We start from the raw sequence: 122,359 nt of genomic DNA, 5'->3' as shown, positions 1-122,359 counted from the left end.
CATGGGTTTTCTTTTCATCTTCTGTGAATAAGAAAACAATTAGAATAATGTAGCTCCCACTAGCTGACAAGAATGTAGGCATCCTGGGACATTGCAGTGAAGATTAAAGAAACTGTGTGTAGCTAGGTCTTTGCCCCTGCAAAATGGTGAGGGAGCAACTGCTGAAAAGAGCCAGGCAGATGCTCTCAGCTGAACAGATTTTCAGCAATGGTTTTCATCAGCTGACAGGAGCTCTGACTCCATGCTATGTGTTTGCTTATCCAGCTCCAGCTGCTGGATGCAGAATAGGCAACAAGAAATTTCAAGGTCCAAGTCAGCATCTGCAGCTGAAAACTGCACTTTAAGAGGGTTTTGGTAATACCTTTTGTATTTATTAGACATATTATCTTGGGCTTAGTGCCATGACTCATTGCCAACAACATAATGTTTCTCAAGTAAAACACACCTCAATACTTGGGATTGGTGGTCAAAAGCAAGAAAGGAGATGTGAGATGACACTGAAATATACCACAACATGCTAAAAGTCACTGAATTGTGTATAGATCCATTGACAGGAAGATCTTTCAGAAGTCATAGTGGAAATACAAGTCTTCTAGTAAACAAATCAGGGTGAATGTTCATATTGTCCCTTGAACACAGCATACAATATTAAACAGGGATATAAAACTAGATAGTCCTGTTTCTCCATGGGGCAGCTTTTATATGTTCTTAAATGTTAGGAGGATATGAATTAAAATAGTTGCTGTATTCAATAATTTTAATTCCTTTTAATAATCCATTTCACATGTGAATTGTTCAAGGAACCACCTGAGACATGGTCCTGTTGCCTCTGCCAATTGAAGTGATTAATGCTCTAGTGACACCAAAGAAATTTTGTCCATTTCCCTCAACAGAACATTTGACCTTAAAGCCACATTCAATATATTGTCATTAGTTGGCCGAAACTTATCCTTTGCAAATAATGATATTTAACTCCTCTCCTCTCCTCTCCTCTCCTCTCCTCTCCTCTCCTCTCCTCTCCTCTCCTCTCCTCTCCTCTCCTCTTTCTTCCTTTTTACTGTCTTCATTCTCATCTCTTTTGCATCTTTATTCTTCCTTCTTTTCTTTTCCAAGATACAAAGTTTTCTTCTTGGTGCAGATTTCATAGCAAACACCCATAAGAAATCTTTCAACAGTAGGAAACATTTGAGACAATACAGTGCTTTTAAAAAAAATCTTTTTAAAAGCTGCTCACATTATTATGGTATGTATTGTTGCTGGGGAAACAGTTGTTATAGATAATTTAAAGCTTTAATGACTGAAATATGCTACTTGCATAATATCTCTTTAAGAAATACTGTTCAAGACCTGTGTTTATTAGTAATTGGATCTGGTTACAGTTCACAAATCTCTGATATCAGACCTCAATTAAAATGCCATTTGTTTGCTGAAGTGTTGAAGTCCATGACTGAGTGAACAAGATGGTCCCAAGTTCACTTCCAGTCCAGCTGTGGTACATCAGTTGGTTGGCTCCATAAGGAACAATTTCCCATTGCATGGGTATCAACACCTCTAGGAGGTTTCACACAGATATATGTATGTAATGCTAAAAATAATCTTTAGCTATGGAGTTTCTTTTGAATTTCTCAGATTGGTAGGGTCTGCTAGCAGAGTAAAAGTTTTTCTGAACTAACAGAAAAATCTCTTGTGCTCTTGTGCACTTGACAAGTGATTTTTATATCCATTGTTACAGGAATGAAGCAAATATAACTTGTATTTCTTGAGCAGCACTGACAGAATATGTAATCTTCCCCAAATTTCATGTCATTTCTACACCACAGCTTGTATACATTTTTGCAGTAAAAAGGTTTGCTGTACGTGTAAGCTCCTCTGTCTGCCTTGTTAAAGGAAAAAGTCTTCTAATAAAAACACAAAGATCTGTATATTTAATATAGTAAACAGATGGTAGTCTCTGATGGCAAAGTATTTTTGTTCAGTAGTTTTCAAATATGACTTTTACAGAAAGTTCTTGTCTGCAAAGGTTTGTGTTTAGGGGGGTGCACTTTTGTAGATGAAATAGTTACCAAAAAAACTTTACAAGCCATTGGTTCCCATTAGAAACTTTCTGCTTACTCATTTTCATGGCTTGTTGCCACTTTAACATAACAATGGAATATGTGTTAACATCTTCCTTTATTTAAAATTCTTTTTTTTGATGCATTTTAAGATGTACTTTCAGATTCCTGAGCCGTGAAGTGTTTTTTTCCTACTTTCCAACATTATGTGTAAATGAGCATCTACTTCCTTCTTTTCCTTTACCCAGACTGAAAAACACTACTTACAATAATATGTGTCTGTTCAATGTACTTCATGAAACTGACAGCATGATTTCTCCACTCAGAAAAGAGAGGAATTATGTTCTACTCCTGCAGTTCAATTGCCATTCTATGTGTTTTGGGTTCTGTGTGTAATTCAGACGTAACAAAATCAAAGAATTAACAACAGTAATGAAGACCTCCTGCCTTTGGCTCAGTATGCTGTAATGCTCAGCAGGCTGCAATGTTTCCCCACTATTAGGTCTTTTCCGTGAAATATCTTAGGTAACAATTTTTGGGTTTCATGTATTAAATACATCTCTAGGCACACTCATTTCTTAATTCTAGCACTAAGAGAGCTACTCCAGGGATGTCTACACTTCAGGTCAACAGCCATGGAGCTCAGTTCTTCAGGGACCTGCCAGAACCTGCTCCTGCAAAATGAGCAATTCCTCTGGAAAAAGGAGGTTGGGAAATTTCACACATCATCTGAAATTAAAACCACGACTTATTCTTATGAGTAGCCCTCAAATTAGAATGTAGATTGCATAATTTCTGGATTGCAAGAGAAACTGCTGAGTTCTGCCATTAGGCTCATGTGGGAAAGGCTGCTCACACACTCCTTGATGAAAACAGATGGAAAGACTTGAAAAATGGATCAGCTTTTGTGAGGAACAGCTGTTGATTCCTCTGCTAACCTCTTGCCTCCATCTTCAAATGTGTTGTTGAAAACACCCTGAACCAAAGGCGAGACTAGTAGAGGGTCTTTGTGTGGGTAAATGAACAATAAATATCTGGAGGAAGCAAAAACCGTTAATTGAAACTTCTCTAGACCATTTTGCTAGCAGTTAACTGAGAATTCCTTCTTCAGTTTTGTTCTCTAGGACTGCAAGATACAGGCAATTATTAAAATTGTTTGACAAATAAAAAGTATGAAAAATAGGTTTGGAGGCATTTTTCAAAAGTGACAAGGTCAGCTGACCAACCAAGCCCAGTTTAAAAACCAATACAACCAAGAGAAAGTGTTTACTTTCTCTTTATTTTATTAAAGACAAAAAAAGAATTTTATAACTTACAGTGACCAGCTTCAGAACCATTACCACTGCAGTTCTAATTGGGTAACTTGGGAACATTCTATATTTTCATTCCTTTCCTTTTTGTTTAAATAATAATGCTGCTAGTCATGGTGCACAGTCACTGTTTTAATCAAGAACTGCGCATTTTAAATATTTGTGTTCATTGTAGCCAAGAAGTCTGCAGAGTCAGTGTTTTGACCAATTAAGCTTTAATCAGGACAGAATGTTTCAATGTTAAAATACACAAATTGCATCTGATCCACTGGCATATGGTACCTTTCTTGTTATAGCACTGCCCTTCTTCTTAATCTGAATGGCTCAGCTACAGGCTTCCATTTCTAAGTAATGACATGAGCCTCCCGTTGCCAACAGAGCTGTTACAAGAGCAGTGATTGCTGCCTATATAGCCCATCAGCTGTGTACTAGCACATCTAGCAGGCAGTAACATGCTGCTTTATTTATTTACTTGCCATCTCTCTTCTTTATTCTGTATTTGAAATTTTCTGTCACTTGTGTTCCGTAATGGAAGACACATGGGTATTGTTTTGGTACTCCAGGGAGAAGCTGGGTTGTCATAGCTCAAGCCACATTGAAAGGACACAGGAATTATTGGGTGTTCTGTTTTTCATGGGCTGAAAGGCATAATTCTTCAAAACCATCCACCCACTTCATCCCCAGACAGTTAAATTCACTCTACCTCTCCTGCCCCTTTGCTTATGAACAGGGTTTGCAGCAAAGGTCAGAGGTAACTGATTAAGGCCAGCATAGAGCCCCAATGAAGTGCAGTCACATCTGATGCCATTTGTTTCTCAAAACTTTGAATCCTTGCTGATCTCCCCACTTGTGCAAATTTCAAACCCTGTACCATAACCATAACCAGCCAGGAACTCCATGTTCACCTGGCTGGCTGCAGCAGTTGTAGAGGCACTGGTTCTCAGTTCTGTTTCTTGGCATTTCTGCTAACTAGCTTTCTGCTACTATGTATTTCAGTTTGCTTTCTCCTTTTTTTCATAACAGTCATATTCCCAAGTCAGATTCTATTATATCCTTTTAGATACTGTTGCTAACTTCTCTAGATTTAGAGGAATTCTGCTTATCTTGCTCATATTTGTAAGTATTCTAAGGTTGGTAGTGTCCTGAAATGTCCTTTAAAATGACCCTTCCATTTATTTCTTTGTCAATACAGTACTGTACTATATCTGATCCTCAGATCACCCTATTAGAGGATTTCCCCTTATTTGATGTTTTGCCATTTAGGGTGTTCCTAATATACAATGTAATATAAACAGTCTTCAGTCCACTTGACAGTTTTCCTTTTCAAGCTAATTTGGGGTAATTTTGAGTTATATTGGCCAGCAAAAAAAAATAGCAGAAAACAGCAGAATTCTTAACATGAGCAAGCACTTATCAGAGTGAGTAAAATTTCCACAGTCTATCCCTCAGAGGTGGGTTTTTTTGTTTGTTTGTTTTTTTGTTTGTTGGGAGGTTTTTTGCATTTCATTCATTGAATAAAATAATATATATTGTTACCAAAATCCTAACTAACCTACTTCTTTGATTTAAAAAAATTAAATTGAGGTTCTAATTTTTCCTACTACTTTTTCCTACCCTTCTGGCATCCATCCACAATTCCAAAGAAAGTGCCAAAATAGCACAGGGATGATTTATCTGACCCTTAAGTTTCAGAATTGTTTGAATAAGCTTTTTATGGGACACATCAATATTTTTCTGGGGATTCAATTTTGATTTCTCTGTAGGCAGGTAAGAAGTCTCTATTCTCCTGTATTACCCAGTTCTGAAGAGATAACACAGTCATGCATTGTTACTTTTAAGGAGAGAGAAAAATAATTTATTACTCTCCCTGAAAAGCTTAGACACATTTCATAAGACCCTAGCCTAGAAATGAAAGTATAGAACACCCTCCTATAAATCATATTTTCTGCATTTAAAGTTGTTGTGGTGAAATGGACCAGAGGGAAGCCCAGAACAAAGCTTTGATCACTTTGATCAAGCACAGACCACCTATCGGGCTCCTGGGTGCCACTGTGCATCATGCACATTTTCAAATTTTTTGTCATAATAGCTACCAGTCATTGTAGCTGAGCTAAAATAGTGGATGGTGATTAAACATGTGATTGAATCCAGACATTTTAATCATACCCCTTCTATCTATTTTTGCAAAGCAGGCTGCCTGCTTTCCCAGCAGTACTCATGAATAGCCCAGGGATGATAATTTGCATGCTAACTGAATTCGTGTACCACACTGATTGTATGGAACATCTGTTGTTGATTGTTTTGGTCCTCTGCTTTTCAAACTAATATATGAAAATGCAGAAGGTAAAAGGCAAATTATCATGCCAAGGGCAGAGAGCAATTTGTTCCTTCTCTTTTTGTTGGAACTCTATATTGTAGCTATTGATAAATATCGTTACACTCCTGCAGTCCCCCTGGACTTTCACTAAAATACAGTGCTTTAAGTTGCTGCAATTTTCCAGATGCTTTTTTTCTTTCTCAATCTAATTTTGGCATAGCTTTGGCATAACCACATTATATGTAGTTAGAGAAACCCCTTCCTCCATTGTCTTCCCCAGCTCACATACCCACCATTCTACATCTCAAACTGACATTTCTTCTCTAGGTAGATGAAAAAGAAGGCTCCCCAGAAGCTTCTCTTGTCCCTCAAGTCTTTTGGTCAAAAAGGAAACAATTAATCTTCTGAGGAATGAGATTTTCCATCTTCATGGCAGAAAATTGAGACACTTCCTAAAATTGTCTGAGGAAGCTGCTCCAGCATGGAGCAGGTTTCTGCCAGAAGAGTTCTAAAATAAAAGCAAGTCTCAATACAGGGAAATAAATCTGTACTTCTAGATCCATGATACATCAGGTTCAAAATAGTAAGCTGAATGGTATGTGAGTGAGAAAATTACTGAGAAGCTAACTCAGCTTCAATGGTAAATTTACTTTTACCCTGCATGCAGTCAAGCTACTGTTTGGAGGGAGGCTATCAAAATCACCAGCAAGGTTAGCTAGATTTTCCTACTGTTTTTGCCTAATATGTAAGATGTAGGGTGCTTTTTTCACCACAGGAAGAAGAGACACTATGTCTGTGAATGATGCAGTTTAGTATGTGAGCTATCTGAATGTTTAAGTTTTCAGTCTGCACAGAAAGAAGATAAATGGCTTGAAATAACCATTGAGAAAATATTCCATTAATCCATCAGCAGCTGTTGATTCACAGTGCAACTGGCCACAAAGATTAGTTGCATATTCAAGATTGCTATAGGAACAGCCATGGATTACATCACTCCAACTCTCTTAAAGTCTGGCTGCACTGGATCTCACCTTCTGTACTCTGTGTGTGTGAATATTGTATTTGCCTTTGCAAATTTCCAATATGCAGGTTTATCCTGAGAAATACATCTGTGTCTAATTCCCCTGGTGATTCATTCTCATGATTATTGTATGGCATCTTGGCTTTCATTTTTCTCTTTGTGCTCATTAGTCCTTCAGAAGGGTTTGTTGTGAAAGAGAAATTGTTATTGTAGCATGTATGAATGTGCGTGGTCTTTGTGGGAAAGCAGGGTCAGACGTCTGCAGGATCTTTCACGCTAAATCTCCAGGCATCAGCGCACACAAAGAAGAGAAAAAAACAAACAGGAAAAAGATCTGGTAAAAAAGTGCAGCTGGGCTGAAGGCAATTCAAGCAACAGTGACCTGCATGCACTACCTCGGTCATGCCTTCACTTGCCAAAATGAGTTGATAGGCATCTTAACACTAATGAGAAATTCGGACAAAAAACTCTACTGCTCCGGAGATTGTTATACTTGATATACTTCACTAACTTTGGCATGGACTGAAAATTAATTTTCCATGGACTTTAGTGTTAACTAGAATGGTTACAAGAGTGAATATGAAGACAGAGTAGAAAAAAAAAACATTTAAGCACTGTGAATCAAAATTCATTTCTAATTAACTGAAATTCTCTTATTGATATCCTGGCAATTCTTTTTAGTATTGAACTAAAGAAAAAATTATTTTTCTTAATTATTTTTTTTCTTTCAAGTATTTTTTTTCTCTGATCCAAATTATTAATTAAAAACACTGAGAGTTTCATTTGTGTCATCTTAAAAAATACCCTCTGATTTCAGTTGATTCCATTGTTCAGATCTGTTTAAAGATGTCAGAATGACATCCAGGTTTCTTGCAGATTTTCAGGAAAAATAGGACTGGGTCTAAATTACTCATGTGAAAAACACTGGAGGAAAAAATATTTCTGACAAAATCTTCAGGCCTCCTTTGCATATCACAGAGAAGGGAATCACATCAATCTCTGTCTAAACATCACAATCAGCTTTTATTCTAAAACTGATAAAACAAGTGCATATAAATGATAGGGAAATGAGGATGATAAAATTTATGCTCAGGAAGGAAAAATATATTCATTAAAATTCAAATAATAGATGCAGTCTCCTAGCACAGAACTCAATATAAAATTCAAAATATAACATGGCAGAAGCCAAGATAGAAATGCCAAGAAAACTGCTTCCTCATATTCTTTCTTTTCTTGGACTTTTTTCTTTTGATATATATGACAGAGAAGAACAGCCAGACTTATGGGTTGGCAAATGTTAATCTTCTCAGTTTTTCATTCTTCTCTTGAACTAACTCTAAAATAATATGCACAGTGGTAGATCCCACAATCTTCAGTTTTTGTTGGGATTGTCCCACAAATCAAGGCCTCTGCTTTCCAGACAGTACCACAAGATGTAGGATTTCTGCTGCTTAAATGTCTGCTCTCTATAATCAGAACTGACTAGTGGTTGTTTGCAATGGTTTGCACCAACTTGTTCATACTGTAGAGGCAGAGCCACAGCAAGAGCTGGAATCACTGTTAATTTTCCATGAAGTTAGTTTGACCAGTCAAATACATTATACTGTAAATATGCAAACAAAAGAACTTGATTCATGTGCTCCTTTGGTTGTTGGATAATTTAGTAAGGATAGCAAAAATAACTGCACTTCTACAGCCACAAACTGGGCCTGCACAGCCAAAACTTTTTTGCCTTCAGCCTGGATCAAAAGAAAGCCCCTCAGCAGCATCCCATCTTTTTATTTTGCTGCTGGTGTGGAATGTCAGTGGTGGAATGTCAGTGTCAGACTCTGATGATGGGTGTGTTTGTTAACCAGCAGTGCTTCAGAGCTCCAAGCTGGTTTTGTACCCAGAAAAGCAAACTTGACGTGACAGGTGAGCTGACAATACAAAGCTCAGAAACTCCCACTTTGACCCAGATATGTAAGATTCCCTTTTTCTTTAAATCAGCTCTGTTCCAGAATCACCACTGATGGTGCTCAAGATGAGTGGTTTCAGTGCTTGAGAAAAATATTTGCCCATATTTCTGCTCTGTCTATTCTTAAAATAAAAATAAAATAATAATAATAATAAATAAAAAATATAATTAATAAAACTCCCAGATATTACTGGGAGGTTTAAGATACCTATCATTCAGCATCTAAATGTAAGATTGGTTGCCCATAGAGTGAATGGAGAGGAGATACTGGAAACATTTCCCTAGTGCAAGAGTTAAGCAAACAGGATACTAATTTAGACTTATCAATTAAATTCTCCCATTTAGGCAAAGGTAAAATTATCCTGGACATAAATAAGGATTGCCATTCTGTCTACACAGGCTACTTGTAAGCTCCTTTTTCTTGAGATGTGTTTCCTACCAGTGTGGAAGCCTTTGGACAACCCAATCATCCCTGTAAAGGTTATGTGGTGAAAGATGCTGAGAAGGGACAATTTCTATTGGGAATCTAACATATCTAGAATGCTAAATTCTTGTGGAATTTTCTAGTCGTGCAGATGACAGCAGCTACAGAGTGTTAGTCACATCTGATCCTAAGCAAAGATGAGGTACAAAATTCAATGATAAATTTTTTCAGCTGTTTTGATCATTGATCAGGAAACTTCAAGAGGCAATATGCCTGAATTCACCAAACCAGTCTGATTTGTGTTTGATTATAATGTGCTGAAGCCCATGGGATTATGTGGGTTAACCCTGGAGTGCAGTTCAACCCCAGCTATCCCTCAGGTTGGGGGAGAGAATTGAAAGGATAAAAGTGCAAAAACTCGTGGGTTCAGATAAAGACAGTTAAATGGGCAAAGCAAAAGCTACATGCGCAAACAAAACAAACCAAGGAATTTGCTACTTTCCATCAGCAAACAGGCATTCAGTCATTTCTAAGAAAGCAGGGCCCCATCACATGTAATGCTTGCTTGGGAAGACCATAACCAAGTCCTCCCCTCTTCCTCATCTTTTCCCATGTTTTATTGCTGAGCACAACCTCTTATGGTGTGGGATATGCCTTTGGTCAGTGGGGTCAGCTGTCCCAGCTGTGTCCTCTCCTGACTTCTTGCCCACCCCCAGCATGCTCGCTGGCAGGGGTGTGTGAGGACCAGGAAAGGTTTTGAGTCTGTGTAAGATTTTCTCAGCAATAGCTAAAATATCTCTGCATAATCAACAGTGTTTCCAGCACACAATGTAACACCGTACAAACTACTATGAAAAAAATTATCTCTAGCCTAGCCAAGACCAGTACTGGTGTGATGATCAGCACAGCCTGGGGGCAGCATCTCTGGAGCCTCTCATAGCCACCTCACAAAATTTCTCTTTGAGATTTGCCCTTCTGGCAAGACAAGTTCCACTACAGACTCAGATGAATCCCTGCAGTTTGGTCCTGCAAACTTTGAGCTCTTATGTTAGATGTGAACCATTAGATATTATTAGCACTAAACTACCCTGTGGACATTCCTGCTGAAGATAAACATATCCCATCTTTTTATGTGGATAAAAAACTGCAGCTGATACAGAATACCTCCTGGGTACACTGAAGGTAGACATGGCCTAATGTTGATCTAAGTTACATGACTATTAGACTTTTCCAATATCTCTCACTTCTTCACAAAACTTTTTTAGATTGACTTGGCACTATGATAGCATGGCCCTGTGAGTTCTGTCATGTGCACAGGAAACTCATTTTCTCCCACTATACCCTGTTTTGTGGTTATTTGTTCCCACCTGGTCTCCTTGTGTAAGGGAGCATAGAATACCCTAAGACGAAACCCATTTCTCTGGAGACCACACAGAGTTTCCTGCACAGAAACAATTCCAGATCTCAATAAGAAGAAGTAATTAAAGTTTGGATGCTGGGGCAGCAGAACTGCTGATGTCAAATTTTTCAGATACCATCACTAGAGCTGAAAAGGGAAAAATCTAAGGAAACTATACGCTAGCTGATTATCTCAATGGATAGATACCCTCAGCCTTTCTCTCATGTGTATTGTCGATGAGTGATCGCCTCTGAGTTATGTGTTAACTACATTTTTAATCTATGTTTCCTTTTTAGCCATGATTCTTCCTATTTTTTATCTTGTTTGTGAGCAAGCAATGGACTAATCTTGTGATAATTAATGATTGAACCCTGTACTGAAATGTGCTGTGCTGTACCATGTGCTGTGCTGCGTCAGGACCCTATGAACATGTCAGTCTTCACTCTTCTCTCACTTCTTACATTGCAATAAACAATTGTATGCAAAATTAAAAAAAAAAAGAGAAAAATAGCAGAAGAAAACCATTACTTTGCCAGAGAAAATTATCCTTTTTGCCAAAAAGAGGGACTACCTTGCAATCTCCTACTCTGACACAGAGATTCTCCTTTTTTTCAAAAACAAGCAAAAAATATTAGTCAAAATTTCTTTCCATTTCAGTGATGTTGAGTAGCTAAAGTTCTGTCTGTTTTTCAAAATCCACACTGTGGGTAGAGACTCCTAATGAATAACAGAGACCAGATAACATTACTTAAAATATCCAAAATCTAGTGTTTTGCAAGGAAGAATACCGTTTTATACACACCAGTAAAACAGCCACTACTTAGAAATACAATAATATATTTTTGTCTAGGACTTGAGTTTTGGTGGAATGGTGCTGTGAGACTAAGCACAAAACAGCATGGCTTGTACAATAAGCAGAAGGAAGATACATTAATTACTGAACATTTTGTAAAAGGCATGCCTAAAAGTAGCTCCAGTGTAGCTCATCATCTGGTACCAAGGTTTAGAGTTCAGGACATCTGTGCTTTGCTTTCTCTTCTAAGTCCTTTTCCACAGAAGCAGCATTTAACCCTCCATGTGAACAAAGCAAAGTCAGCTGATTAACATCTGTTGGTTTGACTAAAGTCATACAGACCGCAAAATTTCAGGTTCCAGTAAGACAAGCTTTCTCTTGTAACAAAGCCAGGCATTGTATAACAAGCTGCCTTTGCTATACCTTCTCATATGATTTAGAATCATGTTTCACACCTGAAAAGGGGGACCCAGGCTGCCTGAACTGGTTGTGTAAATTCCCCTTTATGTTCAACCACTAAAAGATATTAGTAAGCATGCCAGCTACTGTCCTTACTACACAATACTGCAATAGAAGTTTTAGACTTCAGTTTATTTGGGCAAATGAGATTTAGGCAATGAGTACATTGGGATTACCTTGCTGGGATTATATGTGATATAATTGTGCTGGTAACTGCATCACAAATTACTGCAGTCAACTTAGAGCAAATTTTGTATCAAAGTAGGTATTAAAATGCAGATGTCAAAGAATGCAGGGGTATATTTACAGATATTCTCTCCACACGTCAAACAGATTCTCATGTCATCAGGGACAGGTCTAGAAATTTGAAGGAGCAAAATTATATTCTTGTCAGCAAGACTCTTGTCTATGGTAGATGCATTTTCTCTTGACACTTAACTACCAGTTAGGTTTAGTTTTGTCACTGGTTTTCTTGTACCACCACAGTACAGGTTTAGAACAAGGAGAACTTCAGACAAGGTCAAATGTTTTACCTGAGCAGCATAGGATGTCCAAATGCATGGCACGTGAGTGGAAGGACTACAACTTACTCCATGAACTATTTCTGTCACCAGAAGAAACTTTCTTCTGGAAGGATATTGGTAATCTGTGAGTAAAAAATTAGGTTGGCTGATGCATCTGCCTCAGAAGTCTTGTCACCATACCTTGTCTAGGTGTCTGCAGGATGCAGAGGGCAAAATAGGCTATACACAGTGCTATGTTAGCACAGTGCCATAATCAGCTGCATGTGGGACATTCTAGGACAGCAAAATACCCACATCAATTTTGAATCCACATTAGATCATGTCTGCCTTCAGTTCAGTGTAAGAACATATACTATATCAGTTCAGTGTACCAATACAGCCCCAGTGCTACAGCCACATTTCCAATATCTGCACGTACTCAGCCTCTGCTGTGCACTACATGACTATTAAAGCAAACAGCACCATCTTAACTCTAAAAGCTCTGGTGTTAGTCCGGGCTTTGGGATCAATTGGCCCATTAGAAACAGTCTCCTCTAGTTGCAATATAGAGAAGCAGGTATCACTGGTAACTAAGAATTTCAAGACCTACCATCTTCTACCCAAGTGACAAAGAAGCGTAAAGGCTGAAATGAATATGCTAAATCCCTGGCACAGCATCAGAGATTTTACTGGCCCTTCTCTTTGCATTAGAAGAAAAGCCAAGTCAAACACAGATATACTTTGCTGAGCAAAACACAGTGTCAGTGATGCAGACTGATTGACTGGTTTTTCAACTAAAAAAATATTTATAGGATAATTAATTTTTCTTCAAAACAGTGCAGGAGGGAACTGGGCTGACACCTGACCAATACGAGTGATAGGATGCCATTTCCATTGTGAAGATACAAAAGCATTTTAGCTGTGTCCCCTAACTGCTGAAAACAACCCTCTTATAGTTTGCTCCATGTAGCCTATGGCCAGGAGGACTCTGCAGGTAGGCATCACAGGCAAAATAAAAAACATGGTTCCAACTTAATTTTCTGATGCATCTTAAAGACACTTAAAGTCCTGTGCCTTTCCTTTAATAACTCTCAGGGTAGCTAAGGTGAAATTGTCACTGCAGTTCCATTTACTGAAGTCACTGGATGATGGTGGCAAGAAATAACATCTGCTGATAAATGTGTTTCTCCGATAACTTGAAATCTTTCAAAAAATCCACCACTCTCTGTGAAGCACATTATCATCACCAGGCTAATTATACTCAAAGCTGATATTCTAAAGGAGTTCAGGGATTTCCTTTTATATAAGAAAGTGAGATGATTAAATGCCCTTGCAGTGTCTATTTCTTTCAACAAGTAGATTTTTGCAGAACTGTTACAGTCTGAAATGTCCCAGATGGTGCTTTCCAGTTGCACTGGAGCATGTATTTTCTGGTAATTGCACAGCTTACCTAATTCCCTTGATCCTGAAGTCTATTCTCTTGTAACAAAGTTTTTTAAAGGGAAGCATCTGTTTTATGCAAAACCACACTTACCATTTGGAAGGGGTTGGGACGTGGAGTACATAAGAAGCATGATTTTGAAGACTTGGAATGACTGTAGGGACCCATCTGGAAATTATAAATAAAATGTAAAACTTGAAAAAATTGCAAGTAAATGGTAAAACTTCAAAAATTGTAAGTAAAAGGTAAGTCTGATAGACGCTGAAAACCAAGATTGGCCTAGGACATACAAAAATGATTTTTTAATCAGGCCTCTGTGTTCTGTGCCCTCTTGTCTCCTCCAAGTTACACATAACTGTCTACAAATCTTTGTTGCTTTTTATCTTTTTTTTATCACAATAAATTTCAATGTGCTATATCAATCTATTTAATACTTCACTAAGGATTCTGCCTAGTGCACCAATATGAACAATTACTGCATGTGTTTAAATGCCTAATCAGTTATGTGGAGTAAAAATAAGATTTAAAGATACATCTGTGATAGCACTATGTTGATAAAATAAATCACTAATACAGAGGCATTTTGTTCAGTACCTGAACACAAAAATCTTTAGAAAAGGGATCAAGTTAGGCCCTGTGAGTAAATCTAAAATACTTTTTTCCTAAAAAAGATTGGCAGAAACTACTGAGGATTATGCAGGGGAAAGAGTTTGCAATTCCCTGGGAATGGGGTGCAGCTCTGAGGATTTATCCTAAGAAATGAACTTCACAGATAACTTCATCAAACAAATTCCTTTCCAGTAAGAACAGCCTGGTGCATTGACAAAACCCTCAGTGAATCTTGATCTCTTTCAAGAGTGCATGGTAGTTTTTAAAGCTTTTAAAGCTCTGGGATTTTTTTGTACTAAAGGGTTTGGATTCGCTGTTGAGCATGATGGGACTGTGTGTGGGAGAGAAGGGATTTGTGCCAGAGACATGTAGACAGCAGGGTGAGTGTCAGCCAGATATGTCTGCAATGAACAGCTATTTCTGGCTGCTCAGGACAAGGACACCTGGACTTCTGCATGATAAAAAAAAGAAATTAATAAAGTTGAAGGGATGAAAACCCTATAAGAAATAGCAAACGACCTGATATATCCTATTTGTACTCTTCAGTGACTCATGAATAACACAAGATCACACTGGTAGCTGACATTAGAACAAGCTATAAGTTAATGGACTGACATTGCAATTTTTAGTTTTGAAAGAAAAATTAGTTGAGTGACAAGTAGCCACCACAACTTTTTGTCCATATATTTTATTACGTTCCTCTGAGTCAGGTACAGGGGCGGCATAAAGTCTTATTTGAAAATGTATATGCATTGTCTGGCAATAAATTATTCAATTAATACTTTGATGTAGCAAGTACTGGTGAGCATTTTCATTGTTAGTGAAATGACCAACGGAAAATGCAGCACCACTAAAGTAAAATGTCACATGCTTATCTTTATCTAGCTGATGCTCTAGTTTTGTTTTTTAATTAAAAAAAAGGAATCAAGCTAACTAAAATAAGAAATCAAAGCCTAGTTTTCCTGTAGCCACACAAATGCCATATTGTGCATTTCCTTTAGCAGAACCAAACTGGACAAGGCTGCTTTTGTCCATCCATCAAGATACTCTGTGACAACAGTCACGGAGATCAGTTTAAGAATAAGGTCACAGTTCTGTGTTTCTTTTGTGCCATTTACCCTGTGTTCTCCACCATCACAAATGAGGTATTAAGGAGTTACATGGTCTTCATCACATAACCCATAACTCAGAAAAGTTTCTCCCAAAACTGCCCTGAGGACTCCAAACCAAATGTCAGATCAAGGACACAACAAATACCTTCCTTCATCCTCAAAATTTCAGGTTCATTGTACAAGAAATCTATATGTATGAGCACAGAGAAACAGCAAGCCAGCACCATGCTGGAATTGTGTGATTTCTGCAATTCCTATCATCTCGCCTTATGGGCACTTTTGACCTGACATACTTTATGTGGCCTATGACCTGTCCACCTGCCTGGTAGCCCAGATCACAGTGTCACCATATCTACACATTTTCAGCATCTCCAGAAATTGTAAGTGGACATGTCAGTCCATGCCTCTGTAACTCCACAGAAATAAAGATGAGTCTGGCAACAACTGCTGGACTCTGTGAATGAGGCTGTTCATAGAGAATGATGTTCTCATGTCTTAAAAGAGTGCCAAAACCTGCAGCAACACTGGCAAGGTAACACCTTCAGCACTTAATTGATTGTTATATGGCTAAACAACAGTCCTAGCTTGTGGCTTTCACATGTGGGGGAAGATCAGGCTGCTTTCGCAGTACACAGACATGCATCCAAATTCCCTTAGCACCACTGAGGGAGGCCCTTCTTCTGATTTCATCTGTTTTTGAATACCTCAAGTGCAAAGACATTGTTCCTTGTGTAAACATCCATTAACTCTAATGCTTGCCTGGACCTGCCCCAGCTTCCTGAATCACCAGCTCAGAAAGCATGAAAAAGGAAAACATGACAAATGCCACTGCAAAGTGAACTGAGTCCATCTCCAAACCCGTGTAACACAGAAACAGAGGGGTCTCAAAATCTTGTCAAGCCTTTACTCTAAGGTAGGTTCAATTGTACATCTAGGCCATCCCCAGCAGGACTTTCATAGGTATAGGTAATCTTTTCCTATCTCCCTGATGAATCTTTAGTAGTTAAGATAACGTCGCCTGCAAGTTTTACTTTATAAAGCTCTTTTGCTGTTGTGATTTTGGACTAATTGATCTGCACTTTTTTTGAAAGGAGGAATGCCAATAGGGAAGTGTTGGTCCAAATAAAGCCTAATAAACATAAATAAAGCATTTTTTTCTTAATTCTAGCTACAATGTTTTTGACTAAAAATCAGAATCATGTTTCTCTTAGGGTATTATTTTTCATTTGTTTATTGCTATCTTTTTTTTTAACTTGTTTATTACTACTTCAACTAATTGTCTTGTACATTGAAAAAGTTTTTTTTTCCTTTTCTTTGAATTTTTCTCTAATGAATTTAATTAATGTAATTAATAGATTTCTGACTTCTCAACTTTTCAAAGATATTTTAAATGCTGATCCTTTCTTCTAGTCTATACGTAACCCTTTCACAGACTTTTGCTATTTGCATATTTTGTAAACATGTTCTCCAACCTCTAATCAGCCAAATCAATACTGAAAATGTTGAGTGATACTGGCTGAAGTTGTCCTTCCAGGATTCTACTTACATGAATAACAGAAAATCGGAAATAACTACTATTTGAGTGCAGGTTTTCAAGCAATTCTTCATCTACTGATCTTGACCTAACTCTGACCTAGGAAAGCCAAAATACTCTTTTCCCACTCTTTATGGATACGACACATGGAGCATACATTTAAAAAGAAACTTTCCTTGAGGCAAAATATGTCACTATTATTGTTTCCTGCTTATCCATCACACTACTTATTCAGAAAGTAAGAAAATTAGATTTGGAACTAACTTTGGCTCAAGATTCTTTTGGCAATCTGTTCTGACTGTTTCTCATCATATTATTACTTATTATATTTTTAATAATGTTTCTTACTCCTTTATTGCTTACAATTTTGTTTTGTGTAAGAGAGTGTTTCTGTATCTTCCTGGAGCCCCAAGGTTAAGCCTGACTGATTCATAATTCTTCAGAAAGTTACACATAAAGTGTCCATTTAGTCCAGTGGAATCTTTCTGCTGAACAGCACTGATAGGCACAAGCAGTGAAATTACTTCTGTGATTTATGTTATGTTAGTGAGTTATGGCAAAAGCAGTCCAATATATGATGGCAATCCATGCTGATGTTCAAACAGGTATACATTTCAGGACACAGAAGAAAATAGGGATTTCTACCCCAAGACTGATAACCTCTCTCATATCCAGAGTACTCCCTTCCATATTCTAGGTATAGCAGGTTTTCTGACACCCTTTAGCTGCAATTGGTAAACTTGCTCAGATATGCAAAATATCCTTTTACTTTCTCACCTGCAGTCATGCTTTTCACTTTGAAACGTCTGTTACAGTTGCACATGCACAGAGCTGTGGACAGCTTCTGCACTTCAGTCCCCAAGATCATACTTCTTAAGTGATTTATGCAAAGATCCTACAGACTGTGAGGGGAAACCTTACACACAAAACTAGCATCTGAAACTATAATCACGCATTCCAATATCCTAACATTCATCATCACTCATCCTCTTTGTCCCTCTGCTAGCCTTGAAGGAACTGTATGACTATCTAGCTTATGAGGAACCCCTAGGAAAAAAGAATCTTTCCAACTACGTATTCCTTTTTTTGTTTCATCTATCAAGGCAATCATTTTCAGAAAGGATTTTATGGCAGATCAGACAGCACAGTCCTGCTATGGATTCCTCATTCATGCCGGCACTGAACTGACCATCTTTATCACCAGAAAAGCTGTGTATATGCCAACATATCGTGAATTAAAGGAGGAATGAAGAAGCAGCTCAATGTCCAGGATACTTTAGGAAGAAGAAAAGCAGAAACATGAAGAAATGGTTGCATAAGAGTCCCAAGCTAATAAACCAAATGTAAGCAAGCAACTAGATTTTTTTTCAACCAGATATATAATAAATAAGGAAGTCTTTTTTCTTCAGTGAACTGCACATCTGCAGTTGAAATGGACTGCAGACTTGCCAATTGGACAAACTTTCTGCAGAAGTTATATGGAGAGGGTCAAGATCCTGATTCTTGGAATTTCCCCTGTGTGTGCAGTTTCTTCTATGGCAATTCATCTGAAATAAATAGGAGCTGCAGCAGAAGGTGTGAACATCACTTGTTCAGAAGCCATGTGTCATCTATGCTAAACCTTTGAGCTGACAAGAATCCTGAGAGGCAAGACAGAAACCAAAAATCATTAAAATCATTTCTAGAACCATGAGCTCATATTTACAACATTAGGAAAGGGTTTTTTTCTCTTTGAAAGCAGACTGAATTTCTTAATATAAAAAGATTCATTACTACCTAGACTGAGGTAATTGCTGAAGGGGACATAAGGATGCAACCAAGGGAAATCCCAAGGACCAGGGGCACACTGAAAAAGTAAGCAGTGTCAGTGAGAGAGGCTAGAAGGTTCTGAAAGGAAATGTGGTGCTAGACCAAACAGGGATCAGATGGGAACAGAAGACTTGGATCATAGCAAGGAAGGATGTGAAGAGAAGCAGCAGAACCTAAAGGCAAATTGATAGGTTATGGGACTTGTGTATCTCAGAGGCTCAGGGTGCAAAAGTGAAGTCTCCTATTGAATGGGAAGAGCACATTTTTATATATGCACCAAAGTCTGAATTTCTCAGACTCAGAAACACAAAATCAATATTAAGACCATATAGGAAATCTCAAAGTCAGAAAAAACATCTAAATGTTTTTAATGATTTTCATATTTTGGCTTGGAAATAACATCCTTGATTTTTTTTAACAATTGACATTAAAAACTATTGTGCTCTGTAAAACAGAAATAGCTAATGCTGTAAAGTGTTTTCAACAACCTGACTCAAGTAGAGGTCACGTTGATAATGTAAACTTTTAATCAGGAGATCAATCTGTAGGGATATGGGGAATTAACTATGTTTTTTGCTTGATTACTACATTCTGGCAAAGGCCCTTCAGTAGAAGGAATGTAAATGAACAGGACAAGTAGATTAATTACAATGTATGACTTCCAGACACATTATTATTTAATCTTTGCACTTTTCAGTTGGCTTTCATCATCAGTCAACAAAAAAAATTCTTCATCATCATCTGTTTGCTATTTACAAATCTAACTCAGTTATCATCTCAGACTCCAGAATTCCAGGTCTCCCTGTATTCCTTTCTCTTTTGCCAACAATTTTTATGGAACACAAGAAAAAACTAGAAAACCTTGGCTGGTGAATACAGTGAAAATATTATGAATAGCCACAATATTTTCTCTTTCTACACACAACTGAACATCCCACATTACACCTACTGAGACTTGCATGACAACATCATCAAGGATGATGTCTCCTCTTATGCTGAGTTTCAGCATATTATTCATTGCACTGATGGCTCCAGATTCCTTGTGTAAGAGAGACTTTTTTATCAATAGAAAAACTACTGAAGATGAGTTAGAAAAACATATTTTCGAATTTACTATTTACGATAACAAAAAAAAAAAAAGTGTTTGCGCCTGGAATGGATTTGCTGTCTTCCACTGGACAGAGACTGCAAAAGACATTTTGTTGTCCCAGACAGCACCAAAGAAGAGTAAGGCAGGCATCAGCTTTCCTTTTTCCTCTCTCCTTTTTATGGAATTCTTTAGAAATGTTACTTTGATGTCATTTCAGCACCTGTGATGAGACCATCTCTTCTGTAGAGAGTAGAAGTATGTAAAGCACAAGCAGGAACTGGAAGACAATGCACTTCCTCCAAATAGCTAAAATTCCTTGAAACAATGGAAGGTCAGGCCTCTTGATTTCCTTGTGTATCACATTCAAGCACTGAAGTTCATGAGTGTAGAACAAGGCAATGTAGATCTACACTGTTAATTTAGTCCCTAATCTAGTTGTTTGAATGTAGTCCATATGCTTTTATCCTGTGTTTTCTAATGAGCTTACCTTAATAGGAACAAAACATGTTGATTCTATACAGGAGATTTTTGCCTTTAATCATTGGAAGAAGTTATTACAGAGATCTGATACAGCATGGTGAATCTTGTTGCTGTCTTATGTGCAAATAAAAGTGTTCTCAAGCATACAATATTTTCTTCAGTGACTCCATATCATCTATTTTCCCTAAATTTTAATTACCTGTATAAAGCAGAAAATAGATAAATTCCCATTTATATTTTACAATGCAAATGCACATCATATCAAGAAAAATTACTTATTATTCACTGCATAAACTGAGAATGAATGGAAAGTAAACTAAAGTAATAACTTAATCATGTCAGCCTAACATGGTTCTTTTTTGTGAATGGGACAATGAAGAAAAAAGACTTCAATTTTACTTATACTTCTAGAGTCACTGAAAAACTTTCAGGAAATGCTTACTGCTTAAGTCCTACTGCTTTCATATTCAGCATCTCACAGGATATACTTAATATGTCGAAAAACTGGAGTCAAAATACTAAAAATGGAACTAATTAAGATGAAATTTTGTTCACTATAAAACACTTTGTTTTGAGAGATATAGAGAAAACCGTAAGAGAGGAAATTGTGGGGTTTTTTCCTTCTCAGTTCAACCACCTCTATACATGACTGAGTACCCCAGGGAGCATTTTTACCTCACCATATGCAGATTTCTGTGCATATTCTGCTAAAGTATCTGTTTCTATGAAGTGACTAGGAGAGGGTTTTTTCCTAAACTGTTCAGTCCTTCCATGTGTGGCTCTCAGCACATTCGCTCAGTTTGGAAATGAACTCTGCTATGAATAGCAAATTAATATTCTTTGTGCTTTTCTTACAGGCTGATCCTTGGGAGGAAAGAATGAGTAGAAATAGTGAGACACAAAAGTTCAACGAAACTGAAATAGCAAAGAAAAAAAAAAGCCTAATGGCTTTATCCAAGAGTAATGTAAAAAAAGGAGTGTAGAGAGTTTTGTGAGCTTGCTGTTGAAAAGTCTGTCAAGAGCAGATGAAGCTAAGTAGGTCAAGTACAGGTCAGAAACTGTTCAGCTTGCACTGCTTTTAAGTTTTATAGAAGGCAGCTCTCATTTGTCAGAAAGTCAATGGGACAAATATATCTTCTGTAAGTAGCTTAGGATCAGTCAGTCTTCTTTCAGTGTACAGATAGTCTCACAAACAAAAGCAAAGACAGAATTCTTTACTATTGTGAAAGAGGATGGTGTAAGTAAAACAGAGGTATGGAATGAAAATGTCTTGTTATATGATCTGGAAAACCAGTCATTTTTGTCTTGTACCTAATGCACCCATGCAATGAAAAGTTCCTGAGCTCGGTTAAAAACCTCAGGTGTGAGCAAGCCAATTTCTTTAAGTCACTTCGGCCAAAATACACAAGCAATGCCCCACTCTCCTCACTGGAACACAGTCTGTCTCACCTGTGAACCAGAGGAATTCCACTTTCTCTCAAAAGTCTTCTGTCTGAGCTTGTAGCCCAAGCTGGGGAAGTTAGCTAACACTTTGACATCAGTAAACCTTGAACTGAAGTCAAAAACTAGACTCAAAATCATTTTTGCATCTCACTCAATCCCTGTGAAAAAGCATTCCTGTAAATCTTTTGGAAGGAATCTTTCATATGAGAGTTGATGAAAAGCCAAAACCCAAAGGAAAAGTGTGAACAAAAATAATAGGATGCAAAACTTTAGACAAAATGGGTTTAGCCATTTTGTGTTAGCACCAGCATCATATACAACAAGCACCTTTTATGGATTCAGAGATTATGGGGGTTTTAACACCAATAGCATACACAGGCATAGGCTTAATTGCTATTCTAAAGCAACAGGCTTCTCTTGCACAGGCTCATGTAGATATAAATTGGGGCCCATGCAACTGATAATTAAGTGTCATTAGCAACTCTGGAGATAATGACTGCCCAGAAGCTTCCTGAGTCTGTGAATATGATGTCTGGAATTTGTGGAAGCTGTGAGCTGGGGGACTGTGATTGAAATCTTTCTCAACTCTCTCTGCAACATGTGCCTTGCACCTAAGTGATTTTAGACTTTTAGCATGATTCATGGGTACCATTGTCCTTTCTTCCTCCACAGGGTCTTCCTTCACCTTTTAATTTAGAATGTATGAAGAAGTGTGCACACGCTTTCATACAAGTCACAAGATATGCTCAGGTTCCCAGGGCCCTGTGTGGGGTGAGTTGCTTCACTTTCTACAGCATGCACGACAGAAACATCACCCAGAGAGGCACTGAGGAATATAGCAGTGTGATGTACAGAATGGAGATGATAAGGAACATTTTGTGAAGGAGAAGCCGTGTCATGCCAAAAAAGCTTGGCAAGTGTACTGGCTAGTGTGGCAATAGACAGGCAGCTGCAGGTCCACTGGAATCTGCAGAGTTACAACTGCATTGTTAATTTTAATGAGATTATTCTCAGAATGAGAGTTAAACTTGCAGAGATTTGGTGACCTTTACTGAGAGCACTGATTAAGTTAGTAGGTCTACAGCATGCCAACAAAGCTTAAGTATGGGTGCTGCACAGTCAGACATACTGACCTTAAGTCCTTTGAGTATTTACAGAGCACTTACTTTATAAACACAATGTTCTTACAGGCACTTGAGGCTGTGAAGTGTCAACAAATATTTATACTGCTGTGGAAAGAGGTTCTTCACACAAGTGTAAGGGGAAGCTTTGGAGGGCAAAGTAAATTAAAAACCAACTGTGTGTGTTGTGTTGCTTCTATGCTCTACACTCACTTTGCTTTGGCTCCAATCCAGACTGAAATCACAACACTCTCCACAAAGGTGGGAAAAAGCTGTCTATAGGACTTAGTCTTTTACTTCATGGACTAGAGCTGCATATAAAACAGGATTGGTTTTCCATTTTCTAATAGAAAACTGTTTTGCAAACAAAGTCAAATAAATAAACAACTCTGTTAGCAAACAGAGAAAAGAATTATGAAGAATGGCTCCTTGCCACCTGGGTGGAAATCCCATTAGCTGCAACAATTCACCGGATATGGTGAAAATGGCAATTTCACACGGTGCTTGTTATTGATCCATAATTGTCCACTGAAATACAAGACAAGGGAGGGTTGCACTTAATGTGCAAAACAAAGAAAGGAAAGCATGATCCAAAAACGCTCAAACACTGAATTGCTCCACCTCCCAGGAAATTGGCTAAAACTAAAACAAATAAAACAAAACAATAAAGCAAACCAGCATCCTCAACTCAAGAAAATTAGAATCAATTTTTTTAAAAAAGTGGAGGCTGGTGTTTTCTGAAAACACTGTCATGGTGCTCTGTAGACTGGACAACATAGACACAACACACTGGCTGGACAGGCTCTCTGTTCTGCAATTTCCATGAGAGGGTGAACCATGACAATTCTTGTCGGGATCCTTTTGAGAGCTGCATCTTTCCCTGCAGTGCACAGCCCACTAAGACAAATAAACAACAGAAATATAATCCCCATGAGTCTCTGAGGCAACATAGGAAAATAAATAAGTCTTGTTTTTCAGAAATTTCATTTTTCAACCGAAAGAAACAAAAATTTCTGCAGAAAGGAGAGGCTTTTTAATGAAAAATCATATTTCATCCACAAGCTAACTTTTTGTCAATAGAATTAATATGAAAAATCTCTCTGGCTGATGAATTTCAGGCCCATTCTCTTAAGAGGCCAGCTCCAGTCATAGTATAAATCATCACAGTCCTATTGAGCTCATCACTGTGTTTACACCAACTCTGGCCTCACATTGATTATAACTGAAAAGAGACAAACATTAGCTTTAATTGTCTGTGATACAAGAGAGATCTCTACTGCTGAAGCACAGCTCTGTAGCAATATTCCATTTCATAGGACTTTAAAAAAAAAGAGTAAAAGGACAAAAATGCCATCTTAAGATGAGTATTTCCTAATTTTATCAACAAACTTCTGAAATCTCAAAGTGTTGCTTCTTCAGGTGCTTTCAAGGGAGGAGAAAAAGAAAGAGCAAATTAAAAGGAAATATTAAAACCACCTCAGAGAGTGCAGCCTGAGGCTGTAATCCTGCTTTCAAGAGGAGCCATTAAAAAGAAACCTCAGAAAAGCATTGAACTATCAGGTAAAAGAATATAAAAGTCATTCATGCTGTGTTTGATGTGGTGTCCTGACGTGGATCTTGGAATCAGTTTTATCAGCTGCAATGGAACTGAGATGAAGGAGATGATTCACACACCCTCCCCATCTCAGGCTGGAGACCATGAACACAGGGCAGCCCACAGTCAAAGGCTGATCAGCTATTGACAGGGGAGAAGCCTGGTTGAGAGCCTCTGGCTTGTGCACTCTTGTAGAGTGCCCATAAACATATGTATCTTTGGAAAACTATCATGTGTTTTCAACTTCCTGAAGAATTCTTGTAAAATATAACTGAACCACATTACCCTTTGTCCTGTGCTTTTATTCCACTAATGGACAAATTGGGAGGAGGCTGAGAACAAATGTGCTATTAATTACCCAGATGGCTTTTTAATAGAACCTTGGATGATTGCGCAGCCACTAAACATTGTCCAGAAATTTCTTAATAACGCTGGTGAGCGAAGCATTCTTTGGGAGAGAATAAAGATGCCATTGACTGGGAGGCTAAGTTATGTCAGGTTAGTTTAGGAGATAGCAGACAAAGGGTGTGTATTGTATGGGAGGAATGACAGGCTGTATCCTAGCTGTCCGGCTCCTCCAGCAATGACAGATTTTCTAATTCACTGCAGATTCTCATAAAAGTGGGTGGTCAGTTCTGGTGAACCAAACAGTGGACCTATTGATAGTGGGTGGGAGAGACGTAATTTTGAATTAACCTGGCTTGATTTAATACAGCAGAGAGTCTTAGTATCAGCATAAAATTAGGATTAATACATTAAATGTTAGGTCAGAATGTTAAGTCCCATTGTTGAAAGACCTACATGCAGTCAGCCAAGGCTCAATATGAGGATTTCAGTCAATCAGGGTTACAGGCTGGACTGCACCACACTTCCATGGCAGGACTGTGGCATGTAGAAATCAGAAACTGAAAACATTTTCCCGTTTCTCTGCAAAAAATAACTTTAAAAATTCACATTTTTAATGTATCTATGTCCATATATAACCTCCCCTTCACCTGACATCAAAATGGATAATAAAATAACAGGCTCAGGCTTGTCCCAGTATTCAGGGAATGATCTCATATAAAAAAAGAGCAGTTCATTGTGTTTGCTGTCCACTTCTGCCTTCACTTTCACAGAAGATTTTTGATACATCAAAAGCTGTATGGAAAATTATTCTGTCCAGTATCATTATAGTTCCACAGGCAATAGGATTTGAACTTGGGAGAAAGAGAACTGATCTGGCTTAGAGTTTTTCAGGCCAGAAATATATTAAAACAAACAAGCAGCCTAAACAAACAACACAAACAACAAAACCCCAACCTAATAGTTAGCTAAATTATGATAACTGCAGTGAGGAACATGTAGCATTAAACAAATCAGACCTGGTACTGGCAAAAAAAAAATACAACAAATGAATGATCTGCAATTGAGAATAAAACAGAAGCCAGTAAGATCATGTATAAGAAAAGAACTCTATAAAAACAGATAATCTGTGAGCATTTAGTCATGTTTGTTTCTTTGCTTCAAAACTTAGGATTAGTGGGAACTCCACCCATGGGTATTTTACAAAGACATGACAAGAAGTCAAAGAAATTTCTTTTAGCAGCACTCCCACTCTTTCAGACTAGCTGACAGTCCCTGAGCTCTCAGCACATTTCAGAGACCACCAAGGGAAGGTTAGAGACCAACAACTGCAAATCCAGAATGATGAAGTCAATCTACTGCTGCAAAAGGTTACATTCTCTGAGCTGATGAAGGTCCTGCAATCACTTTCCCACCTGAGAATTTGACAGCCTGGGTTGCCTCTGCCTTGACTGCACCATCCTCTGCTTACTCCTATTAATTTTGTAGTCTCCTGTGCTTATGTTTGTGGGCAATGATTGCATGATTTCATTCTAAGGAAAAAGATTCTTATTCACATTAATTTTATTGTGGGGAGCTGGCAGTGAAAAATCTTACTAATCCAGACAGAGACAAAAGCAGGGTTTTATAAGGCCATCTTATGTACAAATCATTAGTGGTTAAAATAATTGGCCTGTAACTAGGGTCAAAATTGTGGTTTAACTTTCACATATTTTACCCTTTATAAATGCTTTTCCCAGTGTTTTAATTTATTTTTCATTAAGCTTTTTTTTGCCTCATTTAGGTATGTCACTTTCAGCACCATACAATTAACCCAGTTCTTAGGCAGGTTTAATAGTGTAAGTTAAGGTGTCACTTGTAAAAATAGATTTATGGTTTTTTTCCCTCCCTCCCTTCCTTCCTTCCTTCCTTCCTTCCTTCCTTCCTTCCTTCCTTCCTTCCTTCCTTCCTTCCTTCCTTCCTTCCTTCCTTCCTTCCTTCCTTCCTTCCTTCCTTCCTTCCTCCCTCCCTCCCTCCCTCCCTCCCTCCCTCCCTCCTTTTTTTCTTTTACAGGTCAGGAGAAAATCACCTAAATTTTGTGAACATAGCAGAAAAGCTATTATTTCTTCTGCATTTAGGAAGCTGATGTATCCCCATGTGCTTGCTGTATTTTCAAAAGTTTGTAACTTTCACTCTCAAATTTTAGCAGCAGTGCCACTGCAGGGCAACTGTCTGAAACAAACAAACAAACAAAAAAAAACACAAACAAACAAACAAACAAACAAACAAAAAAAAAAAAAAAAAAAAAAAAAACCACACTCATGGTAACTAAAAATAGTTTTATGACCAATGATCCTTTTTTCTCAAGAGTACATCAAGTGCAGGCTATGCTTTTACTTAAGGAACATTCACTGAATAAAAATATTTAATGCGCTTTTCTTTGTTATCCTTTTGCTCATCCTGGTTTGTTATGTTATTGCAAAAAATAGTGCAACACAGCTTTACTTTCCATTGAGCTACAGTCTTTTTGCTTCTGTTCCACTCCCCACAAAAACTGCTTTGATGTCAAAATACACTGTGCTGTCCTGGTCCAATATGAACTGCATTTTCCTATACATCAACAACGGGCTATATTACACCCATCTCTGGGCACAGAATGGCAATCTCTTCAAAGGAGACACTTCTTAGCACAGTTCAATGAAGAATCTCAGACTTAATGAAAATGGGTCTCTAAGGAATGTGCTTATGGAGGTTCCCAGGTGAGTTCTCAAAATCAGTATTTGGTTATCAGGAAAATGACTAAATTCAGCAATTTTACATAGATTAGACATCTAAGCTAAAATGACCATAATACTGAGGAACTGGACAGGGAAATCAGGTGCATCATGGCTAATTCCAGTAAATTCCCACATTTTTAGGCAAGCTGTAGGATCACCCTTTAACTTTTGGAAATAGATCCAATGTATTATAAGCTGACCCACCAGTGGGGATTTCATAGGAGTCTCTATAGTTCCAACAAAGCCCAATGCAAAGCTATGCCTGTCAAATGTTTTGCCTGACAGTCACAGAGGTGATCCCATGGACATCTGCACTGCCCTTCCCAACATGACTTGTCAAGGTCAGAACTGTGGTAAAGAGTCTCCACTTTGCTCGATTTTATAGGTTTAACTCTGATTCCCCACAATATTTTGCCATCAGTATTTCCATTTAATTCCAACATACCAGTGGGATAAATGGAGAACAATCAGTCCACACTGCAGTGTCAGTGCACTTAATAGAGAAACAGGAAGGTCTTTGGTTTCCAACCTCTCTAAAGACTGCAACAAACAGTCTATCAAATGGTGAATGTTTCCTTCAGTATTTAGAGCATTAGAGACTATTTAAGATTTAGGCGGTTTTACAGATTTTTACCTTAAGTGTCTTGGTGAGCCCAAAACAAACCTTATGAAAATTTCCTCCATGAGAAAAAAAAAAAAAAAATATATATATATATATATAGGAAAGAAAACAAGAATTGACAAGCATGAAATAGTTTCCAGACATATATGTATTGTTCAGTCCTTAGGTGTTAGCTTTAAGTACGACTACCTCTCAGAAAAGGTACTAGCACAGAAATGGCAACTTAAGTACAATGAAGCATCAAGGAAAATATCTGCAGAGTGGGAGTTTGTCTTGCAAAAACAACATTGTACAAAACAAAACATGATACATGGGGTCAAGACAGAAGTTGCCTTAGCTTTAAGTATCCTGGCAGTGTAAAAAGCTAAGCTTGCTGTCTGCCAAGAAATACCTGGCCAATACAGTTTAATATCCTTTCTTGTTTTCTTTTGGACATATTTTTGTAATTGCTTGTCCTCAGGTACAAAGATGCTTACAGGAAGTCATTAATCTTTCATGAGACTATTCTACCATTTCTTAATTCAGAACAATAAAAGCTTGGAAAGGCATGCATTCTCATGTCACTGTCTACTTCAAGGGAAAGGAAGTTTTAATGGAAGACAAATCTGATCAAATGATAACAAGAGATAATGAAATAACTGTGTTAAAAAGAATAGTGTAACAGAGCAAAAGAAAAAGCTCTTGAACTTCACTCTTTTTTTTTCTCTGGTACAAGACCAGATGGGCTTCACAAAATATTACAACTGAAAAAGATGTGATTAGCCCAGGATTTCTCATTCTCCTCTTCCTCATACCCTCTCCCCCATCTCATCTCAAACTCCCCCCAGCCCCCCCTTTCCTCTAGATACAGGAGATAAAAACACTTCTTTTCTATCTGAAGCAGGTGTGGTTGAGCCTGTAGAGAAGATGTCCAGCTGGAGGGACCCATCAGCCAGCTGCCCAGTGCAGGCTGCTTAGATAAATACCACCTGTTTCCAAAGAGCAGGGGGAGAAAGGGGAAGAAAAGCAAAACAAACCTAATGGTCACAGAGATGAAACCTGCTGGTCCTCTGGCTGGTTATTGTGTAGGTGCTTTTGTAGCTGGTTAGCTCCCAAAACTCAACATGGGGCTGACAGAAATGAGCATAGGCAGTGTGCTTAATTTGAGTCTGAACTATGATGAGATGGTTTCAGACAATCAAGGGAAATAATTTAACTGATGCTCATAACACACGTGCAGAATGACAAACACCATCCAGGAGAAACAGAAGAGGATGCACAAAATGCAGAGTTTCACAGGTGCTTTCTAAATCAAAATCATGTTGAAGGAAAACTTCGCTAATAATATTAATATCATGAGAGCACTGAGATTATTTATATTCCTCTTGTACTATAAACATAGATTCTGCTTCACTGTGCATCAGTAATAAAGTACAAAAAAAGTTGCCATCCCTAAAAATAACAGCCTGCTTTTCTAAATCAGTCTGTACAAAATGTGCTGTTCTTTTATTTAGAGCATCTTACAGATGCGGTGATCTCTTGAAGATTATTTGATCTGAAAGCAATTATTAAACAGTGATTACAACACATCTGTAGTGCTTATGGCCATATACGATTCATTTGACTAAGATAGACTGTTTCCTAGCACTGTGAGACATTTCTCTTTCTGCTCAAATAGCCCTGAGGCAAACAACTTTTTTTTTTTTTTTTTTTTAGCAGCAGTGAAGCCCTGTGAGTGTTCACAATCACTAGATTGTGCTCACAAAGCTAGTTTGAATAGGACTGGAGAGGAATAATTACCCTTTTGAAATGTCTTTGTCCCCTTTGTTACCAATATTGTAGATGAAATTAGCCCCAACTTAGGAGAGCAGCATGGTCCTGTGCTTAGCATTAACCTGAGCCTGCAAACGTGAACCCCTTCCACGCCTGCTGCTCTGCATGGCCTGCGTGACCTTCAGCAATTCATTTGCTCTTTTTCTGCCTCAGTTCCCCATGTATGAAACAGATATCCAGCTACAGCAAAGGGAACTCCATTCATATAGTCTGGATCTCATCTTAGAAAACTGACAGAAAATAAATGAGAATGAATACAAAGTTCCAAGGGTTTGAAGGTTCAAAAGGAAAGTATAGGTTTTGCAGGATCATGGTTTCAATTGCACTTCCTCAACTATTTGTAACACAGATATTTCATAGAAGTGATTGACTTTATATTTATATATTGTTTAGATAGTGAGCATATGTAAACAAAAGGTTTTGTGTGTAAAAACAGCTATGTATCTAGGGTGTAATTTATAAAGTAAATGTCTTTAAACTTTATTTAGTAAATTTTTCAACAGTAAATTTTTTGAAAATTTATCTTTTTACAGTCTTTCAAGTATTACCTTCTGTGGAGAGTTAAAACCCATCTCCAGCTTTGCCTGTGTATGATGCAAATGTTCTGCATCTGTGCAAGGTGCTTTTGGGCACACTCCTGGGGCATGTCACCTATAGCTTTCTGTGCTCAGTTGGCATCAGAAAGTCTGTGAATGAGAGGTGCCAGAGAAGAGTGAGCAGTTTTTATAAAGTTATGTCAGGCATCAAAAAAAACCTATTACAGCATTTCTAATGAGTGCCGTAATATTTGCGTAAAGAAGAGTGAGTAATAGAAGCAGAAATTAGTACTAAAGAGTCATTTTCACAGCAAAGAAGGTAACCAGGAAGGTTGCCAGGGCTCTGTTCAAAGACAGATGTCACTCAGTTTCACTCCTAGAGGAGGAGGCAAAGTCTGCTCACCATCATACAGTTGCATGAACAGTTTGCCCACATCTTTCCCCTTCTCAGACAGGATATTATAGAATGGAAAAAGATTCAGAGAAAAGCAACAAAGGTACTCAGAAGGAGAGGAGAGTGCAGACTGTGATCAAGGTCTGAAAAACAAAGAGTGGCATGACACAAAGGCAGACCAACTGCTCCTTGTCTCTTCCTAACCACAGTCTAAAAAGTATCAAATGAAATTAGTAGGTGGCAGGTTTAAAGCAAACAAAAGGTGTATAGTGTACACACATGAACAAACACATAAACTTTGGAAGTTCATCCTATCACATGTAGTGAAAGGAAAGAGTTTGCTTAGGATTTAAGTGAAGCTTTTGGACCCCAGAGTATCTTAAGCAAGTTTCACAAAATATTTGTAAAACTTTCTTAAATTATTATTTTAGCTTTAGATATTAGCTGCTCTGCTGAGCCATGCCAGTTTGCCTTTTCCTCTACCTCAAAAATTGAGTTATTGAGGAAAATCTTGATTCCGCTAATTATTGTTAATAATAACTATAATAATAGTAAACAACATGTAACTTCTGAATATAAAAGACCTGTAAATTCTTTCTGCATTGCAAATACCTTGACCTGCAAAACTGTCCAAGTCAACTTTTTTTAAAAATAGGTTATTCCCTTCATCTGTCACTGTATGAAAATGTTCTGTAGGACACATTTGTAAGGGACACTATTAATGTTTTCATTTTTCTGTGAGGAGAGTCATCCATTTCCAATTATTCATTGTCTGTGTGTCTATATATATACATGCAATAAAAATACTGCTTTTACTCTCCTAACTCCCTTTAAAGTCATTGACTTAACCACTGATTTTGACTGTATGAAAGCTAGTGACCGAGATTCTAATCTAATTCATAACATCCAAATAAATAATACACTTCCACTTGGATAGTACATTTCTTTTCTGTTTTACCTGTGTCATGGCATAAAGGGAATTCTTTATACACTAATAGTGGCTTCACCTTTCTGAATTGTAAAAAAAAAATATTTCCTAGAACTATGGCCCAATAGTCTGACGCCTTCTTGCATGTCACTTTATCTATGTAATCTGACCATGTACTTCAGTTAATGTCTGTCCCATTTCTGTGACCCACTTACTTTACTACTGTTTGTAAAATAATGACTTTAGGTAACAATCAGCAGCAGTTGCATATAAATGACTAAAAAAAAAAAAAAAAAAAAAAAAAAAAAGGAAGAAAAGAAAACCCCATAGACGTTTACTATTGGCTTATTTTTTTTCCTGAGGACCAAGGGCTAGATGTTGTGATACCATATATGCTGAAGGAATTTGTTTTGTATTTGAGAGATCTTTAAATTACATCCTTTGTATTGCCCTTTAAAATACAGGTTTTATTTTAATACACATAAAAATAGATCAAAAATGCACAAAAAAAAGTTATTTTATTTTATTAGAAAACATAGAACTGCAAAAGATCTACTATACTATACTGCTTTCTAATTACTGTTATTCTGATGGGGTTTGTTGTTTTCATTCACTTTTTCATGTGGCATCCTGGGTTCCTCTTAACCATGTGTGCCCAGAACAAAAAGCTCCAAACGCTGTACACTATTCACTTTCTTGACCATCTTCACTGTAGTCCAGTTGCTATCTGTCTTTCAGTCAACCCTGGGTCTGCCCAGTGTCTTATAGATTAAAGAGAAATAAAAACAATGGCAAAACAATGTGGGTTTTTTATTACTCTTGTTGTTGTTGTTTATTGTTGTTGTTTTAAGATTAATATTGATATAATCATTGTCTTAAGGTAAGCTGGTCTGTTATATTATTTTTACACATCCCAGAGAATCTTATAAAGTACTTGCTCACTCAGACACAGTAGCTGATTTCACAATGTGATATGTGCCAAGTTTTGCATTTGAAGTGTAAATATGACATCAGAATTAAACCTTTCCAGTTCAGAGACAGTTTATAACACAAGCAAAATGGATTGTGTTTGTTTGTTTTGTTTTGTTTGGTTTGGTTTGGTTGGGGTTTTTTTGTTGTTTTTTGTTTGTTTGTTTGTTTTGTTTTTTGGGGTTTTTTTTGTTGGTGGTTTTTTTTTTTTTTTTTTTTTTTTTTTTTTCCCTAAGGTACCACTCCCCAATACAAGAAAAGTATGAACTTCTTGGAGAAAGTCCAACGACAAAAGGCCCCAGAATGATGAAAGGGCTGGAACATCTCTCCTAGGAGAAAACAGAGAGCTGGGACTGTTCAGCCTGGAGAAGAGAGGCTCAAGGAATCTCATTGATATATATAAATACCTGCAAGAAGAGTGCAAAGAGGACTCTTTCCAGTCCAGTGGAGGCAATGGTCATGAACAAAACCATTCTGACTTTCAGAAAACACATTTTCAGAGTGAGGATGACCAAGCACTGGCACAGCTTGCCCAAGGAGGTTGTGGAGTCTCCAGCCTTAGAGATATTCCAAAGCCTTGTGGACACAGTGCTGGGGAACTGGCTCTAAGTGGTCCTGATTGAGCAGGGGATAGGACCAGGTGACCTCCAGAGGCCCCTTTCCACATCAGCCATTCTGTGAGTCTGTAAAAGCTGACAGAATTACAGACCTTTGCAAGGATTTTCACCAATTCTTCCCCTTTATATAGTAAATTAATAATTTTCCCCTTAATTTATAGGTGATCTATAACGATAAATTATCAATAAAACAGTGATCTATAATGATAAAATACCAGCCAGCTTGCAGCAAAGTTGGGAATAGCATCCATCTCCTCTGAGTCCAAGGACAGTGTCTTGTTCATCTGGTCAAACTGGTGTGAACACCAGCCAGAACAATTGGAGGATGGTGCTTGCCAACCATGCATACCTATAGCATGGATGATGAAAAAAGCCTCAGCCTAACAAGAGATGAAGCTCAGTCTAAGAAAAGCTGATCTCCTTTCAAAGAAGACATTGTGTTCCTTATGTGTTCAAAGGATGCCTGTGCTGATATTCATGCACTGTAAAGCCATAAGAGCACCAGTGAAAAATAGTTTGGTTTTCAGTTTAAGGTTCTGTCATTTAAATGTCCTATTCCTGTGGGATCTACCAAATTAAGACAAAACACCACAAAGTGAAGAAATGGAACAGAAATGTGTGTTAATCACAGTAAGCTAAATGCTAATAAATCAACACTTTAAATACCCTATGGTTGGAATTTTCCCCCATTTTTTCAGGTAAATCACTTTCTAAAATGAAGCAGTAGTTAATTACAAATATGTAGACGTCTGTGACAGGTAGCAACATCATGCAAGAGAAAAAATGTAAATTATTAGAAATTTCATTAAGTTATTTGCTTTGAAGCTTCTCAAGAAAATAATGTGACACTTATGATCCATCCATTGTGAAGTTCTTTCTGCTTGGTTTATTTTTCATTGTTGACATCATGCAAAAGCTGTGTTACTAACAGGCATGTCAGCCCCTACATTTGGTACATGACACACAGCTGAACGATTTATTCTGAATGTTCTTTGTAAATTTAGCCTGTTTTCATAGAAAAACATTTCTGAATTGACACTGGCTTTCTCTGAAGATATCTTTCTTGTTTCTGAACAGTTGCAACTATAATTGAGACCCCCAAACCCAGTTTCTCATTAGTCCCCTACCAGAACTTTTGGACAAATGAGCCATAATTCCTGACTGATAATTCTGCACTATAATCACTGAAAAAAAATCTGTGCATGCATCCAGCTGCCTGATCCTATCAGTTTGCTCTCATCTGATATGGAAATTGTGCCTATATTACAAGAGGGGGCAGACAGCAGCATACCCAGGCATACATGGTGCAATTTAAATTTCACTAGTTTGGGTAACCTGGAAGTCGAGTCCAAGAAAATTATGCTGCTCTGAGATTTATGGGCTCCCCTTAAGGATCTGAACTGCTGCATCTTTATTTTCTGTTGGTACTGGATTCGTTTGATCAATAGTCATTGACCAGAAAGTCCTCTGTGCTACATATCTGACCACAAAGTGTTCAGAGTTTCCTTACAAATATTATGGTAAGCAGAAGAGGTAACTCTAATTCATGGGAGGCCTAGTTCAGGCCTGTTTCTGGATTTAAGTGGTCAGGTCTGATTGTATGGTTTGCAGTCAGTACCTGATTTCTGCAGAGGAGAAGCAATAAGTTCTTGTTTAAGCCAATATGTCCTCTTTAAATCACCGTAGCAATTGAAGTCTTTCACCGGGGAGAAAACAGGCAACAAATTGTCCAATTCTTTTTCCTGGTCCTTATGGTAAAGTGAGTTGCCTGATCTTTAGCAGAGATGTTGCTGGAGTATATCACGGTGTGGAAAGGTGAAATGTGTCTAGCACAAGGCAGGGTAATCCATTCCAGACTCATGTGTAATGCAGGGGAAACAGGTGCAAACAATTGAGCTCGCTGTCAGTAAGCCACGGTGATCGCTTTTGATATCTTAATCGTTAGTTGATCCATGTGCAACGTTGGCAACATCACTGTCATAGCTGACTGCCTTCTGCACATCTGTAAACCTTTTCTGGGTGCTTCTTGATGTGTGTGTGAGTCCATGAAGTCCTGACATCATGAGAAACTAAATTGGGCATGATTGCTGTCATTTCCGTTTTCCTGCTGGAAAACCAGAGAGCTGACAAATGTCAATAACTGCTAATAGCTCACTACTGTTTGTCAGATGCCACACAGGACAGGTGTGAAGAGAAAGCAGTATGTTTCTCTGAGCACTACTGAGCAACCAAGTCATTTGTGAGACTGCTATCTAATTGCTTTTTCAGATAAAGAAGTTGCTGTTTCTTCGCTTCAGGACCCCCTGGTAAACATTCAGCATTAAACATGTTCCCACTCTATCTACTGACCTCCAGCAAAAGGTGCTGCAGACTTCCTTACAGGTAATAACAATAGTTTGAAAATAAATTTAGCCCATAGAATAGATTTAGGTGTAATGCAATCAGCCAACAAATTAACCACTTCCTCTCTGTTTTCCTGCAGAAAACATTAATGCAATTATATATACCTAATTTATGATCTTCCCACAAAACATGACACTGAAAATACTGACACAGGCTGCTCTGGTGGGTGCTCCTGTTTCTACCTCCATTGGGTTATGCTAGCTTGAGGACAGAAGGTTTTTACATAAGATCTGTGTATTCTCCCTATTTTAAACTTCAAATTAATTTTGAAACAATAAATGGGGTTTATATCTCTGCATGGGGGTTTTTAATCTCTTGTTTGTGTTCACATAAGGTTTTCATTTGAAAATTGTGTTGTCTCAGAAGGCTTGTTCATACAATATAAGCAATGCTGTATATGTTTCATTAATTTCATCAAGAACTGTTTTAGATCCCCATTTTACATTATGAGAGGGAATATTTTGCCTGCCGATGATGTACATTTCAGTTGCCATTGAGTCAATTAGTTCTTAAATGATTTTGAAGCATTTCTTGAGAATACCATTTCTGGTCTGACATGCAATCTTTTGTGACTGCAACATGTTTAGCCAACCTTCTCCTACCTTCACTGCATATTTCTTCTGACACACTTATTAACTCCCCCAAGAAGCCAGACTAAAGTTGAAGACTTGAAGCATTTTATTTTCCCTACTGTTTGATTGTATGTGACTCACTGATTTATCTTAGGTAGGTAATCCCAGACACCTGTCTTCTAAACAACATCGCAGTGAAGGCTTCCATGAATATCAGGTATTTTCATAAAATGTCTAGAGAGTTTCTGTATCCTGGACAACATAACAAAATTCTGGGGAATATGGTTGGTACATTATATCAGACTCAAAAACAAAAGAAAAAGATTCCTTCTCTATCTATTCAAAGAAGCAGTTGGGCAGATAAAATCTACAATGGTTTTCCTCTCAAAAGTAATTGGAAAATACAGAGAAAGTGCGCAGTCCAATTGTTAAAACTGGCAAAATCAAAAAAGGATTCATTTCACATTGCCAGGCCTTTGCTCATCTCAATACCCACTACATCCTCATTTCAAAGGTGTCACACAAGTTGCTTCTGTTTATTATTACCTAGGATATTGAATTTCAGTTGTTTCAAGACCAATGTACACTGATGATAAGGAACAGTTTTGCTTCACATAGGAACTAATAACAGAACAAACTTAATTCTGATAATGTTGAAGATGAGAAAGAGCCTGAGTGTGTTAGTGCCTCACCTTCTCTGTCCACAGAATACTATAGTGAAGCATGACAAAAATTCCTATGGCCCTACATAACCTATCTATTGCATTCTCCATACTGTTACATCTCTTTTGGGGAGGAGCAGCCAGACTTTATGGAAGCATATCCAACACAGTACTGGTGTTCTTATCATAGAGTTTGAAATCAGAGCTGAATATGACTATAAGCCATTATTTAGTCTGCCCTCTTTCTCTGGCTCTAAGGAGGACCATCTAAACAAGGCTTGAACCAGGTTTTCTAGATTGCCCTAAAACCTTCCCATAAGGAAGATGTTTCCTATTTCGTTTCCTGCTAGAGACTGATTAGAAAGATATTTACCTCATGACAGCACTTAGATTCAAATAGAGGGTTAATTATAGCCCCCCATTAGATATTTCTTCCCAACTTAAAAAACCAGATGAGATACCTTTGAATTTTAGAATTGATAAGCCTTAGAATTCTAGGTTGCAAGAGGTGGGTAATTAAATACCTTATATGTTATAAGACACTTATATTTATACATATGTATATGTAGACATAATATATATATTAATTTAATATATGTGTGTTTACAGCTATAATCAAATTAATTTATGTGTGATCAGTAGGATCCAACACCTTTCTGAAGTCACTCTCCCTGTAAGTACCTATAGTTATTGCTTCTATTTCCTCCATCTTACCTTAAATAGATAACTTATTAGGACTGAGGAGGTATGTAATGTTTATGATTGATAAGTGACTAGCTCCTTTCATATGCCAAAAACAAGCAAGTCATATCTCTGGGGTAAGGAATTAGAGCACCTTCTTTCATCCTGATTTCATTGTCAACCAAAGATGGGAATGTTACAGGAGAGCACAGCTGCACCCTCATTAATACCCACAATAATTCAACAATTATTTGTTGATAATCTCAATAATAAATTAAATTTTAATACTTTCCTTCAAAAATATGCTCTTCCATTTCTAGTTTTTTCCTACTTTCTATTCAGGAACTTTTCAGAGATCCTCTAACTTGACTAGGAATCTGCAAAGTGACCTCTATGGTCCCAGGAAGGTCACAGCTTACAGTTTGAATGAAAAGCATTAACACTGGTTTTGTTTGACAAGTTTTCAGAGGCAGAAAGCTCAACACACTCTCTCCTTTTGAAAGTTATATGTTTTTATGTACTGCTATTTTTTCCCACTGGAAAGATTTAACTCCTAGTGGTAACCCTTTGGAGCACCTGGCTCAGGAGAGTAAAAGAAAGGAAAGCTTGATTTATAGAGGATGCCAGTGATTTTCATCTTGCTGTGAAACTTGGCTCTGTCCATCTGATGCCTTTTAAAGCACAACCATGTGTGAAAAATAATGAATCTTTATAACTTCCTTTACCTTTTAAAACAAAAAGGTAATGTATTTCTTTCAAAACCCAATTGCTTTTCTTAGTCTTATATTTCCTTTCAAAATATATTGCTGTATACAGTATGGATCATTTAGGATGGATGTTGATACGTAATCCAGTAGTACATCCTTCATGGTTCTATAATATCATAATTAAATACTAAAGCATTAGAAAAACATAACTGGACAACATGATTGACCTTTGAAAGAAAAACCTTGTAAGACCAGAAAGAACTTAAGTAATTATATGAAAAATTATGACCATGTAGTCAAGCCCAGCTGTTGGCAGGGACATAATGCCACGTGTGTATTCCACCTATCCGGTCACATCCGTCCGAACTGTGCAGCAGTTTGCACCTAATCACATCTGCACTTTAGATTACCCCCAGTCCCCCAGCCTGTGTCTGCCAGTAGCCCACTGGCTCTCACCAGATTCAGGAGGAGCCCCAAGGCACCAGAGCTGAGGGAGCCCCAGCACAATATGGAATTTCTCCCTCTAGACATCTAGAAAATGGATATTAATGGGTTTCTCCCAAGCATGTGGCCAGGGAAGTGTTCCTGGAGCCTGTGCTCTCTGCCAGCTCAGGGCCTGCTGGGGCAGGGCAGGAGAGAATTTGCATTGCACAGACAGGCAGGTGTAAAGTTATGTTTGCTCATATTTTTGGGTGAAAATGTGGGGCAGAGCATATGAAGAGACTGCCAGCACAATGTATGTGACCATTAAGAGCCTGGTATAGTGGGAGCCAGCACAGGCTGCACTGCACTACTCGGCTGCTGTGGAGAGGCTGGGAGCATTGCAGGCTTTAGGATCCACAGTCAGATCTAGAAATCTGACAAATAAGTTTCTGGTTTGGCAGCCAGCTTTATCAGATAAACCAAATAATTCAAACTTACAGAGTAATGTTTTTTGGCACATTCAGCTATACGTACCAGTAATGAGACATGATGTCTATATTAGAAGTTGAGATGGAAAGATATAAATGATAGATCAGATGTCTTCAACATAGATTAAAATGCTTAGTCTTAAAAAGAGGCAATCAAGGCAGTAAAATGGCAATCTGCAAAATCTTGTGTGATATGAAGCTGAATGGAAAGCAAATGTTTGCTGTTACACACGATAACAAAAATTCTGTGGCATCAATTAAAAATATCTGGAACTATACTCAAAATTAATAAAAGTTTAGCCCTGTCCCCAGTAAATCTCTAGAACACAATGGATACAGAGAGGTTACGCGGGATTAAGCACTGACTGTACAACTCAGGGGAAAATGCTCCATTGAGGGCTATCAGAAAACCAGATAGTTTATCTAAGTGAGTAAGACCTTGAGCTCCAAACAGGCACTGAACTATCTATTTGCCCTATTTCCTTACATCTCTGTAGGCATCTGCCCTTTGATGCTACTGAAAACAGAATAGTGGACTAAATTAGCCTCTGATCTCCTTGATATTTATATATTGATACATATTCTTAATTGCACTGCAGGGAAAATGGGGGGAACTAAGCAGTTTAGCAGTTAGGTGGAATTTCCACCATTCTACAGTGATATCTGGCATGTACTCAAAACAATAAAAGATTTTCCAGCATAACCAAATGAGGAGAAACTAATTTCCAATTCTCTTTCAGTCAAATCCAATCCTTTGGCTAACTTCTTGATCACAGCCTCAGCATTTTGCCTATTTATATAAAGAACTTCCTCTCTACTTCGTCAGCTTGCTCAACCAGGATCACCACAACTATCCAAAAACTTCTGGTAGACAGAAAATGCCAAATAGTTCAAAATTAAGGAAGCTCCACCATTGAACCAATAGAAAGGGTACTCTTGAAATTTATCTGCAGGCCAGGTTACCACAGCCAGCTAGGCTTCTGCAAGCACATGAGGAACAAGAAATTATCCAAAACCTGCAAAAAGGTTGTCCTTGTCTGTTATAGCCAGACTAGCCTTTACATCTGTAACTCACATTGAGGAGACTCTGGAAAGAATTAATTGTTCTGGAAGAAGCTGGATAAATCATGTTTTAAATTATTTTTGTGGGAAGGGATCCCTTTAGTCTATTAACAAATGCCTTGCAAACTGACCCTGAATTCTATTTATGTATTAACTGAATAGTTTAATGCATTTCAGCTTTTTGTGAGTTGTTCCAAAACAGTCTGTCAATGGTTACATGAGTCATAGGTCGTTGTCTCTGAGAGCCGATTGGATGACTGTAGATTTTAATAAAAAGACAAACTATGAAAAATAGCACCCAGAGAATAAAGCACTTAAAAAGGTCTGTGCCAAAAGATTAATCAATTATGGTGAACTGCTTTAGTTTTGAGAGTTACAGCCTTTTATGCCATCTGAGTACTCAAAACACATGGATGACATGACCTGCAAATAACAGCTAACTGAATTCACCACTTCAGCTTGGACTGTTTCATACACTACAGACATCTATTTTATGTGATTTGGGTCAACACATAAAGCGTGTTTCTTACAAAACAAATTTTTCATTTGCTCTAAACTGTTAAAGGCAGACAGTAAATACATGGCCTCGACTGCATTTCCTTCCTTCTTGCTTCTCATTCAATGAGGAGCAGCTGCACAAGCAGACTAAGTTTAAGAAACACAGAAGTCCTGTTGCAGAACTGTACTCCTGCATCTGCTGCCATGCCTCAGATTTCCCTCTGACGAGCCCCAGAGGTACTCACACACCACACAACAGGTGACTCGGCTCAGGAATCTCCCTCCCAGGGCCTGCTTTATGAAATCAGTGCAAACCAAACTACTCCTTTTCATCCCAGCGGGGACAAAATAGCTCTTCAGGAGCCTCATCTCCTTTGCATTACCACATTGAGCTTGTTGCTGCCATACTTTCCACATCCTTGTCAGCTTTAGTTCTTCCTGTCCTTGATACAGGATACGGTTTTGCAATTTTAAAAGGGATGGTTCCTTGGAGCAGTTGTGATGTCAGCGCCGGCAGTGAATTCCCTAGCCTGTCTGCAAGCCCTGCCATGGGCTGCTCTCAGGACCACTGCCTCCCCAAACACACGCATTTGCCACAGTTTACCCCCAGGACTCTCATGAGCCATGTGCCCACCTTGGATGTTTGCACCCCATGGTATCCAAGCCATGCTTCCTGTCGGCCCCTTTGACCCTATTCCTTCAACATCCTACCTTTACTGCTTTCTGTCCTTGTGCTAGGCCTTTAGCTTGCAGGTCGTTGTTGTGAGCCTTTTCCTCTTGTACACAATGAGGACAGTTTTCCAACAGGTCTTTCTCACCCTGCAGAAGGCTGCAGTCACTCAATAGCTATTCAGGTTGACAACTGTAATGGGGACATGTATGTTACACATAGATATCTATCTAATGACCAAAGTCAGATGAGATGAAACCCCTCTGAGTCTCTAAACTCTGGAGTAAAACTGTGTTTCCTAAAGGCCGAAGCAAGCACAGAGGATATACAGCCTCAGGGTTTAGGGCTTTGTTCAGCATGACCAAAGAAATCCTTCATAAATCATTATCTTAAAAGCAGCAGTGATGGGTTTTAAATCCTCGTTCAAATGCTAAACATTCAGTTCCTTGGCTAAAATATTTGGTTCTTTGGCTTCTAAGCCATTAAAAAGCTTCTCTTTTAATGTTTCCTTCACAATTTTTGAGGACCTATAAATTTGTTGGGGTTCAGTTTAAATTTAAAGTAACTGGATTCTCATGAAACTCTCCCTGGGACTTTTAAGGAAAACACCAGTCTTGAGAAGCAGTTGCTCTGCCTTTCAGAGGCATTTAACTCTCACATAAATCATGGCATTTGAACTGATTCCTTGACTCACTTTTAGTGATTCCAGAACAAAAACCAGAAATGTAGTTGAAATTTAGGCCAAATCCACCACAGACTGAAGGAAATGGTTATGAGATCACTTGCACCACAGTGAGGATCCCTGGGGCAGGCGGTGGGAAGGATGCTTGTAAGTGCAGTTAGAAACCGCGTCAGTTATACTGACTGTCAAATTTATCACTTTATTTATAACCATACCTAGACTAAATAGACTTTTTGTCTTTTAAGTTGATTTTTACTACCTGTGTTTTCAGGAGTTGAATTTGAACAAAGGGAAAGAAAATCATCAGCACTTTCTGAAATAAGACTATTTTTGTAAGAAAGCACTGGTAAACAACCTCGTTGACTGTTCAGACCATTCATCTTGCACAAAATCGTAGAATCATAGAATCATTTGGGTTGGAAGGGACCTTAAAGATCACCTACTTCCAAACACCCTGCCATGGGCAATGACATCTTTCACTAGACCAGGCTGTCCTGAGTCCATACCGCCTGGCCTCGAAGGGATGTGGCATCAATAAATTCTCTGGGCAACTTGTTCCAGTGCCCCACCATCATCCCAGTAAAGAATTTTTTCCTAGTTTCCAATCTAAACCTACTCTCTTTTAGTCTGAATCCATTCCCCCTTGTCCTGTCAACTACGTGCTCTTGTAAAATGTCCCCCTCCATATTTTCTTGCAGGCTCCCTTCAGGTACTAGAAGACCACAGTTAGGTCACACCTAAGCTATCTTTTCCAGGCTGAAAAATTCAATTCTCTCAGCCTTTCCTCATGGGAGAGGTGATCCATCCCTGTAATAATTTTGGTGGCCTTCCTTTGGACTCCAACAGGTCAATGTCCTTTCCGTGCTGGGAACCCTAGAACAGAGCACTGCAAGATCCTGGGCTCTTGCCTGATTCTTGCCAGCTGTAGGTAAAACCCTGGAGACTAACCTCACTTTTGATGTGGAAAAGAAAACAAACACTGAGGAGGACTCTCCTCCAATCTCTTACCATTCCATTTCACACTGAAAGACTTCATTTTTTTTACATTATCTGGGATATGTGTGAGATAGATAATGTTGTGTGATTTTTTGTGTTCCTTGCTTTCACAATATTGAGTGAGTCTATGAAAAACTGCAGCAAAGCAATTTTAACTTTTAAAAGGCCTTGTATTTACATCCATTAAGTTGCCCAGTGTCTGAATGAAAGAGCAGACCACCTAGACCCTCAAGCAGTTGATACTTAATTAGACAGCAGTCATCCACATCCATTAGATCTGGGGACAATTTGGATCTCCATTTGCCCTGAAACCTTCTGATAGCTGCAAGAGCTGAAAGTAGGGGCTGACCTGACTTCCTGCTCTTCAGATCAAGAGATACCAACAGGCCAAAAAGACAAAATTTCAGAAAGAAATATTTTAAGGAATCTGTAGCTGCTCCTTGGAGCAGTTTGCCAGTAGTTTTGCATTGGCACAGAAAGATAAGGAAGCTACAGCTAACACCAGTGCAGATGCAGTGCTCGGGTGAGTAGGCAAAGTAGGCATGCCTAAAAATAATATCACAGGGAAGTTATATTACTCAGAGGATTCCTGGATCAAAACTATCACAGATCAGTGCTCCTTGGGATGGATGGGACACAGATCAAAAGAGCTGAGGGTTATGCTTACAGACACATTGGATAACCAGAATGGCTTTACAAGGACTTGTGATCACATCACTGTCTACTTCACCTTTGCTCTATATTTAAGTAGAAGAAACGTGTGGCTAAGTTTAGTGATCTTTGTAGGAATGCTTGGAAATTTCCACATGTTCTCCTAAAATCTATTTTCCTATTGTACCTTTGTACTCACTTTTATTTAGATTTTTGTTTTATTTTTTGAGTCAACAGATCATATCCCTGGAGGTAGACTGCACAATTGTGAAATCATAGAGACCAGAGAAACAATCCCATAAGTACTCTCCAGGGCATAACCAACATGGAAATGGAAAAAAATGTTCCCCAAGGATGGTGCCTCCCAAACAGTTATAATATTTAATGTTCTCTCGGTTTCTGTCTTGTACATAAACCATAAGACACATGGCCTCTTTGCATCATTATTTTGCAGCTGCTTTTATTGCTCCATCATTGACACTAGAACTTGAAAAGCAAGTTGGAAGTTGAAACATTCACAGTTGCTGGAAACATGATGGTTGACCTGCCTTTCTCAGGTTCATAATTTTTCTTTATTCTGTAACTGGTCTTCAACCTGTTCTAAATTGTAAAGTAAAAACTTCTCTGCCGTGATGCAGGGAAAGCAGCAACTTGAACAGTGCCAAGGAGTTGGGTAATCTTTTGTTTTCATAGCAATTTCACCTTTTTTGTAGTGTCGTCGAAACACAGGCATCAAAAAGGGGAGGGCTAAAAAGATGACTATACCTCACCTAGGTCTCTCCCTCCCCCTCAAGACATTCTATTTATTATAAGATTTTCCACATACATAACAGAAACCAGCAGAATGACTCTGTCGAGGCTTTTTGTCCAAAGCCTGTTGGGTGAACATGCAGGGAGTAGTGAGAAGGCTCAGGTGATGTAAGTCAAGTCAGGTCAAGTGAGCCATTAGAAATTAGTCTATAGGTAAGAAGAGTCTCTCCAGTCCCAAACACTGCTGAGACCTTGCTGGCCTTCTTCACTGCAGCATCTTTCTGCCATGCCTTGGGCTGGGGAGGGACATGAGGGCTGGTCAGTGCAGGGGGTGACAGCCATCTCAGCAGGAGGCACATTGTGAGAATTGCCCTGCCTGCTGTGCAAAACCCCTGAGACTTAAACTCCTTTCCCCCAGCAGCAAAGCACATTTCCAAAAGAAAAATTTAAAAAAGCTCTTTGCATAATTTTTGACAAGTTAGGATTTTTAATATCTGTACAAAGCATGATTTATTTCTTTTTCTCCAGCTTTGGACTGGAATTGCACTTTTAGTTCATGTTTCTCTACGTTTCTAATGGCTTTTGGCCATGTACTCCACAGCTGAAGTTGTAATGGTGACCATAAATACTTTTACTATCAGAGAATAATTTGGTTTTTCATGCCAGAAGCCAGAGTCTGCCCCTGAGGTACCTTTGCTAAGGTAAAACCCCTGCTCCCTTCCCACCCTGGGCTGATTGATTTCAAAACCTTCCCAAACACAAGGAGGGGGAGCTCTTTGATACATCACATCTATTTGCCACAGTGATCTGTCTTGTGACAAAGTAAACACAAGAAGATGTCAAAAAGTCCTGCTTTCTCTGGTTAACATTATTCACAGTAGATACAGTGTTTTTGTGAGGGGGTGAAGAGACTTTAAAGCAAAAGGTAAAGTATAATCAAAGAAGGTTGGAAGGTTATTTAGATAAATATCAGTTTAAGGCTTTTGATATAACATCATAATGTCAGCTTGGGTTAAACCCTTAAGATTGAGACTGAATATAAGAGGGATAGTCCATCATGGAGAATGGGGTTTCCAGAGATCTGTAAGGTTAATCTAAATTATCCTGGAGATTAGCCCTGAGACAGAGAATGGTTCCACAAACATCACCACTGCTGTCCCAGAAAGCCATGTGATACCTTCAAACCTCAGTTAGCATTTTCAAGGAGACTAATCCTGAGCTCACTAGTGAGGAGAAGACATAATTTTATAGGTGAGGCTGTCGCTCTCTCTCGGGGTGAGTTATGGGGCTGGGCTGCCAGTGGAACAGGAGCATACAAGTTACAGGTCAAGCTCTTCAAAGGCTGTCAGCTCAAGCAAATCCACTCTGCAAATTTAAAGCTCTTCATCCTGAAGTGTCAAGCAATTTATTCTGTTTTAGAAGAGAAATAAGCTGTGACCCCATTTCTTATATTTCTAGCTACTATCTTTGACTTATTATAGTCATTATTCAACTACTTTGTGAGAGGTATGTAGCATCAGTAACATGGAAAAGTTCCCAGAAAGCTTTTGAGTGCTTACTCTGCATGTCGAAGAGAAAGATGCTAAACTACCTGCTCTTTTGACACCAGAAAGTGCAGATTGCTATCCGCGGAGATTCACTACACAGATTTAATTCCAGGAGACTTTCTTAAAATCAACTTTGCATGCAGCTGCTGAACACAGGTATCCAAAAAATGACAGTGTCATGACTATAAGTGACATCTGTGTATATCGTGCCTACAGTCCACCTGATACATATGGTTTTCTTAGTACAATATAAACATTGAGTTTTCATTTTTCATCCCTAACTTACTTTATAAATTACATAAGGAGAACCTGCACAGACTTCAGATTCCAGTTGTGCAAATATTTGCTTCAGTGGAATTTTAAGTGAGCACAGTGGATTCCCATTGTTAAAAGTAGATTTAAATGGATCTGTGCATACAAATAGGCTTGTCATAAATTGGGAAAACTTGGAGTAAGTCGGAAGTGAAATGACATGGGCAACATGAAATCATACAATGACTACAGCTAGATTTTAATTAAACATTCAAATAATATCAGACTACCAAGTACTTTCAAAATCATGTTTCATTGATCATGAACACTATCATGGTAAGAAAAATAACAGAAGAGTAAGAAATCAAATAAAAATAACATGTAGTTATGAAAGGATTATGAAAATATGGACCAGTGCAGATGCTCTGATTATTTTTACTTAATTGTACTTTTATGTACAATTAGTTACAACTAATTACAATTAATTATTATTAATTACAATTTAGTTAAATATACATTTAAGTTGTGGAAGATGAATAAACAATGCATTAAAATTCAGATCATTTTAAATAAAAAACATTTACAACTGCTCTGAAGCCAGCGGCAGCTAGTTTCAAATGCCTAGAACTGCAGAAAACTAGAGGCACATGAAACAGTTTTCTGTTTCATTTAACTTTCTTGTTCAAAATGGAAATTATGTGGGAAACAAGGAGCAGAGGAGTCTGTTTCTGACTGAAGCATATATGGGGATGTGCTGTCTTAACACTGTTCCCTCTAAAATTTTTTTCTTAGAATGACATTTCACACAATTGGCATTTGGCATCTAGGAAAGAAGGGAGATGACAGCCATGACCATTCAGGCAGGCTCACATTTGCACCTCTTTGTCCTTGCTACCAACCAACTCTAACTGTCATCTGAAGTGCCCGAAGTTTTGAAACATGCAGACTCCACTTCTTGTTTCTGTTGAGAACTGAAATTTTAACACAAAAGAGACAGTTGGTCACATTTTCAGCTCAGATTTTAGATTCAAAAAATGTGTACAAGTTGGATAATCTTCAAGTAAAGAAGGACACAAACAGTTCAAAGCACAGAAGTAGATCCAAACCAAATCGGGAGCCTGGATATTAAAGCTCCCACATTTCATTGACACTTGGGTCCAGATCCAAAAATCTCAGTGGGGACCATTGTGTACAAAAGGATGAACCAAACCCATGCCGAAATCACCTTTCTTTTCTTCTTCCTCCTCAAGCTGTGAAGGTGTTTGACTCTGAAACCAAGCCCTGAGCTTCATTTCTCATGTTGCTCTCCAGTTGGGTGGCTGTTAACAGTGTAAGGTAAACACAGATCTTTTGAGGCTCAGCCAGTGAAAAACCAAAGGTTTGAATAAATTCAGCTGACTTAGGCATGATCTCATGAGACAGCAAACCTGTGTCTGCTCCAAAGGCCAAAATATTTCAGATGGCAATATGAGCTACTTTATTTTTATCAGTGAATAGAGTGGCAGTAAGAGGTTCAGCACTTATAGGCTTAGTTTTTTAGAAGTAACCAGTAATTTGGGGTTCCCAGTATGAAACATCATATGCTTGATTTTTCAGAAAATGCTGAATATTTTAGTTCTGAATATTGGAATGGTTTAGAATTGCTAGACTTTTTTTTCTTTTTTTTTTTTTTTTTAAAGTTTCAAGTAACCATTTCCAGAAATATGAAAATGTTGCTGCAGTAGACATGATTTCTGTAAAAAATAGTCTTCTGCTTTCTCTCATCTGCGTAGTGAGCATTTTTGTAAGAGATGTCTATAAATTTCTTGAAAAATGCTTTGTTGATCAGTATTGTTTGATTCAGTCTGATGGGTGAGCATCTGCATCAGCTGCTAAGGTATAAAGGTATACCTGCTAAAGTATAAGGTATAAAAATAAATATTAATAAAAAATAATCTGCTCCATAGGATCACAGACTTGTTTGGGTCAAAAGGGACCTTAAAGGTCCCCTCATTCAAACCCCCTGCCCTGGGCAGGAATACTTTCCAGGAGACTAGAGTGCCCAGAGTCCATCCAAGGACTGCAAGGGATGGGCCATGCACAGCTTCTCTGGACAGCTCGTTGCGGTGCCTCCTCAGGCTTAGAGTGAAGAATTTTTCCCAATATTCCGTTTTATCCCGGCCGGATTCCCGCAGGCGGCGGTTCCGCGGGGACACAGCGCCATCTGCCGGCCGCGCTGGAGTGTTCCCGCCCTTGTCCTTCCCGCCCTGGGGACAGCGGCACGGGGCCCACAGCGACACTGCAGCGCCAGGGAAAGCCAGGGCAGCCTCTGTCCTCCGAGAGCAAACGTGCCACAACAAACCGGCTGGACCGGGAGAGAAGCTAGGATAGTGCTGGTTTATGAACTGAGGGTCCCACTGACCGCCAGGGTCAAATGTATAGATTATAAACACAAGATGAGGACAATACCTGGGTTTATCGGCATTGCCAATTATCTGCTCTGTGTTAAGTACTGAGGAGATGTCTTTAACTTCAGTGTTGGTCAATTTACAGTTTTCATCTTTATTATTCTATGCTCCCCTTGTTTCAGTGCTACAAGGACACTGTCCTTTCTTATCAGGACTCCAAGAGGCCAGACTGTACCTTCAGCAATACAGAATAACCAAAAAAACAAGTGATTAGTACCCAAAGAGAAAAGAAAATACAAAAAGTTCCCCTATTTCTTCTGACATTATTCTCCAGAAAAAAAAAATTGCTGCTAGAAAGGTTTTCCAGTGCTTGAACTGATGATCAATTAACTTGGTTTTCAGCATATAAAAATCATAAACACTTTGGGTTAAAAGGGACCATGGAGATCATCTAGTTCCAAACCCCATGCCATGGGCAGGAACATCTTCCACTAACAAGTTGCCCAGGGCCTCATCCAACCTGGTCTTTAATATTCCAGGGATGGGGCACCCACAGCTTCTCTGGGCAACATGTTCCAGTGCCTAACCACCCCCACAGTAAAGAATTGTTTTCTAACATCTAATCTAAACCTGCCCTCTTCCAGTTTGAAGCCATTCACCGTTTGTCCTGTCACTACATGCTCTTGTAAATAGTCTCTCTCAGAAATAAGAAGAGACTTAGTGTAGACAATACTTAGTGATATTTAGAGCTAATGATCACTGTATATTCATCAGAAAGCAATGTTTGGCTTCAAGCACATATTTATCTGCAGTGGAACCCTGTTGTCTGTTTCCATGTCACTCCTTTGGCAGCAGTGAACTACAGCTTTCTTCAGAAGGTGTTCATTTGAAATGTGGGAACAAACCGAATGCAAGGACTCAGTCCTTGATGTTACGTGTGAGGATATTGTATACCTCAGTTAACAAAGAGTCAGATTTTTTTTGGTGGTTAACCATTGCAACCTTCTCTCAGAATGCCTGCCTGAAATAAAGTCCTTCAGAAGAAAAATATAAGTGAATCTAGATATGATTTTAAAATTATTTTTACCTTTTTTTTTTCCCTCCATATTCTTAGCCATAATTAACTGTGCTGGTTATAAATACATCTGATCATATATCCATGGACTAACCCAATCAGGAAATACTTTTGTGGATTCCTTGCAGCACCAGAAATGTACAGTACAATACCTGAAATAAATTCTGTGCAAAAAGCTTGGTTAAAAAGCTAGTTAGGGCTTTAAATATAATCTGGATTTGGTGTAAAATCTAAAATTGCTTTGTGTTTTCTCTGGTCTTTCCAGATATAGCTGGTGTCATGGACTCTCCAGAGGAAAACCGGTCACTCAGGTCTTCTCTGCTGACAGTCACAGAAGGATGAGAAAAATGGTTAACATGCTCATTTGTGCTTTCACTTGAGAGGATGGAATACAGCATTAATCTTTTTTGGTACTTCATTTGTTGCTGATATTGCACTGTCAGTCTATATTAAAGGAGTCAGACACAGTTTGAGGAGAGATGAATATTTCCATTGTTCAACTGGTTGACAGAGTGGTCAAGTACACCAGGGCACTGGCAGGTGACCAGACTTTTCTTTTGTTCCTTTGCTGAAGAATAGCTTTGGGACACTGATCACAGAGAATTTAAGCAATAAAGTGATATTTGTCATATTTTTCAGGTGAGAAAGATTTTCCAGAAGTCCTTCTCCTTTCTTCCTTGCAGCACTTCATCCCTTCCCCAGTAAATTTCCCTGCTCCCTTGGACTCCTTCCGGCCAATTTAAGCCACCACCATCATAACAGCCTTCTTTTGTGTGGCAGCATGAGCCATGACAGCATATGCAGTGTCTGGGATATACTTATTCCTATTTGACATGTTCCTCTTACCTCCTCTTTGCTGTCTCTGCTGGACAACCTCAGATGCTGGAGTAAGGCAGAAACCTGAATTGTTCTCAATCTATTCATTCCCATTTCTCTCCCCAGCCCAACTCATCCTACTGCGGAATAGCAGTGCTGTGGCAGTGACCACAACCACTTCCTCCACAGCTCTGTGCAGGGCACCTTCCATGCCACTGTCATAAATCTGGGGTCACACCAGAGGGATTGCCATTTGCTGCATGTGGAAGGTCAGGAAGATGCATAACATTTTGTGAGGCAGAAGCCTAGGAAGGAATTTGAAAGAAAAGAATGTGGGCAAGGGATCAGGAATTGCTATTTGAGATATTTTACAACTTGAAAACAAAGAAGCTTAGATAATAACCAGTGACAAGCTGAATGCCCTTTCTAAATGACAAAGATAGTGTAAGTCCCCACTACTAATACCGTCCTTTCAACTATTTCCCCTCACTCCACGTATGCATATATACATACCTCATATAAAATCATACACATGCGCATAAAATCTCACTTGGTTTCAACTATGGCCTCTGTTAAGAAGGATCTTCCACAAAAATACTGAAGACCTGGTACTCTGTATTTTTGAAAGAGTAGAACCTCCAAAGCACTGTGTTAAAAGAGCAAGTCACTTTGCCCTGGAGTAATGTTATGAACTTGATAGCCCATCCAGAAATGAGACCGCAGTGAAATGAGGTGATGCTTTGTTTATGTGAAAGAATATTTGTACTAGGGACCAAATTTTTATATGTATATAATCAGTCCTAGTAGATCATTATCAAACTAAAGTAAACCTCTTAAATGCTCAATTTGTGCGTGTGTAAATGAAGCTCTGCAGAAAGGCCTCAGGATAGAATGAAGTTTATGAGATTGTAAATGAGCTCTATTTATAAAACTGTTTGGAAATGAAATAAAGAGTTGTTTATTGCTTGTTGTACACAAACCATCATCCCTAGCAAGCATCCTGGGACAGCATACATTTGGGATTTTTTAGTTCAGAAGGATGAAAATATGCAATTCCTGTGTTTCAATACAAACAGACCCTTTTCTAGCAAATAGTCTGATTTGAAGTACACTGGAATAAAGTATGATGAAAGTGTAAAAAACAGTGGATCAAGTTCAGTTTGTGTCAGGAAATAAAATATTGGTTTAAAAATCTGTATTGTGTTTTAAGTCCTGATTTGTGCCCTCTTTTTTTGAGGATATAATGTTTCATGGAGTTCAGAAATTACCAAGACTATTTTGCTGTGTCCTTAAGATTCCCAGCTTTGATTCTGCCATAGTTACCCTGCACTAAAATATTAATTATTTATTACTCCTTGTCTTTCTGCATGTATATAATTGCTTTATAGAGAATTTGTGTCATAAATTAACTCTTTGAAGACCAAAGATTCATTTTAGAATAATAATTGGTGTGTGCAATGGTCACTGTTACCTTTGGGGTTTATGTACAGAGTAAATCATACAATGCTTAAAAGAAAGTAATTGTACTGGACCTTTATTTGTGGTCTTGAGGAGCAGTGTGCCAACCCTTCCAGGCACTCATCTTTTTTTTTGTGACTCATTTTTTCAAGCCTAGGAAATTGTTTTTTACCTTACTTCATATTCATAACTTGAGCCTCTCTACAGTACCTCTATTACAGCAGGATCTGTTGATGAAAACTATTAAAATAAGTCATTTCAGTGATTTGGTTTTAGAGTTTGCACCTGTTGAACTGTTGGCAAAAATTCAGTTAAGATTCAAAATAGAAAAAAAAGTATGGCACAGATGTAGGTTGTTGGGGTTGAAACAAAACACTGATCTTTACACTCCAGAAATCTCACCCCAGCCTAGATAAGGTATTCTTTAGCATCTTATTTAATTTTCACTGATCTGTATTTATAAGTCATGGTCTATGGAAAGATCTTTAAAATATAAGTATGCATCTATCCATATTAAAACACATGTACACATGTATGTACATACAGCTATGAAGAGCTCAAATCAGAGGTTACGATGGTTGAAAATATTTTTATTTCTCCTCAATGAACAGAGCACAGCTTATGGAGGGGAAGTATTCATTTATCTATATTTACTAAAAGGGAATCAACCAAAAATATTCAACCAGTTTTAAATTCAGGAACTTTCTTCAGAGAGATGCAGATTTAACAGCAATTGTTCAGCAAAAGTCATTGTAGAGGGCCGTCCCACAAGCCAGAGTTTAAAGCCTCATTTGTTAACACAGCCAGTGCTCAGGACTCCCCCTTCTGCCCCAACCAAAGTGTCAGAACTTTTCACCTGGGATTTCTCCCACAAGTGCTCAATAGGTGCCTGGATCCAGAAGCACATTGGTTTATGACAACATCTTGCAGGCAGGAGCAATGTCCTGATAATTTCTTGTGCATACAGTCTAAAATGTTTCCTCTACAAAAATGCAGACAAACTGAACGTGAAGCAAGAGAAAAATTCAGATTTCCATAGATCCTAAAAATGATTATTTTTTTTTTTACTTTGGCAAACAAAATGAAAGCACTTCATTACAAGCTGAATTCATTTTTTCTTTTAAAAAATAAAAGCTTTTCAGCTGGGTTGATAAATTAGATCTCATGTCTGAAAAATGCATATTCTGGCTTAGGAAAGAAGGTTTTCCTTCTTTTTTCCTTTCAATAGTTGGCATGTTCTGACACACAAACAGCTTGAGCTAATATTTAATTAGGTAAATAGAACATTAGTGTTGGAGCAAGAGAGTCTGGTCAAGCATTCCTGACTCAAGACGACCTCTTAGACACTCTGACCAGAAATTAAATAATTCTAAATATGTGTAAATGCAATAAGAGATCTTACATATGCAATATTACATATTGCTCTATTTGAAGTTTGAATAACAATTGTAAAAATGTGTGTTTGTACATATGCATGTACTTAAAATAAACAGTCAATGAAATCAGGATACAAATACTGCTGCTGATCTCCATATATATATACATATATATATATACTTAGGTTTTCCAGACCTGGATTGAGATCCAAATGCTGTGGCTCGTGCCCACCCCTACTTCTTTTCAAGGAACTCATTCATCAGTGGTGTGGATGTTTCCCTGGACTTTATTTTAGCTGCCAGAGATTTTTTGGCATTTTGTAATAAGACTAATTGCAGTTCATGTGAGCCCCAAGGAATGAAGACACTTCTCTGCTTTAAAATTAGGAGCTGTGTCTGCCAAAGTGACATGCAGAAATATTCTGGAGGGTAGATAGAAAGCTCAATGAGAGTTTCTAAGGCCACACAATGGAGTGCTGACTTTTTCAACTTAGGAAATACTGTTTTCCAAAATGCTTGCCTTCTTTTTATTCCTATGAGGTACTACAGTAAAAAGAATTAGAATGAGCAGTTCTTGGACTTAACCACTTGATTCCCTAGGACTCTGATGAGCTTTCGTCTCTCTCTTACTGAACAGCATGTCCTTTCTTCATTGTTTTGAATATTGGCTCCTTGGCTAATAAAATTTTACAAGTGATTTTTTGAAAACAAACAATACTATATTATCCCTTTTTTCCAACTCATGAAATAAATATTCCATCAAAGAGACTTTTATGTTTCACAGTGGCAGTTCTCAAATGACCAGCATGGTATCATGTTCAAAACAGGGCACGGTCCATTTTTACAGTAGATTTACTCAATCACAGTTACTAATCGGATTAGTACTGCTTTTATGTCTGACAAATTTTTAAAAGTTGGGGGTCATTAAAGCCCTTGCACATATAGAGACCCCGTGGTGCAGTGTTTTTCCAGTTAACCATTTCTGCTTTGAAAAAAATCAAACTTTTTTTTTTAAATTCATATAGAATCTACGTTGCTCTTTTAGACTGCAATGCCACTGAGCATTTAAATCCATTGCTCAACTTAGCAAAGCACATGCTTTTGTATGGAGTTAAGAAAAAACATCAGTTTGAAAGGTAGAAGAGGCTGAGTGCCAGGGAGGGACTCACCCATGCTACTACCTAAAAGAAAAACTTTTCCATGTGCTTTGCTTTTCCAACTCGACCATACACAAGTGCGAACCCTTACCATCTGAATCACAGCTTTTGATATTACTCCTTCACAGCTCCTGTCAAAAACTCTAATAAAAAAAAATATTAGGGTTAGAATTTGCTGTCCTGAGCTTGAAAGTGAATTCTTTAAGAAGTTAAGAAGAAACTACATGTACCGCCAAAGGGCTAACTTGGCCACCAAAAGACTAGGTTTTGCTTAAGAGGCTGAACTCCAGTGACATCACAGGCTATTCCAGTTCTTGCACGAGGAATAATACAAGCTGTGTTTGGATGCTAGGTGTGCGTTTCCCACTCACTACAGCTGGTCCTACGAATTGCATAGGAAAACAACTACAAAACTTTTACTCACAGAACTATGGGAAAGTCTAATATCCCCTTTCAGACATTTGCCATAAAGCTCAAGCAGGATTAGACGTGTGTCAAGAAAGGAAGCAGAGAAAGCAGACAAAAACAGGTAGAAAATGAAGCCTGAACTTTCTTTTCTTCTGGAAATTCCTCCCTGGAGTTTGAGACAGGAGCAGAGAGCATGCAATATCCTTTACAATAGTTAGGGCAACATTAAAATAGTTAGAGTAGTTCTGACTGGCTCATTGCTGTACAGGCAAATATGGAACGCAAAATTGGTTAAGAACATATTAAATATTCAAGGTATCATACAGCGCCAACAACAATGAACAGTGCCTGTCTTTACTTGGAAGTCAAATCGATTTCAGTTTTAAAAGACTACCAAAAGGCTACCATAGGAGCTGACATCTGCAAATACTTCCCCTGCTGCCTCCCCCAAATGCATGCAAACAAGCACCTTTCATACAGTTATTGAAATAGCTTAGTAAGCCTTCAAGGTATAAGAAAAGATTAGATTTCTTAATGGAATATTTTTCTTAAGTAAAATTAGGTATTTATATTTTTTATTTTTTAACATTAATCAATTATAACAGAATGATTCCAGTAGAAACAGATGCACTAGAATAGAAAATAACTAAAACAAAAATTGAATGAAATACAGTCTATGTATGTCTACATGCTCTCTATAAATATTAACATCATGAGAAAGTGAATGGATTAACATCAGCCAGCTTAAGTCAGGAAATGACCAAATTAAGTTTACACACCATAGCTTAGACTCTGTCCTCTGGGTACATGCATTTCTGTGAGATCTTTGTTATGATATCATATGTCATTTTCTAAACCATGAAGTGCAGTAGCATGCAATTTTTTTAAAAAAAATATATCATTCTCATATCAAATATGTATACAATGGAGACTTGCTGCCTGTATGTCAACTCTTCTTTGTAGGTGAAAACCAAAATAAAGATAAAAACCTAAAAGTTGATGTCTCCTTTGCAAGATTGCAAAGCTCTGTTGAGTAACAAGAAGAGTAGAGTAACAAGAGCATATAAATATAAATCTAGTTTGCTATTCATTAACAGAGCTATTAGGTAGTCTGTGGAAGAGATTATTAATGTAATTATGTGTCCCTTTTATGGTCATGATTCATGTCTTCTCAATGGAAAGCAGGAAAGGAATTTTTCATTTGTTCTATCCCAAATTGTTAATTCCTCAGGAGTTCAGAGCTGAACACCATAAGATACCTACAGAGATTGTACGACTATCATTAATTCCTCAACACTTCACAATTAGTACAAATAAACTATATGGAGCAACACACTGACAGAGTTATACCTTCAAAGGAGTAATAATGTCTACTAACATGAGGCTGCTACTAACAAGACACTGCAAAATACTGTATAAATTCTGAATAATATATGTCATAAGGTCATATCATAAGGCTTTTCAGCAAAATTAAGGTTCAATGAGGTTTTGCTGCTTATAAGCAAAGGTAATAATTGAATTAACAGATAACTCCAATTAGAAAAAAATACTAACTTCTAGCAATGACACAAGAGGTCTTCTGTAGGCTACTACTGAGCAAGTTGCCAAATACATGAACAAAACCTCCTAAGTAAGTTTGTTTTAAAGGAAAACTCACAAAATATTAAATTGATCTCTGTTGTGGTTTTTTGGTACAAGTTCTTCCACATCTTAAAGTCCCTTTAAAGCCTCATGTGAGAACACCAGCACCACTGCATGCTGTGATTAAAGGACAACCTTTTATAAACCTTTAATAAATAAACATTCCTTAAACCAGAATATGTTGAGAAATACTGATTCTTGTCCTGAAGACTCAGGAGCTTTTATTTAGGGGCACAAGGAATAGGTTTCAGACAGAAAGTCACCAGAATTTAACTGTCTACTCTGAGCCAAGGTCATCTTAAACTTTCAGAGTAATCAATGGAGACCTGGTCAATACAGTCAATGAAGCCAGGAGAGAATTTCACCTTATCCTAAGATAAATAAACAAAAAAGGTATTCACTCTCCTAAAGACAGATGTCGAGAGCTGTTTGAGATGCTCTGGGATACTTGGGACAGAATCAAGGGAAGCCGGACCTTAGACCTACAGAAAATCTTTGCCCTTCAAGAGCAGCAAATGGTAGCCAGGTGAAATATCCTGAAGCATCAAAAATGTCAGTAGATGTACATAATTAGGCAAGGGAATCCCATCTGTACTGGACAGTGAGCTGAAGAGCTCCCTATGGATTTACAAGTTTGTGGACTAAACAGCTAGTGTACAGATGCATTCACTGGTAAGTTTAGGCAGACACCTAAATTCCATGCATTGTGTCATTTCCATAGTTCCTAACTAAAACATGGATGTCCACATATTTCTGACTGCCTTAGTAAAGTCACTGAGAGCAGAGAAGAATATAATATTAGGAAAAGTTATTTGCCAAATACTGAACAATAAGGATCCTCAGAGAAGAAAAACATTGAAAGCATTAACTTAAGCATTTCATGTGTTTAAACTCTTGGCATGTTATGAGTCACACTGACCCAGTTTATTTATTCTTCTCAAGCAAAAATAAACAAACAGAAATCCCTGGGTCTATGACAAGAAGACACTAACAGTACTCATTAGAAACATGTGGGGTAAAAGTACTGGCAAGTAAAAATCTGCTATGAAAATGGTCAAATAATTCGGGCATAAAGAATTACCCTGGCAAGGACTTCACTTCTGATTCTTCTGTTAGGTTGTCTTTAACTCAGAGCAGCAAGCCCTACAGTAGCACAACACTTTTCCATCATCAGGTCAGGAGGAAAGGCATATTTCATGCACACATCACTGACCCAGACCTCTGGCCAAAAGGGAGTGATATTGATGAACTCTGGAGCAGGTTTATCTGACTCTTAATCAGAAAGGCATTAGCCTGACACAAGGGTCAAAGTAGGGAGTATAAAGTGCACTCGTATAGGAGGGATGTCCGTGATTTCCAGAAAAGGCTTGGAAAAAGAGTCTGTGGCATTTCCTCTAATTATTTTTATTACCATGTTGGACTTCAAAACAGCAGCTCAGGAAAAGAAACAGCAAGATAAAGTCTTGACCCAACTGAAATCAATTGGAATTTTATTACTGACCTCAGCAGGACAAAACTTGACCTTTTTTAAGTTTAAAAGAGTGCCTGCTTGTTTTGAGCATATAAATACTATAAGATGGGCAGGGATTAGTCAGTGAGACTAAAGAAAGCTCCCTCTGACTTCCTGTACAAAGCAGAGGTTGTCAAACCAAACACATTGGCTTAGCTCACTCCTGCTGGATGTTTTCCTAGACTCCATCAGGGCCCTGGCTGCACAAACTGGCTTCCCTTTCCCTGGGACACACACACACACCCCTTCTGCCCATGACTTCAGGAACCCATTTAAGTTTACCTGTAGGGTTTTCTGAATAGGTACCAGCTCTGTGTCGTAGGAATCTTTGTCTCCAACTCTATTTCTAAGTGTAGCTTCTGTATGGACATCAGACCTGGGCAATAGCTTAGGTTTTGCTCCAGACTGATGTCACGGGCTGGACTTTGTCCCTAAATCATCATTTCAGCTTGTCAAAGACTATCAGTTGAAACCCAGAAGGAGGACCCTGTTCATGGCCTCTTTTCCAAGGAGAGGAAGAGTATTCATAATTTTTCATCTGCTGCTCTTTAATTTCTGTCTCCCTAGTAAGATACCAAGAAAGCTAGATTCAGTGATTGGAACTGAAACATTCAAATCATTGTATTTCCCATTTGGTTTATGTTTTGTCATTTTTACACTGGTAGATAGTTACTCATCTGTCTTTAATGTAGCTAATGGATGTACCCTTAAAGGACGCTTATCAAAATGTGGATCTCTGAATATGCAGTTTCTTGTCACACTGCAATACTGTCAACATTACAAAGATTCTGAAGAGCTGCCTGAATGGCAGATTCCAGGGGTTCATAATCAGTGTCACAGTATCTAGTTGGAGGCCTATCACTTGTGGTGTGCTGCAAAGTTCAATACTGGGCTCAGTATTGTCTTACTTATTCATGAATGGCTTGGATGAAGGGGCAAATGCCTCCTCAGCAAGTTCCCTCACCACACAAAATTGGGAGGAGTGGCCAATACCCCAAAGTACAGTGCAGCCCTTCAGAAGGACCTCCATCGGGAGAAGAGATGGGCAGAGAGGAAGTATCTGAAATTCAACAAAGGCACCAAGAGATTAACAAACCCCTGCACCAGCACAGGTTGATCTGCTGGGAAGCAGCTCTGCAGAGAAGGACCTGGGGGTCTTGGTGAAAAACAAGCTGGTGTGCTGATGGACAACAAGCTGTCCAAAAGCCAGCAGTGAGTGTGTCTTTGTGGCCAAAAGGGCCAACAGAATCCGGCTGTATATCAGGAAGAGCATTCCCAGCAGATCAAGGGAGGTGATCCTGCTCTTCTACTCAGCCCTGGTGAGGCTGCATCTGGACTGTGTCCAGTTCTGGGCTTCCCAGTACTAGAGGGACATGGAGCTCCTGGAGCTGGTCCAGTGAAGGGCTACAAAGATGATTAAGGGCATCTCTTTTATGAGGGATGCAAGGGATGGGTCTGTTCGGTCTCAAGGAGAGAAGACTGAGAGAGAACTTCATCAGTGTACACAAGTGTCTAAAAGGAGGGTGTCAAGAAGCTGGATCCAGGCTCTTAATGGTGGTGCCAAGCAATATGACAAGAGGTAATGGGAAGAAATTAATTCACAAGAAGTTCACTGGAACAGATTGCCCAGAGAGGTTGTGGAGTCTCCCTCACTGGGGATATTCAAGAAACATCTGGACATGATCCCATCATCCTTTTGTTCCAGGATGACCCTGCTTGAGCAGGAAGGGAGGTTGGACCAGACAACAGACTGTGTCCCTTCCAACCTTATGCATTCTGTAATTCTGTAATGGCAAATTTCAGTAGCCTCATTATGTGGAAAACTCACTACCAGTGCTAGAGTTTGCAGATCCTGCTCCTGCATGCCCAGTACCTGCAACGGACTGCAGGTAAGCAACTTTTAGACTTGTGGTGAAAAATTGGGACAAGCTTGTGATAAAAATGTGCCTACTTTTAATAGCCCTCAAATAATTTATATTCTTTCATTTTTTGTTTGTTTATTCCTCATCCCCATGCCCACAGTGGCTAAGTAAACTCACAAAATCTCTTAACATCTGCTATAGCAAGAGCTTTCATAGCATATCCGTGTTTCCTTTTGTTTTAGAAGTGACACATCTCTTTTTTTGATGCTCCCATCTTATATCACTACAGGTATGTAAATAGGGAATAATTATTTCCTTTTCTTTTCTAATTTTGTGGACCTGTAGTATATCGCCTTTCAGTTCCCCCTAGTTGGAAGAATTTTGATACAACTTTTTCTTTTCTTTGAAAGTTGTGAAATAGCTTTGATCATCCTTGTCTGTCTATAGAATCTTTTGTAATCGTTCTTTTTCTGAGATGGGGAAATAAGAACTGCATTCAGTATTTGAGGTCAGCACATTGTGAAATTGTAGAATAGCATGGTACTGCTGCAAAAACAAGCCCTTCATGAAAGCATTGAGAAACAAAATTTTATCTCAGTTTGGAGTTCAACTGCAGCTTTTCTAGCTCAAAGAGAGGTCAGGCCTACTTAAATTATTATCCCATTCAATCAAACATCTGTTCAACCCTTGATCTGTTAGACCAAGTCTTGGGTAATAGAGGATTGAAAGATTTCTCTAATAATCCAGAGACTGCTGAATAATCCTAGGATAATTATAATTCTTCAGGTAAATCCAAACCCTCAACTCGTGTTTATGTAGCTAACCTTCACTGCTTAGCTGCAGATGTGTTTAAGCCCATGAGTTAAATACCTCACTAGAACTTCTCTGGTAGTTTACAAGGTCCACTGAAGTTTTTGTCCAGGGTAACTGAAACAATTTAACTACAGAATCAAAACAAGAAAGCTAATTACTCCTTATCCCACACTCTAACTGACATAAGTGACACTGACGCCACTTATTCCACATGGCAACTTCTCTTTAAAAATTTAATGCTCGGGTTTCTGCTGCCTGACCTTTTTTGGGTAGACACCACTTAAATGAACAGCCTGACTTAATAGGACAGGGTGGGTTGAAAACATGCTATTACCTGTGTTGTAAATTTTTTGTGGACAATAAGAGAAATTCTACTGCCGTCACTGTTAACCCCCCCATCCAAGAGAAAGCCAAAAGAAAAAGAAAACCCTGACAGTTAGAGGGGGAGTAGAGAGAGAATGGAGTCATACCAAAAGTTGCTAAAAAAAATAGTATCTGAAATTATTTTTTGTCCCTCTGTTACATTCCTTTCTTTATTAAACACTTAGACAATTAAATCTCAGAAATGGAGAATGCTTTCTTCACTAATCTAACTTCTGACATTATTACCATGCAAGGAAATCACCATACCAATGCCCTGATGCCTATTTGAAAAACTAAAAAGTCTTCTTTAGCAATTCTGCTAAGAATGTGTTTCTTATGTAAACTGTTTTCAGATGAAAATAGTGCCTAGATAAAGACAATCAAGTGCACGATTAATGCCAGGACTGTTGGTTAATAGTTTATGCATGAGGGAGATTAGTTGGCAGGCAACAGACCAAGGACGTCAAGGAAAGATTAGGAGAATGAAAAGCAGCCCCCACATTTACGGTTGCTTATACAATACTGCCCCTCCCAGAACAGCAACAACCATCTGTTTTCATTTTATATACATATATATATATATAAATATTTTGTGTTGGTTTGTGCTATTTTTGTTGGTGTCATGTTTGCTCTGTTTATTACACCAGAAGACATCATTGGCAGAGGTCTTTTTGCAGTCAACTATATTGCTTAGAGTATGAAACGTAAAATACGTAGAGCAAAATAAATGCAGATTGTACAGTCATATATAAACCAGGCTATAGGAACACAAAGTTAAGTTAAAAAGAAGAGAGGTCAGTAGTTCTGGAGTCCTGGATGTACTGACCAAAACCAGACCATGCACATGGATCAGTGAAATGTTGTGGGAATAGTTTGGCTGAAGCCCAGAGGCCATTTATTCACTCTTGGACAGCACCACATCCACAGTAAAAAACTCTCTGGGCCCAAGGTGCCAACTAAGCAGCTCACTGGAGTACACTAATGCCTCCCTTCAGAGGGGTTTAGAGGGGTTTAGTGGTCCCCAGGTCCCTGCCCTTGCAGCATGGTCAGTCTGCAGCTCCTGTGGACATCTGTAAATGTGGAAGGTGTGACTATTCAACCTCACTCTGTGGAAAGTTAGGGGAATAGCAACATCAGGAAAGGTTGTGTGATGCAGCAACAACATGTAGGCTGAGATTTCTCACAAATTATTTAAATCAGGAAGACTACATCAGGCTTTTCTATTAATACTTAGGTGTTGAAAACCTTGTAAAAGCTACAGCACTTTCTGTCAACTGGGTTCCTTTTATGTTTCCCAATTTTACCTGGAAATGCTAACTATTGTGGCCTGTTCGTGTGTCACAATGCTACTTCAGGATCTGGGAGATTTTCTTGGTGTGTTTTCTTTTTTTTTTTTTTTTTCAAGTTCTCACAGACCAAAAATTCCAAGCCAGGAACATTGCTGAACATTGTAACTGTAACATGACTGCATTTAGGGAATTTTCACAACCACCCACAAGCCTCCATGTTTCCCTGCTTCAGTAGGAGGGTTGGAATATATGATTTTCAGAGGTCCCTTACAATTTCAGCTGTTCCATGACTGTGACAGAGCTGGATAGAAAGAGAAGAAGTAATAAGTGAGTAACAAAATTATGTCAGGGGCAGAAGTACAGCAGTGGTTTGGCATAGGCATTGGATGATGGAGAAATCACATAAAAGCATGAAGGGGCAGGAAAAGATATGGGAAAATGAAGATGAGTGCACAGAAGTAGTAAAGTGAATGAAAAGGGAGATCAGGAGACTGACATAGTTAGGTAGGATGAATGGAAAAGACTGGAAAAAAGTTCATGAAAAAGGTATTATAGAACCTCTGATGTGTAGAGAGCTGAGCTATCTAGCATTTCTCAACTGAAAGAGGGGTGGCTGCATGGCATCATAACAAGTGGATGGGACACTGACACAAAAACAAAAAAGATGGGAAAAGCAGGCCATGTATGTGCAATAGTCAGGTCTGCAGAAGCAAGGGAACAATGCAACGGGAAGGGAATTCAAGGAAGTTAAAAAACAAAAGCAAGGGAACTCAAATTATCTTTAAATAAGAAGCAGAGGTGAGGCGCAGTAGAAGAATTGCACTTTGGGGCATTTCTCTGATTGCACAGCCAAGCTGCGTCCCTCTCTTCCTGTGCAGGAGATGAGTTCCTGCCCTCTCCACAGGCACAGATGGGGAACTAGTGGAGAGCTGAAACAGGGACTTTATGCTGGAAGAAAGCAGGGACTAACCTGTCTTGTCTTCCTCTTTCCCTCCTACACCTCAGTTCCACTCAGGTGGTACAAACAATACTGTTGCCATATTGTCCTATCTATACATACACTGCCTGTTTCTCAATGAACAGCAGCAGGAGAGCTAACTGCTGAAAAAGCATCTCATGAGCTTCACAGAAAATGAAGGAGTGAGAGAGACAAGGTACAGGCAAGTCTTCTCTGAAATTATTTCTTAATGTCTTGGGAGGTTGCATGTTTCGACTTCTCAGATTGTGCTCTGACTACCAGAGGATTAAGCGATGGTGAATTGCACTTGCTAAAAACTTGCTTCTGGAGCTCAGTGGGCAGTAGGAGAAACCAGTCTTCTAAAATTTATGAAACAGGCTTTTTTTTTTTTTTTTTTTTTTAGCATGGTACTATATTGAATGGATAAATTTATTCCCCTGGGCAACACTCACCAATTTTCTGAGATTATCTACAGCCAACTGTATCAGTAACTACAGAGTCTCTCCAATCTACTGCTGAGAAAGCCTTTTTTTTAAAAAGACAAAAATTCAGATGGATGGAGGTCTTAAATCATGTAGAATCCTTGGTTTGGTGAATGGCTGTCTGACACGTACTTAAGATACCACCAACACAATATTGTTGGGACTTTTCTAAGCAGCAGATTTATCATTGCTTTGACAGTCACCCACTTGAAATTTTTTTTGAAAAACAGAAGCTGGAAGACCTAGTATTTCAATGGGATTCAGTTGCTTTTTTCCCAAGTGGTTGAGCTGAGTATCTTTCTCAAAACACACAAGGGTAAGTAGCCATTAACCAGCAAAAAAGGGGCCACCCACCTCACATGTGTAGTTTGGTGACTGCTGAGCCTCAGAGGTCCAGCCCACTTTGGTGGGGGAAAAACAATTATTGCCCATGACAAGGCCTGCAAGTTATTAGTTTCTATTCTCCCATGAACAATCCCTCATTATAAAAAAAACCCAAATGAAAAAAAAGTTGCAGGTTTGTGTTTTGTTTTTCTTTCTGATTGAGGAAAGCCACACCCAGCTGCTTTCATTATGCTTCTAAATACATACATGTAAACATTATTTTTTTGGCTGGGAGAACATAAGTGAGAAAAGGCTTTTTAGGGTTTAATTTCTCTCTTCAAAGAAAGGAATAAATTAGTTACTGATAGCTACAATTGTTGTCCATGTCTGATTATAATTATAGATGTCAAATCACTATATATAATTTTATATTCATTTTTTCTACACAATAGTCACTCTTGTTTGAAACCACCACATTTATTTCTTTTATCAAAATCCTCTGTTTAACACATCACAGTAGAAATGGACATTCAACTTGAAATACAACTTTATGCTTTTTTAAAATGCTCTTGATTACAATAACTGATTGCCAAGGTACTTACTCATTAGCTTATGCAAGTTCTGGTAGTGTCATTTAAGAAGTTGTTTGTAAAGGAATTAGGCCATATTGTGTGTCCTAGCCCTTTTCCTTGTGTTTATGTAACTGTGCCATTCAGCTCTGCAGACTATGAGTCAAGACCATGTAGTCAGAGTGATGGTAGAGAACTCAGGGAGAACTCACCAGGAGTAAATTGCTTCCTCCTTTCTCAAGTGAGAAAACAGGGTCATATCAGCAATTTGCAGCAAAGCAATACCCAACACATAAGACTATGCAACAGGTCATAACTTAGGAATCAGGTTAACAAAGTTTTACCTAACTGAACATACTGTCGACATTCTGGCTGTAGTCAATGGGAAAAGACACCTGCAAAGGAACATTTACCACATCCTAAACAGGTGGCAGAGCAGGCAGGATGGCAGTACCCCGGATGTGACTTTTTCTATTGACTGTAGAGAACCCTATAAACCTAACATACAATTTGAATTAATTGTCAGAAGTTTGAGGTAAATACCAACTTACAAGTAAGGGTATCAATACCACTGAGATAACACTGCCACACACTAGTGAATGTAGCAAAGCAGCACAGAACTATATGAGCTACTTCAGAGTGGTGACAAAAGCAACTGTCAGGGGTCTAAGACTTATTCTTTAAAATCTAAGTTTAGGAATGTCTATAGCCCAGCAAAATACAGCCCAAACAAATGGAAAAAACCTGTAGTATGTAATCTTTCTGTCTTGGTGTACATTTTCTATTTTTCAGAGTCCAGATTACAAAAATACTCTCTTCTCACTCTGCTTTTTCATCCAATAAAAACAGTTTGACAAAGAGCTGGTGGCTTGCAAAACTGTCAACAGCATGCAGTGCTGTGTATCTCCACACAGCATAGCTTCAACCAGACAAATGCATTTCTTCCCTCAGTTAAATAATTCAATGTTCACTAATTATGCACATTGTCATGTAAGATGTAGTTTTTGGAAAATCCCAAATTTAAGCACAGAAGAATTATAAAAAGCTAATGCTATTCTTCTGAAGTGCCTCAAATTTTTGTGTAAACACCCAGACAAATTTGGTTGAATAAATAGTTGCCATTGAAGATGAGAAGATGTTTTTTAGTCCGGAAAACAACTCTCTGAAGGAAGCAAGGCCTTAAAGAAGGCAGGAGCAGAACTTGGATCTTCCAGTGGAAACCAAACACCCAAAGAGTGAAGAACAGATAAGACAATGCTTCTGCACAGAAATATTTGTACTACAGTACACTGAACATGAGTCATTAAAAGTCATGGCATCATAAAAAATGATTAAAACTTTATTTACAATACAAAAATACAAACTTTATTTGTAGTACAAAAATGGAATTATAGCCTGTGGACACAAGAAACAATCCATTGGATACATTCAGCAATAGCTAGAGTACTGCATAACAATTTTGAACCTGAACTTCAAGGAGGACATGGTGAAATGGAAGAGAAAGCAGCAGGAAGGACTGACAGTTAGAAGAAAAGGCAAACAAGATTAAGTGATTTCCTGTGTTTGGCATTGACAGAAGTCTGAGAACATGATCATGGTCTTCAAATATGTAAAATTCTGCTTCTGGAAGAGGGATCCAGTCTGCCCTGCAAGGCAGAGAGGACAACAAGGGGCTGAGACTGCAGGACATAGTCTGAACATAAGAGGCTTCTGACTGACAAGACTGTGTAGATCTGGGGGAGATTGATGGGAACATTGTATTTTTCAGACCTGTTAGAAAATTTCTGCCAGGAATGCCACAAGCACAGTGATCCTGCTGTAGGACAAACTACAAAATTATGTTTGAGGTCTCTTTCTGCTCTACTACAGCATAACACACTTCAGGTTAGATCAAATATGTGGAGTACGTTACATGGAAAAAATACCAGTTCCCTCTTTCTCTGTCCACTGTGCCTCTTCCTCTCCATCTTTCTGCAAGTGATCTGCAAAAGTGTAGCTTTGTCATTTACTTTCTTACAGCAGACAGGAAGTATCCAGTAACATTTAGCTCTTAATTTTCAGCAGTTTACCTACTGCCCACAGACCAAAATAGTTAACTGTATCTTTTCTAGGCTCCCATTAAAAAATACCTGTGCTAAAACAGGGAGAATTAAGATCACTTGTCAGTGCTGAGCAGATAAAGCATTACAGAACTTTACCACTAACTTTTTGTTGCATTTCAGTTGCAACAGAGATATTCTCCTAAGCATTGTCATCCTCTTCACCTTGACTAAGTGCCACAAGTAGTAATGATGATGGTAATGATATTGATATATTTGTATTGATATTAGCAAAATCACACCAGAGTTTCTGAGGTGTGAACGTGTACTTGGAAATCTTCCTATTCTTTCTCATTCTACTCTGTTATTTACATCTGTGTTCACTGTCAGAAAAAGTATGCTAAATTATGCTAAAAATATGGAAACCAGAATACAGCCATAGGAAGGCTTGTGCAGTTTGTATTTTCAACAAGTGCTAGAAAGCTACATTCATTTTGAAGCAACACTTCCTATTACACCAAGATCTACATTTTACTAAGCTAATAAACGTAAGACTTGCATAGTGGGAACCTTCAGTGACCTGTATTTGTTATATATTAGCCAACTAGAGGTAAAAGAAGAACATTTTTTGTTGAAGGTGGACTCCAAGGAGTTAGCTGAACTCCATTCAAATAGCAATTGCATAGCCCATTCTACTTTGCTATTCTTCTACTAAAATTCTGTAAAATTAAACTAAAGTGCTAATGAAATAGAGAAGAGTGCAAAGAGGTAGAAGAGGAAATTTCTTCAGTTGGAATGAATGACAAGAACATGTATTACCTCAGGTTCAGACAAAATACGTTGTTTAATCTCTCAAAGCTTACCTTTTTTTAGAAGAATGTACACATGGTGAAACCTGTGGGTAGAATGTAGGTAAGCCTAAAGAACTTTGAGCTGTGCGCATGCTTCTAGATTGTGTAATAAAAATAAGAGATGTTAGTTTTGAAACAAACTCTGAGATATAAGACTCAATCGTAGAAAAAAGAGATGGATCATTCATTTGTAAATATACAAAGCTTAATGCTTGGGCTTGAGGTTCATAGTGAGAAATATGTACAAGCAAGAGATGGAACTCAGCTCTTCGAAGGGTTAAAGTGAACTTTAGTCTTCCACCGATCACGCTCTGGTACTGTATCTTCATAAATTTCCCCCGTTTATGGAGTGTTTTTGATGGCAGGCAATTCTTTGTTGAAAGTTAAGTGCTCTTTTATATGAATAAATAAAGAAGGCTTTGGTTTGAATGAATACATTATTTTGACAAATGTTTATTGGAAACCCAATTATGGCTTCATAAATCAGTCCTATCTGTGGTACATCAGGTGAGCTCACCCATGCCATCAAATGGCACATTGAATATTAGTAGGATAATTAAAACAATTCTGTTGGATGTTGTTCTTCTTACCCAGGTCTGACAGTAGTCAAAACAGGAAGAAATTGTTTATTAATTTTATTTAACTTATTAAAATACTTTTTGTAAGATGTAATGGGCATACTTATCACAAAAAAAATAAATAGAAAAAAAACCCCATTTGTTTTCAATTTGCTGTTACAATAAAATGACAAGGTCAAGCACAATGCATGAACTGAGTGACAGCTGAATTTTAAGGGCAGTTGGGAAGTAGAAAGGATATATATGAAGTCTATTGTTTGAACTTTACACCCAGGTGAAGTGGGGCTTTATTTTGTCTGAAGCGGTCACTGGTGATATGAAATGTGTCTGGAGTCAATTCATGTGTTTCCTTATCCTCCCTCCTACAGTGATTCTGAGTTAGAATGACCAGATGAATGAGAAGCCATTTTCATAACTGTGAAAATGAAGGGAATCAATGAAAATCTTGAACTCAAGGTCAACAAAGGGAGGAGTTTAAAGTTAAAAAATTTTTATTCTCCTAATATTCTCCTGTAGACAAAAGTTTACTGGGAGGAGGCCACCAGGAATTCCCATCTCTTGAGGCCTCCTGACTGATGACAGCAAAATGGAGACATATTGGTGGAAGGACACTGAAGATCTTTAAGATCTACGAAAATAATCTAAATTTCCCAAACAACCATTTCTAGGTTTAGGATATGGCTAAATTTATATCCACTAAGACTTACAAACATAAAATAAGTATTGAAGCTGAAGTAATTTGGTTTGGTGTGCATTTGAATTAGCATAATATAAATAGCCACCTAGATGTCTTTCTTACCAATGCAACTTCAGTGTAATGTGTTTTTTTAGGGACACAGAAGAGGGAGTGAGGAGACATAAGGTGAGCAACAGAAAGGCAGCACAATGTTCAGCTTTTCTACCCTGAGAGAAAATGAGTGTTAAGAGTTGGCCAGAGAGATGGCAATGAAAGACTTCTCTTTGGAATTTTTTGGTTCATTGAAAGGAGAAAAAAAATCAAGACAAATTTTTTTGTTACATCAGAAACTAATTTTCCTCAGGAGCATCTCGGGCTCCAGATTTCTGGCAGTAGGCAGAGAACTTGGAGGCCCCACGGCTGAACTGCCCACAGTAGGACTTCTTAGGATCTCATATTTCCCCAGAGATCTGCATCTCAGATCATCTATGAAGTTTGAGGTCATGTTCTAAAAAATAGCTAGACAACATTTTGTCACTTTCTGCAAGATAGAGATAAGATTCTCCATTTTCCACCATCCCTTACCCTAGTCCCTTTTCAGAATTTTAGACTGACAAACAGTAAAAGTGTGAGAAGCCATATAGGGACTGTACTCACTATTTAGGATTCAATTTTTTCCATAGCAAAATAAGAATGCATTCAGCCTAAAAGCAGGCATGCACTTTGCTGCCAAGGACACCATCACCAGTAATAAATATTCTGCAATAAAGAATACAGAACTTAGGACAATCAAGGTGCATGAAAGCCTTGGGCTTTTTCTTCTTGCCTAAGAAGATGTTCCAGGGGTAACAAATCTGGATATCTCTCTTCCAGAGTAAAATAAGCAGAAGTACTGGGTTTTATACCAATTTTAGTAAAACTTGCTTTGTCTCATGGACTGTGCTTTTCTGTCTTAATTTCTGGACCACATTTTGTTACCCCTAATCAGGAATGAGGGATTTTAGAAGTAAACTCTCCCTCACTACACCAATTTCTCATACGTACCTTCAGAAAGGCAGACCATTCAGCCCAAACATGCAAATAGAAATTAATTTCCTTGAATAGGATCAAGGAGATGTACATGGTTGGCCTGGTAAAGAGAAGTGTGGACATGGAACAGGAAAGAAACATGTTTAGAAACTTCCCCTGAGCTCTCGTAAGGCTGGAAGAGTAACAAGAAAAAAGCAGTCTGCAGTCCTTAAACTTGACACAAAAGACACAAGACACAGCTCCTAAGCACCCTAAATATCAACCAAGTTAGACCAATCTAACTGCACATGTAACTTAATGGAAGGAGAAAGGAGGGGAGAGAAAGAGCTCCAGGTTTTCATAATACCTATATAAAACATGGCAGCTCTAAAACACTCCCCCTTAGATATTATTTCTGAAAAAACTGTGGCTATCAACTTTATTTCATTGTTGTTACTTTAGCATTCAAACACAGAACTGAAATGTTGTCTAGTTTCACTCTGCTTTCTGCGAAAAATTCTTGATGCACAAGCTAGTTTTATCTTTTGCCAGCCCCTGTGAGTGCAAGTTATCAGAATAGTCACTCCTCTTTTCTCCAGTGATAAAGACAGAAGACACTGCACCACTGCCTGCCTGCATAGCCTCATATTGCAGTGCAGTGAATTCAGCATTTAAGTGTTACATCTTAGAGTCCAAAGGAGAAGAAAGCTTCATGTAAGATAGTTTTTAATTTGTAGGCAAGACTCCTGTTGCCATCTTTAAATCACTCAGGCTGCTATTATAACCCAGAACAAGCTGGAATCACTCCTAAATACAGAAGATTGTGTGAAAGATTAACAGAACAAAAACAACAAAGAAGTCATTAAAACACCTAGATGATAAAATGCTTAAAAATATCTCCCCAAATTTCCTTGTGGCAAGGCCGTGATTCAACCATTAATCAAAGCTATTCTTCTTCAGAGGATGATCAGGAAGAAGGAAGTGCAGTGTATTAATACGAAGGACTGCAGCTCATATAGTAATGGGGAGAAGCAGAAAACTGATCACTGCCCTCAGTTATTTTATATGCACTCTTCTTTCTTTCCAGCAAGAGAAAAAACAAACAAACAAACAAACAACAACAGAAAACACCAAGCCTTGTTTTCAACAGAATCAACATAAGTTAATAGAATGTGGGTTTAATGCTATGTTTCATTTAATTAACTCTTAGCTTTTCATATGTTATATTTGCATTGCCAAAAAACTAAAATTGTGAATTGTGTTAGATGAATAGATTAAATCACTTCTTTGTCAAACATAACTTTCACCAGCACATAAATGTTCATGTTACAAAGTCTTTGTATCATGGAAAACAAATAGTTATTCAAGGCAAACAATGCTGGTCAGTATGTATTCCTCAGTGATGATATACAAGTACCAATGACAGAGAAACACACTCACCAGAAAGAATTTGCTTTTAATGTCACAAAAATAACCAAAACAACAACCAAAAACCAGAAAAGAAAAAAATCCACACTAAAAAAACGCCTGTAATGTCACTGTATTAAGAAATTCTGAAATCTATCTGTTTTCACTCTCTCTCTTTGCCCTGCCACTCCATCAACTTCATCTGAACATGCCTGAGGTCTGCAATAAGTAGTGGGATGAAGATGGCTGTAATAAACAACAAGAAAAATAATACCTAACACCAGACTCGAAATAGTTAAGATGCTTACAATTGTAAAACACGTTTCTTTGATAATGGAAGGCTTCCAGAATATATATACAAATAAAATACCTAGAGTCACTACAGTGTGAGTAGCATAATAAATAGACATGCAGACTTTTGTTCTTCTCCCCTTTATGTTAAAAAATGAAAAAATTAGAATGATTCCAACTACAGTTCTGTACAGATATTCCATCTTCTTAGACTTGCAAAATGTTGTATGCTGTTTCAAAGTCCAAGTGAAGCCACAGATCCACAGAAATACCATCAGAATTACAGAAATTCTGACACTTAGTAGAGTGATCAATGAAATACTGAGTATCCAAGAAGTGATGGTAAGCAATTTATAGAAGAGGTACATGAACTTGGAAAGCACACGAAACTCATCTTTGTCAGGGAGAGATTTTCGTAGTGATATCTGATAATCAACCATTGATAAGGATATACCACAAAAAGACATAATAATGGCAGCATCTAAACAAAACACAAGGAAAAATGTTATTTCAGAGAAAAAGATATTTATTTTACACTATGATTTCTGAATGAAGTTTTAGAAAATATTTATATATATATATTTTTTAAATACTTTTGTATTTATTCTCTGCTCCAAAGCAAGTCACCCTAATTTTAAGGCTGACTTTAGCTATTTAAATCTAGGAATCTGATGCTGTTTGGTATGCTTATGTTATCCTCCCCAGCCCCTGGTCCTCAATGGCCTTGTCTAAGTTGCATGTCATATTTGCCATCTCCATACACAGATGACTTAGAAATTCCCAAAGTATTGCAAATAGACTATAACAATTTAAGTTTTGGCAACCAATATATGTGAGTCTGCTGTGTCTAAAATGTAGACATATATAACTAAGACTTGATCCTTTACATGGTCATATCCAAGATGAGATTTGCCTCATCCTTTTCCGTGAGTAAATTTTGTCTCCGCGGACTTTGAAGGAACACAAGACATCAATGCAGGTTTCCCTTTGGGTTAGATAAATTCCAGCCCTGAATAAGCCAATGTCCTACCAATAATTCTGCTGGTTTTAGAGCTGGAAATGGCACAGCTGCTGTCTTGCTTCTGAGAGTTGAAGCAGTATCTCTTCACCACGTGGCATTCTACAATCCTGACATATCCTTAGATTTAGTTTTGATTCTGTCCCTCACCTGTAATATGGATGATGGTGGCGACAGCTCTTGGGGCTGTTTTAATTATGTAACTGATTTCCAAATGCCTAGCTAGCATTTTTTAAAGAATCTGTAAGCAAAGCCATACATATCAAACTGCTCTGCAAATCACATGCTAATTGCATTTAAGAGCTTATTTTTAAGTGATGCATCATTATGTTTCTATTAGATATTATGACTTTTTATATTTATGATGTACAGTATTTATATATGTCTTTCGATTTTTATAGTAAAATTTTCCTTCTCATTGATTTAGCAGAATGGACTATCTACTAGACAGAAATTCTAATTAAATGCACAATAATAATCCAGTGGAACACATGTTTTCCAAGGTTTATTTAAAATGTTATCCAGTCATGAGTTGTACTTTTAGGTAAGGTACTCAACCTGCAACAGAAGGTAAAAGAAAGACTTACATTGAAAGAAATGAGTTTTGCCATGTTCCATGAGGATGTTAATCTGAAGAAAAAGTTGTGGTGTGGTCTCAAGAAAAGTCTTGAACACCCTGAGCATGGTAATATCAGTCACTGCATCAATAGCTTGCTTCTGAATGAAGTTGGAAGGGTCTGCTTCTGACGCACTTCTGCTACTTGTTTGTTTAAATGCAACTTGACAGCCATATTTCAAAGCAAACCAATACCTATTTAAAAAAGAACACTTGATTAGATAGCACTTTTTAGAAGACCAACTCAATAAAAAGATGCGGCCTTACAACAACAGTTTCCAGCTGCTACTGAGGTAAAATTTTGTCTGGTATCTGTCTGGTATGAGGGATATCAGAGAATCATTTAAGCCCAGCAATACCATGCAATAAGAAAACTAATAAAATGGAATGAGACTTGTCTGAATAAAGATCACCAGCTCTATTTTGTTAGGTTCTTATTTCTTTAAATTACTGTATTTCTGAGAATACACTTAGCATCTCTCCTCAATCTCTCTTTGAGATACTCATTCACTTTCTTTGTATCCTTTTAAGGGTAGTAATGAATATCCAGCTGTGAACATCCACATCTATGTAAGTAGAATATAGATCCATAAGCCCCAATTATAATACCTGATGAATTGCAAACATAAAACATACTTTTAAAAAAACCTACTACATTGTTATTTTCTAAATAATCAGGAAGACTTATATTTCAGAAAATAGTTTTCAAGACACATGGATTCCTGGGTTGAAAGATTCTGTTAACAATATGAATGGTTTTACATAAAGAAGCCATTTGCCATGGCAAATGAGTGCCCCCTGAATGACTTTTAGAATGGTTCTGTTTTATTTTTAACTAAGCCTAAATTAACACTTTCTTTTAAAGAGCAGTAAATGCAAAGATACATGGAATTAGTCAGTTATGAGTAGCGCAGATTCTGTCTTTTAAAGAACCTATTGTGTTCAGGATACCTTTATGGTTTGCTTGGAGCTAAACCTAGCTCCCATTCTCATTTTCAGCAGCTTTGCTTCAGGCTTGGAAGGACAAGAGGGGAATGAACACTTAAGTTTTAATCAGAAACTCTTTTGATAATTAAGGGATGAACTAACTGTTATACATAGTAATCTTTATGTCTGAGTTTGGGAAAACAGGATGGTGACTATAACTTGATGTAGGACCAGAACTCCAGATGCTGGAAATTATAGTATTTCTGCTGCCTCTAATGGACTCACATACAGAGCCACACAGCCCTGGTGAGTGACCTGACTCACTGTATTACTGCTTTGGAAGTTAAGAAAGGTAGGGAATATTTTTTTCTGTAATTAATTGCAGAAGTGGGTTTCACAGCTAAAGACTTCTTTCCAGTGAACTGTTCAGCAGCAAACAAAAACTCTTTTGGAACAAGTCAAAAAATGAAAGCAGGGAGAAGTATCCTCATTAGTATGCATGTAAATACTGCCTTGAGGCAAATCAATGCTTTTCTTGACTTGTCTGTGACTTTGTATTACTTGGTTTAGCTTGGGGTTTCTGCAGAAAAATTGGTGATTTCTTCCAATTGACTAGGTGGCTAATTTGTTTTACTTTTTTTTTTTAATTATTTTTTCCATTTTTGTGCCATAGTCATAGTATTATATAGTAACAGTAATAGGCAGATATGCACCAAATGAGATATTTATTACATACACGATGATGTAGGATAGAGGAGTCTAGTCTTGCTATGATAGCAGAGGTCCTGAGATGTGGAGAGACAGGATACAGTGTAGAAAAGCACGTGTATAGGATGATAAGGGATGGCTTGAAAAAAGGGACAGGAATGAAAAAATATGTGTGTAACAATTTTAACTGTATTGCTATTATTATTATTATTATTATTATTATTATTATTATTACTGAAGATTTTTATGCATGGAAGTATTCCTTCTTTCTCTTTAATAAATAGATCTAGACTAATAATGATTTTTGGAATCAACTCTTAGAACTTCGCTTATACTAAGTTCTTGGTTTTATAGGTATATAAATGCATGTGTTTGTCCATAAACAGGATTTTGATCATAGCAGCCTTCGGACATCACTTCTGAGCCTATTTCTGTCTGTTTAGTTTCTAGATGTTTTGAGCTTCTAACATTCTTCTCCAATGAACCCATTTTGACTATAACTAGCAGTCAAGGACAGCATAAGTTTCTTATGCTTATGCTTATACTTCTGTATGAGTTGCCTTTTAAAGAAAATTCAGTTATTCAGCCAATTTTTCTAGCCTTGAAAAGACTACTAGAGCCTTTCCCCTTCAAAAAACCCCCCTAATTTAGCAAATAAATTATGACAGTTGCATCATTCATTTGGATCTATTTTCTTGAGAAATTAAGCAGAACACCACAGGCCAATGTTGGTTATATTAGATAGTTATACAAGACTGCTAATACAGACTGAGAAAGGCAGGGTCCTATGCCTTAACTTGCCTCCTACTTATGTGTCCTAAGACAGCATCGGAGATAACTTCAAGATTCATGCTAAAGTGCAGCTTTCTAATTCTCTGACCATCCCCAGGACCACACACACCACAGACCTGATGAAACCCGTGTCGTTGCATTTACCATGTGTAGAGAACAGAGGGCAGCAGATCATTAGACAGCCAGATCTCACAGGATCATCTCGTCCCAATGTAACGCTGGAGCACAGTACTCTTCTCCTTACCAAGGGAGCCAGGGATTCTCCCTGGCTCTTTCGGAGGTCAAAAGTTTAGTCTTTGCCACCTTTAAAGACCAAATCCTTTGAGCACAGGGAAGGCAGTGTAGGCTCTTCCACAGCCACAAGCAAGATAGTCTGGATTTGTCAATTCCCAGGTTAAGGATTCATGACTTATTCCCTGGTATATTAAAGCATGTTGACCATACAAGTGAGAATTGCAACATGGAAGCAGCAACAGGAGTAGGTGTGGAGCAGCTTTGTTGCTACTCAAGAGCCTCAGGGAACAAGTCTTTGCTTTCTTTTCTTTGCAGAGATTCCTAAAACTGCATCCCTGCCACTCAGTCCATGAGCTGGCTCTAGATCCATTATTTACTCCCAAAGGAACTAATTTTTATTTTTATGGTTTTCTGTATTTATTTTATTGTTCTCTGAATAATCACTCATAAACAAAAAACCCGAACTGTTTGGCAAGACATCTAAAGCTTTTTTCTGTTTATACAACAATTAGTATTCCAAAACATCTGGTTCTTGCATCTGAGACATAAAAATCTGGAAAGTTTACAATGTTTTCAAGAAAAAACAATTGGGAAGACTGATCTGCTAGCTGTCCATAGACTCACTCTCCAGAGCCTCTGTTTGTCCAAGCAGCAAGAAGTGGAAAGCACCTGCACAAATTTCGAGCTGCAGAGCTCACAGCTGAGATGGCAGGTGATACGCAAGGCAAGAAATGTCCTAAGAGAAACATTTCAGCTGGATGGATATCCGAAATAACTTGTCAGTTTTCAAAGCACATTCCTTTTGAGCACTGTATATTATGTTTATATTGTTATAAGATGGTATGCTATGCATTTGTCACTTGTAGCGGTTTTTGGTTAGTCCACTTCTGACTTTGGACTCTTTATAAAATACTTTTTTTCCTAGTAAAGTCCAATACTTCTACTGCTCTTTGATTATGTATTACGCAGGGTGGCATTCTCTGAGCTCCACATGCTTACTGTAAGTTCACTGTGACAAATTTTCATATTTTAAGAGTATTTTGTACCTATACTCTCATTCTCATCTACCCCTTTTGCATGTAATATGACCTTTTAGGAAGGGCTCGAAACCAACTTTTAGACCTAGTGTTGAACTGCATTCCTAGCCTAGGGCAAAGTTCGATCCATACTAAAGGATAGGTCAGGTTTAAATTTTCTCCTTTATCAAGCCCACAGCTCAGTTGAACTCTGTGCCTACTTGGAAACTATTATAGCTATACTCCTCTAATGGATTTTCCTATAATATACCTATTGCTATAGAAGTTCTATGCTTCAGTATTCATAAACTGCAAAAAGTCTTTTAGAAAGGTACTACAACTATATTAAAAATACATTAATTAAACGTATTGGATTAGTTACGTATTTTAGGTAGAGATACATCCTAAATGGAATGTGAAGTGGTTATGTCAATAGTACAGAGAAATGCAGGTTTACCATTTACTTTTTGTCCCTATGAATTCATTAAAGAGAGTATGTTTTTCATTATTTCAAGGTATATAAGCTACTTGGAAGCCAACAGAGTAAAAACCTACAATGTCTTTATAACTGGAATTATCATGTGTGAATGGTAAAGAATTACCAGTGTTTCTAAATATCATTCACTTTGACAGGAGAAAAAAAAGAGTTTCTGCCTTCATAGTGCTGCTTTGTGGAGAACACACATGGCAGAGCTCCCACTCATTATAAACACTCATGGAAATACAGCTCCACTGTCTCTCTGTTCTTGAGATGTTCATAGATATTCATCATCATTGCAGAAGTGCTGAAGTTTGATCCTGTAAAATTAGGAAGGCTTTGTCTCTGACTGGGAATTCACAGGGCTGACAGCTATTTGGTTTTGATGCTTCACAGCCTTCACATGTGACAAGCAAGCTGCCTTGCCAATGTTTCATATCACATGCTTCCTCTTAGATTTCCACTGACTTTGCAACACAATCTCAGTATTATACTACACATCACATCTCATCAATCTACTCTGACAAATATTTGGGTGCCACTTAGAAATTCATATGGGTAGGGTGTGAGTGGCCTGGCAATAATGATTGTCTTGTCTAAATTCTGGTTATGCAGTCACAGCTTTCAGCATTGTATAAATCCTTATCAAAGGAAAATTACTCTCTACTGCATGTTAAATTTCATCTTCTAAGTATCAAAATGCTTGGGTTAAACCCATTAAACTGATGCAACTAAGTCAATACTTAGGTCAGTAAATTTATATTAAAAAAATGTGATCAAGCACATAGAATCACAGAATCATTTCACTTGGAAAAGATCTTTAGTATCATTGAGAACAACCACTGCTCCAACAGTATCAAGTCCTCCACTAAACCATGTCCCTAAGTGCCACATCTAAATATCTTTTAAATACCTCCAGCAATGAAGACCCACCCACTTCTTTGGGCACCTGTTCCAATGCTTGTCAACCTTTTCAGTGAAGAAAATTTTCCTAATATCCAATCTAAACTTTCCCAGTGCAAGCTGGAGCCATTTCCTCTCATCCTGTCACTTGTTACTTGAGAGAAGAGACTGACCCCCCCGACAACAACCTACTTTCATTTGTAGAGAGCAGTAAGAGTTTGATTTAGGGTATAGGGTAACTTAACCCCAGTGACCTCTCCAAGCCAGATGACCCAACATCCTCGTTATTGTTCAGGTCCACTTGCAGAGCCTCATATCTGTTATGTCAGAGCACATGTGAAGGTGGGGTAGTCACAGGGGGGAGACACACCTGCTGCACTGGGAAGGAACTTGTTGCCATTGCCCCCTAGCCTTGACTCAATGTGATCAGCCAGATGAAGAGTGGATAGAGAATCATCCATATCATGGATACATGCCTGTGGAATTGTCTCAGGAAAGGCAGGGTGTGATTCTAGCAGTCTGCATGTGTTTGTCTCTCTCTCTCTATCCCTGATACTCCTCAACCTATTCACCTCCTTCCAGAGCTCTGTCACTAAGCAGAGGAGTTTCTTTTCCAGAGTGCATCTCCCACAGGTGTGCTCACTGCTGCCAGCTGGTACTGCTTCAGAACAGGGCCCACCCTGCTGCACATCACCTACGCTGGCTCTGAATTTTTCCCACTGCCTTTTAGAAATATGTGATGAAATAACCCCAGGTTCAGCAAAGCATTCACATTTACTCTGATGCCTCATGGATCTAGAATTAATTTTTTACAAATATCAAAAAAGTATTTTTCATCTGCTTCTTTTCAAAGTTGCAGGGCATTCTGAGCTACCTTTAAGCATCAAGAGGCACAACAGCATCTGCCAGTATCACAGTGGCTGCTGCCTAAGTGGCCTTCTATTCTAAGAGCAAAGGTTATGAATTGCTAACGTTTAGTCTCCCACAGGTGTGTCCTAGGCTGATGAAGCACACTGCTACACATCAGACAGCTCCAGAATTCATACTGTGCCCTAAGGAAATGCCCTATTTCCCCACATTCCCTGACTGTGTTACTGTCCTAATGTTGTCTGTTATGTCAAGACTGTTCTCAATTCTACAAACATCTGTGTGAGCCATTAAGATAGGTCAGGCTTAATATAATATTCGTCAGCATAGTTAATATGTACATTTTTAACTTAATTTTGCCTCCTTGCAGAGCATGCTACTTCATATTAAATATAATTGCAGGTATGCACTCTTTCCAATAAAAGAAACTAAAACCTTCTTAGATAATAAATCTTTTTAATTTTGTTTTCATCATTTCATATTTATTACTTAGCATTGTCAGTGTGTTAGCAAAACCAAACTGATTCCCATTGTTCTGTGCACTGTACAGACCCCCAGTTCCCAAAGGGTACTAGTTTGTAAGTCATTAGTTCCAGTACCTAAAGAAAGCCTAGAAGAAAGATGAAGAGGGACTTTGTAAAAGAACATGGAGTGATACATAAGGGGGAACAGCTTCAAATAGAAAGACAATATGCTAAGACAAGATATCAGGATGAAACTCCTTCCTGTGAGGGTGGTGATGCAGACGTTGCCCAGAAAAGCTGTGGATGCCTCACCCCTGGAAGTGTTCAAGGCCATGTTGGATGGGGCTTTGATCAACCTGGTCAAGTGGAAGGAATCTTTGCCCATGGCAGGGGGGTTGGAACAAGCTGATTTTTAAGGTCCCTTCCAAACCAAACCATTCTAGGAGTCTAAGCTCAAAGATGGAGCAGGAGGTGTAAAAGGAGATGAGAGAGAAGAAGAAAAAAATGAAAAAAGATACTTTGATAAGGTTCATACACATCTTACAATTTCAAGCATCCAGAGTTCACTGACCAAATCTTATTTACTGGTTAAGCCCTCATTTTCCTCTTTGAATGAATATGGATTTCTGCCCCAAATGACCTTCTGGAGAATCTCACTTTAACAAGTGTGACCTGACTTGACAGAATCTATTTTTATTCATTTACTACACAGATAAACCTGAGAGACTCATTGTCTAAATTAACTGCATAAATCAGATGACTAAGAGGGAGGACAGGAGGAAGTTGTACCTTGATACACCTAAGGAAAATACATATAATAAAAGTATTTAATAGTTAATCACAAAGGTACAAGCACAGATGCCAGCTTGCTGTTTCCAGCTTATACTTTACAGTATGCATCACCACACTGCTGAATCGTGAGGAGTGGCTGAAAGAACTTTGTAACTTATACGTAACATCATGGAAATTTTCCAAGCATAAATAGGCAGCACTGGAGAAAATATCATTTATGCAATAAAGAACAAGCAACCAAGTTGACAACACCATCAAAGTAAAGGACAAAATAATGTTTACTAGATAATAAGCCACTCAGAGAATATGGAGCTAATTCTGGGAAAGAAGATTCAAAATTATAGAAAATCATGGTAAGAGATATTCATTGGAAAGAGTATGAGTTCAAGTAATTCCAAGAGTTTTGTGGATCACTTTAGAGTTAAGGTAATCCACTAAGCAAACAAAGTTTCCTATCACCATTAAGTCAGTCCCTGTGGGAAGACTGCTGCAAGTATCCTTACTAACTATTCAGCTATTCATTTCTCTTCTGAATCTTAGTGGGTTTTCTACATATGGTTAGACATTCAGGTTCAAACACTGGTTCTTCAGCTGTCTCAGATGCTTAGTGGGCATAACATCGCTTTGAAAACTCATATTTATCAGTTATGACAGTAGTACATTTCAAAGCAATCATTTTTATTAGGTATGCCTCATCAAATGGCTGATTAATCAAAGAGAGTAGGGTTGTGAATTATAAAAATCATTACATACAGGTATATGGAAGAAGAACTAAATGTCCATTGAAACCTGACAAAATTTACCACTGGCACAACCAGACAAAAATCCATTTGTTTTCATGGAGAAGTAATTGTAACGGCCAGAATTGGTCTTGTCCCTGAAGCCACACTAAGCACTTCTTAATAACTGCCCTAAAGCACCATGATTTCTCATTTTAAAATTAATATTTAAATTCACTTACCTTATAAAAATTCCACAATGAAAGAGATGAACTAGCAAAACCAATTTCAGCTTTCCAGTATCAGTTCCTTCCCAGTCGTTTTTAAACCACTCATAACTAAATATCTGAGTTATTATTGATGAAAGACCTCTAAAACATAGTATCAATATACTCCAAGAATATTGTCCTTGACAGAAATACCTACTAGCTACCCAGAAGTCCACTCCAATATCAACCACATAAATTATCATTCCACCAACTAAAACAAAGAAATCTTGCTTAGTAAATTTCATCATGTGTGAAACTGCCTGCCCCTGTTGTCATTCTCTTCTCACTAAATGTAAAGGAATCTAAATGCTTTCCTACAAAGAAGTCTTTTTTCTGACAATACCACCTGCTCATAGTGCTTCACACAAAGGAAGGTTGGGTTATCAATTTTTATTATGCCAAAGAGACTTGTATTTTTCTGTGTCTTGATTTAAATATTAACTTAACTTCTAAAATACATATCTATTCTGGAAAAGATAAATTTAAATTGTCTTTTTAATTGATGGAGTTGTTGTTCTTCAGTACTGGTTCCTAAAAAGAAGGAAAAAAGGAAGATTAGCTCTAAAAATATCTTCATAATTGAAAATAACCTACAGCAATTCTCATGAACAGGCAAGTACAAAATGCAGAATGTGCTGAGAGACTGGTGAACAGTCAGCCCAAGAGCACTGCATTTCTAAGCCTGCTGAGGTCACCCACTTTTCCAAACAGTGACTCTCCACTCAAGCAGCTGTTGAGATAATTCCTGAGCTGCAAAACACTAAGAAATAAGCGAGTTTTTAAAAGCAGCTTATGGAAAAAAAGATTGATTCCTTCCCAGAACTTTCTTAATTTCTGAACTCTTCTCCTTTACTGTGCACTGCACAAGATGTTGAGAAAACTTTTATCTTGAGCCTACACCATGGTATCACAATAAACATCATTTGGTAGTTTCCAACTGTGTAACTACATTTGTGTGCATATGTCCAGTGTTTTTATCATTCCTGCTTGGTTTTCCACATGCAGTAGGAAAGTGCTAAATAGGATTGCAGCTCTCCTGTTACAGAGGCTTGTAAAGAGCCAGACCTAGACCAGTCTATACCTCTTTGAGAAATGTCTTCTAAGCTGTGTGTAACTACACATAGATGATTTAATCACATAGCTCACTGCAAATACATTTAATTTACAGTCAGAACTATGTTTTACATTGCCCAACACTGCAAGGAATCTTGTGACCTCTTAGATACCCTTATATGTATTTCCTCTGTAGATCTGTATTATTTGGCAGGTGAAAGAGAAAAGCTAAAAGGCAGTACATCCTTTTTCTCATTCACCTCTGCAAAGCTATAAAGTTAAAATTACAAAGTTCCATTACTTCATTTACATATCTTAGGAAAAAGCTGCTGGCAGCAAATGCAAAGGATGGGATGCAGGACATGCCAAGGCTGGGCTGGTGCCAGTGCCAAACAGCTGCAAACAATACATGGGGAACAGCTGCACCAGCGAACTTGGAGCAGGGAAAGGGCATGTGGAGGCAGGTCCCTTTGGATTTTGTGAATTCAGGCACACTGCCACAGAGGAATGAAATGAGAGAATTGGTTAATAACCCATAAACAAAGGTAATGACTGTTCTTTGCTTGGGTTGACTGGGCTCATCTTCACTCTATGACCTAGGTACAAACCCAAAAAAGAGAACTTAAGTTTTTAATTTCCTAATGAAGACAAGTGGGAACATAACAGCCTGAGAAGGTGCTGAGTGTATGGATTATTTTTTTGGATTGAGTCCTTAGCTATTTCTAGCCTCTCATTCTATCTCCTACTTCGGTTTCATGTCCTGGCCCAGAAGAGGTCAGAAAGATCAGGCGACCTTGCAGCTGGGATAGCTGGAATCCTTTTGCTGTTCTTTCCTATTCTCTCCAACAAAATACCACTAATCTCTTGCAAATCACTAACGCAATTTATATGCAATTCACAGTTAGATTCTGGGAAGTGGACTTCAGTACAAAGTCCAGCATAAATTGAACTCTGTGTTTACAAACACAAAAAAGACAAGTTAACCATGAGCCAGCAATGTCCCTGTGTGGCCAAGAAGGCAAATGGCATTGTGGGGTGCACTATGAACAGTGTGGCCAGCAGGTCCAAGGGTGGTTATTCTCCCCCTCTACTCTGCCCTGGTGAGGCTGCATCTGGGCTACTGTGTCCAGTTCTGAGATTCCCAGTTCAATAAAGACTGGAGAGGGTCTGGCAGAGGATTACAAAGATGTTTAGGAGACTGGAACATCTCTCTCATGAGGACAGGCTGAGGGAACTGGTTCTGTTCAAGCTGGAGAAGAGAATACCGAGAGGGGATCTTATCAATGGACACAAATACCTTAAGGCCAGGTGTTAAGAAGATGGGGCTAGACTCTTTTCAGTGATGCCCAGCAATGGGACAAAGGGCAGTGGGTACAAACTGAAACACAGGGAGTTCCACCTGAATATGAGAAAAAAATTTACTGTGAGGGTGACAGAGCACTGGAACAAGCTGCTCAGTGGTTGTGGAGTCTCCTCCTCCGGAGATATTCAAAACTTCCCTGGATGCAATCCTGTGCAACCTGTTACAGGTGAACCTGCTTTAGCAGGGGGGTTGATTAGATGATCTTTAAAGGTCCCTTCCAACCCAAATTGATTTGTGACTCTGAAGTTGTTATGTCTGAAAATGTGTGTATGAACCAACTTAAGAGTTTATTACTAGGGTTCATTCAAGAAAATTCTAAAGGAAAGAGTATTCACTCTATATAACAACATGTCATTCTGCAACTTGAGTACCACCTTTGTCAAGCTGTATCTATGGTTTTTAGAACAGATTAAAAACAAAACCAAACATTAAACAAAACAAAACAAAACAAGCAAGTTCACTATTTGACTGTTTACAGGAAGCACAACAGTAACAGATTAGTCAATACCTGCATTCAAACAGAAAGTTCTTTGGAAGACAATTTACGGCCAAATTAGGCAAGATACCAAGGTTCACATTTCATGACTAATACTGTACCAGACGTTCAAGTGGCAAGGAGTCGCCTCTAATCTTGCACTGAAATGAGTAAAAAAGGTAACAGGATTCCTCCCTCTTTACAACCTCCCTATCCTTTTTGTACATGGGCACTTCACAAAGAAGAATATGAGAAAGGAAGTTTTACAGGCAGACTCCCCTGAAATAATAGCATGAAGAGTAGCTGTGAGCCAGGAGATTTCTGCTCCTGACAAGCCTACCATCCAAACTGCTGCCATGTCAGCAGTCTGCACACCTGTCTGGACATCTTGGTGCTATTTGAAGCCATCAGGTTAGTTGAGATAAATGAAGAGCCACACATTATCAAGCATGTCAGCTTGCTCACTGTCTCATCATTATTTTGAATAAGGATTCCAGTCCTGAAAGAGCCTTGGAACAGCTGAGAAGACACAAGGTTTGTATTTTGCTCATGGCAACCTGAAAAAAATTTTACCCGAGACTAACAAATCTCTAATCACAAATGTCCATTGTCTTAATTCCAAATCCAAGCACCAACACCTGCTCACAGGTGCACATGAAATCACTGTTGAAGGTCCCAGCCTTTAATAGCCATACATCTTATGCATGGTAGCACTCTGAAGAGCACCAAGGTCTCAGTACCAGGTGGGGTTCAACTAAGTGCCACAGGAGAGAGTGTCTTGTATCAATCAGAATTAAATTGTCCCCAATCTTATTAAATATATGAGATCTAACATGACAGGAACAGGAAGAGTAAACTGTCAGTCAACAAAAATATAAGCCCCCTCTAAAAACATTTTGTGGTACAGAATTATTTTGTGATAAAGCAGAAACAATAAAATTGCATAAACAAGGTTTCAGTTCTCACTACATATTTAAAATTCTATTTTAAAATGCAGTTACCTTAATAGTGGCCATTGATAGAGGTTTTTTCCACTTCAAAAACCGTAGATTTCCATATTCATGGGTTTCCCATCCATACCTTTACAAGACTTGCAATCCAAGGAAATTAAAGGGCTTACTGATACAACACAAAGTGAAACTCATATCATATGGAAACCATGTGACACAGTTAATGATTTGCTATCTGTAAAGAACTGTCATTCTTATGATTGTATAATAAAAATTGTATTCTAAAAATTTGGTATAGAAGTCTCTGTTAATTATAAATACTAAGTTTAACAGATTATATATTTCTCTTCAATAAAATAATTTAACAATTTACTTCATCAAAGTAAAAAAAAAAAAAAAAAAAAAAAAAAAAAAAAAAAGAACCACTTTGCCTCTGTATATTTCTTATGTGTATTTATTTTCAAATTCAGATTTTAGTTCATTAGACCTGTTGAGCAAAAGCCAATAGATATTTCTGGAAACACAAGTGTATGTGTGTGCGATTATAAACCTATGTATGCTTACATATATTCATTCGTTTATTTGTACAACCATGTAAATATCCCAAAGATTTATGCAAAAAGAACCATCTTTTTGGCTATAATTAAAAACTGTAGTACAATGCAGTTTAAAAAAATCCTTTCTGTAAAATGATGCATGAAGAGACTGGATGTGGCCAAGGACAGGTGATTAAAATTGTTTTCCTCTGGTAAAACCACAGGTGTTTGCAAGAGTCTGCTCCAGCTGAGCTGTTGGTTCACAACATGAAATTTTTATGCATGTTTAAAACAGCTGCAGGGTACAAGGCACAGGTGTGATTCTGCCTCTGTGACTGTTCTGCACAGGACGATGCTCACCCTCAGCCTGGAGCTTTTCTAGCTCTTCGGACAGGAGGTACAATCTTCAGTGTCTTCATAATGAACACAATATCAACTCTTGTCTTTTCCTGTGTGCCTTACTGCTTCTCCCTTACACTTTAGAAACATCCTAGTCTTAAGCAGTCCTTGCAGTGCTTAAAAGACCATTAAGTCAGCCAAGTCACAAACTCACTGCTATGACCTTTGTTATAATAATAAAAAAATATACAAAAACTCTATGGCACATAGGGAGGGGCAAGATTTGTGTACCTGATTCTTGGGGTGTAAATCAAGCAACCCACAAGATAAATTACTGGTTGGATGATTTATTTGTTTTCTGGTTAGACTTGGCACCAAAGCAAGCATAATTCTCAATTGTGACTAATCTCCTATGATATTCAGTACATACCCTTTTATTTGCTTCCAAATGTGGTAGGAAGGACCCTTCAAGTATTTATAGGCATGGATGAGCCTTCTCTTCTTCAGACTGGACAGTACTAGCTCTTTCAGCCTTTCCTTATTAGAGAAATATCCCAGGCCCTTCATCGTCTCCCACAAACCTGCTGATCTGACTATTTTATATTTTCCACACAATGTTGCCCTTCCATGCAGGAATCTTGCAGCCCGTGGCCTTTCTCTCTGCAAAATCTGCTTCACTTCTTTTTGGCTTAAAGTCTTTTTACTTATCTCTGTAGCAGATAAAATGAATAAAAATATGATGAAATAGAAAGAAAAATTCTGCAAGTAAAAAATCCTCTCAATGAGATATTCACGTGCCAATGGCTATGAAGATAAGTCTCTCAAGATATTTTCTGTCTGCTATTCAATAGATTCTGACTAGTTGTGCTTAGTTCTCTTAGGCTATTACACAGCCACAGTAAAGAGGAATTTATCCTCACCCTTTATGCTTAAAATGTGAAAAAAGCCAAGTGCCAGTACTCAAAGATTTCTTGAGTGCTAAAAATCCCTTGCGGGATTTTCAGGAATACCAGTCTGTGTCTTGTGTATCTCATAGTTGTTACAAAAATAATCATTGTATATCACCAACAATCTAATTTTAGGTTTGTTTATTTATTTATTATTTAGGAAGCTTAGCTGGTTTGGGTTTTTTTTTACTGGTGGCCTACCTGCTTCATATTTTTCCCCTCAAAAATTTAACAATGCAATACAGAGAACCAAAAGAACTTGAGGATATACATTCATCTTTTCTTGTACCACATGAGAGCATAATAGCAGGACTTTCACTACATGCCTATTAACCTTTGCATTATAAGAGAAACAATAGATTTTTTTAAACAGATGGGCTTGTGCAGGAAATGAAGACGATCAAAGAACCTGTACTTCGTTCTCCAGAGGCACCATTGCTGCCACCTACAGATGAAACAAATTCACAGCTCCTGCCTGACATCAGAAAATGCTTTACCACAGGACAGCAAAAGTAGTAACAGCAATTCCCCAGAAGACAAGCCTACAGGTCCCCAAACAATTCTTGAGAAAAAAAAAAATAGTCTCGTGATGTTAAAAATAATGGCACTTTACTGAGTTATCAATGACATATAAAATTCAGATATATAATTTTGGAAACCCTCTCTAAACATTCAGAATTTTCTTAAAAATAGAAAACCACTTAAATACACAACTTGCCTTGGCTTAGGTAGTAGCTTCTTCTAATGATTAAACTAAACTTTACCTGAAGACTGAAAAGGGGTTGAATGCACCAATAGCTATACAAACATGCTACAAAATAAGCACAAGAGGGTACCTCAGGATTAGGTAAATTCAGGCCTAGTAACAGTTTCTTACAAAGAAAGAAACATGAAAATGTTTCAAATGAAAGAGCATTCAGGCAAATGATATGGGGAGAGACTAGAATATTTTGTATGGGGTTTTCTTGATTGTTTCAGCAGCATACCTGCACACATAAAAGCTTCTTTCCTTTGACCTGAAACATCCCTTCTATTGTCTATAGTTCATGCTTTAATGAGAATGAAAATAAAAAATATAAATGTAATGGTTTTATATCTCAAATAAGTTAATGGGTATTTCAAATAAGTAAAGATTTATCAGATAAATCAAGAAAATTGGTTTGAAGACCTAAATATAGGAATTACAGTTTCTACCTGTGGTTTTGTATTGCTATGATCACCTTCTAACAGGTACCATATATGAGATTTTACATAAAACAAACAGATATTATTTGAAATTCTAATATTAGTAAAGTTACCTGGAGTAATATTACCTACTTTTATTTCAGGTTAAATTATGTTTATTCTTCATTTATATGTAGTTTAAGGAGAGAACAAGTCTGCCATATGTTCTTTAACAGTATCAATTGAAAGGAAATTCATTAAGAGTTTCAGAGGAGATGCTGCAAAGCCAGACAGGTAAATTTCAGCACCTTGCAGGACCTACAATGAATGCTGCTCGCAAAGACATTATTTCTACATGGATGATAGTGACATAATTTCACAAAATCACAGGATGGCTCCCTCCAGGGGAGGCACCACTGGAGTTCATGTTTAAACCCTCACTCAAACACGGCCACCCCAAGCCAGTCGCCCAGGACGGTGTCCAGGTGAGTTTTGAGCATCACCAAGGATGCAAACCCACAACCTCTCTGGGCCCCCTGTGCCAACTCTTGGTCATCCCTACAGTGAAAAAGTGTTTCCTGATGCTCAGAGTGAGGATCCCATGTTCCAGTTTGTGCCCATTGCCAATGCTCCCGGCCCTGGGCACCGCGACAGACTTGGGGCGATTGCCCTGTGACAGAGCTGGGCTCTGTCCACTACACACCCTCTTCTCTTCACGTTTTTACACATCTTGATGAGATTTTCCTGAGCCTGTTCTTCTCCAGGGTGGAAAGTGCCATCGCTCTCAGCTTTTCCTCACAGAATAGACGCTCCAGTCTGTTCATCCCCTCAGTGGCTCTTTGCTGGACACCCTCCGGCAGCTCTCCGATTTTATTTAAAATGCTGAATCCTAAATAGCCCTAATGTATGCGGGAGCACACCCAGCTCCTACATACGCTGTAAGTAAGTGGGAGTGTTCCTGGGACACAAAGAAGGCGCATCTGTCTCTTACAACAGATTTCTCTGGAAAAAGCCGGCAGAGCGCGGGCACGCCCCTCACTGGGCGGCAGCGAGGCACCGACCCGGCACGGAGAACTGAATTCCACCGAGAAATGGCCTACTGCACGAAGGAAAGCTTTATATGACCGGATCACACGGTGTTTGCCGCCAGGAGCCCGGTCCCACCGCCAGGAGCCCGGTTCCCCCAACACACCACGGCCGGCCCGGGCCCACCCCCTGGGCCGGAAGCGCCGCCCCGGGGCGGGCGGAAGGAAGGGAAGCGCCGGGGCCGGGCAGAGGGAGGAGGAGGAGCACCGGCAGCCGAGGCTTCCTCCCTCTTGTCCGCCGTGTTGCGTCCTGAGGGAAGCGACGCCGGCTTTTCGGGAATTCTCCGCGGAGATGGTGTCGCTGCTGCCGCGCATCGAGCGGCTCTCGTCGCGGGTGGTGCGGGTGCTGGGCTGCAACCCGGGGCCCATGACACTGCAGGGCACCAACACCTACCTGGTGGGCACCGGGCACAGGTACCGGCCCCGCTCGGGGAACGGGGCAGGGCAGGGCAGGGCAGGGCTGAGGGGGCTCCGCTGCCCCGCCTGGGGACTCTGCGCTCTCTCCGGCCCGAGAGGCCGCTACGGCCTGTTCCCCAATCCCTTAGTCAGCGCTAAAAACAGGAATGAAACTGTGCAGCGTTACATTTTAGTTGTCAATGCTCGGAGGCGGCGTGGGCGGGTGGGATGTGAAGTTTCGTCCGGGCGAGGCTTGGGCCCAGGCCGGGAGTTCAGTGAGGGGAGCGGCCTGTGCTAAACCTTGGTGGTTCTGCCCCTCGCCGCCGAGTTGTGAATGTGTGCCCTACATTTATTGCTTATCCCACTTTTTAAGTTCTTATGCCACGGGGGTGGAATATCGGGAGGCAAAAGGTAGCGTGTGGATATGGAGAAATCTCTTATTGCTAAATTGACATCTGTTTGTTTATTTTATTAATATTACTTGGCTGTCATATGAACACTCTTGATTCTCTGGTGTGTGTTTCTCCTTCCCTTTTTTTGTGGACCGTGTGTAGGAGAGTCCTTATTGACACCGGGGAGCCGGCTATTCCTGAATATATCAGCTGTTTAAAGCAGGCACTGTCAGATTTCAACATCGCGATTCAAGAGATTTTGGTGACACACTGGCATCGTGATCATACTGGTGGAATACCTGATATCTGCAAAAACATCCCAAGTGGTAGGCTAAGAGATTTCAGATATTGCTGAAAATGTTGTATACGTGGCAAGAAAAATATTAACTGAATGCTTCTGTGCAAATCAACTGGATTATTCTTCTGGAATTGCTGTATAAACTACGTGCAATTTCATGATTCTGCTGCAGTGTGTAGATTGAGAGCAATGAATAATCTGGGTGTAGTAGGTGTAGTACTACAGGTTTTCTTCAATACCTTTCATGCATGCTTTCATAGTGATTCTTTTTCTTAAATGTGAATAATGAAAACGTAGATTACTGTCAGCATGGTATTAAGAGATGTGTGAAAAGCTTGATACTGCTTTTGTTTTACTTGGATAGCAATGATAAATGCATTGTTATTTTCACTTTTGTAAAATCAAATAGCTTGAATTTTGAAAAAGAAATGTGCATAACTTCGGGAGTCCTTACAGGAGCCCTTTAGTAGTTGCTGACAAATTCGCAGGCCTCAGAGCAGGAGGGGAAAGCAGTAGAGCAGTCTGCACGTAAAGTCTGATCTAAAAGTGTATTCTGTGCTGATAAACAGCAAGAGACATTTCTGTGTTGGTATATGAGAAGAGAATAAGCAGTGTGGATAATGTGGTAATTCTTAACATTGCTGGACTTTGTCACGAGCTTTGTCACAGGCTTAATTTTGTAAAGCTGCCAGGTGCTTATCTGCCACAAAGCCTGGGCACTTCTGAATACAACTGGTGTCTTGGAGTATATTGGTGTCTTGGTGAGGATTTTGGGCTTGCCAGCCTATCAATGTGGTTGTAAAGACTAGCAAGGGATATAAATGCCTTTCTGGGTGGCTATCTATAGCTGTTCCAGCCAAGGTGCTTGCATTTTTTGCCCTCTTTAGAATGAAAAAGCTGAGAGAGGTTGCAGGTCAAAAAGTCTTCATCCAGTTTTAGGCAGATGTTGAGTGATGCTTCTGTGAATCATAAGGCAAAATATAATTGCAAAAATCTTAGTGGCATTGTAAAAACTATGTTGAATTGGTTCCTGAGTCAAGAAGGAACATTTGTGAAGTATAATAATTACCGATCTTTATTAATTTTGTTTGTGATTTTTTTCCAAATTCAGATTTGTTGCTGGTACAGAGTACTGCATTCAGTATCAGTGGCTTTCACTGTTTAGTGGTTTTGGCTCTGGAATAAGGTTGCTCTACAAATACAAAGTTACTTTACAGAATTTGTTGTTTCCATTTTGTATTCATAGTGTGTGATAATTAATAGTACTTATTCCACCTGTCTGTGGAATTACCTTAGTGACAAATTCAAAACATAGTTTTCTTTGCTTTCCTTAAATACTAGACTCGGAATATCGCATATACAAGCTCCCTCGTGTCCCTCACTGTGAAGAAACAATAGAAGGAGGACATAAATATTCTTATCTTAAAGATGGAGATATGATAAAGACAGAGGGAGCCACACTCAGGTAACCATGAATGTCTGCAAGTTATTTTTTCAGAATTCTGACATGCACATGTATCCTAATTTCTAGTGACTGCCAATCCATACGTCTAATCTTTTCAGCACTTATGCATGTAGACTTCCTATCATGATCCAGCAGAATGTGTTAATACAAAGACATTGTTTTTATGAAGGGGAATTATCAGAAATTAACATTTGAATTTAGTCTTTGGACTCAACAGAAAAATTAACAATATTTCCCTAGAAAAACACTTTCAAATCAAATAGGATTTTACATGTTTTCTTATCACTCTTACATATTTAGCTACTATTAAAATTGTGGAAGTCTGGCTGGATTATTTAGCATGCCTTTCTTTTTACTTTAAAAATATTTCCCTAGGAGACTCTAAAACATTTAATAGTTAAAATGTTAAATTTTAGACCTTGAACCTATGAGGTTCTTGTAGGGTGCCAGTTTTGGAGGACTTCTTTCCATGGTACATAATGTTATTCTGGATGAGTGTGAAGCAGAAAGCTCCTGTGCCTCATGGAAGCACACACACAATAAAAAGGTCTGACCATTCTGTCTTCAGACTCCTTTCATTAGCAAGGCATTATTCTTATAAGGACAAAGTTTGCTTGTTTTCCTCAGTTTAGATAGGAACTATATCCCACTTGTAGAATATGTCACTTAGTTGGTTGAAAGGAAAAATACATTTAAAAAAGGATGTATTTTGGCCAAAAGCATTTTATTTTATTAGTGTAAAAATATAAGTAAAAAGAGTATTATATTACATTCTAAAGACCTTTCACTACCCTATGTGGCCCATGTTTGGACAAAAATTTGGAGATGGAAAATAATTTTTTTTAATTTCAATCCAAGTCAGTCAGGGATTAGCACATTTTGAAGTTGGGGTTGTGGAGCACCAAGCTTAGGCATGTTTTGTTTCAGATATTCTGACTTGCAACAGGGAAGTTGTGACTGGCAGGGAGAGTTCCCTGGGCGTGGGGCAGCACAGTCCTGAGACAACTTCCTCTTCTGCCTTCAGATTTATGCCTTCATCAGTCCCCCACCCCAGCTCAGTGCCTGGAGGGCTCAAACAGGCTGACTGTGCTGTTGTGGGAGTTGGGAGTTTGTTGAGGAGGGTGTTGCAGAAATGCAGGGCTTGTAGCCAGCACCTGAGAAGTTTGTTGTGACTGTTGGGAGCTTGTTGAAATGTGTCCTCAAAGTGAAGGGCTTCTGAGCCAACACTTCTGAGACCAAACAGTGGGCTAGTTTATACCAGAAAGCATTGGAATTCCCAGACACGTAGTCCTTATTGATCCTGAAGAGAAATTATAACAAACATCACAGCCCATGTGGGTGGGTTGTAACAGGGTAATGCAGCCAAACTTTATGGTTGATTAAAAGCAGGTTTTCTCACCTAGGTTAATTTGGTAACCACTTTAAGGATACTCTTAGACTCACCACTAGTTCCAAACCAGCAGTATCTGCATGTTAAATTTTAGTTAGCAACCTTCAGGTTTTCAAGGTGAGCCACAGCAAGGGGGCAAGACACGCTGGCAGCACCTCTCCACACACTGTCTGGCATTCTCTTTCTATTTTTTCATGTTAGTGGTTTGGCTTCCGGGTAAAATTTCATCAAGAGCTGAAGGATACCATTTCCCAAAGGTGAGCTACAGCCCATCAACTTGATTTTTGATGTTGCCCCCGGAGGGCAATGCTTTTTGGTTGCCTGCTTTCTGCTGAGCTCAGTATTCAGTAGGAGCTGGAAGTCATTGCATCAGATGATGCTGCACTTGTGGTCAGCCCTGCATCAACGTGGCTGGGGGCTGTTTAGCCTTGCCCTGTATATCACACTTGGCACCAGCTCTGTCAGTTCCTGATCACTGCTTTGATGCATCTGCCATTAACAAGAAGATTCTAATGAATATCAGCAGTGATGCTGGTTGGAGTTGTGTTATTTTCAGTCTGCATCAGCCTCGGCATAAAACTCTTCTGCTTTTCAGAAATCATTGTGAAAGGACACCCCAGCGCAGCTCCTTGGCAGCTCAGGTTACCATATACCATATACATACCTCCTATCTCTTTGCTGCATGCTAGTACAGTGCTCATCCAAGCTGTGGGTCCTTAATCCTTACCATGCAGGTGATTAATGACCTGCATATAGAACAGCTGAAAGACCATGGTTCTTTGTATTTGGGAACTGCTCCACTGTGCTATGGGGCTTTCAGGGAAAAATAAATTTTTGGAGACTGAACTTTATCTGGGTCGGGTTCAGAAGTTTGTAGTTAATTTCTAAAAGGGTAAGGTTCCATCCTTACCCTCCTTCCAAAGTACAGTGTGTATGTCAAGAACTTCAAAGTGTTTCAATCTGGAAATAACATGCCAATTTTATTTTTTAAAGCTTCAGAATAAAGCTGTCTGTAACAGAAATTCTACATGGCTAGTCAGCTCCTTTAATGCACTTGTATTATGGTGTGTCATGTAAGTAAAAGCATGTTAGAGATGATTTGTGTTCTCTACGTGGTATAAGAAAATGGATTGGGATTAGGCAAAGTGATACCTGCTTACATCAAGTTTTCAGACTTTTGTTGTCATTTTTTTTTCTGGTTCTTGTTATGGGCTGCTTTGCAGGTGTATTATTATACCATCATTTATTCTGGCTTCAAAAATGAAGCATATATGCTGTATGAAAAACATATGCTTTTTTTGTTCTTTAAACAGAGTTTTATATACACCAGGACACACTGATGATCATATGATTTTACATCTAGAAGAAGAAAATGCTATATTTTCTGGTGACTGTATTTTAGGGGAAGGAACAACAGTAATTGAAGACCTGTTTGATTACATGAAAACTTTGAAAAAGTTGTTAGAAATGAAACCAGATTTGATTTATCCAGGTAAGTGGTTTTAGTTTTAATTGCTCTCATTTACCGTGTAATTTTAAAATATCTTCTCTAAGAATTTGAGAACTATTATTACAATCAAACGTCATACCTGATGTTAATTCAAGTCAGTGAGCAATAAGCTAAGCTGACTTCATTATGGTGGTTTGCAAAACTTGAAAATTTTCAGTGATAGGTATCTTTGCATTCTGAAATTTCTCCATTTGAGGGTGGGTCTTGTCTTTCTGTGCCCAAAGACTCCAGGGGCCAAAATCTTCCACTGTTGGAATTGTACAGCAAATTTATTTTTCTTGTATTACTCTATCCCTGTGCTAGAATATTATCCTGGAAGAAAAAATAGTAGTTGTTCTTTCGTTCTTTTCATCCCCCCTACACTGTCAATATGAGTAACCTAGTAATGTTTTTTGAGAGTGCTGTGTGTCCTTTGCAATACAGATGAATCACAAATACATTTTGGAAAGCTGCAGAACTGTAAAGTGGTCATCTTAGTTAATGACTTAGGTTAAATTTGAACAAGAGCCAAGAGGCCAAAAGTAAGTTGCCTATTCATTCAGTCCATGGCTTTCCTTTAATTCTTTTCCTCTTTCTCCTCCAAACCTCGGGAATGCGTTTACCTTTCCTATATACCACGTCTATTTGACAAGACTACATTTTAAGAATTCATTATGTAACTAAAGTTTAAGCTCCTCATTTCCTTTTCAGAGCTACATCTCGGAATTTTTTCAGACTTTTTCTGTTTCATCTTCAACTTGTCATTCCAAGCTACTGTATCTATGTTCTCAGTTGTGCCTTGTTCCATTAGCCATCTGTGTTTAGCCTACTTTCTTGTGTTGACTCTTAAAATAGCCTTCTTTTGAAGTATGTCCTTTAAGATCGAGGCATAAAAATGCTGTTTAAGAAAAACTTTCTTACATATTCCATAGATGTGGAGGCTGATGTAGACAGAATAGTGACTTGGTCATATTCATTGACTTAACTGCTCTTAAAACAAGCAATTTTTTAGCCTCCAGAATCTTGATCAAATGTTTTACTTTCTTTCTTTCTTGATACCTGCAAAATTCAGTCTGTTCCTCTAACTGAATTTCTGTCTTCCAAAACCCCATATATGCCAAATTCTTTTTGGTTTATCAATTTTATCTGTTGTATTTCACTCTGTTCTTAATGGTTATGTATCTAGATTACACATTCACCAAGGCTGAACATCTGTGCTCTCTATTTCAAGTGTTTGCTAACGTTTCAGCTGTGTTCATACTGGACTTGCAATTCCAAAGCCAGTCTGACATCGTGCATTTCCAGTGATGTTGGCTCAGTATTGAGATGGAACTAACTTTCCTTTTTCATCCATGCACCACAAAATGTATGTGCAGTTGTGCAGAAGGTGCTGTTCCCCAACCACATTTGATTGATCAACAATCAGTTGTTGATACTGTTGGATATAATTACAGCAGTAGTTTGCTTTACCAATATGTTCTATATAAGCCAAGCCCTCTGTGCTGCAATATTAGGTCTTCGTAATTCTTGAACTGCTTCTCTTTCCCCCACTCATGCTTTAGCACTCGTGTGGTAGCCTCAGTATTGCATGAAATGTTGTAACAAACTGATTGCTGGCTACCTGAGAGTAGGTGAATTTTGTCAATCCTTCCCTTTCCATGCTTCTTTTTTAATTTAATGTGGGAATGACTCAGGCACTACACTCATGCCTAATTACAGATAATATTTGGTGAGAATCCTTGGGACAAAAAAAGGGCATTTTAGTCAGCAGAGGGCTCCCCATCCTGTAATAATAAACAGTGTTCCTTGGTAATACAGAAAAAAATGGTACTGGAATTAGGAATCTGTGGAAGATTTCATGAACCAGTTGTTTTCTTCACTTCTGTCCTTTGGACTGTAATTTGAAGTAAGAGAATCTCACATTTCACAGTGTGTTTTAAGGAAATAATATGAATCTGCCTGATATTAAAACTGAATTCATTGAGAGAGCTTTTCATATGCTCGTAAACATTTTACATTTATTCAGATATTAATCCATTTATTCATGAATAAATAAATGTGTTGCTGTCCCTGAAAAATGATGGAAAGGAAAGTTACACATCTGGATTTAGTTTCAGGCTTTCTGAGATCATTTTAATGTACCTATATGCATACACAACAGCTATGGATCAGATGCTGTAATGGATATGAGGTCCCTTTAACTTTGCAAAATGCGGGTTCCATTTCAGGTTCTGACATTGGTCTTGTAGTCTCAGCCACTTAAATAACTTGGAAGAGTAGGGGCAGGTTTTAAGAATGCCTTGGGATTCCATGTGCAACCCTTAATTTTGATTACTTTAATGAGACTTCTGTCATTAGGGAATGCAAGAGAATGGACTGTTAACATAACAGTCTCTGCTTTGTGTATCTTACTGTGTGTTTTCAAATTTTAAGTTTTGGATGTATAAACAGTATAAATAGCAGAGATACTGTTATACTTGTAATTTATTTTGTAAGGAAAAATAGCTTTATATTAAATATGTTTGAAATCATTAAATATTGAATGTATATGCCAGTATAGTTTTATATTTGCACATTACATATCTTGTATTTATAATACTTATTTAAACAAAGAAAGTTGCAATGTATACTTAGTAATTTCAAATGTGCTGAAGTGTGTAAGTTGAGATATGTATAGATATTTTAACTTACAGAAGGATAGATTCCTTTGATACTTTAGTTCAAAACATGAAAAATCAGTTGCTATTTTTCTATGAGCTGCCTGTCCTCAGGCAAAATAAACTTTAATTTTAAAAGCTTAAATACTAAAAACCCATTTAATCAGTAAACTGAAAAGTACAAGTAAAGAATACAGTGATTTTTTTTTAAATAGTCAGAGCACCTCAAAAGAAACTGATTTTGGTGACACCAAATAACTTCTAAAAGTAGACTATGCTTTTTTTGCAGTAGTTTCTTTTCTACTAATTTTATAAATTACTTAGAGTTTACACTCAGAGGGCAGAGCTGGAAGTTGCTGCTGCTACTTCAGGTGAGCTGTACAGGCAGAGAAATAGGAAACCTTGCTATAAAAACCATGTGATGAATATTTGTGCAAGTCTGTTCCTCTATAGGTAACACAATAACTTTAATTTCTCTGCATGTAGCTCTCATGGTTGAACAATATTTTCTCTGTCATTTTAATGTACCGTGAGATAGTATTTGATTTTTCATAAAGGTTAGTGCTTTGCCAATTAAGCCTTTTCATAATGTGATTCGAAGATCTGTCAGTAAGTTGAACATTTCTGATCTGCCACAGTCAGTCCAGGAAAGAATGTGTTTTGGTTATTAACCAGCCAGACTTAAAATGATCCACATATAACTTTCCCTGTGCCTTCCATTTTTCCTGCCCTGACACATTCCTACTGCCCTGACACATTCCTACTGCCTCACTTACTTGTCTTCTATTTTTTTTTTAATCATACTTACGACAGTGTTTTTAAAGGCATAATATACAGTGTGTTAATCACTTTTGAAGATTTGTTCAGGAAAATTACCTGTCACAGTTAAAATGACACCTTGGTGTTTGCCCCAACAGGACAGTTGTATCTGAGTCCTTTGCATCAGCCATTATTGTTCAAAGGCCAGCATCAGTTTAAGTCATTAGTATCAATATCCTTTGGGTAGAGGAAGACAGGCAAACAGAGATAATACAATAATCTGACTCATCTTTTACATCTGTTCAGCAGTGAAATCCATTTTTCTAATGACCTAAAGTAGTCTTCCCTTGCTTTCCTTATTCCACTGAAGTATTCCCTTTTCCCTGTTCAGACTTTTAATATCCTAATTCTTCCTTTCCATCTTAATGCTTTGCAGATGCAGACTGTAATACAGAACTCCAAACCTTTTTCTCATGACTTTTAAATCTACTAGAGTTTACATAAGAATGTTTCAATTATTCAACAGCATACTTAATTACAAATGTAAGTAATAGTGCTCTGGTACATGTGTTTTGATTTTTAGGTCATGGCCCAGTAGTACGTGATGCAAATACTAGAATCCAAAACTACATTTCTCACCGACTTGCACGTGAACAGCAAATTCTAAATGTTTTCCAGAAGAATACTGGGAAATCATATACATCCTCAGAGCTTGTAAAGATTGTATACACGGTAATTGTTGATTAAAAGTTTTTGGGTCAAACTAAAGAAAATTGAGGTTAGGTTCATAAAACTTGTATGTAACAGTATTGGCCTTTGAGTGAAAATCATGGTGGCTTTTTAAAAGATATAAAATATATTTCTGCCTGTTCAGAGTTCACTTATGATTGTGCCTTTAAATTGTCTTGTTTAAGCACTTAATTGGAGTGAGGCCTACATGATTCTTACAAACTGGTCCAGGTCTTAGGCATAGTTTCATAAGACTAAGCAAAAATAAAATTGTAGTGCTTGGTTCAAAGTGAAAAGTGTGACATAACTGTTAGTTGTGAATTTCGCAAAGTGTATTTGGAGTCTCCTGAAGAATGGTTGAAAACTTCAAGTTCTTGATTTATCAGTCTGCAGGAGGTTATGAGTGAGCTGCAGTTTCACAGAGAAGGATATTGCAGCTCAGATGTTGGATAGCTTGTATGTGTCATTAGATTGGTGTAACAGTACTTTGTTGCCACTTCATCATCCTTCATGTAACCTCTGTAATTTTTCTCTGTGGTGTGGGGTTGCCCTCCTAACAAGCAGAGATACCTGCTTTGGAGGAAGATGTCAGAGTCGCCAATGGCTGTGGCTTGTGAACAGGTCTGTAACAGCTGCACAGCACGTTTTTCATGGGTCTGCTGATACCCAGTTTCCAAAAGAGTGATGACACCATCATGGTGAACGTTTTGCAGTCCTGATGCAGCATTACTTATGACTGTTCAGCTTCTGCAGTTCTGCCTGATCAACTAGGTTTTCAGTATAGAGACATTCTCATGTTTCTGTAAATCACAAACCACTTGTCCTGTCTATATAATAATCTTTTCAGTACTATTATAGCTTTATATTACAAAAAGAAGTGTATGCTTTCAAAGTATTCTCAAGGTTTACAATTTATTTAACTAGTTTTCTAGTGAATTTCCTGCCACATATATTATTTGAAGGATTTTTTTTTAATTTTCAAAAAGGAAAAGCAGAGCTTTAGGATGATAGAGCTGGAGAGGGGCATTTTGAGCAGTTGTCATACAATCATAGAATGGTTTGGATTGGAAGAGACTTTAAAGGTCAGCAGTTTCCATCCCCCTGCCATGGGCAGAGACACCTTCCAAAGGACCAGGTTGCTCAAAGCCCCATCCTTGATTCCTTCTAGAGATGGGCTATCCACAGCTTTTCTGGGGAACAAGTGTTACTGCTTTTTACATAACAAGCATTGAAGAATTGTAACTGATATTTTGTCCTCCTGAAGTTACATTTTTGAATTGTTTACTCATTTACAGATACTAATTGCTACAGGATATATAAATCTATGCAAATGTTGTCATGGGATAGAAGTGATAGATATCTGCGGAGAAATGTGTCATAAATTTGTCTTTAAAAATACTCAGCTACATTGACAGCTCAGGGCAGACCAAGCTCAGAAGAGGAATCTTCTTAGTGCTGGCCAAAGTTTTCATCATACAAATGGATAATGCAAAAAAATAAGAGCAAAGTAAACAAAAATGTGTTGTTAGACTACTCATTTAACTGGTGTAAAATTGATTTACTCATCTTAGTTTCCTGTTGCTACATGACTAACTGAATGTTCCCATGCCAATTCAGAAGAGAAAAATCTGTGGTAATAAACCATGGGTTCCATATATTGAAAAAATAATTGAGGGATATTTAAACAAATACAAAATGTATATTTTTTGTTCCCGTTAGGAAATCCCTGAAAATTTACTTCCAGCAGCAGAACATAACCTCCTAGTCCACTTGAAGAAGCTGGAAAAAGAAGGAAAAGTGTGTAAGTTGAGGTTGGAGGGTGGAAGGAGGGTTATTTTCATTTTGATGTTTTATGCACTATTTCTCATGTTACTTTAGTGCATTATTTTCTAGGAGAAAAAAATGCAATTTTTTGCAGTAGCTGTCCATCAGACAAATTGAAGTAGAGTATGGTTGTACTACATATTTAGTATTACATTCAGAGTAGTTACAAACTTCTGAAAATATTTTACTAAGTATTTGAGTGCTTAGAGCTCAGATAACTGCAATGTATATCCCTTTAATTTTTTTATTTAAAACTTACCAGAGAATACATTCCTAATGCTAGCATTTATACCTTCCTGTATTTTCTGAAATTCATACCTAAATATGCCTGTAGCATTTTATGGGTTTACATTTAAGTTTCTGCCTGTGCTAAATATTTCACATGTTTTTGTGTGTGTTATAGTGATGGTTAAAATCATGCAGTGTAAATGTTTGCAATTTCTGATGAGTACAGTACCTCAGTAGAGCTGCTGTATTTAGTTTACTGTTTCTACATTGTGCCTTTACTCTTAGTAAACAAGGTGAAGTATTCTGTTTCTGTAATGGCATGTGCATATGGAAATGTTACTCAGCCAAAGCTTAGGAAAATATTTCTTCCTGTACAATATATAACTGCACTCAGGACTGTCTATTTATAAGTAAATAATTACATGAATTTACAGTGTTGCAGATCTTCAGCATTCATCAACCTGAATAACACCATGAAATTAGTGTATTTTTTTTTCAACTTAGACCTTCTGTTTATCTTACTGATAGAATGGATACTAAATATTAACTGAACAATCGAGACTGAATTTTTGTAATAATAACAACCTGATTTTTATTCAGAGAAAATAGACTAGAGTCACATGAATGCAGTCATTATTGAAGTTCAGAAGATGTTCTCTTTGGGCTTATTTTGTGCAGAATGCCATAGAAACTTTACCAACATGGTACTAACTGCACCAGCTTTTAAATAGTCTCAGTTCTTGGTTATTAATATACATGATTGACCTATACATTTCTCTAGTTTTGTGCCACCAGATTCGTCAAGGGCGTGAGGTGCTGTTGACTGTTTATCCCTTTTCACTTTCAGAGTAGTTCAAGCAGCAGCATTTTCTGTTGAGATCAAGTAGTGGATAAATTAACTTTCTCTTTAGTCTTCCCTACAAGAGAGTCTGCATCTTGAATGCCCAGGAAATAATTTGGTTGAGTGAGCTACTGACTTAAGGGTTTGTTTCCTCAAAACCACCCTTTTCATGTTTACTGAACAAAAATAACTCAGTTTTTCTCAGAGTTCACATTTTAGTTTTGGAGAGCAGATACAGTCATGTATCTTTTCACCAAGTATCAACTCCTTGAAATTATTAGAAAGGTTAAATAACCAGAGGAGATTGCTAGTCAGAAAAATCCTGGGACTCTTCTCTTCCAGTTGGAGGCCCTTGATTTAGATGTGTATCTTGCTTTCCTGGAAGCATGGGATGTGCCCTTTGAAGTTTGTTTCGTTTTTTGAATTTGAATTTGTGCTCAGAGACAAGGTGAGAAGCAATCTCATTGGAACTTGGGGTTGCTGAATTTTTAAATACAAGCTTAGGCCCAGCCCTGTGGTAAATGCTGAACATCACATGAGCTTTGCCCATTTTTCAGTTCAAATTAAGGGCATCTGTTAAGGAAGACTGATTCTGTTGATTCTGAGCATGTAGCAAATGCTTGTGTACTTATGGTACTTGCTCATTTGATTTTAATATCCTCTGATGCCCTTTCCACATACTCCCAGACCTTGCAGCATCTCAAGTTTTGTTCTCATTATGGAAGACTTGAGCTGTAGACATAACACTGTCTTGCTTAATTTTCTCAAAACGTTTTTCCAAAGGAGCGTCTTGTCAGTATCAATAATGAATGTGACAGGCATATTACAACCTTACAAGTGAGTTGCTCACTGTAAATGATGGCCATATGCTGCCTGCTGCAGTCATTAATTAACCACTTAATACTGGGGATTGTGGATTTTGTTGGTACATAACTTTTATAACTGCAATTGGGAGAGACACTGCCTCTTACCTTAAAAAAAAATGTTGCTCTTCTTACTTAAAACAAAAATAATGTCTTGTAAGCAGGAGTGTGGAACAATGCACACATGTAAACTTTATCCCATGGTTGATATACATAATTTGGTCATTGTTTACATCATAGCTGAGATAAAAATAATTGACTGTTAGTTTGGCAGCACAGACTTTTTTCTGTCTGAAGGTTATAAATTTCAGAGAATGCAACAAGCACTCTGCTACCTCTGATTTCTTAATATGTAGAAACTTTAATATATAAAACTTTCAATACCTAGAGAATTATTAAAACCTTTTTATTAATCACTGTTTATACTGCTAGGTTACATTGTGAAACAGTTAATGTTTCACATTAACTTTTCAATTAAAACTAAACACTGGCATGAAGGAAAGTATTTCATTAGTTTTAATTAAAAATATCATGTGTAGACATACACATGCATGTTCAGGTTAAGTTTGGGATAATCTAATGTTTATAAATAAAATCTAAGTATTGGTTTGTGACTAATTTGGTTTCTTTTTCTTAACAGTACGTGATGAAACTCCCAGCTTCAGATGGAAAAACAACTTATAAGTTAGGCAAGATGGCTCAGGAATGTATATAATCTGCGTGGTTGCTGTATGAAAAATCATAACAATGAGCTGGGACTGTATGTAAAATAAAAACTAATTTTTGCTTATTTTTAAAAAAAGTGGTAACAATTTTAAAGCAATGTTACAGTAAGTTAACTGATGTTTTTCACATTCTACTTTATTGGAATTTTAAAAATACCCTCGTGGGTAGGTACTAAGTTAGTAAAATGGAATAAGTGTGAAGAATTGAATCTTACCTTTGCTATAAAATGCTGAGTTTTGTCATTGGTGGCAAAAGACAGATAGCAAGGTCTTATAAATTTAATATTATAATATCTTAAAGGAATATTATAAACTTAATAAATTACATATATAAAAGAAATCTCTAGTTTAAAAAAAAAACACCAGAAAATATGTTATTCTAAACCTGGTTTCACCTGCTTGTGCTTCTCAAAAAGTGATTTTCTAATAAGTTATCTACATTCTAAAAAAAACCAAGTTAATTTTGCTAACAGGTATAAATACTGGGGTTTATGTTCCTTTTCTAATTCAGCTGACTGTGCTCATCTTCACTGGTTGCTCAGTGCAATAGGTTTTAACAAACACTAAAAGTAATTTCAGGCTTTTGGTTTTATTTGGTGGAAACACAATTTCTATGGAATTCATTCAGAGGATACATTAATTTTAACTAATGAGTGTCAAAAAATGCACAGAGTTGGAGCAGACTCTTAAATTCTTTATAAGATTCTGCAAGAATGTGATTTAAAAGCTGTATAAATTGAGATATGTATTACACGCCATGTGAAGTTAACCTTGTCTGTGAATTTGTTGCTAATCCAACTAAGTAGAATTTGTTGCTAATCCAACTAAGTAGAAATATTTTAACTAAAAGATTGTATTTGGTTGTAAGATACTGTACAGTGTATTAAAATACATTTGGAGATTAATTTAAACTGCAAGTTCAGTTCTCTGTGAACCTTACACTTGCAGAATAGTACATAAATATTTGCATTACTTTGTGTATCCAAAGTGTGTGACATTTGATGATATATACATTTCTTATGGTATTACTCAGCCTTAAAAAACAAAAACAGATCTGAGATGTTTGAAAATTTCAAGGACAAATATATGTCCTTGAAAACATTGCACCATTCAATCCTGTACCCTTCTTTGTGAAACAGGCATGTGTGTTTGGGTACTTAAGGCATGTCTTAATAATTTGACATTATTTTCTAAAGCTGATGGCATTTGTTCTGATCAGCTGAAACAAATCCAACACAAGAATACTTACAGGAATAGCAACCCAAAACTGAAATCATATTCTGAAGTAGTAGGCAGATCCCTGAAGAAAGGAAATAATTACTTTCTGCTAAAATTATACTTCTTGCCGACTTTATTGATCTGAAATTTGGTCGCTTCATGACACATGCTCACTTTTAACTTTTTCTGCAGTGCCATTTTGAGGTCTTTCTCAGGTGTCCTGAGTTTCCTTCCTATTGTATTTTCTATTTGCTTACATTTTTCCAGACATTTTTTATCCCTTCCTCCCACAAACTTTTTTTTTCTTTAATTCCTTTTGGAATAATTACTCAGTTTTCAAATGGACTTCTTTCCATTAATAATTAGTTTTCCTGTAGCTATTCCATGAATTTATAGCTACCTTTTCCATTGTTAGGCATAAAAATACCACTGCCTTATTGAAAAAGATAATTCACATGCTCTGAATGGAGTCATTTTGCTTCAAGGAAACAGAAATATTAGTGAAATTACAGTTTTCTGTTGTGAGGTCTGAGAACCTAAGACAGCAGGAAACTGGTATGAAGAGATGATGTCTCATTACCTTTCTGAGCTATAGAAAAAATCTAATGTCACTTAACACTTTTCTTCTGTTTTACTATAAATTTTGAAATACATGGAAATGGTTTTAGAATGCACTTAAAGAATTGTTGGAACTTGCAGGTGGCAAAGAAAGCAAGAGGATAGAAAACTCCATGTTCCATGCTGTGCTGCAGCAAATGTCTGACATCTTAAAAAAAAAAAACAAACAAACAAAAACCAAGGAAAAAAGGCTGTTAAAACAGCCAAGTCATTAATGGTTGTGTTTGGTGTCTTTGGAATACTAAGAACAGAAATTGCACTGTTACTAAGATGTACATATAATAAAGGATACTTGGCTATGGCATCTTGAAAAAGTCTCAAGGCTCCTTGTTGATTATGTCAAATGGAATGTTTATTTTTAAAAGGTGACAATGTAAGATGTGCCATGTATGTATAAAAAGGGAGATTAGCCCATTCACGTTCCTCTTGTGAACGTGTTCATTTGTGCAGAATACATTAAAGGTTTCAAATAAAAGGAGGAGAGGGGACTATTTCTGTCTTAACAGGTTAGAAGGGCTAATACCAGTTGCTAGGATAACTTTCTAAACAGCTGGGGTCAGAAGGAAGCACGAACGGTGTTTTAATTTCAAGATCCTGTCCTGAGAGGCAACATCAGTTATTATATTTATGACCTAGACATTTCAGGTAGGTATCATCTTTTTGAAGTTTTCCATTGTGTTCCTTGCTGATTTACTTACTTATATTTGTTTTAAAATGTTGTTCTTGGTTCTATCTCTAAGATAGACATGTTTCATGTCATGTTTACATGTTTCATGACATGTAAATTCAGGAAAGGTTCCCAAATAAAAAGCTGTTTGTGTCTTGTTACTGCAGGTGTCATAATATGCCTCCTGCCAAAGTCTCCATGATCTTGCCACCTGAATCGCTGTATTCGGTTTGCTTGTCAAGGTTTTGAGACATACACATGCACATAATGGTGTCTTCTGTGATGCTAGATGCTAGAAACTCCCTCTGGCTCAGATTGTAGGGAACTTCCTTCCTAAATAATGTAATCATTTTGAAGCCTAGTGTTGGGAAATATGGATGTCTGGAAAGAAACCTGGCAAACACAGACCAAACACCTATGGTAAGCAGCAGACTGTGAGCTGACCATCCTACTTTGCCTAAAGTACCATATGAAATTTCATGTGGCAGAAGAGGAAACTTCTGATAAAGTGTGCAAACTTCAGGTGAGCCTTGTTTTCTATTTCAGTGTAGCAGTTTACAGGGTATCATCAAGACAAACACGCAGCCAAGCTGAAACCAAGGGCCTGTATGACAGGATATCTAGCCAGGCAGTTGAGGCACTTGCTGATTAAAGCTTCAGGAAAGCATATATCTTGTCCCAGTTAAGTCCTGCTTATTATGTTCTGTGGAGGTGAGATGACCTGATTTCTTTTAAGTCTGAGGTGGGAAATAGATGCAAACTTATGTTGCAAAAAGGAGTCCAATTTTTATTCCAGCCGGGTGTATTTCACAGATACAGTATGTTTCATCCATGGTTATACTGTATGCAGTCAGGGATACACTTTCACATTGTAATTGTTGAAATAATGTCCTGCTTACTTTACATTTACACAATATTGGTACAGTCAGGAGCTTAAGGCATTTCTAGAATACAAGACATCTTGGGACTAAAATATGAATGCTCCTTCTGTTCAAACTTTAAAAAATATCCAGCTGTGAAGAAAATTTTTTCTGTAGCTTTTTCTGTATTTTTAGGTGTCCTAGATCATCTCCAGACACCAAATATAGAGCTGTCTCGTTATAAATTCATAGAAAACCTGTGAGCATCTACACAGCTGATGAAGGTGTTTCATAGCTGAAAAACCTGTTCTTACACTGATCAATCTGTTCCATGAGTCACTGCTCCATGCAGTTGGAAGAAATCAACCTATTTAAAACAGCTCACACAATTAATTTGGTGACACTCTCAATTCTGGCAAAGCAAAGCCAAATACCAAATAGCTTCACCTTAATTTCTTGCCCTCCATTCATAAGCTGCCGGCAGCAAAAGTCATTCTGACAACACTAAATTTCAGTTATAAAATTCAATCTGTTTCTTTATATTTTTTCCCATATACTCACTAGGTGTATCTGCCTAACAGAGGCTTTAATAAATAAAGATAGCATGAATTTTGTGAGGGTTGAAGGACCGCTGAATTCAGCCTAGATCAGTGTGCCGCATCAGCGTTGATTTCTCAGATCTTTTTGTTCATCCTTTTAACCTGACAAGAGCCTTCTGTTACTAGGTTGGGGTTTTTTTAATCAGCATCTAGCTTCTCTGCCTCTTCGCTCTGTACTGCCCGGTTAGTTGTTTTTTTCCTGTCTGCTTTCTCCCCCGCTGAAGGAGAGAGACATCAATGGTGGATCTGGATCGCGGGGGATGCCGGTGGGGAGTGGAGTGCGGCACAACCCAAACCGGGGGCAGGAGAGTGATGCTGGGCCGGTGTCCAGGGCGGGCTTCGGGCTATCGCTAGCGAGGGCTCGGCTCGGGGTCGGCTCGGCTCGGCTGGGCCCGGCGGCGCTGCCCAGCCCCGGGCTCGGCGCGGCCCGGGTTGGCGGGTTTGAATTGGCGGGCGGGGGCGCCGCCGGCCGGCAGGGGCGCTGCGGGCAGAGCGGGGCGGGGGCAGCGGAGCGGCGGCGCTGCCTTTCCCCGGCTGCGCGGCCGCCTCCTCCCCTCCGCCTCTTCCTGGCCGCGGCCGGAGGAGCTGTGCTGGCAGCGGGGAGGCGGCGGCGGCGCCCAGCTCCCGGCCCGCCATGGCGATCCGCAAGAAGAGCAACAAGAACCCGCCGGTGCTGAGCCACGAGTTCATCGTGCAGAACCATGCGGACATCGTGTCCTGCATGGCCATGATCTTCCTGCTGGGGCTCATGTTCGAGGTGAGGCGGCACCCACGCCCCCGCCGGGGCTCCTCTCCCCGCTTCCTCCCGCTCTACCGGAGGCTCTGGGTGCCGGAGGGAGGGAGAGCCGCGATGGCCGGGGGGGCTGTGCGGGCGCGGCGGAGCCTGCGGCTGCCCACGCCCGGGGCCGTACGCGGGGCCAGAGCCGACCCCCGCCCGCCGCATCGCCCCGGAACCGCCCTCCCGGCGGCGCATCCCGCTCCCCGCGGGGAACGCCCTTCTCCCGGCTCCGCTGGGACAGGCGCAGCCGCGGCCACCGCCAGGAGCCGGTCCCGCTCCCCGCCGCGGGCGGGCAGGAGGCCGTGCGGGGCCCGGAGCGGGGCGGCAGTTCCTGCGGGCGGCGGGGTTACGTGGCAGCCGGGGAGAGAGGGAGGGAGGGAGGAGTGCGCGGCACGGCGGGGAGGGGGCGGGGGGCGAGGCCCGGCCGGCACAGCCGATCCCCCGCTCTTTGTGTGCGCGGCCCCGCCGGCAGCACGGCACTACGGCACTACGGTTCTCGGCGGGCGGCGCGGCGGGAAGGGAAGGGAATGGAGAGCGGCGGTGACGTGTCCTCAGGGCCGCCGCTCGGGTCCCCCTGCCCCCCGGGCATCCCGGGGCTCCCGGCGGCTGGGAAGCCGGGCTGGAGCGGGCTGGGCTCCCCCGCCGCCCCGGAGATGAGCCGAGGGTGGGCTGAGCAGAGGGGAGGGAGCTCTCCCTGCGGCCTGAGGGCCGGCCCCGCCGCAGGCCCTCCGCTCTCCGGGCCCACACAGTGCTGAGTGCTTTACAACCTGCCTCTTGGCGCTGCGAAGGTAACTCACCTGCCAAAATGTTACCAGCGGTCTGAGATCACTGATCATCACATTAAGGCGCTGTTGACCAAATGTTTCTGGTATTTTAGGCATTTGTTATGTTAGACATTTGTTAAGGGTTGTGGACCTTTTTATTGTAGGGATGGTTTAGAGGATGGTTTCATCCAGCTGTTGGTACAGCTCAGCACCAAAGGGAGGAGAGTTAAGAAGAAGATAGATAGATACATACACACATAGATAAAAAATGAAAACAGGGCAGACCAGCTACATTGTTGTGTTTGTGTTTGCTATAGAAAATCACCAAGATAGCTGTTATATGGTGATTTTCTGGGGAATGGCGTTAAAGAGGTAAATCTAAACTGTTACTTTTTGTGCCTACATGAGGCTTACTGTATTAACAGTATTACTGGTAGGGTTAGAGGTTTTTGGGGGATTGAATGTGTTGAATTCTTTTGTTTCCAGTTTTTTTTAACCCACTGTGTTTTCTAACACAGTGTGAAAAGGCCACGTGTCATTGTTGGTACAGATGTGGTGTGTTGCAATTTTTTAAATACTTTGATGTAGATAATGGAAATCACTTGCTGTGGTTAATGTTGATATGGTAAGGTGTTTACACTGCCCGACTTGTACGATTCCAGTATAGAGAGTAGCTGACAGAGCCTTCAAAGGGCAGTTCAGAATTGAGTGCTGTTTCAAATTGTCCTCTAAGGGCTCCCTTGATGAATAGGGAGCCCAAGGCAACATCACTAATTTCAGCAAACTGGCTGGATTCCCTGAAGTTACATTGTCTGAACAGTCTGCCACGTATTCATGGGTTCATAGAAAATCTAGGGCTTGTTGACCAAGCACTAGTTTTAAAAATCTCACTTCCTGTGAATAATTAATACTAGTAGTAACGTAGTCATTATCTTCAGACACTCGACATATCCTTCTTGGGTTCCTAAAGGAGCTTGGGTTTTTTGTCAGCCCTATTAATTACCACATAGATGCTGATTTTTTACAGCAATGAGAAACCATCTGATCATGATATAGTGAAGCACAGTTATTTTTCCCTTTCATTTAGAGCATGTTGATTCATGTTGGGATTCAACAAAATGTGTTATAGTAAAAAATGAGTTTCTGCTTATTGACAAATAAGAACTTGTACTCCATCTTATATATTGTGGGTTTTAGAATATCTCCACCCCCCCAAAGAAAGCCATTAGGACAACATCTTCTCTTCAAATTGTTTTTATTCATTCTGGTTTTTCTTACAGCTCATCATAAAGGGGTAGTACTGCTACTGCTAAATTTAATTTCATTTGTTTTATGCTTCTTGCCAAAGGATCCCCAGGGTCAAAAGAATGCTAATTGTACTGAGTTGGTATCCCACTGGCCTGAAATTGTTTTCTGTTGTTTATGCCTTTCTGTACTCTGTCCACATTTTTCAGATCACCCACAGATTTATGAATACGATAACTGACTTCCAAATTTTGTCAAATAAAGTACTTTTAAATAAAGTTTATTCTCAACCACTGCTGAATGCATCATGGTCTAGGGACTCCATGATATTGTACATTCTGTTAATGTAATAATGTAGCATGGATTAAAGACAGAATTGTAGCGTGTGTTTTCATTTTACTGTTGTAAGAAAGGCTGTTTGTAAGTAACATTTTCAAGGACCTTTCATTTGGCAGGTTGAGTATTCTGTAAATAAACCTATAGAGACCATGCCGTGTGTGCTGCCCTTGGAAAGTCAGGTGCAGTGGTGAGATAATGGGAGTTGGTCAATTTTTTGGGAGGAGACAAACGTGCTGGGCAAGGGTGCCAAAACTGTGGGCAAATGTTTTAAGTTTAATGTCGTTTATTTCCATGAGAATTTAAAGCACTTTTGGTTTTTTCTTTTTCAGATTACAGCAAAAGCAGCAGTCATTTTTGTTACACTTCAGTATAATGTTACCATTCCTGCCACAGGTATGTATCTTGCAGGAGGTTAGTTAGGAGACAGTTTATTTATTAGCATTATTAGTATGCCATACCTAGACTTGACAGGAAGGGACCTTGTTAATTTCAATAGATAATGAGCAGCTTTCAAGGATTTCATTTTATGTTTATTAAAATGCTGTTTTAACTAATAAAAGTAGAGACAATGTTTCTGTTTTGCTGGATTCTTCATTAGTGCTGGAACACCTTCTGGCTGGTAGATAAGTTCAAATGAATTCTTACTCTGGCTTTGCAGGTGATAATCTTTACTAGTCAAAGTGGAGTGATAGTTTAACATATTTTTATTGTCCACTTTCAGTGTATTTGGGTAAGCTTGCTAAGTGCACTTAAGCTTTTAGTTTTATAGCATCTTTCCAGAGTCAAATTGAGTTTGTGATGTGATGGAGAAGATAACTATAAACAGTCTAGTGGCCCAGTTCATGGTGGCAGTTTAATTCGACTTCTGTTTGTTCAGCTGACTACAAACTACTTCTGTCTGAAAGGTTTCGTTCTGAGAAATAAATTTATTATCCATTAAACAGTATTGGTGCCTAACAGTTAATTCTGTTTGTCTTTTAGAAGAACAATCTGCAGAAACAATCTCTCTCTATTACTATGGCATCAAAGACTTGGCTACAATTTTCTTTTACATGCTTGTAGCAATAATCATACATGCTATAATTCAGGAGTATGTACTGGATGTAAGTATTAAATATTCATTCCTTTCATGAAGATAATTGTTGGGTTTTAATTAGACTTTAAGACTATTAACTTAAAAGTGAATTTCTGCATTACAATTTTTGACTGTAAAAACATGCATTGAAACTTTCAGATACTCTAATGAAGTTACCAAATAAATCTGAAGTACTGCAGCATATAAATAACAATGGACTTTCATTTCAGAAAATTAACAGGAAAATGCACTTTTCAAAGACGAAGCATAGCAAGTTCAATGAGTCTGGGCAACTTAGTGCATTCTACCTTTTCTCCTGTGTTTGGGGAACGAGTATTCTTTTCTCTGTAAGTATGCTTTCTCTTTTGTTTGTATTATTAGAGTTCAAAAAATTCACTTATGTTGATGATAAATATGGTTTTGGCTTATTTTTCTGGTTTTAGCTGATTTTAATTTTAAAGTGGGGACAAGTTTAAGGATTCTGTGTGAGTTGTAGTCATAACTGAATATAAAGCCGGTAGTGTTACTGTTGCTCAGTCTTGAGTAGATTTACTGTCAAACTGAGTAAGATAAAACCATTTAACTTTATTATGGTATTTAATTCTCTAGGGTTTTTGGTGTTGGTTTATTAACAAAAAATAAATGCTTAGAAAACACCATACATAGCATTTTGGAGCCTGGGGAATGGGTATTTTAGGTGACATACTCTTTGCTAGTGGATAGATGTGGATGAGCTTAGCTCAAAGAAAGGGAAGACTGTGCATTCTGGGGTTTTTTTAACATGGTAACTCCTGGAAAACCTTTCCTTCTTTTAATTGGATTTGAAGTTTGTCAGCAGTTTACAAGAGAAGACTTGTAGTAATCCTGGAATAATTTCCATCTCATAAGGACATTCTATCTTGAATAATCACTTGATTTTGGTTGCTTTTTATTTTCTTAAACCAGTGCAACTGTCCTTTTGGGGGGAATTTGTTTTATAGGTTGGTTTGGTTTTGTTTATTTGTGATTTCTCGGGGATTTTTAAAAAAGAAAATTTATGTATCTGCAGCTTTTACTTGTGTATGTAGATGTGAGTATTTTTGTGTGTACACATGTGCATATACATAAATGCATACATGTATGTCCAATCATTATTTCTGGCTAGAAAGTTACATGTTAAAGAATTTATTGGGAGTTTTTTGTTTGTTCTTTTCTTTTTTTAGGAGAACTATATATCAGATCCAACCTCTCTGTGGAGGGACTATCCGCACACTCTGATTCCGTAAGGCCTCTTCCTTAGAGGGTTTCTGGGGGAGAGGAGGGAGTGTTTTAAGCCTAGGGTGTGTCATGTACAGTGTGTAGAATAAGTAGTTTGTAAAACTATATTAGTCACTAATGTATTTTTGGTAGTGTTTATGGGAGCTCGATTCTTTGACAACCTGTAGCATACAAAGTTCTTTTTATGTAGGCTATGACTTAAAGAATTACGTTTTTGCAAGCTTTATCTTAATGATTTTGTTGTTAAAAATATTAGTTTAGACTTTGCTGGTGTGAAGGATCTGCATTTTTTCTTTAAGAGACAGTGGTGAGTTCACTAGAAGCTTCTGAAATGTTTTATATTATTCATTCATAATAAATAATAGTCTTCAATTCTTGCTGTATTGTACAGGTTTCAAATGAAGTTTTTCTACATCTTACAGTTGGCATACTGGTTTCATGCTTTTCCAGAACTGTACTTTCAGAAAACTAAAAAAGTAAGTTCAAAACGTAAATGGGAGGAACTCCACAGCAAGGTGTCTTTTTTTCTTTTCAGTTAAATCCTAATTGCAGTAAAATTGCCAAGTATCTGTTGTGTAAATAAAAATTACTAGTGCTTTTCATCCACTGAAAGAATTTTTGTGAGATTGTGAGGTTTTCTTTTCAGCTCTTTGTTTGTTTGTTTGTTTCTTGGAATTGATAGTCTTAATAGGCTCATTGAAATCACAGTTGCTGCATGAATCATTATATAGGTGTACAATATAAACTGTGAATAATTCTGTTACATCAAAGGACTATGAAAGTCTGGGATTTGATTTAAATAGTATTTAAGTGGGTGGATGGAAATGGAACGTGAGCTGGCAATGTACCTTTGCACCCCAAAAAACCAGGTGTCACCTGGGCTGCATGACAAGCAGTGAGCAGCTGGTAGAGGGAAGGGATTCTGCCCCTCTAGTCTGCTCTGGTGAAGCTGCCCCTGGAGTCCTGCCTCCAGCTCTGGGGGCCCCAGCACAAGCAAGGTATGGATCTGTTTGAGGGTCCAGAGGAGGGCCAGGAAGATGAACAGAGGGCTGAAGCACCCCTTCTGTGAAAGGAGTGAGTTGGGGCTGTTCAGCCTGGAGAAGAGAAGGCTCCAGGGAGATCTTATTATGGCCTCTCACTGTTTGTTTGACAGGGGTTTATAAGAAAGATGGAGACAGACTTTTTATTGGGGTCTGTAGTGACAAGGAGCAATGATTTTGAAAGTTGGTAGTTTTAGAGTAGATGTGAAGAAATTCTTTATGATGAAGATGGTGAGACACTGGAACACAATGCCCGGAGAAGTGAATTTGATTTCATTTGAAGTTTTCAGGCTCTGGCCGGGGCTTTGAGCAAGTGGTCAAGTGATAGATGTCCCTGTCCCTGGTATAGAGGGTGGACTAGGTGATCTACAAAGGTATCTTTGAGCCCAAACCATTCTGTGACTGTTGCAGCTCTGTGACTAGGCTGCATCTCTGTTGCCAGTTCTGCTTTATTCAGGAAAATGAAACATAGGTGTTACATAACCACACATCTTTGTACATGAGCCTAGAAGAGGCTTAGTGAAATAGTAACAATATGCACTGTTTCTATGCTGCTCAGATGCAGTATGATTCCTGTTTTGCAGATGCAGTGCAGCTGATGTTCCCCTATTGTGCTAGTGGTACCTTTCAAATTTGACTTCACAGCCAATTGTGGGGATTTTTCTTAAAATAACTTCAAGAAAGCTGTCACAAGTGGCCTAAGTGCTATATCTTGAATAGTAATGCTTTACTTGGTCACCGCTTGAAATTGTGCCCTCTGACTTTTGCATTAAGTTTAAAGAGGGATAGTTCATTAATTTTAGCAAGTTCATAGTTGATATTTCTTTGACCACTTAGACCTTAATCTCTACCATCTTGTCTTCCTTTCCTTATTCCCTCTCTTGAGCAAACTGTCTGCTTTTGCTTGGGTCTAGTTATCCATCCTGCTGACATAAAAAAGAAAAGAACTTCTTAATTCTGGTTCCTATTTAGTCAATCATGTATATATACCTTGTGCATTATTCCACAAGGCCTGCAGTCTCTGACAGTTTGTCTAAGCAGGCAGCATAGGCTGTTTAAATGTTATCTCAGTTCTAAAATTAGTGTTAGATGCTGGTCCTGGTTGTGCTTGGAGAAACTGATCATTTGTACTTTCTCTGTCGTCATCTGAAATAACTAATTTTTCATTTTCGTTCAGATAATTTAGACTAGGTCTTTCTCCACTTGTTTTCTTGCTCTTTGTGTATTATGAGTGTGATGTTTGCTGTTGTCACAATTGTTTGATTCTGTGGGTTTGCTGGATTTGATACTGAGTATTGAATAACATAGCTCTTGTAAGATGAAAATGTTATGCCTTTTTAAATTACATGCATACAAGTTGAAGCTAAAGATCCTTGCTTGAAGCTTAGAGAATCTTTCCAAAAAAGAGTTTCTTAAGCACAACTGAATGTACTCTGTTACCACTCCAGAAGAGATTTTTATTGTGATCTGGCATACTTCAGTGGTTCTTCCGCTTACAGATGGCACGATCTGCTTTCCGTGTGCTGTGTGTCTTCCTCTTTATTATTTCATCTCCTTTAAGTGTTCAGTTTAATAGGGCTGGCTAAAGCCTGACTTAAAGTAGGACCATGCACTTTAGCATGGCTGGTTTATAACAATATTTTCTGTATTTGCCAGAAACAGTGTGCCAGAATTTTGGATGGCCTTGAATTTTTAAAATTGATGTCAACACTTGGAAAACCTTTCATTTTGATTTGTAGAGTGTTATTTTATTCTGTAGCAATCTGACAATTAGATGGGCAGCAAACATGTGGAACTGTGGGATCTGATGATACAGTAATACATACAAAATAAGTATTGTAATAGCTTGTATAAATTCACAATGGTCATAACAAATAAAAGTGGATCCTTTTAAAAAGCCTCTTTCCATGTTTTGATGCCTTTTCTCACAGTAGCATTTGCAAGATACTGCATATTACTGGTACATGAGCAATAAGTTATGTGTGGAATTAGATGATCCAGACTGAGTAATTCAGTGCCAGACCAGGCCATATTAAGGTAGCTGATACACCAAGACCTTCCAAGACTAAGAAATAGTTTGTAATAACAGATAACATGCTACAATATGTATAATGTTGTGTATAACAGCACATATTCACTTTTTTCTTCCAAATAGGAAGATATCTTTCGCCAGATTGTCTACATTGGACTTTACCTCTTTCATATTGCTGGAGCCTATCTCCTCAAGTAAGTAATTTGTAAACTTTTACTGGCTCCATTCTCTGCCTTAAATATCTACCAAAATGTCTGAATGTTTGTTCTATTTGTTTTGATAGCCTGACCCATCTTGGACTTGTTCTCCTGGTATTGCATTACTTCGTTGAATTTCTTTTCCACATATCCCGTCTTTTCTACTTCAGTGATGAAAAATACCAGAAAGGGTAAATATTCTTTATCTTTAAAATTCATGTCATTTCTGTCTTAGAGCCTTTTGCATTTAATTAACCAGAAACCAAAATTACAAGGAAATTCAGTGTTCCTTAAGCAACCATAGTTCTTCAGACTAGTGTTAATGTTATATTTCTAAACCATCAGTATACTTTTTACCTTGTTTTAGCCTATTTAAGTAAATACTAGTAGCAGTATTAAATGAAATAAAATCTCTCAATGTATACTAATGTGATGTTTTTTCAAAGTTTTGGAGAGAAAGGAGCAGGATAGGTTGCTAATACAGCCAGCTCTATAGGAACTAAAAATGTGCTTTTGCTTTACTAGCACTGGAAGGCACTTTCCATTGAGTTAAAATCAATTTTTGTAACATAATACAAGATGCATTTAAGATAGGTGCAGAATCATATATTTAGATAAGTTCTTACATTTCAAACAAATTTTCATGGTGAAGAGTAAGCATTTGTATTGTTTCTGCATGTCTATTGAATGGAAAGTTTAATTAGTGTTTATGGTGGTTTTATTTCTAGGTTTTCACTGTGGGCAGTTCTTTTTGTTTTGGGAAGGCTTCTCACCTTGATTCTCTCAGTCCTCACTTTTGGCTTTGGACTGGCAAGAGCAGAAGATCAGCAGCTGAATTTCAGTACTGGGAACTTTAATATCCTGGCTGTTAGGTATGGTTAACCTGGAACAGTTCTTAAGCATGTGCTGCAAACCCATGTTAAATACACAATATAAACGGTATGGTACTAATGTCAGCAGTTCTGAATGACTGAGTGTTTTCATGTAACCAATGGGATCAATAGGAATAGCTTATGTAAGAAACTTTTAAGGCACAGTGAAATTAATTGACTGAATTTAGTCTACACCTGAGAAATCTGTAACTGGTTACTCCTCTTTTCTTTAAGAAAAAACCCTAAAAAAAAGAAAAAAAAATAACCCAAAAACCAAACCAAACAAAAACGGGAAAAAAAACCTCTACAGAATTAAAAGGAATATTGAATTATAGACACTACTTTCAAATATTTTAAAGTTATAAATTGAATTCTAGATATGATTGCTGTGAGTTTATCTTAGAGGTCAAGGCATTATGTCCAGAGCAGCTTTGGTCTGGTTAAAGATTACTGGCTCTTTCTCTGCCCTTATTATTGCTCCTGTTGCTGCTGCATGATTCAACTGCTTGGCCTTCTTATGAGTGCAGAAAAAGAAGTTATTGAAACTTTGACAGTGTCAGCATTACCTTGCAAAATTGATACTCTGAGCTGCAAGAGGCTCTTGAACCATTTTCAGCTGTTGCTACCTGGTACCCTGAGAGTAATTCTGAGAAAGACAGCAGGAAAGAAACCAAGTACTTGCCAGTTTTGATGGGCAAAGATTTCACTATCATTCTATATCCAGTTTTGATCATCTGTGCTTAAGCCCAGTGCCACCCTATGCAAGGCTTAAAAAATGAATGCTTCTAGGGGAGGGGATGGAATTTGCCAAAAAAACTGAGGTGTTCTGCCTTCCTTTTCTGTTTGAATAATGAGGTAAACTTACTGATAAAACTTTACCTACTATTTGTTTCTAGAATCAGTGTGCTGGCCTCTATCTGCATGACTCAAGCATTTATGATGTGGAAGTTCATTAATTTCCAGCTTCGGAGGTGGAGAGAGCATTCTTCTTCTCAGCCTCAGTCAGTGAAAAAGAAGTTTGTATCAGCTAAAGGAAAGACCTCCAGAAAAGAAAGAGGTTTGTAGTTTCAGTTTTTCTATTGCCTTGACTTCTCTAAACCAACTTTAGGTCGCTAAAGAAGCATTTTATGTTTAACTTGTGAGTGAGATGACTCAGCTACAGAAACAGTACTGGTGAATATAACTGTGGGAAGAATAGATTTTTAAGAAAAACCACTATATATTGTTGGGTTTTCTAACTGCCCAAATTAAGGAATTACGGGGTTTTTTTTAGTTAATGCAGCCCAATATTTTTATTCTCTTTAATTTCATCATTTGAACAAAATGTGTCATGCTTATGTTTGTTCTCTTATATAAAGGGAACAGATACAATTTTAGTTCTGTTCTCTTAGACATTTATTTGTAAAATTTTCTTGCAGTGGATTTCAACTGTTTGTTTTTATTCCCATGAAATTCTGAGGGTTTAGAGCAAAGAGATGGTTTGATGATCCACCCAGTAAAAAGTTTTATGTTGGACTGTTTTTAGAAAAAACAGAAATTGATACTTATTTAAAGAAAGATAATAACACTACTGTAAACCTGTGTCAGAGCATTTGGAAATGAACTGAAGAGTCCAGATGTGACTTTTTAATTATGTCACACCCTTTTTATGGAAAGGGTATGAAACATGAACAGAATACTCTTTCCTCCAAGAAAAAATTATGTGCTCTTTTAAAAAAGAATTTTAAATCCCTGTACCTCAATATATCTGTTGCAGCAACAGTTCAACGTCTGTGTATTTCTAGCTTGAATAACTTCTGCACCCTTTTGAAATGGCAGAAGTTGTTTCAGAAGCTTTCTTCAGCCTGACCCTTTGCTCCCAGTCATGTATTACCAACCTGTTCCACTTTTTGATATATTGCAAGTAGTGTGTGTCAAGGCCATTTGCACTGAGAACTGAGATTTGTGGTGGGAGATCAATTTTTTTTTATTTCTCCCCAAGTTTCTATTTTTATTACAATTATGTGTTTTAGAGTACTGCTGGATTCCCTTTAGAATGATTTGTAATGATCACAACTTGGCTTTTGTGTAGTGTTGGGATTTTTTTTTCATCTGAAAATTCAGTTGGATTTTTTTATATAATTGGGTGAAGGTAGTTTCCTATGTAAGTGTCCTGTTTAATCAGAGCTTCATGTCCATGGCCTTCTCACTGTGTTTATTTTTAATTTAAGTATTTTTAAATTAAGTATTTAAGTATATGTCAAATAATTTTAAAATATGTGCCTTGATGATGATTTAACCAGGGAGTCAGAAATGTAATAGCTTTTAAAATTTCTTAATCTATTTCATTCATGTAGTTTAGTGAATCTGCTGGGTTTTACCCAACTTGCAAGTGGTAAACAAATAGTGGAAAAGTCAGTTAATTGGAGTTGTGGTTTAATTCCCAAATTCACATTGTGGTTTAATTCGCAAAAAAATTGATCTATGCATGTCTTGAACACTGAAGAATTTTATCCCTTATTTTAAATGGAAATAGAAGTACTTAGTTCATTCAAGTTCTTCTATTTTGAATATTCCTGTTATGTTGTCTTTTCAGAACACTTGCATAGGTTGCAGCAAAGCAGTGTTTTTGAAAGAGTAATATGTGCAACTGAACTGTTTTAAATAATCCTTTTTTGTTGGTTTTTTTTATTGTTGTTTTTTTTTGTTTTGCTTTGGATTTTTGTAGTTGCATGTTTTTTCGGGAGCCTGGGCACAATAAAATGTGTTACTTTTAGTCTATGCCAAAAGCAAGAAATGGCAGTAGAAAAATCCTGCTGGTGATGTAGGGATATCCAGCCACATGCTGATTCATGTTCTTTGTTTTACCTAAACTGTGTAAGAAAATATGATTTCAGTTAGCTGACTTAAGTCTAATTAATTGTTTGTAAGTTTCTTTATTTAAAAATAATTTGAACGTTTTCAGAAATATCCAAAGACCACCTTATGTAGGCTTAAAATCATGGGGTCATTTACGGCCAGATGTGTGGTCAAACAGACTTTGACTCTGGATCTGTGTCTGGTCTGATGCTCATGTGTGGTTCTCATTGGGATTTTTTTTTTTTTTGTTCCTTGTTTGCATAAATGGGAGCATTTAGGTGTCGTGGGAGAAAGAGGGAGGCCAACAGTTGTGTTTGTAGACTGGCCACACTCTAGTGACCTTCAGCACATCTGCAGATGGAAAAAATAAGTTAAACCAGTCCTTTGTAAAAATATATAAATATATATATAATATTTTTTTAAAAGCACCCAAAAAGCCAGCAGCTGTTGCTTGAAGTCAGAATGATATGAGTCAGAGAGCAGAGATGTTAGGCTGCAAGCATTGCAGCTGGCTATGCACTGTGCTCTTTAGATCTGTTTTATAAATATAGTTACTGTCAGGCAACATCTGTTTCCTTGGTTGTGGTGAAACTGAATAAAGGAGGTACTTTTAATCCCCAATGGTATCACGTTGCTCCACTTTGCTAGTTGTATGCACTAGAAATCCAGAGATTGTGCATCGTTGGTTTAGGGGAACCTAAATTTTTCTAGCAAATCATCACTGTGGCACTTGAGCAGATTAAACCTCTTGAGATCTTCTACTCCTGAAGTGGGATAGAAGTAGAGACTTGCAGCTGGATAGGTGCCTGACCTTGAACTCTTTCCACCTACACATTGCAAATTTCCACATACTCATTGCAAATCTGAACTAGTGTTTTACTTCTGTCTGTCTTATGCGTGTGAATATTGTCATCATAACATCAATGAATTCTGTGTTAAAGTATATGCTTTAAAAATTGGGAGTATATCTTTGTATAAAGGGTTTCCTCTATGTATCAAATGTTTGTGAAGGTAAGCAAAAGAGTATAATTTTAGCAAGAATTATGAGGTAGGTGGAATAAATAATTAAGACCTGTAGCAAAGGACTGTGTATATGCTGTGTCTCGAAAATTTCACAGAACTGTCTCATCTCATCTTCAAGTTGTACTTTATTTTTTCACAGAATATCTTCTAAAATATCATCATTGGTCTTGATTTTCAGTCTAGATGTATGTAATGCACACATTTCAGTGTCTGGCCACATCAGGAAACTGAAATTTATTGTAGTAAACTTCAAATATTGCACATTGTAAAAACTTCATTGTATTGTTGCACACTGAATTATAATTAAGAGGTTCAACAGAGAAGGTACATCAGAAAAAAAGTTAAAGGCTGTTTGTGTAGGACTCACAAAAATGTAATAAAATATAAAACCTCTCACTGTATTTGAAAAGTGTTTTCTTCTTTTTTTCTAGAAAATGGAATAAATGGAACAGTGACCTCAAATGGAGCAGACTCGCCTCGCAGCAGGAAGGATAAATCCTCGTAAAACTGGGTTTTATTAAGTTAATTGACTAATGTCCCCAAAGAATCTGCTTTTTACATGGATGGCCCTTCAGCACTAGAGATATTATGGATTAAAGAAAATACAATTCATGTTTTTTGATTATTGCTGTTGTTTTGAGAAACTTTTTTTAAAAAACCATTTTGACTAAGGAAAAAGGTTTATCTCTCTTCAAACACTTGGGGGGAAGATTCAACACTTTTTAAAAAACATTGACGCTTTTTTAAATATTTACTGTGATGAAGTAACTCACTTACTGAGGATCACTGTTGCAGTGTATTATTTCCTTCCAGTTTTTGTAATCTTGGTGATACTGTTCTATCAACTTCACTTTTTCCAAGTTCCTCAAGAAGTAATACAAAATTGAAGTAAAAACATAGTATGCATTTTCAGATACTCTGGGTTTTCAGTTAATTACCTTGACTCAAATTTACATTTCAATTTGGGATTCCAAGACCACACCAATAGACATCTTTATTTGGTAGTTACTAGCTGCACAATGTCTGCTCTAAGAATTGCCCCGTATCATTAAAACAAAACTGAACTTATTGGAAATGTTGCTGAGTCTTATTGTTTGCTGGTTAGAAATTTCTTACAGGGAACACAAAACCTTTTTTGAGATACAGGTTTTAGCACCTAAAAATTAGAAGGGAGTGTGTATGGTCATAGAAAGAGTTGATTTGGGTAGCACTGTCCACTCCTGTCTGTGCTTTTGAAGTGTAAGTATCTTGGAGAATTAGTGCACGTTGGACCTTCTCTGAAAACTTGTCTGTCTGATTTTACAGGTGGAGGTTATTACAATGTGTTCTGTTTGT

At 38.2% G+C, this 122,359-nt stretch overlaps 3 protein-coding genes across 3 annotated transcripts; 2 read left to right on the top strand and 1 right to left on the bottom strand.

Annotated features, from left to right (window-relative positions):
- Positions 1 to 71,332: 71,332 nt before the first annotated feature.
- On the bottom strand, positions 71,333 to 81,888 carry XKR9 (XK related 9). The gene is made up of 3 exons (XM_083873878.1): positions 81,608 to 81,888; positions 73,437 to 73,660; positions 71,333 to 72,312 (listed from the first exon to the last, which is right to left on the bottom strand). The coding sequence occupies exons 1-3, from the start codon at positions 81,880 to 81,882 to the stop codon at positions 71,669 to 71,671; spliced, it is 1,143 nt and encodes a 380-aa protein (XP_083730004.1). The 5' UTR covers positions 81,883 to 81,888; the 3' UTR covers positions 71,333 to 71,668.
- Positions 81,889 to 89,736: 7,848 nt separating this feature from the next.
- On the top strand, positions 89,737 to 105,752 carry LACTB2 (lactamase beta 2). The gene is made up of 7 exons (XM_083876248.1): positions 89,737 to 89,960; positions 90,497 to 90,660; positions 91,974 to 92,097; positions 94,801 to 94,979; positions 98,976 to 99,124; positions 100,841 to 100,922; positions 103,518 to 105,752. The coding sequence occupies exons 1-7, from the start codon at positions 89,839 to 89,841 to the stop codon at positions 103,559 to 103,561; spliced, it is 864 nt and encodes a 287-aa protein (XP_083732374.1). The 5' UTR covers positions 89,737 to 89,838; the 3' UTR covers positions 103,562 to 105,752.
- Positions 105,753 to 108,118: 2,366 nt separating this feature from the next.
- TRAM1 (translocation associated membrane protein 1) lies at positions 108,119 to 122,092 on the top strand. Its single transcript, XM_083871667.1, has 11 exons — positions 108,119 to 108,321; positions 111,020 to 111,083; positions 111,672 to 111,793; positions 111,996 to 112,112; positions 112,968 to 113,026; positions 113,414 to 113,498; positions 116,218 to 116,288; positions 116,378 to 116,482; positions 117,020 to 117,163; positions 118,060 to 118,220; positions 121,456 to 122,092. The coding sequence occupies exons 1-11, from the start codon at positions 108,199 to 108,201 to the stop codon at positions 121,527 to 121,529; spliced, it is 1,125 nt and encodes a 374-aa protein (XP_083727793.1). The 5' UTR covers positions 108,119 to 108,198; the 3' UTR covers positions 121,530 to 122,092.
- The last annotated feature ends 267 nt before the right edge of the window (positions 122,093 to 122,359 follow it).

Source organism: Zosterops lateralis (genome assembly GCF_965231275.1).
Source record: "Zosterops lateralis genome assembly, chromosome: 1".
Lineage (NCBI taxonomy): Eukaryota > Metazoa > Chordata > Aves > Passeriformes > Zosteropidae > Zosterops > Zosterops lateralis.
Note: the sequence above shows the minus strand (reverse complement) of the source record. Positions and strands in the feature narration are given on the sequence as shown.

Coding starts and splice junctions, on each gene's coding strand:
- XKR9 (XM_083873878.1), bottom strand. CDS start 81,882: ATGATGAAATTTACTAAGCAAGATTTCTTTGTTTTAGTTGGTGGAATG. Junction 73,661..81,607: donor CATTGTGGAATTTTTATAAG/GTAAGTGAATTT, acceptor TTTTTTAAATAG/GTATTGGTTTGCTTTGAAAT. Junction 72,313..73,436: donor CAAAACTCATTTCTTTCAAT/GTAAGTCTTTCT, acceptor TGTTTTGTTTAG/ATGCTGCCATTATTATGTCT.
- LACTB2 (XM_083876248.1), top strand. CDS start 89,839: ATGGTGTCGCTGCTGCCGCGCATCGAGCGGCTCTCGTCGCGGGTGGTG. Junction 89,961..90,496: donor CTGGTGGGCACCGGGCACAG/GTACCGGCCCCG, acceptor GACCGTGTGTAG/GAGAGTCCTTATTGACACCG. Junction 90,661..91,973: donor CTGCAAAAACATCCCAAGTG/GTAGGCTAAGAG, acceptor CTTAAATACTAG/ACTCGGAATATCGCATATAC.
- TRAM1 (XM_083871667.1), top strand. CDS start 108,199: ATGGCGATCCGCAAGAAGAGCAACAAGAACCCGCCGGTGCTGAGCCAC. Junction 113,499..116,217: donor ACTTTCAGAAAACTAAAAAA/GTAAGTTCAAAA, acceptor TCTTCCAAATAG/GAAGATATCTTTCGCCAGAT. Junction 118,221..121,455: donor GACCTCCAGAAAAGAAAGAG/GTTTGTAGTTTC, acceptor CTTTTTTTCTAG/AAAATGGAATAAATGGAACA.